Source organism: Engraulis encrasicolus, chromosome 14 (genome assembly GCF_034702125.1).
Source record: "Engraulis encrasicolus isolate BLACKSEA-1 chromosome 14, IST_EnEncr_1.0, whole genome shotgun sequence".
Taxonomy (NCBI): domain Eukaryota; kingdom Metazoa; phylum Chordata; class Actinopteri; order Clupeiformes; family Engraulidae; genus Engraulis; species Engraulis encrasicolus.
Window position 1 is genome coordinate 52,711,204 of NC_085870.1, and position 144,179 is coordinate 52,855,382.

Here is a 144,179-nt window from a genome sequence, read left to right on the forward strand (position 1 = left end):
GCGCATGCGCCCTGCTCAGCAAAAGCAGCACTGTGCCATCACGATCGATGGCCGCGTTCCTGATAGTGCAGTGCTGCTTTTGCTGGGCAGCGCGCATGCGCACTTCGCCATTTCAATGCATTCTGGCTAGAAAATTCACTAGTTTCACGCCGTCTCGTCCGGGAGGGCTGTACTTGCGCCTTAAGTCATTCAGAATGACAGCTGACCCAGAGATATTTTCTAACAACCATCTCTGGCTGACCCACGTGCAGAGGATAGGTAGGGCCTAGTGCAATATGATTGTTTATTAATGAGCATTGCGTTAAGGGACCCCTTGGAGTGTGACACAGTTCTATTAAAAAGGTCACCGAGCTGTAACCTGTAACAAGCTGATAGAGTAACCAATAAAGACGTTCAAGTAAGCAAGAAGAACTGCTTTAATCTTCCATTATGTACAGTTAGGAACAAAACATAATGTAACAGGTAGTACATGTTTTCAGTTGAAGTACACCAACATTCCAGGATATTGGTACATTTCCTGTCCCACCACTTACATTTCAAATGTACATTTTCAAAATATCTAAATGACTATTTTTTTTGTGTGACCAATGTACTTGTTATTAGACAAACTGTAAAGTTTGGATGAAAAATAAGCTCCTTAAAAATTATTCAAAAGACCAAATATCTTTGGAACACCCAAAAAAATGGCCGTTTTCTCTTGTCCCACACATTGGGTGACCAACTCCTTTGCCAAATTTAGCAATTAAAATAAGCCCTAAATAAATTACTTCCTCTTGTATTTTGTTGAAATGCATCTCCTTTACTTATGTAAATCACTTCTTTGGTCTACATTGTATTGCATGTTACAGTTTTTATGCTTTTAAGTTGTGTCCCACAACATGCGCACAACCCTGTTACCATAGGGAATTTTGCCTGGCAGGGAAAGAGTTAAAAACATTTGCCTACTGGCACAAAGGAAGTTTAATTACAAGGACATTTTCTGCCCACATGGCAAGACCAAGGGTGAGTTCTCTAACAGTTTTTAAGGTTTTTTCCCCCAAATATGTTTGTCCAAGTTGTGTGCGTCACTCAGTGAACGCAACCCTGTTACTCATATTGTAAGACTAACATTGAGTAGAGTCAAAATTTACTTTATATATTTATATAACCATTGTTGTCCTTGATCTTGTACACTTGCTTAATTTTACAGTTAGCATCTGTTCCTGGGGTAAACCACAACTTAGATTTGCAACCCTGTTCCTCGCAACCCTGTTACTGTTGTATTTTTACTACATTGATGAATCACATTTCTACTTGTTGTGTCTTCATGGAAGTTGTATTTTCATGGAAGTATTTCAGTAATCCTGTGTAATGGGCTTATATTCATGGCATGGGTTTTACAGATTTTCATTCAACCTCTGCAACCCTGTTACTCAACCTCAACTTTCTGTAACATTTTTATCTAAAATAATGTTGTAAAATCTCCTTTTTCTGCAAATGTCACTGCCCTTTAAATTGTTTGAAACATTCATTCTATGTACAGTTCAACAAATAAAAATAAAACTTAAACTTAAACTTAAAACTTTAATAAAAATAGAACCACAACACATGCAAATTTAAGATTTCAGTCAAGAAAGACTTTGAAAGTCAATAAAATGTAAGGAAACCAGTAATTACCCGAAATCAAATTGATAATTCAATTGTAAATGTCTTTCTTTACATGCTGGCAAAAGATTTGAAAAAAATATATTTTAACATATAGTTTTTACAGGATTTTAAGTATTGGTAACAGGGTTGCACCAAATATATTGCATACCAACTTAAGCAACTAATAAAAAAAATGATTCGATACCTGAGCTTGATGAATCAAACTTTTTGATAGTATATTAGGCCTACCTGTAGTTAATAAATATATGACAAAAAATGATCAAATTGAAGATCAAATTTTCAGAAGTGACCACCCCTCAACTGTACCAAAATCCTGGAATGTCGTATCAAAATCAGTGATTTGGCCAAGTAGTTGCTCCCATTATTGAGGCGAAGCAGACTGACTGTTTATCTATATTTTTTGCCAAATGCAGTGGAGGCTCTCAGCATAGGCCTATTGCACATCATAATAGCCTACCTCGATGCAACTTAATCTTGACAAGATCTTGACAAGAACTGAAGATTGCAGCAGTTGTTTTGAGTCCAGAGGGTCCCGTATTGCAAACGAGGTGTAGCATATTGGATGTGTGGTTGTGCACCTTTAACGCACAGCAGCAGTCTGCTGGTGCGTTGCCGCGTCAGGTGACGTTTACGCACCAATTGCCAGTGCAGAAATCTCTTTAAAAAGAGAGCACAGGCTATTGCAGAGTGGATGGCGTGTTTGTGGCAGGTTTGCCTGGTATTATGTGTCTTCTTGGGAGCCCGAGCTTCACTGAAAATATGCTGTTCATGTGAAGTATCGAGAGTGGTTTCTCGTGGCGCTAAGAGTTAAGACTGACGAAGTCTCCAGCTAATTGCTGGCTTGATCCACTCGCGTAGGGTGCCCTGGTATGTAGCCTTGTGTTGTCACCATGTTAGATTTTGGTCTATATTATATGCATGTGTAGGCCTTCGTTTCTTACTTGGTGTCTTAATAGGTGAAGGACTGAATGTTGTCGCGGTTATCCCCTGCCGCGGTTGGGAGTGTATGTGTGTCTCATCGGTCGGGGTAGGTAACACTCAATTCTCCATTTGATCTCTACCTCTGCCGTGCATTGTCTTAGTCATGTGTTCTGTCACTTTCTATGTGTGCAGGTGTTGGCCCCCTCTTCGTCGATGTAGCTGTTAGACGCGGCGGGCTGCTGTTTAGTGTTGGGTTAATTACATGTGCCGAGTGCTGGTGTGTGCGTAACGTGTGGAAGTGGCTGCGTGAGTGCGTGTCTGGTGCTATTTGTATACTGATGGTGCTCTTGAATGAGTACATTACCTGTTCATTGTACTTTTGTTATCCGTTTTTGTTTGTTATTTTCTGATTATGTGTTTTACCACACTGATGCCAAGTCTCCTCCCATTGCCCAGATAACCTGGCTCCTCTAGCTTCCTGGTTGCAGTGTCGTAGTGCAAGGTGCCCTCTTGGTGCCGTAGTTTGAATTTGTTGCAGTCTCAACAGAGTGGGTTGATTTTGTGCTCCCCTAATTATAACTACTGTGTGCTGTGTATTTCGGGGGTGGTTACGGTGCTTTTGTATTTTATTAGAGGCTCACGGGGTATGGACATTCTGTGGTAATCTGGGATAACGCATCAGTGATTGTGGGAACCGGTTGTTTTATTAATTTGTTTGATTTCCTTGATCTGTGTATTCCATTCGTGTATACAACATCCGAAACATTGTTTGTTGCACTTGAACCCTTTTATACATCGGACATATTTATAAGAACGGAAAATAATAAAATAAGATGATTAACTGTTACCCTGCATTCTGTCTCTGCCTTTTAACGAACCTGTTGTGCTTTGGTTGCTATTCAATATTTCTGGGTGGCGAAATTCCCCCAGTGGCGTAGTCGTGCAATTCCATGCAAATATAATATAGTAATTCATTTCTGGGTTAATTGCCATCATGCGGTCCACCTTACTACACCTGACTTGTGTCGGCAGGAGAAGGACTTAACAGAGACAGATGTGTTGGGTTTCAGGTTTATTTGTACTGATTGTTTCCCGTCTTGTGGTGTGTGTACATGAGCTGGTGTGAATTGTGCCTTGTGTGAATGTGTGAGCGAAATTACTCGGCAGAAACTAAACAGCAGCCCGTCCCAGGAGCGACCCACTGGCCATAACGATCGTTTCCTGGAAGAGAGCAAAGCGTGGTGGCCCTTGCAGTCTCTAACATGGAGAACGATGCTGAGGAATGGTCGGAGTTGAAGCGCATGGCAGCACGGCAACAAGAACAACTAGACCTGCTTTCCCTATGGGTAGACTCGCTGCAGCAACCTCCACCAAGTCAGCGCGCTGGTCCAATCATCTGTTGGCGGTGCCAACGGCCCGGACATATGGCGCGGGACTGTGATGAGGAACGGGTACCAGCCCGTGCGCAGCGATCCCCGACAGCTCAGTCGGGGGTTAAAGGACGAACCTCTCCTCGTCGACCGGCTGCAGGCCTGTCGTCTGCGGGGCTGAGGAGCCCCAGCTCTGGCGGAGCGTTGCCGGATCCGAATGTCTCGCCGCCCGTGCCAAACCATCCAAGTTTATCACCATGTCATGTTCTCTTGCAATGTGTATATGTATGCGTGTGCGTATGCATGATGGTACTGTGTAATTTGATTGGTATGATTTCGTGTGTGTGTGTGTGTGTGGGTGGGTGTGTGTGTCTGTGCGCGTGTGCGTGCGTGTGTGCCAGTGTGTATGTGCGCCGGTGTTTGCGTGTGCGCGCGCGATTCGGTGTGATCCTGTGATTGGGAAGTTGGGTCTAACCCATTGATCACCAGAGGACCTCTGGTTGTGGTTCTGGTAGTGTGTCGTCGGGACGACGACAAAAATAGCCGGGGAATTGTAGCATGTTGGATATGTGGTTGTGCGCCTTTAACGCACCGCAGGTGTCTGCTGGTGCGTTAGCGCGTCAGGTGACGTTTACGCACCAATTGCCAGTGCAGAAATCTCTTTAAAAAGAGAGCACAGGCTATTGCAGAGTGGATGGCGTGTTTGTGGCAGGTTTGCCTGGTATTATGTGTCTTCTTGGGAGCCCGAGCTTCACTGAAAATATGCTGTTCATGTGAAGTATCGAGAGTGGTTTCTCGTGGCGCTAAGAGTTAAGACTGACGAAGTCTCCAGCTAATTGCTGGCTTGATCCACTCGCGTAGGGTGCCCTGGTATGTAGCCTTGTGTTGTCACCATGTCAGACTTTGGTCTATATTATATGCATGTGTAGACCTACGTTTCTTACTTGGTGTCTTAATAGGTGAAGGACTGAATGTTGTTGCGGTTTTCCCCTGCCGCGGTTGGGAGTGCATGTGTGTCTCATCGGTCGGGGTAGGTAACACTCAATTCTCCATTTGATCTCTACCTCTGCCGTGCATTGTCTTAGTCATGTGTTCTGTCACTTTCTATGTGTGCAGGTGTTGGCCCCCTCTTCGTCGATGTAGCTGTTAGACGCGGCGGGCTGCTGTTTAGTGTTGGGTTAATTACATGTGCCGAGTGCTGGTGTGTGCGTAACGTGTGGAAGTGGCTGCGTGAGTGCGTGTCTGGTGCTATTTTTATACTGATGGTGCTCTTGAATGAGTACATTACCTGTTCATTGTACTTTTGTTATCCGTTTTTGTTTGTTATTTTCTGATTATGTGTTTTACCACACTGATGCCAAGTCTCCTCCCATTGCCCAGATAACCTGGCTCCTCTAGCTTCCTGGTTGCAGTGTCGTAGTGCAAGGTGCCCTCTTGGTGCCGTAGTTTGAATTTGTTGCAGTCTCAACAGAGTGGGTTGATTTTGTGCTCCCCTAATTATAACTACTGTGTGCTGTGTATTTCGGGGGTGGTTACGGTGCTTTTGTATTTTATTAGAGGCTCACGGGGTATGGACATTCTGTGGTAATCTGGGATAACGCATCAGTGATTGTGGGAACCGGTTGTTTTATTAATTTGTTTGATTTCCTTGATCTGTGTATTCCATTCGTGTATACAACATCCGAAACATTGTTTGTTGCACTTGAACCCTTTTATACATCGGACATATTTATAAGAACGGAAAATAATAAAATAAGATAATTAACTGTTACCCTGCATTCTGTCTCTGCCTTTTAACGAACCTGTTGTGCTTTGGTTGCTATTCAATATTTCTGGGTGGCGAAATTCCCCCAGTGGCGTAGTCGTGCAATTCCATGCAAATATAATTAATTTCTGGGTTAATTGTCATCATTCGGTCCACCTTACTACAGAGGCATATTATATTATATTATATTAAGCACGTTTTCGAATTAACCTAAATTATATTTCGTAGGTGCACAAAGTAATTTAGCATAAAACCCTCAACATACAAACCCCAACTCCGGTGAAGTTGGGACGTTTGGTAAACAGTGAATAAAATCAAAATGCTATCATTTTCAAAACATTCAGTCTATTCATTAGATGGAGAATAGTGAAAAGACAACAGTTAAAACCGAGAAAAAATATTGTTTTGGGGGACATATGTACTCATTTCTAATTTGATAAATCCAACACGTCTCAAAAGAGTTGGGACGGGGACAATAAATGGCAGCAAATGTCGAGGAAGACTAAAAACAAAACAAAAGACAACACTTAACAGTTAAATACATTAACAGATGAGATGATTTTATATAAAAAAAACCAGTGTTAATTCCTATCTTGGACATGATTTCACCAGCTTAAATGGTGGGTGTATTCCTTGTCATGTTTTGCAATGTTTTCCTTTCTGTAGTGCTTACAGTGTGACAGGTCTTGACTAAAAGCCCACAATTTTATCACCTGCTGGTCCTTATGATGGAGCCAAACTGTTAAAACATAGTAGAGAATGCAATTTGACCTTACTATGTGGCAGTAATCGAAGATCTCCCTTCAAAATATAATGCATGAGTGGCTTTTCATGCTGTTTAAAACCCATTTATACCATTCAGCACTGTATTTAACTCTACAGATGAGAGAGAACATCTTAACCAATGCACTAGGCCTGCACCCGCATGTCATCATGGAGGCTGACTTTTGAAGCTAGCACTAACACAAGTTGGATGGTCCATTTTCACTGTAGCACAGGATGTGCAATGCTCTATTATTGTCAAAAAGAATGGACTTCTACAACTTCTGCTGACTTTTGTAAGCAAAGGACAGTTTCCCATGTCTTCTGGGTCTATTTCATGTGAGCTCAAGTGCTTAGGAGAATGTTGAATGTTACACCCCTGTATCATTTGCACGCATTAAGCATTCTTAATATGGTCAATTTTCAATAGCTCTAATTTCTGGAGTGCTAGAGTGAGACTACAGCCAATATGTATTTCATGATGTCATGAACCTATACAATGATTTTAGTAACAAAAATATGTCTTATATACACTCAATCGTGATAAATCAAAGGGAATTCAAAAATGTATGTAATAACTATGGTAATTATTCCCTTTGCATCTTTAATTCTGAGTGACTCAGCCTCTCTGTGATGATCTTATACCTGGACACCTATATTGTCCGTCAGTAGGCCTACAATTCATTTTGAAATGTTCTTCTTTGTTTTATTTTATTTGGATGTTTACCAAATTTCACTGATCCCAGTCCCAACTTATTTGAGACGTGTTGCATTCATCAAATTAGAAATGAGTACATATGTCTCCCAAAAAATATTTTTTTCTCGGTTTTAACACGTAATATGTTGTCTTTTCACTATTCTCCATCTAATGAATAGATTGAATGTTTTGAAAATGATAGCATTTTGATTTTATTCACTGTTTACCAAACGTCCCAACTTCACCGGAGTTGGGGTTTGTATTTAGACCGTTATAACAGGCCTGTGTCACTGCTTTGAGTCCATTTATTGAAATATAAGGCATATGGTGTTCATGTTTGTGAACTTGTCCACATTCAAAAACATTGTAACAAAAATTATGTTTTTGTATCTGGACAAAATACTACATGTATAGGCCCACCTAAAGTCTGGAGGGAATTTGTGGATTTTCATAACAATTGTTCACTTTGTGACAAGTTTCTGATTTTTTGCAAGGTGTTAGGTAGGTCTAAGGTTTCCAAAAATCATTGGAGGCAAGTTCGCGGCGCCCCCTATTGGCCGGTATCCATTACTTTCAAAATGGCCCCTGCTGAAAAGAAAACGGGTTGTATCCTACCTTATTATGGTCTGAAAATGTTGTAGGGTGCAGCTTTTCCAATTTCACTAAATAAAATAATTGTTATGTAAACACCATATTACTATTTGAAGGTAATATCTTGAGAAATACCTGGTCATGGTCCATTTTTGCTCTAAAAATGGTCCATATTACCAAAATCAAGGTAAGCTGTGTTCAGAAACCAATGGTCAATGACTGAATTTGTAGGTGTGGTATTGCAGCTGGCTATCACAGGCAATTGAAGAATAAATGAGTTTCGATTGCGCCGCCTAAAATGACTAAAATACAAGTCATAATACAATAAACAACAATATACTGTGAACAATAAAATACTGTGAAGTCCCAGTAATATCTAAACGAACAAAAAATACACTCCTTTACAGTGTGGCTGTGTACTGTGCACATTACAGTAAACTTGAAATAATTGACAGTGATGTGCTGTGAAATTTTACAGTTAATTACTGTGACACCACGGTCATTCTTAACAGCGTAATATAAACCGTTTTAAAGTAAAAAGTGACCACACAAATTATATGAAATTAAAATGACCTTAAAATAGTAATAAAGAATTGCCATAAAAACTTTTTCATTGAATGACATGGGAAATATTGGACTATATAACAATTTCGGACAAAAAAGGTGAAATAAGGCCATTTGTCTCCAATGATATGTATCCACTGATTTTTTAAAACCTTACATAAACACCCTGCCAATAACCAGAAACTTCTCAAGAAGTGAATGATTTCATGAATAGCGAAATTTTCATAAGAATTGTTCACTTCTTGACAAGTTTCTGGTCCCACTTGGCTTCATCCTCCACGGCTGAGGTACCATTAGCATGCAACTATTCCACCACACTGTTCTCTTGAAGTGCTGTTTGGGGCTCTCGTTAGCTTTAATTTTATGGGATGCAGTGCTGTGTTAGAAAGATGGATGGGAGTTTAACCAATGGACATTCATGGGAGTTTCGCAGGCTGGCTCTAATTTATCAACTCTGAGGTGGGATACAAAAGAAAACATGATCCCCTATGGGGTATCTAAGTCTCCGCCCCTTCTGGGCAGCTCATGAGGCTGTGAAAGTCAACAAGTTTGACTGGGCTGTAATGGACTGATCAAACCTGTTTTCCGATCCGCCTTACATTCCCCCCTAGATCACATGCTGTGCATATGCTGTACTTCAGAATTATTGATAACCAATGTTGTGCTTGTTGACTTCATTTGTCAAGCGATTTGTGAGATAAGTGCATGCAAAAATATGTAATTATTTGGACTACACAACAGAAGTCGCATGTCTGACTTGCAGGCACTTGCAAGCGGTTGGGCTGCATATGCACCTTCAGCCTCCGTTCATGTCAAATACTTTTCATTCGTGGGTCATCAGTGTGAACAGAAGGGGAGATAGCACACATCCTTGTGACACCCCGGTGTCAATGATGGTGGTCGCTGAGAAGTTCTTGCAATGCCAACTCTCACTGATAGAGGTCTGTTTGTGAGAATGTCCAGCAGCCAGTTGCACAGTGAAGTGCTGATGCCTATTGTACTCAGTTTGCCCATCAGATGTTGAGGGATGACAGTGTTGAACGCAGAGCTGAAGTCGATGAACAGCATCCGTCCGTGACTGTTTTTGTGTTCCAGATGAGCCTGGCAGAGGTGGAGTGCGAATGGATCCAGAGTAGGGGGGTGGATAACCAGCAATATGCAGCAATACCAGAAGTAATGGCACATGCATTGCAGAGCAGAGCAAAAAATAAGCCATCAAAGCAAGCTTTCACAAAGAGGTGGTTGAGAGTGCAGGTTTACAAGTGTGAGATTACCATGCGGCCAGAGTGATCAGGCCGTTTGCAGGTGAGGCAGTAATTGAATCATGGCATAACATCTTTTAGTTTTCAGGGAAACCAAAGCACTAATATTGAATATTTATTGGGATTGGGCTGCTTGTTGCCAGCAGGAGTGTTACAGGTTCTTAAAATGTTTCAATCATTCACCCTTTCATCAATTTCACAAAAATAGCATAGTCTATCAAAAGGTATGTGCAATGTGCTATATTTGTTGTTGCATTTAAAAAAAATAAGGAGCCATGTACACCATCCTACACCAATGAGTATGGTCAGTGACTGAAGTTATAGGGGTGGTATTGCAGCTAGATGGCAATCACGGATAATTGAAGAATGAACGTGTGTCAAACAAGCTGCCTAAAATAACTTGCCTAAAACACAGGAACAATGGAATGCTGGGAAGTTCGAGTAACATCTAAACAACAATAATACAGCAATTTACTGTACACCTGCACAGTGTGATTGTGTACTGTGCACATTGCCGTAAAACACTGTAAATCATTGAGCTAGAAATTTGGGATGAGATTTTACAGTTAATGACTGTGATACCCTGGTAATTCTCAACAGTGACCATGACCACACATTTGACATGAAAATGAGCTTCAAATGGTAATATGGTATTGGCATAACAACCATTTCATTAAATTGACTGTAAAACGTCGAATTATAGAACAATTTCAGACAAAAATCAGGCAAAATAAGGCCATTTTGCATTTTATGGATAACGGCCAATAGGGGGCGCCGCCAATTTGCCTCCAATGAAATGGGAAATGGGAAAAGCTGCACTCTACAACATTTTCAGACCATAATAAGGTAGGATACAACCCGTTTTCTTTTCAGCAGGGGCCATTTTGAAAGTAATGGATACCGGCCAATAGGGGGCGCCGCCAACTTGCCTCCAATGATTTTTGAAAACCTTAGACCCATAGCTAACACCCTGCCAAAAATCAGAAACTTGTCACGAAGTGAACGATTTTCACGAATTCCCTCTAGACTATTGTTGCCTTCACCAGCTCGGGACCTCTCGAGATAGCTGACGACACTGCTCACATGACAATCGAGTTCTGGAGTTTGGCGCATGAACGCCACAGATCCTGGAAAAATCGGGAATTATGCCTGTTTTGTTTTGGTTCTCTTTTCTTTTTTTCACCTCACCTTGAGCCTCCACACCCACGAGATATAATTTTAGCTGAAGTAAGCTAAATTAAACAGCCAGAGACCAGCATTACTGACATATGTGCATCTGCAATTGAATGACATTGACTGGTGTTGTTGATAGTGATTACAAGATGATATTTTAGCGTTTACGATACTGTTTACATGTCAGTTGCATGCATGGGCGCCATGTTGATGATGCGTGTGTCGTCACACAAAACACAAGCTCGGGAACTCGTTCTTCTATACTTCCGCCAGAGATCAACCTCGAGAATTATTGATCTGACACCAAATGTTCACTCCCACTTTCCCGAGGTTTTAGGTCGGCTTTCTGGGGATTCTCGACTTTTTGAATGAGCTATTGTTGCCTTCACCAGCTCGGGACCTCTCGAGACAGCTGACGACACTGCTCACATGACAATCGAGTTCTGGAGTTTGGCGCATGAACGCCACTGATCCCTGAACAATCGGGATTCATGCGTGTTTTGTTTTGGTTCTCTTTTCTTTTTTTCACCTCACCTTGAGCCTCCACACCCACGACATATAGGCCTAAGTTTAGCTGAAGTAAGCTAAATTAAACAGCCAGAGACCAGCATTACTGACATATGTGCATCTGCAATTGAATGACATTGACTGGTGTTGTTGATAGTGATTACAAGATGATATTTTAGCATTTATGATACTGTTTACATGTCAGTTGCATGCATGGGCGCCATGTTGATGATGCGTGTGTCGTCACACAAAACACAAGCTCGGGAACTCGTTCTTAAAAATCATAGGCTGCCCCCTGCCTCCCATACCCACCATCTACAACTCACGCTGCGTAAGTAGAGCCAGGAGTATCATTAAAGATCCCACACATCCTGGCTTTCATCTCTTTACACTGTTGCCCTCTGGCAGGCGCTACAAGGCATTGCCAGCCAGAACCAATAGGATGAAGAACAGCTTCTTCCCCAAAGCTGTTACAACAATGAACACACACTTACTGGACAATGTTCATCTATAAAGGACTGTGCACTACGTAGGGAAGCTAAAATCTCGGTATACGTTGTATACTGACAATAAAGGCTTTCTATTTCTATTCTATTCTAATAATATGAAGTCCACCACTTTGTTGTGTTGTCATCCAAATTGTCTGCCCTCTGAAATCAGTCACACACATCAGAGGCTTAATTGGGAAGTGCTATTACGATTGGAGGGTTGCAGGTTCAAATCCCATCCTACCTCCCTTCACCTCCCATCCAGGCTGAAGTAGGCCTATGAGCTAGGCACCAAGCCCCATGCTGCAGGGACAGTTAACAATTCACTGTGAGTAACGAAGTTGCTTTGGATAAGTGTCAGCTAAGTGTTATCTTTCTGTTTCTCCAGATGAGAAGAGCGATGATCTGATGTCATGACACATTGGATGTATGGAAGAGCCAGAGGTCCAGCACACCAAGTCAAGTTTAGCCGATTTCAACCTTTTAATCACACCAACTCAATGTAGTAATCAGTTCATTCAATGGCTCAAATACTTTATTTTTAGACACAAAGTACAAATACATTTCAAGGTTTTGTAGGTGATGGGAGGGGATATCTATTGTGGGGTGGACATGTACAATAGACGTGCAAGTACTTATTTATATTAATAAATGGTTATCTGAACTAGGCCTGTAATAGTCAACCCATTGATGCTGGATGCTGTGTACTCGTTGTATTGACCTAGGTGCCTGGAGCGACACAGCATTTAGGCATGACATATTAGATTTTTTTAGATTAAAAATGTGGGTATGTTAGAGCTGAATTAACATGTTCTAAGGCAAGAGGATAGTCTTAGCTTTTAAAACTCATATCATGTCTGTATGTACTTCAGAGACTTATTTAGTTATTTGGGTTTTTTATAGGATGAGGACACCTTTCTTAAAAGGGGCATAGGCAATTAGCTGGCATTTTGGTGCCGGCTGAAATGGGTTAATATTATTTACATACAGCACTATCCCCATACCAGTATACCCATGTCACCTGAGATATACATTTAGTGGAGACAATATAATTAGTTAGACTAGACTGAAGATTGACAGGCGGTCATGGGTAAGTGGTTAGAGTGTCAGCCTTGTATCCCAAAGGTTGCCGGTTGGACTCCCGACCCACCAGGTTGGTGGGGGGAGTTAAGTAATCAGTGCTCTCCCCCATCCTCCTCCATGACTGAGATACCCTGAGCATGGTACCGCCACACTGCTCCCTTGGGGCGCCATTGGGGGCTGCCCCCGTGCACGGGTGAAGCATAAATGCAATTTCGTGCAGTGAACACTTGTGTGCTGTGTCACAATGTCAATGGGAGTTGGAGTTTCCCAGTTGGGCTTTCACAGAAAATGTTCTACGTTGTTGTATTAGTACAATAAAATAAGCAAGACATGTCTGGATGGACTTCATCATTTCAGTTATTTATTATCACAGCTACTCACCATCAATGACAACCAGGGCTCACCAGCCAACCAGCCAAATGCTGGGAAAATAAAGTTTTGCTGGTAGAAAAGAAAACATACTTGGCACTTTGACCCATTATTTAATGTACCGGTATGTTTGGAGATTAACATACTAGCCATTTTGGCTACTAGTGAATAAAAAAAGTTAATTTAGAGCCCTTCTGAAAACTCCAACAACTGGTACAGGTGATCAGTGCATCAGGGGAGGAATGTAAGGGTGGGCCCGATGGATGAGGGGAACAGCTTCACTGATGGTGAGGTCCTGGTGCTGCTGCAAAGCCAAAGAGGAAGAAGCCTCTCTGGACACCTCTTCATGTTGGCTCCCCCATCTAATTAGAAAAAAAGAAAAGACAAACATGCTATTTAAATGAATCTAGCCATGCATTGTAATGTACTGGTACAGTACTGAATAATTAACTCCCTTGGCAATATTGTCTGAATTAAAATGTGATGTATAATGTCAGAAAATAACACTCATCCCAACTTACTAGTCATGTATTTACCTGTGCTGCTGGGATGCAATTCTTGGACGTCATCCTGGCCACCATGACTCATGGTTTTAGTTTGGGTGCTGACCACCTGACTGATGAACCTGCAATTACTAAACAATAAAAACAATAAAAGATAAATAACAGGTTTGTTGTGCTTTTCTTTCTCTTGTGAAGGTCATCTTTTCAAATGATTTATTTAATCAAATCAAATCAAAATTATTTAATCAAAGTATGTAACCGACATTCTGTCCTATGTGTTTCTACACGTGCAATGTAATGCAACACCGATTTGAAACATTGAAGTATGTCAAGTCAGCTTTTATTGTCACTTTATTTATGGTCATACAAGGGAAACAACGTTTTCTCTCTACCATGCCAGGACATAGGACTGACAATTACAGACAGACAGAAAGTGCAAGACAGGACAGGTAGCAGTGATGGACTGGTAACATAAGTGGTCAATAATAATACAGTACAAATGAACATATTGGACATGTAAACAGAAGATAAGATATAGAATTATATTTCACAATAGCCTACATTGTGCAGACGTGGCTGAAACAACAATGAAATCCACTTGGATGAAACGAAGCGAGAGAATTCAAGTTAACCTACAAGATACATCTGAGATGAAAAGATATGCTATTCAAAACACCACTTTGCGAAATGCCTGACACAAAATGTACCGTGCGTCTTGTAGCCTAGTAAGTTAGGTTAGCAGCATTATCTTACCTGTGCCATGCCACGAAGAAGAGGATGCAGCCGCGGTGCCCAGCCACCAATGAAGAAACGGTGCATAAATGTGCTTATTTTGCCAATGCAGAGGTTTGGTTTAAGTTCACAACTTAACTGAAGAAAATAAATACGGGATAAAAAAAAAATACATCGCAGGCAGAGTAAGTTCATGGCTGGAAGCAAGCAACAACTTTCTCTTCTTCTCCCAGTTTCTCGTACCGCCCGTTCCCGTTATGCCATCTAGTGGAGCAGAATACATTTGAATAAATCTATGATTTGAACACATCCACCGTGGCCAACCTAGCCTGATAACGCCAGGTACATATCCCGTTTAAAAAAAAATACAAGAACTACGTGTTTCTTTGGTATTTTATGGTCAAAGTTGTCTTCGTCTGCATATAATTCCTATGTACGAATGTGTACTTCTGCCGTCCAGCAAAATCGATTACGTAATATTGTGACGTCAATGCAAATGATGGCTACTTCCGCCAGAGATCAACCTCGATAATTATCGATCTGACATTGCGTCACCAAATGCTCACTCCTACTTTCCCGAGGTTTTAGGTCGGCTTTCTGGGGATTCTCGATTTTTTGAACGAGCCATATAACCCAGACCTAACCAAAGAAAATCCACCCTCGTGCACGTCGCCGCCAACCTCAGCTGTCGTGCACGAGTACGCACAACCTAAACTCTGCCCATCCCGGACGAGGCGGCGTGAACTCTAGTGCTGCATCCCAATATGTGTCCTTGCTTCCTCCACTTGTGCTTGTCTCCTCGTCCCGCCTCCTGGCCCCTCCTCCGTGGAGAAAACGATAAAGTTTCCCAGCTGTCAGCCTCGCCACAACAACTTTTGAGGGACTGTTTTTCATTCACCATCCCAATTGCAAATGAGAAAAAGACTTTTCAATTGAGCTTTTGCAAGATATTGAAATATAATGCTGTTGTCAGTGATGTCATTATGACGAGAAGCAAGTGGAGGAGGCAAGTGGAGGAGGCAAGGTCACATATTGGGATGCACCTGCAGTCAGATCTACCATAGATCTACAGAATCTAGTCAGATGCAGCGTCATACGAAAGACTGCCCCCTTTGCACTGCGTGTGAAACAGCGTCACTGACGTCAGACTTCCAGTCCTCTGTTGTTGTAGCCTACAGAGGGAAACATCGAAGTGGTTGATGTTCACTCGGGCTAAAGTTGTTGTTAAGACAATAGCGAAATCATAAGCCATTTGCTATGGCTTTGCAAACGGCCGAGGAGATAGCGGAGCAAATCGAGGAGTCTGAGGATATATTGGAACAGGACGTCCGTGTCTCTCCTGCCGAGGAAATGCCGGGAGACGGGCCTGTTGTGGAGGAGGAATCTGAACAGCTACTCCTGCCATGGGACCGATTCTCTGCATGGCTCCACTGTATCTGCGTCGTCGGTTTTGATCTCGAGCTTGGGCAAGCAGTTGAGGTAAATATCTGAATATGTTCATGCATAGCAATGACTTTTTGATGCATCGGGAACTGCATCCTTCTTCTGCTGGTGAACGTGTCCTGGGTGACACGGATGGTGTATGCTAGTGTCACGTCCGACAGCTGTGTCGTTGCATGCTAGTGAGAGTGATTTGAGGCTTCTAGCATAAGTATTGATGCCAATGAAATGTGGGTGTCTATGTTATACACACGCCATTGGCTGTGTTTTTCCTAGAGTGTAACAACCACAGACCTATGTGGTAACGACAGTAAGAACTGGGTGAAATCTGCAGTCAGACAGTGACCAGACGTGGCTCAGCTAATCAGCTTCCAGGTTAACCAGAAGCAGAGTCTATAGAAGTAGAGCCTAACAGCCAAAACAACTAGTCAGACTGACCAACCCTCCAGACCAGTGGCGGAACAATTGCACAAAGGGCCCCTGGGCAGGACACTCATAGGGCCCCCTATACAGCTTGCCAAGCTCACAATAGGGCCCCCACCACCAATACGGGAGGGCCCTGGGCCCAGGGGCAAGTGCCCTGCTCGCCCTCCCTATAGCTCCGCCCCTGCCTCCAGACCAGTCAGTGTGTATAAGTCTGTCAGGATAGCCTGGGAAAATACACATGCAGCACACACATTCACACACTGCTGACACTTGTATCTGTAGTGTCTTACAGCTGTTAAAGTACAGGCTAAAAGGCTGCAGTACCTGGAGCAGTGTGGGTTAGGTGCCTTGTTCAAGGGCACCTCAGACAGGGATTGAAGTAGAAGGGGTGTGAACCTGTAACCCACTGATCTAAAGGCCACAGCCAGTCTGGAAATGTGGTGTGTGTTTGATGCGTGATTTAATTGGCCAAAACCACACACACACAGACCTTTTTAATATGTTTTGAGGAGACGAAGCATAACGAATTTACTCTCTAATGAAATGTGATAAAATGAATCTATAGGCCTACTGAAGTCCTCAATTGTGCTTTATTGCCAATTTGTGTAATAACTGTTATAATATCTGTTTTCTTCAGGTGATTTATCCACACCACTCAAAACTGACTGAAAAAGAGGTAGGTTGTTCAGTGTACAAAGTATACATTTACATGTTTTTCCTCAAATTCTTTAAATGATCCTGGGAATATTTTTCTTACAGAAAACCAGTATTTGTTACCTTTCCTTCCCGGACTCAAACTCAGGTAATGGCATCTTTTTTCATTGTTACATTACGCTACATTACATTACATTGCATTTAGTTGACACTTTTATCCAATGCGACTAAGGGGATATTTACAGGTTATTGGTTTACATTACATTTAGTTGACGCTTTTATCCAATGCGACTTAGAGCTATTTACAGGTTATTGGTTAGAGTCTCTGAAGCAGTGTGGGGTTAGGTGCCTTGTCCAAGGGCACTTCAGCCATGGAGGGAGGAAGGGATTGGTGAGGGAGGGGATTGAACCTGCAACCCTGTGAGCTTCAGTCAAACTCCCTAACCATCACAGCATGTTTTTTTTCTCTTTTTTTTCTTTTTTCTATTGCTTTGGCTCACTGTCATGATATTTGCCTCCAATTTGAACAAGATAGCCTTGTCTTGCCTCCCGTAGGCTTCTGCTCGATTGGCGTTAACTTAGGGGTGGGCAGAGGTGGAAAGAGTACAGAAAAAATGTAATTGAGTAAAAGTATCATTACTTGTTTTGAAATCTACTCAGAGTAAAAGTAAAATTACCTCTTTGAAAATCTACTCGAGTAAAGTACAAAATTACTTATTTCAAAATGTAATTTGAGTAAAAGTTACTTAGTTGCTTTCAGTTAGCTTTTCTATCGAGAAATTCCATTTTTCTTCTTGAATAGCGCCCTCCGTGACCTCTGTCTATTTCTGCACCAGTCATCTTCCAATAACCTGGCTATCGTGACTACAAAACCCTGCCAGCGTTGACCTGGCCCTGAGCACCGTATTCTCAGAGGGCCTTCAACCTGCACCTACGTGTATCAAATGCCTCGTTATGGTAGAAACGATCAATCAGGCCACTCTTGCCTCTGGCTTGTTTTGCAGTGGGGAAGTTTAAATACTAAACTTTTATTGTCTTCAATAATGAGACGGATATGAACTTCAAATACCCATGTTTGCCAGACTGACTTGGTCATGGAATTTTGAGCAGAATCAAAATAATAAGCAGGCCCAGGGTCTGCCCATTGCCGACTATTGGGCTGTCAAACCAGTGACATGATACCGATGGGCGCTGGATAATCATGCAATTGATTAGTCAAAAATAGATCATTTAATGTATGTGAAATGATAAATATGCACAGGTTCCTTCATTTCTGGCAGATGATTTCCTTAAATTCATTTTTCTCTACCTATCAGAATTTACTCAGTAAGCTTACTCAAGGCAGGTTCAAATGTAATTAAGTAAAACTACTTGGGCCAAAATGTAATGTGAGTAAGAGTAAATGTAATTGTATGTAATTACTTTCCACCCCTGGGGGTGGGGAACCTTTTTCATTCGAAGGGCCACTTCAAATTCATCCGAGGGCCGTACTATGAACACAAACCAGGATTTCCCCCTTCACTTTAGGCCTATATTGAAGGCAGTCACCTTTAAAACAGACCCCACCTTCTCTAGGTCCACTGAATATAACTTCATAGTATTGCAAATGTATTTTCTAAGATTTCTTTACAAAATATGTCATATTTCATGTGAAGCTGCATAACATTAAAATTATATCAGGGGCCGGATAAAACGGCCTCAAGGGCCGCAAACGGCCCTCCAGACATAGGTTCCCCACCCCTGCCTTAAAGGATAACTTCAGCCAATTTCGACATGCAGTTGTAATGCTCACACTACCCTGGACTTGTCAATCCCTGAGAGATTTTTTTCTTATTCAGCCTTTGCCGAGATCCTGGTCATTGTAATGGGGGCAGAGTTTGTTTACATAACCATCTTGATTTATTCCTAATAACATCCAAAAAGTTATGCAACCTGAGCAAACAACTAGCAAACAGCGATATCTTTTGGGATAATATTTGGAGTAGGCCTATGTTAAGAAGGTTTTTAATGTAAACATAGGCTGCTCCCATTATAATCGCTCATAGCTCGGAAAGGGCTGAGCCAAAAAATGCAGCATCACCAGGTACTGACAAGTCAGGGGTAGCGTGAGCAATACAACACCATATTGAAATAGGTTTCTTTTGGGTCTGATGTTCTGGGGTGAGGTGGGGTGAGGTCCATACACGTGCCCACATTGTTCCTGACCAAAGGCTGAATGACATCAGGACACGTGACTTTGTTCACAGATTTTGGTCCACTTATTAAATTGTACATTGTGAAGGTGAACTGCACCAAAATTGAAAAAAGATTAATTTCATCTGAACTAAGGACACTGAACTAGCAGACATATTTGCACCAAATCTTACAGTATGTCCTAACTTTTGAACGAGTGGATGCTGATGATGGCTATGACATTAATGGGTCGATACTACTAAGCCTTTCAGAAGTTCAAAATGGTTTCATATTAAGTAAATTGTCATTTGAAATTTAGATTGAAGTTTTATTTATTGATTTTTCTGTGAATTTCTTTTACTCAACAGATGGCACTGGTGGTCAATTTTAGGGATGTACAGTAAATAGAATTCAAGATTTGATTTTCTATTCAGCCGAATTCAACCTTCTTGGCGGGGATCGGTTTCGGTGATCTGAGTAGGATTCGGTTTCAGATTTGGCTAAACTTTCAGCAGTGGTTTCGGTATTCGGCAGACCATTAAAAATCAGGATTCGGTACATCCCAAATCAGTTTGTGTGAAACTTGACTGCCCTGTTTGTTTCTTTCTTCCTGACAGGTTGCCTAGGTGACACACAGTTTTGCTTCCGTTTCCGTCAGGCATCAGGAAGGCAGTCGTCGTTAGGGTGTTTCTTGGACCGCTGTGATCGGGATGCGCCCGTATGTCTCAAGGTTAGTCACGTGGATTTTTAATGACAAAGATAAGTTGCAGAAAAAGAAAGGTGGGACGTAGGGATGTCAACAATTAATCGATTAATTGACTTAAGTCATTAAAATGTTAATCGATTAAAAAAAATGAATTGCAATTAATCGCCAACTCGACTGGCGAGACACAGGTGAAAATGGGCATGACTAAGTGTGTATGAATAGGAGTGTGAAGAGTCGGAACATTTCAATCACCTTTGGATTAAAGAATACAAATCTCCACTTACGGCCAGTGTATGTTGCCTATGTGTGTGTTTTTATGTTTAATAGGCTGTGCAAGAATGTCTGTGATGTCTTGTAAATTGTGGATCTATCTGTGCTGCTTGACTGCTCTCTTTCCAACGGTATTAATAAATGTTACTCTACTCTTTCTAGCGAGACCAGGGACATTTCTATGGTTATGTGTACTTCAGACAGGTGCGAGACAAGTCACTTAAAAGGGGCTACTTTCAGAAGGTACGTAATATGGATCTCTTTATGAATTAATTTAATACACAGCCTGGTCAAAAAAGGTCACACACCCGCCTTTAGCTTTGATTACACCGCATGTTGGTGTTGTAATTTTTCGATAAACTTCTGTGATATCTTGATGTATTTCCTTCCCATGTTGCATTTAGTTTTCACCAAGATCTTTTGTTGATGATGGTAGAGCCTGGATGCTGTGTAAAGCCTCCTCCAGCATATCCCATAGATTCTCACTGAGGTTGAGATTTGGACTATCTGGTGGCCAATCCATGTCTAAAAAGGATGTCTCTTGTTCCCTGCTGCTAAAAGTTGAGCCTTTGATGAGTCTTTGGCATTGTGATCTTGGAATATGCCCATGCCGTGAGGAAAGGAAAAAAACATTCATGGATTCATTACTCATTTATTATTATTCATTAATTTACTATATTCAGGTAGTCGGCTGTGCTCATTCTTTGAGTATATACTGTAGCTTAGACACCAAACATTTTAGTTATTGTGAAGGGTCAAATCATGGGCATCAGCAAACAGACCAGACCAGTGGTTTTACCTGACTACGGGATGTGTCTTTTCATGTGGTCGTGTAATAAATGAGAAGCAAGTCATTGTCCCAGAGTGGTACAGAGAGCATAACACATTTATTTATGTCGGCCAGAATTCGTTGAGAATCTTTGGGAGGTGCTGGAGTTTTTTACACATCATCAATACAAGACCCAGGTGAAAACCTAATGTAATGCTAGATGGAAATGCATCCAGACATTGCAGAAGTTTATTGAGTGCCCTGCAGCATATTAGTGTTATTAGGGTTATTCTTTTGGCCAGACTGTGTGTTTTGGTGTTTTGTGTGTTTTTTCACTAGTGAGATTGGTAAAGGCTATGAAAGTTAAATATGGGAACTTAGCTGATTCTCATGACATTTGATTTTGTCTTTTGCCCAGTCCCTGGTCTTGGTCAGCAAGCTTCCATATGTGACCTTCTTTCACTCCCTGCTGAAGCTGCTTGCTCCAGAGTACTTTGAGAAGCAGGAACCCTGCCTTGAAGCAGGTGGGTTTAGACTTAGAGTGTGTGTGTGTGTGTGTGTGTGTGTGTGTGTGTGTGTGTGTGTGTGTGTGTGTGTGTGTGTGTGTGTGTGTGTGTGTGTGTGTGTGTGTTTGTGTTTGTGTTTGTGAGAGTAAGAGAGAGAGAGAGAGCGCCCAGAGAAAGTAAGAGCCCTGTTTTTTGGGACTGCTACATACTGTAATTCTATATAAAACACTACATCAGTGATTCTCAAATTGAGGGCCTTGAAAGTATTCCAAGTGGGCCTTGAAATCATTCTCTCAAAATAGTGTGTGTGTGTGTGTGTGTGTGTGTGTGTGTGTGTGTGTGTGTGTGTGTGTGTGTGTGTGTGTGTGTGTGTGTGTGTGCGTGCGTGCGTGTGCGTGTGTGTGTGTGTTTGTGTTTGTGTTGTTGACTATTTATTTGAGTTGTATTGTTGATTGGATCTGAAGTGGGCCCCGAACATTTGTGAAAATTTCATGTGGGCCCCAAGTTAGAATAGGTTGGGAAGTCAAGCACTACATTAAAAACAAAAAAGCTTGGTTAACATAACTTGTGTATGATGGTAATATTCGTAGTCCGACAGCTAGTAATTAATGTAATTTTAAAAAAGAAAATTGTAGGAGTTGTCCATTGGCCTTATTTGCACATTTATTTATTTGAGGGTCTAGGGTTGAGCTTAACATTTTTAATGCTTGAAGGAAGCCGTGTTGTTCGGCCTCATGTTCTTCTCACGTGTGTATGATCTAATGTCTCTCAGCCTGTAATGACATCGATCGCTGGCCCACACCCTCTCCGGGAAAAATTCTGAATCTGCCCATCATGGGAGTGGTCATGAAGGTGAGTTCTCTATCTTTAAAAAATAATGTATATATATGTACAATAAATATAAACACACAAAAGCCCTCTATATATATGCAGAGCTTCTTTCCAAAATCAGATATATCCATTTTGGGAAATTGACATTTTTGTATTCCATTGAATTGCATTGCAAAATGCATTTTTATAGAGGTTTAAAAGTATGTTCTCAAAACATTTGAATGGCAAGAAGTCACATATTATTATTATTATTATTATTGTTATTATTATTATTATTGTTGACACTTTTGGTACAGAATAGATTCTTCAACATATTAACTTTTTTGTGCTTTCTTAAGCTCCGTATACCTACATGCTATGACAAACCTGGAACCTCCCAGCTGGTGCAGTCAACGCCGGTAATTAACACAATTATTTTTGAGTAGCAGCAGTCTACACACACATTTTTACCTCCACCAAGAAGGTTATGTTTTCGGTCGTGTTGGTTTGTCTATTTCTATGTCTGTCCGTCAGCAGGATAACTCAAAAAGTTATGAATGGATTTTGAGGAAATTTTGTGGCGTTGTTGGAAATGACAAAAGGAGCAAGTTATTCAATTTTGGTGGTGATTCCGATCCAGGATGTTTGTGTTACAAAATTGTTATTATTGTTCACAGTGACAGCCATTTCAGCATTATTTTATTCTTTCTTTTTAACCTCCTATTGTACACTTTTATTCACAGATTGACAGCCATTTTATTATTGTTTTTATTTTATTGATTTATTTTATTTATTTACATTTTTATCTCTTGTGTTCACAGAGTGACAGCCTGGTGTCCATCGTCTTGCCCACGATACACGAGGTGGACTTGTTCAGGTACTAACTGATTTCTTGAATTTTAAAGGTGCTCTGTGTAATATTTTTTAGCCGTTTCTTTTCAGAATTTATGCAGCCCATTCACAAATGTTTTTTTAGGCTTTAAAGTGGAAATGAAGCACTGACAACTATTATCATTTTTTGGCGGCTTATTTATTTTCATAAACGAATGGATGTTCGTTGAACTGGACTTTAAAGTAGTTTGGCTGAAAAATGACATGTTATTACCGAGTTTCGCCACAAGGGCGCAGCCATGTTCGCCGCCTACGTAACGCGAATGGTAGAACTTGGTGGCTAATGTAGCCTTCCATTCACTTAACGTTAGCGTGTGCTAACTACAGCGCTAACTGACTCTAATCGTGGCAGTAAAATTGAAGAAGGACGAGGGGTTCATTTTACATTGTCCCAGGGTTTTCTATGTTATATACCTACTATCAGATGAAAGAGAAATGCCAAGTGTCATTATCACTTTGTGTCAAAAAGCCTTTGCTACGAGCATGGTGGGATAGCTGCAGCCATCCACCCATTGCATCCACCATAGGACAGGAGTCAGGACTGGGGCTGCTCGATCTCATAGGTTTGTAGTGACAGACCCTCACCAATAACGTCTTTTTCCTGCATTGTTGGACGCTAATCTGAAAGCCCATGTCTTTAAGTTGGCTATGTGGTTCAATTCAGTAATAGAAAATAACTTGCAAAATTGGAGGAAGTTTGGAAAGCTTTGTGAAGGGAAGGGACGCAGCCTGTGTGTGTGGCTATCCCATCCCCTCTCTCGTCTCGCTCTCGGAGTTGGAGGAGCTTTGGGGATTTGAAGTTGATGCCACGGGAAATGACACGTTAAACTATCATGGCCTACATTAAGTTATGGCATGCTTAAAGTAGCTGCATCTATTGTAGTAAGCTATTATGTTATTGAAGTCGCGGATGCATCCTCAAACTGGCTGGAATAGCGTTGTTGCCTTGGATTATTGTTGACTGGATAACACCGATAAACGTGGGCACCGAGATGTCAAAGTAGCCTAATTCAGGTGCTTGGAAAATGTTGGCGAAATAATCGGAAGATGAAGGTAGGGAACTGCAACATTGCACGACATCGCACGATTATGAATAGTGATCATGTTGGCTCATACCAAAATGTGTTAGCGACTTGTCACCTTAGCAAAAAAAAAGCTGCTTGTTTACCTGTGGTTCATGTGATGGGATGTCTTGTCTGCCTTCATGCCTCATATTTGTTCTGTCCCACCCAAACACGTATTCTTGCTTCATTTGGGTTAAGCAAATAAGCTCATAATCAGCCACGCAAGTCCCTAATGTTTAATTCACTACTATCATAACAGCATTAGAATAGCAGACTACCATTCGCCTGACGTCACCCGCTGTTGGCTGGAAACGTTAACAGAAACGTTACGTGTTTGTGCTTTATTTTTTTATTAACGGCTTAAATTTCAGACTTCAAAAAAATACATATTTGCTGGCTTATCTTACTGGTGTTATAGACCCCTATATTAGGTCACTGCTTCATTTCCACTTTAAACATTTATTTTTGTGACAGGACAGATAGAGGGTGACAGGAGTGAGTGGGGAGAGAGAGACAGGGATGGCTCTGCAAATGACCCGGGCCGGACTCTAGCCTGTGTTGCCGGTGTATCAGAACAGTGCCCAGGCGATAGAGCCACTGCTAGGCCAGAAATGTTAGCTTTTACACAAATACTAAGTAATCTTTATGACTCGGAAAATTGTTTTCGTACATGAAAAGGTGGATCTTCTCTATATTCAGATACCAACTGATGTCTTGAATTAACAGTGAGTTTGTATACTGTTGCCCAGAGCCATCTGATAGGAGAGTGAAGCTTATCTCTTTGACCGCTGTGTTCTGCTTCTGAATTAATAGTGAGATTGGTAGTATACTGTTGAACTGTTATACTGTGAATTGCAAAAATCATTTGCTGTTGTTTCCCCCCCCCCATCAGATGTTTCCATCCCGTCTTCTATCACATTCAGATGTTGTGGGAGTTGGTCTTGCTGGGGGAGTCACTGGTGGTAATGGCCCCGTCTCCATCAGACTCATCCGACACCGTTCTGGCTTTGGTCAGGTGAGATAAGTCTTGGGGCTACTCGTAGGGCAGTTGTTGAATGTAGTATTATGCTCTGATTGGCCTTGAAATGTTTAAGCACACAACATACCGGTCAACTCAGAACTTCAAAAATCGTAAAAATTGGACAAAATGTTTTTCCTCTTGGTATTGTTGATTTTAATGTGGCTGGCAATTCGTTTTTATTACTAATTTTGTGTTCCAGTTGCATATCTCCACTGCGATACTGCAGTGATTTCAGGCCATACTTCACTATCCACGACAGTGAGTTCAAAGAGTACACCACCAGAACACAAGCTCCGTGAGTATGCTGTTAATGGACATTCCCTCAATAAATCAATTGAAAAAGTAATCAATTGAAAATGTAAAAAGTATTGATATAACATATTATCATACTCAATTGTGTTTTACTGTGCTTCAAAAAATAATTACAGTGTTAGGTTTTTACATGAATATACTTAACATCATGCATTTACAAACATAAAACGTAGTGAATGATGGTATGGGTAAGTAAATTCATGTTTAGGATTATGGGCGTTGTTGGGGACCACTTTCATGATTTTACTCAGCATTATTAAAATGCACCTGTGTTTGTGTCTCTGTCTGTCCCCTTGAAGGCCATCAGTCATTCTTGGTGTGACAAAACCTTTGGTTCCCAAAACCCTTGTTTATTTTCAGTGGGCTATCTAAGCGCCACCTGACGTCTGAGACCAAAAAACGACCTATCTGTGTCTCTGTTTCTCTCTCTCTCCCTGAAGGCCGTCAGTCATTCTTGGTGTGACGAATCCCTTCTTTGCCAAAACTCTTCAGCACTGGCCGCACATCATTCGAATTGGAGACATGAAACAAACAGGTAAGGTTTATCTTCACCCATTTTTTTCTTTTCTTTTCTTTTAAGGACTTTTGTGTCTTACAGTAAAGTAGGGTGACTTTATTGATACCCGGGGGATTAAGGTTATTACTTAGAGTAATGCCTAAAACAAGGTTTAAGACATCTTGAAGTTTCAGTTCTACAATTCTAATGAGTTATTGGGAAGACATTTGAGTTCAGTTAAGATAAACCTGACTGACTGGGTGTTTTTACTTAAAAATAGATAAAAAATAAGCTTGTTGACACGTGTGGGACCATCGGTTGTGTCGTGTTGACGTCAGGTACATAGACAGCTGGCATTGCTGTTGGACAACTGCTAGAATTTATATTTTTATTAAGCACGTAATTTATGTGTTCAGGCACCCCGTTCCCCTCTGTGGGAATCTACAATGTAGTGTAAATAGCCAGGAAATAAAGAGAAGGTATGAGAAAATGAGTGAGAATGACAAACGACAAACGACTGGGTCTGGTTAGAGCAGTGATTCTCAACCTTTTTTGAATAAAACACCCCTGGTCCTCATCATAAGCCTCCCAATGCCCCCTTGACCTCAGCATAACCTTGCCAATGTGCCCCCCTTACTATTAAAAAAAAATGGACAAATGCCCCCCAATGGCAACTAAGCAACAGCCCCTGTCAGCTTTATCCTTGTCAACGCCCCCTGGGGTGGAGGTAGAGCCCCTGTTGAGAAACATTAGGTTAGATTAACTCTTGATGGAGCAGCTGGATGGGGGCCTTGGCTGGATCGGTCATCAAAGTCCACTTTATTGGCCAATGTATACAAGGAATTTGTTTTCACTCTCTCTAAAAGAAGTGCAAAATATAATTAAAAAATGATGATGACAACATTGTAGTAGAAAAAGGAAATTTCAAATTCGAGTAGCATAGAACTCCTGTTTATTTATTTATTTTAAAAAACATTTTTCCTTTCCCTAATACAGGAGAGATGGCGAAACAGATGAAGGTGAAGAAGTTGAAGAACTTGAAAACTCTAGACTCAAAACCAGGTAGAGTATCTTTCATTCAGATTTACTTGTTTTTTGTCGTTCACTGAAGACCTTTGGGTTTAACACTAAAAGGTTTTTTTCATGGATTCATAGAAACATCATTGTGTAAATATAGCTGCAAGCAGCAATGCGGGGCCAAGCAGTAAACTTGCCAGACTCGCCACGGCAACAGAAGGAACTGCAGCGCCCCCTTTGGTCCAAATCGCGCCGATGTTGGTGTGCATTCCTTGGAGGGGAGTGTGATCACGTAAACCAAGTTTAGTTTGAATCCGTTGAAGAGCTGCCGAGATATGAGCTCACTTCCTGTTACCTGTTGGTGGCGCTAGAGAGTTTGAGCTTGGGGTCTGGAATTCTTTGTGGGAGGTCATGGGATGGACTAGAATGTGTGCAAATAATCCTAACAGAAATTGACGAACGGTTGCTGAGATATGACCTCACTTCCTGTTTTGCCACCTTTATGACAATTTTGATTGGCTGTCACCGGCAAACGACAAGAGGTGTCCAAAATTCTTTGAATAACCTAAAGCATATCAGTCCCAAGATGAAGTGTACCCTTTTGTAGGGCATTCTGACCAAAATTGTGGGACAAGTAGCATTTTTATTGAATTTCACAAAATCCAAAATGGCGGACTTTTTTCTTCCAATTGACATGAAGTCATATAGTGCGTTGGATTTGGCTTGGCCCAAGGATTCTAGTGATAGTATTATTTTCAAAATTAGGCATACGGTGTAAAAGCTACAGGCAAAAATGTAGCTAAAAATTTGACCTGCTGGTGGCGCTACAGAGTTTGAGCTGGGGATGTGATTTTCTGTGTGGTAGGACATGGGATGGACTGCTATTTGTGTATGAAATCCTAGCCTAATTCGACAAACAGTTGCTGAGATATGACCTCACTTCCTGTTTTGCCACTTTTACAACAATTTTGATTGGCTGTCACGGCTAAACGATATAAGATATCCAATATTCCTTGAGACCCCATATTGGAATCAGTCCAGAGATACTATATACCGAGTTTCGGGCGAATTGGTAAGAAATTGTGGGAGAAATAGCATTTTTATTGAATTTCATAAAATTCAAAATGGCGGGAAAACTATCCTGGCGGAAAATGACGTCATAGGGTGCGTTGGATTCGTCTTAGCCCAAGGATTCCAGGGATACCAAGTTTATGAAAATTGGCCCAGCGGTTCAAAAGTTACAAGCAGAAATGTACCTGCAACTTTGACCTACTGGTGGCGCTAGAGCGTTGGGGCTGGGGACCTATAAATTGCTGTGGGTAATGCTGAGCCGGGCCCGAATGTGTGTGCCAATTTACAGCATTTTCCTATGTACGGTTCTGTGGGCTGCCATAGACTTGCTAAGGGAGAGGAAAGATGTTGAAGAATAATAGAGAAGAAAACCTAGAAACACTCAAGGGGCCTTCGCCAGCTTCGCTGCTTGGCCCCTAAAAATGGAGCATGGAGGTCAATTGGATTAGCCTAACTCTTACTTCCACGGCTCTGTTTCAGGTGTGTTAGCAGCACAGAGGGCCACAGCACCCCCTTTCTTATATGCAGGCAGAGCAGATTTCTATTTTGTAACTACATCATTTTTGTTAAGAGTTTCATGAGTAATTTTGGTTGAAACCTGCAGGTGTGAGACTAAAATAAACCGTAAAGCCTTATTATGTATTATTATAACATTACAAATTATACTCTCACATTATATTATTACATTATTATGTTATATTATATTATATTGTATCAAATGCTATTCTCACAAACTTTTTCTGTAATGCTTTTGAAGGCGTGTACAGTGCATACAAACCGTTCTTGAACAAAGATGAGGACATCATTAAACAGCTACAGAAGGTTAGTCAAGAACTCTGGAAAGAAAATGTTTTTATTCCATGTATTCATTTTGCCTTTTTTATTATTATATCATAATACAATTAGCACTATGTAGATCCATAATGGATTTGTCCTTGCCATTCTTTTAGGGTGTTCAGCAGAAACGTCCCTCCGCAGCCCAGAATGCGATTCTGCGGCGATATTTCTTGGAGCTTACCCAGAGTTTCATCATTCCCCTGGTAAGAAAATAATATAATAATAATAATAATAATAATACAATATAAAATATTGTAAAATAATATAAAGTAATGATTTCAAGTCCTAGTCAGAGAACCTTTACACAGGTAACTTACAGTATGAGAAGGCTCACTCATGAAGTTTTATCATTTAGCCCCGATTGGCTCATTCAGGCTTCTCAGTCATCACTTGCCCGTGGTCGCCATCTAGGTGGAACTGCACATTTTTGAGGGAACAATAGGAGCCAATGGTAGTGAGCCTTCTCATAGGTTAAAGGTCCTCTGGTCCTAGTCACCTGAATGAATTGGATGACCAAACACCAGGTGCTAACAGTGATGTCATACTTCTGCTTAGGAGCGGTATGTTGCCAGTCTGATGCCCTTACAGAAAACCATCTCTCCCTGGAAGGTAATTTTTTTCATAAAGTTTCAGGGTTTTTTTTTTCTGTTCCATTCTGCTCCTGCCAGAAACACTGAATTTTTTTCTGTTCACACTGACATGGACATAACTGTACATCAGGCAGTTCAGGATTCACGTTCTCCATCCACCTGAAACCCCTAATCGTTCACACTGACACCATCCCTGAAAGCCACTTTGTGTAAAAATACCATCTCAACAAAGGCCCATCAGCTTTACTTAAAGGGGCACAAGGTAGGATGACGTCGTTTGCGCGGTGCCCGTGGCATGCCTGTCTCAAAATCTACACCGTAATGAAAAAATGCTGTTCAAATAAACTCGCTGTGAGAATGTTTTTCATCACGGAATGGCAGCAGTTGATACAAATCTGAAGACAGTATGTAAAGCGATTTTTCGTACGAGAAGTGTTTCCCACGACACTTGTTCGGATCGCTCTGTCAGAAAGTTCCATTCGGGGTTTTCTGACAGCGGTCCGTGGAAGTGGTCGCGAGAGTCATCATTCACTTACTGATGTTTCACATAACCATTGGCTGACTCGGGACAGTGATTCATTTAACTTTTAATCCTACTTGGAGCCCCTTTAACAATTTGATTGGTATGAATTTGTTGAATTTGGACAATTACATTTCTGCGCTGTTATCCCCTTGGGGACAATAAAAGTCTATCTGTCTATTATACATGCCCATTTGTAAAGATCAAACAAACAGACAGTTTTGTCCCAAGGCAGTTTAATCCCGAAAGTTCTGTCTCAACTAGCAGTGGCTTCAAAAACTAAGAGTTGATGGCTTGATGGCCAGTCAATTAAAACTCTTGAAAATAAATAATAGTCAATCTATTATTATTTTTATTTATATTTATATATTTACTTATTTATTTATTTAAAAAAATAGTATTATTATTTTTGCCTTTTTAGGGGGAAATTAAAACTTTGGAATACATATATTGTATATCGCGATATTGAACAAATATATCGAGATACTTTTTTTCTCCATATTGCCCAGCCCTACTCCCCAGGTTAATCCATTGCAGCCTGAAAAGTTGGAACATTCTGAATTTTGGTGGACGCAACGGAGCCAATGTAACTGACAGCACAACAGTCAGTCAATAAGCTCTGTTGGCGGACAGATGGTTGCCTTTCTGACGAAGGGTAACTGCCTAAAATCAATGCAAATATGAGAATGGAGCCTGAGAATTTTTTTTTCAGGTTCCTCTGTTTTCTGTGGTTGTTTTATTGTTGTCCTTTCGTCCTTTCATAATTTCCTTACTACAACACAGATGCAAATTATAGATTCATTCATAAATGTTAATTGGTTGACCTTATTGATCGACGTATGATTAATCGATATGCAGCGTTTTTCTCCCCCAAATCTTAATATTTCCCAATGTTTTTAAAATCATTAAAAATAAAAAAAAGCAAAATTTTAATGAATTGCTATTTATATTCTTTAATACAAAGGTGATTGAAATGTTCCCACTCTTCACACACATCCTCACACACCTCTCGTCATGCCCATTTCACCTGGGTCTCTTGGCAGTCGTGTTGGCAATTAATTGCAATTCATTTTTTTAATCGATTAATGTTTTACTGGACTAAAGTCAATTATTCGATTAATTGTTGACATCCCTACTTCCACAGAGCCCTCCACAGTTGCGACCTTTCCTCCAAGAAGAATTCATGAAAACACTAGAGAAGGCTGGCCCTCAACTCACATCCCGGCTTAAAGGAGACTGGATTGGTCTCTACAGGTACTGCCTGACCTTTGGCTAAAGTATTTCAAGGTTAACTGCTTCTCCAGAAGTCTCTCTGATTGTGACAGATCATTGGAGCTCACTGACACTATGACATTATGTAACATTACAATTCTGGAAATCAACTACTAAACATATTTCACAGTCTATCACACCACTTCTTTTAGCCAAACCTGGGGTGAGTTTCTCAAAAGAGAAGTTGTTAGCCTGTTAGCAACTTCGGTAGTTGCCAATGGGAAAATGCATTGAAAACAACAAAGTAGCTAATGTAGTAAGTAACTTTGGTTTTGAGAAATTCACCACTGAGATGAGGGCCATTCAGACATTTGTCATGAAATTACATGACTGTGTAAGCACTTCAGTATGCTCTTTTTTTTGTAGGCAGTTTCTAAAATCGCCAAACTTTGATGGATGGTTCCGGAACCGCAGGAAAGAAATGATGCAGAAGCTGGAGGCCCTGCACCTAGAGGCTCTATGTGAAGAGGTGATTAAGATGAAAACATTTTGGGTGGCCAGGCTTTGAACTAAAAGCTCGCCTTGGATCGTTAATTCATAATTTTTTAGGTGATCATCCAGTACTGTGATCAAATGTATTGTGCATTGGTTTTGCTAAAAGGAGTGCTACGGATGTACGGTTTCACACAGAAGCTCACATCTCGCTTCTATACGCCCATCCCACATAGTTACACACCAAATTTTGTCTGTGTATCTCCTATCAATGGCTAATGCAGACAATGAAGATGTAATTCAACTTCCATGCATATGCAAATGATTAGAATTGTTTTAAGAACAGATGCACATAGACGGCCATTCTAAAGCCGGTTAATGTTATGGACATGCACACACTACTGTGGCATCGGTTTTCAAAGTGGGGGAGGAGTTCCCTGGGGGTCCATGAGGGGGTGCTAGGTGGGCTGCGACAGGTTGACAGAAAAATCATAGCAAAACAAAATAAATATTTCCACAAATTAAATAACTAATGTACACCAAAATAAACCAAAATTCAGCTTAACAATATCCCATTAGTTAAGAACTCAATTATTAGGTAACTACAGGGGCACAGATGCCACTGTGCATGGACATGTGCACACTATTGCATTGTCTCTCCAGGCGCTACTTCCTGCCCTGAAGTCTTGTTATCATGGCTGGTTCTATTGAACAATCTCAGCCATCTTAGATGTTGTTGTGGCCAATGTCCTTTTTTCATTCTAGTGAACATGTGTGCCAAATTGCACACTTGCATCATTAACTGAACTATTCTTGGCCTTACTTTCAAGTGGAGGAGGTGGCCATCTTGAAAAATGACGGCCTTCTTGGATTTCCCTTTGGCCAATAATCCTTTTTGGAAGAGTGGATTCTAATGAACATGTGTGCCAAATGCCATGCTTATCATTGAGTGAACTATTCTTGTTCTTATTTACAAGAGGAAAGGGTGGCCATCTTGAAAACGGCGGCCATCTTGGATTTTACTGTAGTCAGTGACATTATTTGAAAGAGTACATAAAAATTTGTGGAAATAATGAATGAATGAATTGGATTTAATGTTTGCATACCAAAGTGTTCTATTCTGGGGTATTTTGGCAGTTATCTACTCTGCTAATAAATGGGTCATGATGTTTTAGCCTATTTTGAGTGTTGTGCATTTTGGTGATTATGTATTATGTCTTTGCTCCTGTATACACACAGGATCTTCAGCTCCGTATTCAAAAACACACTGAAGTGGAGACGGTTGATCTTGTATTGAAGCTCAAGGACAAATTGGTAGGTTTCCATGTACTGTATATGCATTGTCTCCAGTTTCACTCACATTTGATTATTTTATTTTTGGTAACACTTTAGAATAAGTCCCCTAAATAGATTTATAAACGCTTTGTAAATGATGAACAAATTTTCAACAAATTGCTTTACAAATGTTATGTATATGAGTAAGAAATACTATGTTAACACAGCAGACAGATTTTTTGTAAATGTTTTATTCTTGTTAGTCTGTCTGTCTGTTTTTTGTCTGAGTCTGTCAGCAGGATAACTCAAAAAGTTGTGAACGGATTTGGATGAAATTTTGTGGAGTTGTTGGAAATGATACAAGTGGTTATATTTTGGTGGTGATCCAGATCACGATCCAGATCCAGGAATTTTTAAAAGATTCTTCTCCATTCTGGGACAGGGCGAATTTTGCCATTCCAGTTTCTCCACAAAAACAAGGCAAAAAGACTTGAAAAACATAGTCAAATGTTCTATCAAACAGCTTCCTTGGTGGAGATCTACTCTCTCTGAGTGCATTTCTAGTTAAGTGACTGTTATTCTAAAATGTTACCAGTTTTTTCCCCTTCTTCTCTGGGTGGATGACGTGTGATCCATGTAGCTGTATTGTCTCCAGTTTCACTGTCATTTGTTTGATTGTTTTTTTTTGTTTTGTTTTTTTACTTTTTCTTCTGTGGGTGGATGGCATTAGCCTGGTCCTCACAGACAGTGCGTGTTTGTACACAAACTACCGTCTGGTAGTGCTGCCTTTAACATGCTCTTCTCGAGTCAGAAAATAAATGGTGCATTTATTGCAACCCACTACCAACAGATTACTCCAAAAACGTTTTCTGTTCAGCTCTAAAGAATCAATATAATCTGTCCAGTGACTCATCAATGCAAGCTGGCATTGATATTTAAGCAATAAATGCTCCGTTTGTTTTCTACTCGAGAAGAGCATGGTAATGGCAGCGCTACCAGATGGTAGTGTGTGTGTAGCTCCGCTCCACCAGGGGGCTCCGGAGCTACACACGCGCACCGTCGGTGAGAGCCAGGCTAGGATGGCATGTGGTTCTGTGAGTAATTTGAGAAATGAATATTCTGTGTAGCATTAGGGATGAAGGAATGCTTGTATATTGATTTTTTTGGCCAAAGTTAGTCTGAACCTTCTGCCAGAAGGAAGCAGCTCAAAGCAAGGATGGAGTGGGTGGGAGGGATCCAGGAGGATGGAATTTCATCATTCGTTTTTTTCCCCCCTTCTTCTTCTTCTTCTCTGGGTGGATGGCGTGTGATGTGTCTCAGATAAAAGCTGAAGATGAGCAGCTCCCAGTCCGAGCAGACACCTTGGCCAAACTCCAGTCCCATATCGAGGCAATCATCCTCTCGCTGCCGGAAGACCTGCAGGGGATTTTGCATAAGCCAGCCGCCACACTATGAAACAACCTGCTGCGTCTATACACTGTAAAACATTGCAATCTGTTAAACGTAAAAAAAGTAAGTTGCTGCCCTGCAGCCTTAAGTTTTGTAAGTTAACGCAATTTCAGAAAGCCTTGAGTTGAGTTAACTTACAAACTTAAGGCAGCAGGGCAACCTACCTATTTAAGTTTAACTGGCTTCCAAAGGCTTACAGTGTACAAAGGCAAACTACATATTTCAGACAGGTAGGGCAGTATTGATCTGCAGGGGGTATTGTATAAAACAGCAGCCACTTTATGAAACAACCTGCTGGGTGTAATTGCTGCTCTTCCAACTGGATGTATATGTAGGTGGGAGGAGCTCCTTAATGATTTCAAGACATTTCCCACACACACACACACACACACACACACACACACACACACACACACACAAAGAGACTTTTAGAACCGAGAGTGAAGTGGCGCTGACTGACTCTGCACAAATATAAAAGGGGTTCAAAAGAAGCAGTACCGGCTTGATGTCATGCACACAAACTCACCTGGGGCTGGCTGTGACAAAGCTGTTTCTTTAGTGCTGACGGTGTCATCACTTTTTTTCCAAAATGGTTAAAGCCCTTTAAATCTACCTGTTAAACTAAACATAGGCCTATTAGTTAGTTCTGGCTATTATGGATTGTGATAATAAATCACTATTCTGTATCATGGGGAAGCAATGTAAATCAGGTTCATGATTTGCAATAGTTCTATAATAGTCGTTTGCTAATTCGTAATCAAATAGAGTCTATGGAGACGTTGCGTTGTTGTTACATGACCTGAGCACACTAAAGGTAAATGAGCATGTCAAGATTTGATAAAAAGTGACACTAACCGAAACTTTCATGCGTTTACATTCAAGGGTGTATCAACTCTCTAAAGCCCTATTCACACAAGATTAATATTATACTTACGGACTAAGGCTGTTATATCAAACCGAAGGATCGCGATACGCAGAGCCATAAACCTGTCTTGCGACCTTCGCTCACAGAACCGTGATGCTCCCTTTCGAAGTTCTAAACAACAGACTTCAGTCTTTTACAAACATGTCAAGATTTTTTTATTCATGCATGCTCCAATGCATGGTGCATGGAGATTGACCATGGAACGGAGAGAGAGAGAGATATATATATATATATAGAGAGAGAGAGATGCCTACCCAAATTAACCAGCTGAAATACATGAAATACTGAATATCTTCAGTATTTCATGTCCAAATGGCGTGAAACGTTGCTCTGCAACCTGCCATACCACCTCAAAGTCAACTTCCGAATTTGAGATCATTCGGTGCAGTACTGCGGCAGTTATGCGTGGAACAGACAGAGATACAGACAGAAGTTTCTTGAATTATTGTGTAAATTACAAACTGTTGTTTATCCAGTCGAATGAGCCACAAAATAACACAGCAGCGGGGGTAATTGCGAATTACCAGTGGTCCATAGGTAATATTTATCCCGTGTGAATTAGGCTATATAGTTGATGTAGCAACTCAATCTTGAAAATTAACTTTTCCAGGGCAGGGTATATCATGATAGACTTCGACAGTTATTATATTTTAATTCCTCAAGAAACATCTGCATTTAAGGCTTGAGATATTCTTTACATACCAAAACATATTCCTGTTCGTGTATCTCACAGGAGAGGATTTGACATATTTTTATGTAGTAAAAAGTTTATATGTTGGTTGTTGTGTGTACTTAATGGATTATCCACTTGTATGTTCTTATCTTGTGCATCAGTGACAACAGATAAGTGTGTCTGATGTTATTGATGTTATTGGTAACACTTTACTTGATGTTGGCGTCATAGATATGACATTACTGTATCATAACAGTGTTGTGATGCAGTCATGTACGTGTCATAAGCATTATGTCCATGTCATAAACATTTTATGCCTGTTCTGGTAAAGACAAATGTCAATAATGTCAACATTTCATGACATAAAACGTTTATGACATTGATAGTTTATGCCTCATCTATGACTGTCATGGCACAGTTCTAACACTACTGTGACACGATCATGTCATGCATATAACGCCGGCGTCAAGTTAAGTGTAACCAAGTTATCAGACATACCGCAATGTACATTCCACAGAAAAGAGGAGTTGCCACCTTTAACCGGTGGAGTTGAGCCATGCCAGAGCCATGGACGTAAGAGTTGTGCTAATACCATTGACTTCTGTGTCCCATTTTTTACACAACAATGGCGGCTCACGGAACTTTTGACACACAAATCGCTATTGACATTTCCAAAATAGTTCCAGGAAGCGAACATTGAACAAAGAAAGTGCCGCAAACGTAAATTCATTTTCATTCATTGTTACTTCATCTTTGCTTGTTATGCAGTGATTCTGTGTTAGTCTCTAGAGGGAAAAAAAAGCTGCTGCCTAGAATTATTTGAATCTATGTGTGAATCATGTCACCGACTGACTCCCTGTACCCCGGTTGTCACAACTCTGAATTCCATGGCACTGATCTACGCTGGCCTAGCTGACACCGTGTTTACTTTGTTGCACTTTCGAGTTTTGCTTGTTTTATGACATTTTTCTCAAGGTCCTTGCATTTGCTTGAGCACATTAACAATGCTATACTTGTGATGTATGCACTGACATCTGAGACTAGCTTAAATCCACATTTGAGGAGCAAGGATTTTCCCCCACTTCTAGAATTTTACCTGAACATTCTACAGCTCCCATAGAAGTCTTTGTTAAAAATCCTGCAGAAACTCAAAATTCTAAATACGTATGTTGTTTTGTCAGCTTCTTGCCTGTGGCTTAAAGCAGTGGTTCCCAAACTGAAGTCCGGGACCCCAGGGGGGTGCGCAGGGATACTGCAGGTGGGTCGCAGACATTGTGTACTTCTTTCAAAATAAAAGCAGGGGAAAACACGGGTTAATAGTCAACATGACTCCATAAATTAGTTAGTAATAGTACTCACATATAAGGCCGATAGATGTCTTTACTTTTCCTGTGAATATCAAATTAGAGTTAAGCAATATTAATAATAATGTATACATACATATACATATATGTGGTTGGGGGAGGGGGATATTCTTAGGTGCAAAAGGCAAAAATAATGTTTGGGAACCACTGGGTTAAGATATGGGTTGAAGAAGATCTTAGACTCATCTTTAATACTAGTGCCTTGTACCCCTGCCCTACGATTTATATACAGATATAGTATATAGTATATAACATACATCATTTCCTTTGGAAATGGCACTGGTCACAGGAACTGTGTTCTCGGAGTGTGCCTGCTAAGGGCTCAGGTTTTTAACAATCTCAAAAACCTTCATGAAAGCAATTGTCCAATGAATTTGTAGACTCGAAATGTTCAGTGGTACAAAATGTGAAGTCAATGTTAAAGATGTCTTAATCACATCACACGGTTTGTGGCTAGTGTGATGTATTGTAGAACACCAACACAAGCAGAGAGTAGGTCATTAGATGTTTGTTTTGAAGGAAAACATGGAATGTGAAAATCACCAAAGATTTTAACTACTCTAATATTTGCAGTTTAATTGAATGGGAGACATTCTGATTTAACTTGTATCAGACTCTACTTCTCTCACGAGTTGTTTTTGTGTGGAGTACATGATGAATTCACATGTGCAATGATGGGAATTATGTGGTGTGGAAACCAGGATGAAATGAATGGCGACTGAACAGAACCTGTGACTGTTGGTTGTTGGGCAACTACTTTTATTTTGTATTTAAAGAGAAATGTATTTTAACATGCTTGAATTTTATATAGAGAGTATATTCTCATACTATACTAGTCTAGAAGTGAAATGAAATGAAATTGTGTTTCATAGAACCACTGGGCCCATATGCAACATGCAACTGTTCTGTAATTTTTATTTGGATTTGTTTTTTTAATTGATCATCTTAACAGTGAAAAACTACAACCATGGCAACTAAAGCACAGATACGGTTTTGCATTTGAGTGATGAATTCTGTTGGCATTAACAGTGCTAGCTGTTGTATCCATAATACACTGTAGTACCACATGACTATTCCAGCTGAACAACAGTATTTCTTTGTTATAGCCAATCATGATGGATATTTTTTTTATTTCTAAATAAACTGAGAGTGAAGTGTTTATTTAACCACTTACTGCTTTTGGATGTTTTTTTCTTTGTTTGTTGGTTTGTTTGTTTTTAGTCGTATATTCAGTAATGGCCCAGGCGTAGTAGTCCTACTGACTGGTTGGCTCAAAGGATACAGGGTTTGCTCTAGGAGGCTCACTAGAGCTGTATCATCCCTATGTTCAATAAAATGTCCATTGGTGCATGATTTGTAAACAAAATAAAAGGCAGGGAGGATAAAACATACCTGTGGGGAACCCATTGATGTGGTCATGGTGTCAGAGAGGAACGAGCCACCTCTGCCTCACTGAGCTCTGCTATTCAGAAAGTCCTTGATCCAGTGAATAAGGTCAATGTTAAGATGGAAACCATTCGCTAGTACCTCTGAAAGAGTCTGTGGGACCATGGTGTTAAAATCAAATTCACTGTCTTACTACTGAACCAGTTTCTTAGTACCCCCTGGACCAATTGCAGCCAGGTTTCAGAAGGGTTTTCTGTTGAAGATCAAAGAGAAGAGAATTACAATAATCAATACTAGTGTTGCACCGATACCAATACCAGTATCGGCCGGGGCCACCATACTGCACTAAAATGGTGGTATCGGTACCGATACCATTTACAGATGCTCGTATGACACTTAAAGCCAGCCTTGATCTTAGCTATTTTATATCAGAGGTATTTAAAAAAGTATAAAAAGTTCTACTGGATTCACTTTGTACAGTATTACAGTAGTTTTTTTTTCCTGTTTCACAAAGGTAGGCAACAGCCTGACAAAGCCATGATAGCAATGATGTTATATCCAAGTAGTAATCTATGCAACTCTTCATATACTGTATATCAGTGGCGGCTGGTAGTCTGTCAAACAGGGGAGGCTGTTCAATTACAATATGTCCAGAACGCAAAAATAAGGGGGGGGGGGGGGGGGGGGATTTTGACACACATCTTACATTGGTCCTGAGCCACATATGGCCTCACACACTAAAGGACTCTTGTTGAAACAAATTTGTTAATCATTAATCATTATCCCCCTTGTAGCCTATTCATAGGGAAATGTTTTTATTATTATTATTATTATTATCATTAGGCCTACCTCCGCCACATAATGATGTGATTTAGTTTGCCTTCGTTGTCTTTGTTCATTACTGGGTGCACGGCTTAACTTACCACTAGAGGTCGCAAAATCTTTAATTATTTACCAGACATTGCCAACACAGTAGGAAACAAGGACTCGCCACTCACGGGACTTGGCAGTTAACCAGTTGATAAGACACCATGAAAGCTCAAAAGAAACGGTTGTTCTTCCCTACCTTTTTCACCAAGTCAATATTAGGCAGTGCTCTGCTCTGCTCCTTGATATTCATTTTCTCCTCATAAGGACGACTGGAATTCGCCAGAATTTAATCCACAATGCTTGGCATTTTGCATAGCTCTCTGCAAACTAGCCCTAACGAAAAGTAGGCAACCTCAACTTTTGAATTGGGAGATTAAAAAGGATAAGGACGTGCCACTATTAAGACTTTATTCGCAACACTAGTGTCACTAGATTTACAAGAATATGTACACGAAACTGGAGTACACCGCAATGAACAGCTTCCCCACTGGTTACCACGACGAAACTTCTCAGTCAAATTAATAACATATCCGCATTTCGAAATGAAATCAACTACTGTAGCCTACTGACACGGGGTTCACCCAATCACAAGTCGGAGCTCCAGTCTCCGGTCCCTCCCCCCTCCTCTCTCTTCTCCATTCACTCCCAGTGAGGCTCAGTCTCAAAATCAAAAAAATTTCACGGCAATAGCCAATGACCGTTTAGCATTTTGCCATTGAAAAATCGTACAATCCCACATGCCATTGAAGTCCATTGAGACTCGACTCGCTTGCGTTGTCATGAGCGGAAAAAAACTCGTGCGAGCCTCGGGATCTTTTAACAGATTGGTTTCATCTCTAAGTTGAGCACATGCATTTTCTATGGAGCTGGGTCTGAAATAGCACTGTTATTACGTTGTGTAAAGCATTAGTTTACATACTATTCTCCGTGATTTTGGACAGGAGGCGGCGCCTCCCTTGTACTCAAAGAGGAATCGCCTCTGCTGTATATACTGTATGTACATTTCAAACAGAGTAGTATCGGTATGGTATCGGCAGCGGCCGATACTGCACAGTCGGGTATCGGGGCCAAAAAAATGTATCGGTGCAACACTAATTAATACAGGAGATGAGAAGACTATGTACAAAAATAGATGGAGAATAAGGATAAAGCGAATTACCCTCTAAGTCCACCAAAATCAAAATGTCTTTGTTTCTCATTGCGCAAACCCTTTTCTGTCACTGACCCGGGAACAGTTTGGAGCTGGCCCATTCCTCGCTCAACATCAAGTAATCTTTGATGGGTGCGTGGCGCATATGAAGGTCCATGCTTAACATCCACACAAAAACAGCTGGAACAATTTTCAACGGTGAAATGGGCCAAAATCCCAAGGACATACTGTATGTATATGCTGCATTCAGGCTCTTCAGATTTGAGGTTTTTAATTTATTTACAATGTGGGTATGTTAGAGCTGAATGAACAAATTCTAATGCAAAATGAGGCTCCTAGCTTCTAAATGCAACTTCGGAGGCTGAGATATTTAGGTTTTAATAGGCAGAGGGCACCTTTTCCCAAAAAGGGCTAAGGCTAAAATGGGATAACAAATAATCAAAGAGCCTGATGTCAGTTTTGGTTCACAAAGGGTTAACGTATTGACTGTTAATGATCCATCAAACACAGTTGAGCTACTGAGTTCTTGAGGTGGCAAAATCTACTCTAATCTGTATAGGTAGGTGCTGTATGCAAATGTCTGTGATGTTGGGATATGTCTATATTGGTGTTATGTAGACGCCATATGGATTTAGAAAATACACTTTTTTAATGGATAATTTACTTTCCTATGAATTATATAGGCCAAAATATGTCAGTCATACACTTTTTCAGAAGTATAATATAGGGTTAGATTGAAGCAGAGGCCTGTAGGAGGGTGGGTCAAATTCCAACTCTTGATATATCAATGGATTCAGTAAAAAAAAAGGTTCTCCAGTGGCAACAAATGCCTATATGAATCAACTTACTGAGGCAATCAAATTCAAAGTGATATAGTGACACAGATCTTTTGTTTTATTCAGATTTTTGTGTATATCAGACTTAAGTTTTTCTCAGATTTAAAAGAGACATATCTGTTAAGTGGAGCACAGAAATTCATCAAATGTGAATTCACACACGCCTGTCTTTGCAGCAGGAGTTCATTTCCATGAGCGGGGGGAGCAGGGCATTTGCCCCAGGGCCCTTCTGTATCGGTGGTGGGGGCCCTGCTTGTCAGGCGATATGGGGGAGCCGCCCTGGGTCCCTGTGTGCAATTGTTCTGCCACTGTTTATTTCCATTTCAGGTCACATATCAAGGCCACGTGGTCTGAGGGATGAGAAACACTAGGCAGGGCATAGTGGGTGGTCACCTCCTCGTGGCTCGGCATGGGAATCACCTGGTCCACGGCCAACACGTCTGGTTCCATGAGAATGTAGTCCAAACATCCCTGGAAGCCGCCCACGTAATTGGTGTACAGCGGCTCTCCACAGGCACTCTGGAGCTTAAAGGGGTTGAGGAGCTCCATGGGGCAGTGCTGGGTGATATGGAAGAGAGAGAGAGAGCGAGAGAGATGTAATGATGGGTAAAATCAATTTATTACGATACATAGAGAACGATGAACCAGTGGTTTTCAAACTTTACCATGACAAGACCCCCCATATACCGGTAGATTCCAACCAAGGCCCTCCTGATATGGGCCGTGTCACAGTTTTTTCTGTGCACAACTCGATGGAGTTGCTGCATCCCAAAACCCATTCAACGACAACAGGAAACAACATAAATACATTGCCAAGAAGAAAATGATAACATTGTCGCAATCTTCCATCAGAGATGTAATAGTTTATTGTAATGCAGTTCTTAATGGAAATATTTGCCCACTTTGGTTTATTTTCCTTTACTTTAATTATTTATTTTATTCAGTTATTTATTTTGCATTGCTATACTTTTCCAGTCAACCTGCCGCTGTCCCCTAGCAACACCTCATGGCCCCCAAGGGTCACCGGCTCCCACTTAGAAAAGTGTATTGCAGTGGCTTTCAATCATGATAACGATATGCACAGGCTCTCCACAGGCACTCTGGAGCTTATTAAACGGCTTCAGGAGATCCATGTACATTGGAACTCTTGAACAGGCCCTCTGAGCCAATAAATAAGTCGTTAAACAATATAACAGACATTATTAAGTCATATCGCCCATAGCATTTTATGATTTTATATTTGTTCTTCATTCATTATAAAACATAAATCAGTACTACTGGTCTGTTTCCATGCTATCGTCATATCGCCCAGCTCTACTACCTCCTCGGGCCCTCCGGAGCTCCAGTCGGGGTGTGTGGCGGAGACGCAGCCCTCGGTCAAGAGCTGCAGGACTCCGGAGCCCGGGATGCTGTTGAAGTCACCGAAGAACAGGAGAGACGCGCCGGGATGTTCAACGGACACCACCTGCTTCAAGTGTTGCAGGGCAACGGCAATCTGGATCAGCCTGATGTTTCCTCCTAAACAAGACAGCAAATGGTAAATATATTAAGATGTAAAACAAGTTATTAGTACATACAGGCATTTGAGCATAACAACACAAAAATAACAGAGTACCAGCACTTGCCTTTTGGATGCCAGTACAGGTGAGTGTTCGCAACACATATTGGCTTTGATGCACTGCCCACCGGTTGCAAAACAGTGACCTTTTTTTGAGGGGGAAAAAGTAAAAAGTGTACTTTATTGTCAGATTCTCTATGTGACATGCATTAACACAGGATTACCAGACCCAATACGTACCCCAATGACACCAGTAGATACACAGACATTTACAATAAACACACACATCAACAAACGCACAATCAATAGACATGATTATGTAGATGGCTAATTAGGCATCCCTACAATTATGTATTCCAGTGGTAGCTTTTTGTAGACATATTTCTACTTCCTTAGGTAACTGTGGTGAACTTAAATAACAACTTTTTATAACCATGCTAACCAAAAAAAAACACACACTTTCTTCCACTACACACAAGTCTTGTGGCATGGGTACATGATTGGCCAGCCCAGTCACCAGATATGCACATCACTGAGCATGTCTGGGGTAGGATGAAAGAGGAAGCATAGAAGATAAAACCAAAACATCTGGATAGACTCCGGGAGGCATGCAAGACTGTTCTTCACAGCAACAACTTTATTTGTGTGCATTTAACCTTTTTTAGGCGAATTGTAGCTGCCATATGAGTGAATTCTGAAGCCAAGTGATTAATTGAAAGGTTATTAACTGTTGTTCCAACAACATGGATTATATGGGGCAAAACTTCTGGCAAGGGCTGGATTTTCAACAGTGAGCACTTGTTTACAACATACCTGCAAAGTAGTGGATCTCTGCATGACCTTCTCACTCAAAGTTGTGTTCTTGGACAAGCTATCCAGCACGGCCAAGTGAACAGAGTCATTTTTCAAAGCCTCGCTTAGTGGAATATCATGTTGACTCAGCAGCTCTACTTTTGACTTCCTAAAGTATGTCGCAAGTCCCTCGTGCTGCTTCTCTTTGATTCGAAAAACTCCTTGCATCCCAAAAAAGTCCAATGCAGGGGACAGGCTATCATTGAAAACCCCCTTGTCGACCTCCTGGAGGCAAATGATGTCTGCGTTATATCCGACCAGTTCTTTTTTAATGAGATTTTGTCTGTAGTCAATACCCAGTGCATAGGGGGCGCAGTAGGGATACAGCACTGTTTTGGAGAAGTCTGTCTGCGCATAGGTGTCCGCTAGGATGTTGTATGACACGACTCTCAAAGTTGAATCATCTGTGACTTTTTGCGTATAAGGGTGCCGATTGTCAAAGGTGCAAGCTCCTGGTCCTGCTTCAATGCTATTATTTGACATCAATTCTTTTGGCGTGCCAAGTTTTGTGGCGTTTCCAGGCGTGCACTTGAACTTCACCTTTAAACCGATGTCGGCGTTGGAGGGGGTGAAAACACGTTCTGTGCCTGCTTCGACCCATCTGTCTTTATCATTGGCCAAACTTTGTTGTTTATACCATCCGAATGTGCAGTGTTGAAAGTCCCCGAATTCTATTTCTAATTTGGGGCAGATTGGGAATCCCGCCATTAGGGTGAGAGGCAGCTCGGCAATGGTAAACACCGGAGGGTTTCTTTCGACTCTGTAACGAACTTCACCAATGTGCAACACGGCTCCGTCTTGCCAAGCATCTATGTTTGGCACTTCATTAGCTACATAATCCCCGTTGTGATGCAGTCTCACAATGGGCTCGACAGCTGAGTTGTTCGGGTCATCATCGCGTTGGTTCTTCTTTGACTTTTTCGCCTTGCCTTTCGACTTGATGATGCCATTTGATATTCTTGCCAACACTTTACCCAAATCTTCGTGTTGGTCTCTCAGCATGTGTTTGTGGCTCCCGTCAAGCGTGAATGAAATAGTTAGCTTGGGCTCCGAGGGGACACTTCTTACCACCGCTATGTCCATTTTCGTGTAGTATCTTCCGAACAAAGTGCGATGGACCCACGGTGACAGGCGGTGAAACCGTGCCACACAATTCCGCAACATTCAGGTCTTACAGATAAAACAAACTACTTGACGGCGATCCGAGAAAGGGACGCGACAACAGCATTTATCCCATACTTGATTTGTGTGGTGATTGGGAGTCGGCGAGCTGTCCAGACGAGAAATGCTCTTGCTCTTCAGCTTCTCGAGCTAGTCAACTGTCAACACAGACAGGCACATTGTGCGTCAACGTCACACATGCGGAAATGCTGACTCAATCAGGCATCAAGAAGGCACCTAACCCAGTGGTTCGAGCAGAACGATTAACCTTTACTGTAAACAGCAACATTTATACCCTTAGATTAAACTTAAGTGGTGAACATCTACACTGAAATAGCAATAAACTCAATATTTTAATCATTTGTAACAGATTGATGTATTTTGGTAAGGCAATTTGAAAGACACCTTCGGGTCCTGAAAGAAGACATCTACGCTAGGAATCCTGCGATCTTTCTTTTCAGCGAGGACTCGTAATACACCAACATGGGTATGTAACTTTTCCCACTTTTACTTGGTATTTAGCTCGCTTTTGTCATTCATTTTGATGTTAAGCCACTAATCGATGCGCAGTGAATATATTTTTCAGTTACTAAACTCAATTGCTAGAGTATTTGCTGTTTTTTAGAAAGATTTCCCCCTCCGTAGCTTTCAGCGCAGCGTGGAGTTCGACCACGCCATTTTGTGGCTAATATAAAAACCATGGGCACCAACGCTGCCTGTTTTCCCTCTCCCTTGTTGATTGTTTTTAGTGTATTAACACCAATTGTTGAATGCAGTTGGCACAGTGTGTACATCAATAGGGGTATTAAGATCTCAGGTTATCATGCAACCGATGGCAAATCCTCTGCTGTTGCCAATCCTGTCTCAGATGGTGCACCACACGCACTGAAACGTGAACACTGAAATGCACCACTTGAGATACAGAAAGATGTCTGATTTTTAGTGGCTATTTTGCAGAGTAGTGTATCCACGTCAGGAATTATTTACTGTTTGTTTAGAATCTTTGTTTATAGCTTTGTAACGGAGGCCAACTAGCAGCGATAGCGTGGAACGTAAACCTCACTCCCTTCTGTGTCGGTAGCGCTGAGCTTCCCGGCTGGAACTCGGCGGTAGTGTGTGGTAGGTGGCGAGTGCCAGCCACGAGAGGCGGAATGGCGCAGATCATATAAGTTATATTTGTTTTTGTCTCATCCATGTAGGAAAGTGTCGTGGTCTGCGTACTGCCAGGAAACTGCGGAACCACCGCCGTGAGCAGAAATGGCACGATAAGCAGTACAAGAAGGCTCACTTGGGTACCGCTCTGAAGGCCAATCCCTTCGGAGGCGCTTCCCATGCCAAAGGCATCGTTCTCGAGAAAGTGTAAGTAGCTCTGCTGCTGGCCCCATGGCCATCGTGTGGTTTTAATGTTTGGTGGTGATCTAGTATTACATTTCAGACAAAGGTGTAGGGTAGTTGTTGTACATTGTTCACGTTTTTGGGGGTCTGTTAAGACCAATTCAAACCATGTGATGAAGGAAAGCCTGGATTGCCAGTGTTGGACGTCATGTCTGAGCCGAGCGCATACTCATGAGGGCAAATAATTGTAAATGAGCCTTGTCGTCTCTTATTTTACATTTTATGAATAGAAAAAAACATGAAACATGGCAATCCATGTTTCATTACAATACAATACCAGTGAATACCCTAGTTACACATTCTTCAAAACAAATGTTTAGGGTGGTTAAGAACAGATGGCCTTGCCCATAGACATCCATTCAAGCCGGCTGAGAGAAAATCCAAATAACAGAGGCGGCAGCAAACATCAAAACAATTGGTCAGAATCACCACTTTATAGCAGACAATTCGGCATAAGGGGCTAAGCTTAAATGGTGCACTTGTTGTCCAAGTGCTATACCACAGTCATGTGATGTGTATGGGACCTGAGGGAAATTCATTGCATTAGAACCTGTTAATGTACAATGGCTGCCTAGCCTGTTAAATTATGCTTGTTTTTCAACAAGTCTGAGGATGTAGCATGGTTGTAGTAAAGTTAACAAAATCTGGTGACTCAATCATCTACAGTGACTCAATCATCCAAATGCCTGAAATGTATTGTAATGTAATACCTTTCTGTCTTCATAGGGGTGTTGAAGCTAAGCAGCCCAACTCTGCTATCAGGAAATGTGTAAGAGTTCAGCTCATCAAAAACGGCAAGAAGATCACGGCGTTCGTTCCCAACGATGGTTGCTTGAACTTCATTGAGGTTGGTGAATTATTTGCTGTTTAGGGCTGCACGATTATGGGAAAAAATAATTGGGTCAAAATTAAAATCACGATTACACAACTTAAATTTGTGCATGTTATTTTGAATTGCTAAATGAAGGATAACCCAAGAATGCACATAAGGAATGAACAAAAAACGTGAATTGTAATAAGTATGGCAATAACATGAAGCCTAGAGGCTGTCTTACAGATTTTTGGCCAGAAACGCCAGCCTGTCAGCATGTTCTGGCTTCAAGGATGCCCGTAGGCAGGTCACTGCAGGCCCCTGTTCGATGATTAAATCGTTACGGCCACGATTATTAATAGTCACGGCTAAGATTGTAATTTTCAATTGTGCTGACCTACTGAAGATTGTTTTGGTGTTGAATGGTTTTGAACATGGGTCTTTTTTGGTTTGTGTTTCAGGAGAACGATGAAGTTCTGGTGGCAGGATTCGGTCGTAAGGGCCATGCCGTGGGTGACATCCCAGGTGTGCGTTTCAAGGTGGTGAAGGTTGCCAATGTGTCCCTCCTGGCCTTGTACAAAGGCAAGAAGGAGAGACCCAGATCATAAATTTTTCAAAGTTAATAAAGCGTAACTAAACCAGAATTGACGCCTTTGTGTTTTAATTTACTGAACTAGTCGAGGAACCTAAACAGCTGATCAGTATTTAAAGGCATACAAGGTAGAACTAAAAGGATGATTAATTACTGTCCCAAATTGGCTGAAGTTGACAGTGAATGGTGACTCCCAACCATTTTCGTGGTCGGCTGTCAAAATTCCCCACATGGAGCATTTTGGCGACTGAGCATCAGAGACCTTAAGTAACAGATTTGAAGACTTGGTCATTACAATTTTGGTGACTCAATTATAACAGGCTCTGTGCTTAGGGGTTAAAGAAGATGGTGTTGAGAATTCACATGAGTTATTCCAGGTGCCCCTGTAATAAACACACAATCGCCATTTCACAATGTCAAGTGTTCTAGCCTTGATGGAGAGAGAAGTGCCTAGTGATTGGATGAACTCCGCAGACTATCCAATCATTGGGCGTCTCTCGCACCTCAAAGGCTAGAACACTTGACTTTGGAAAATGGTGAGCGATCTGAAGACTGGCTGTTTGGTTCATGCAGTGGTCCCCAAACCAGGCGTTGAGACTACTAGGGGGCTGGAGATACTGCAGATACTTCAAGATGCTTTAAAAAAAAAAAAAAAAAACTGGGGGGGATACGGGTTAAAGGTTAAGGTAATTCCATAAATTAGAAGCTGTACTCGAGGCCAATACATATTTTTAGTTTCCCTATGACTATCAAATTGGAATTTAGGCATATTAGAATGTTTGTAATTTAGAATATGAAGGAGGCTGGGAGTTGTGAAAATATTGGATAAAAAGGTTATCCTGGTACAACATTTAAAAAAAAATATATATGTATATAGCCAAACCTTTTCTGATTTGAAATTGTAGGTAGTCGAATGTATCCCTTGTGTGCAAGGGGTGTGCGCACTGTCTCCGGTTCATCTATTTATAGCCATAAAAACAAGTTATGTCTCAGTCACCACCAGCAAACACGATGACCTACAAAGACTCATAAGAAACTGCTGCTGGCAGAGAGAAGGTAATGTAAAATATTGAGAAGACACAGTTCATGAAAATTGGTTGAGTTAAAAATGTCACTCCACATGCATACCGTGTTGAAGTCATGTAGGTTCATGGGGGTGGGGGGTACAAGCAAGGTTTGTTTATTTTGAACCTCGGTTAATTGACGCCTGCTTGTGTATGCATAGTTTTTCTTCTCTTGCCCCTCAAGCACATTGACAGATGTCAATGTGACAGGTTAGGTCTCTTTGTCTTAATTAGGCCTACTGCCACAATGCGTTTAACATTGAAGTCAACGGTAGAAGCAGTGCATGGGAGTTATGGAAGCCCAGATAGCCTTGATGCTTTGCTGTCAGCTGTTTGTTGACCTGGTGACCCACACTTCAATTTTCCCTCATAGATTTCCATGACATGTTTTGGTGGTATTGACGTTCTAATGCTTAAAGCCCCATCGAAAATGAATATGGTATTTAACATTATGTTATGTAGAAAGTACCAAATTTCAACCGATTTGATGTGACCCGAATTTTTTTTTTTTGTAGACAATGGTGATTATTCTAATAATGTGAATTCCACAACTCACTTTTTTTTTTTTTTTTAGGAAAGCCAAAATATGTAAAAAAATAAACAAATGAATGATTTGAATAGTTCAACATTTGGGCAATGAATCTATAATCCATGACAGTTTCATATTATTGATAAAATTTTGGAAATAAATCAAAATTTTCTTAAATCTCTGGTGTTAATCCATGTATAAACAATGTCTAATGCTCCCTGAACCACTGGTGCAATTTCTTGTTTCTTGTTTATTAAGCAGTCGTGTCAAAAGACACATGCCGTGGTCATGTAAGTCTGATTGGGAAGGGTCAAATCATGGGCATCAGCCATCACTGGTGTCAAGTGTAGGTTCAGCTACAGTATATATGCTCAAAAAATGAGCACAGCTGTGAATGAACAGGTATTTCCTGATGGCATGCAGGGCTGGATTAAGATGCTCTTGGGGCCCCTATGCTATAGGTTACTGTGGGCAGTGTTGCCATTGGGCTGCTTGGGATGACCGTCTGCGGGTAAAAACGGGAAAAATCGACCATTTGCCGTCTTTTTCTGCAGTTTCATGCCCATAGAAATCAATGCAATTTGTTGAAATTTGGCGGAATTTAACGCTTCTTGGTTGTTTTTTGGGCACCTTTTTTGGTGAGATTTGATCAGACACATCTGGCAACACTGACTGTGGGCCCCTCGGAGGGCAAATTTTGCAACAAATTTACAAAGACTGTCATAATTACGAGTTGGGAATTGAGAACATGTCTACCAACTGTAGCCTACTCAACACAACAGATTAATTGTTCAATATTGGATCCTGTCACAACTCTACAATTTTTGACGGTTGGCCAGTCAGGTGGGGGTGCCCCTAGGCTGCAATCACATCTAGCCTGTGCATTAGTACGGCATTATGGCATATTCCAAGATGACTGCTGAGTGTCATTTGTCAATTTTTTGGAAGCATAGTTCAGAAAGCATGAGACATTTTTAGACATGAATTAGCCCCCATAGAGACCGGACCTCAACCTCAAACTGACGATCTTCAGGATTTGCTGGAGAAGGCTTTACACAGCGTTCAGAATAGATAAGAACTTGTTGAAACCTTAATGCAACACTGCAAGGAAATAAATGCAGACATTAGGCCTACAGAAGTTAGTCCACGGGCCAGGTGAGATGTCGGTACCACTCAGAGGGGCAAAGGTTGCTTATATTTTTTTAAAAGATACATGTCTGAAGTTAACATTTTTGTATGATAACCCTTCTGGAAGTACAGCCAAGTTAGGGTTATCAGCCGTTAAAGTAACACCCCCCATCAAAAATAAAGTTTTTTAAGATGGGTGTCTGTCTTTCTACTGGCCCTTGTTTAAGACATATAGGGATGGTTAATTTTGTTATGTGTGGTATCGTTGCGAAGGGGAGACTCTGAGCTTTCATCCGACACCTTTTGAGAACATTTTGGTTAAGTATAGCCCTCCCTGCAGCGCTTCAAACATTTACTCAGACACATTTTTTTTCCATTTTCGCCGATATCATCTCTTGTCTTTTCATACTGTGGCATCAGGGAGCATCAGAAAGACCTATTTTAAACTCTAAAATATTGTCTTGAGTATCGGGAATCTGAAAATGTATCCTTTCACTATGTTATCCCATGTTTAGGGGGTGATTTTCAGTCTTGTATGAGGCATGGTATTTTTTTCAAAACACTGTTTTGCCATTTTCTCATAAAGTTCAGGAAGCAATACCTCTAGGTGCATTTTGCAGTTGGTTGTCATAGCTTGTTGAATACCATATTAAAACTTGGAGTGGGTAGTATATTCAGATATTATCATATTTGGTGTACCTGTTTGCAGAGCAATGTTAACTAGGCAAATCATTTTCCATAACCAGTATCAATGATATAGTTTCTCAGTGATTTCATTGTGTTATATGGTGTCTGAATCCTGACTATTTGTCCTAAAATCAATGTTGTTATGCGCCCAGAGGTTATATACCAGAAATATATGTGATAATGTCCCCTTTGATATTAGTCTTGCAACTGAAATCATAGCAATTGTGTGAAAAACACAACATAAACTCATCCCTTAACTTGTCCCTTTTTAGTAGGCATGTGAAAGTGAAGTGAAAGCCCAACTAGTTAACTCCTACACCCATTCACATTGTGACACAGCACTCCACAACACACTACACACTGTGCACACGACACACAACAAAATTGCATTTATGCCTCACCCGTGCAAGGGGGCAGCCCCCAAAGGGCATCCGAAAGGGAGCAGTGCAGCGGGACGGTATATAATTGGGGTGCCTCAGTCATGGAAGAGGATGGTGGAGAGCACTGGTTAATTAATCCCCCCACTAACCTGGCGGGTCCTGAGTGCAGTTGCACACTTGCAGGAGGAGAGAAGTGCTGCACACTCTTGAGTTAAATAAACAAGATTTTAATGTGACAACGTTGTCGCATTAAAAACTTGCTTATTTAACTCGAGAGTTTGCGGCACTTCTCTCCTCCTGGAGGCCTTGGTCGTACCACATGTATCATGATTTACAGCAACATTTAAAAACCCTCCGCAAGAACACTTGATTTGAGATGAAGATCATGAAGAGGTTTGCAAAGGAAGAGTGGGGTACAATGTCATCAGAGCTTTGCAAAGATAGCACAAGTTCTGAACTTCATACTGCTGCAACAACTACTACACCATGCCACCGATGAAGCAACATGCATACATGTACTGTATTCACATGTGTTGGTGTACCAACTGAGCAACTGCAGCTCACTTTCCAGGCATACACTGAGACCCATCCCTAGACCCAAGCAGCAGTACTGAACAATGGAGTAGAGTGAAGTAGAGTAGAGTACTGTATGGTACGGTAGTGTATAGTTCAGTAGAGTACAGTGCATTACAATAGGAGACCATGCTGAGCATTGAACTCTATGAACCTGGTAGTCACTGTAGATGTAATGGATTTGTTATTGCCCTGCTACTCTACATGTGCTAATGTCACAATAGCACAGAACCTCATATCACATTGAGTAGTACTCCCTGCACATGCACTGTAAATGTAGAGAGTAGGACCAACTGTGGCATTCACACAGTTACATAACAGCCATGTTACACATACTGTAACAGCACATGGGGCAGTTAAGGCGTAGTGGTTCAGGAAATGGACATCAGATCAGAGGGTTGCAGGTTGAAATCCCACCTGTATACTGACTTATGCATAAAACTGTATACTGTATACTACATACCACGTTAGAAAGAAAAAATGCATACACAAAGAAGATGTACACTTACCTGCTACTTAGGTACACCTTGCTGGGCTGGTACTTGGCTGGGTACTGGGCTGTAGCCTACCCCTTTTGCCATAAGAAGCCATTTAACTGCCTGCAACAATGTTCAAGTAGACTGGGGCATTATAATGATGCTTGATTGGTACAAAGGGGCCCAACGTGTGCCAAGAAAACATCCCCTGCTGAAATTATATTTTTGTCTTCTGAATGGTCAGTATACAGTCCTCACCAGTTGTATTTGGGTGCACAATGACAATGAGCTTTTTGCACTTTTCTGATGGTATTGTCCCTCACTCTTCCTTTGCAATATGTTCAACTTCTTCATGATCTTCAAGTGTTATATCACAGAGAGTTTTTACATTTTGCTATAAATCATGACACCTCTGATACAGTCTAGGTCTCCAATACCAGATGCAACAAAGCCCTGCTGCCTGTTCAAACCACTACCCAAGACCGAAGTTGGCCTTTAGGTTTGTAGATGATAGACCTGCTGGTTTTCCTGCAAGAGGGCCTGTCTGGGAACACCAGATGTGTCATTATTGACTAAACAAAACCACTAAATGAAGAGCATCTCAAAAGGACTAGGCATGGACCGTTGCTAGATAGGGCACCAGGCTGCCGCCTCTCTCTCTCTCTCTCGCCAATCCTTTCCTGTCACAAAATGAGCCATAAAAGACCAAAAAAAGTGGCCTAGGCCTCTAGAGGACATCTAATTGAAAGTAACAAAGAACTATTTTTCATCATATTACATTTTAAGTTCAGTACTTTTTTGAACTACTTTACCTTTACTTGAGCAGATTTTGGATGAGTACATCATTTTTACTTACCCCTCGAGTAAGATTTAAGAAAGATAGGCCTACGCTCACTTGAGTACAACTTCAACTCTTTTCCCATCTCTGCTGCTAAGCACATGTAAAATTAAGATACATGTAGATCTGACATGTAGTAACCGAACATTTTTAAGTCATATTTAACATGACACAATATGTCTACAAAAGTTGACACGATATGTTTAAAGGCCTATTGTATTTCTCACACATTTGCTATGATTTCAGTTGGAAGACTAATATCAAATGGGCCATTATCAGATATGTTGCAGATGTTGTATATAACCTCTTGATTTATTGCATCACAACACTGATATTAGGACAAGTAGTCAGGATTCACGTATCATAACACAATGGAATCGCTGAGAAACTCTATCATTGATGCTGGTTGGTAAGGAAAATGCTTTACCTGCGTTGCTAGGCAAATAGGTACAGCAAATATATCATAATATCCCATACACTGTTAACTCCAAGCTTTAATATGGTGTCTAATGAGCTATGATAACCAATTGCAGAATGGCCTAGAAGCGTTGCCAGTTTACCACTACATGGAACTGATAGAGTAGTGTGGGGTCATGTACAATGCGGTGTAAAAAAGAAAAGTGGAGTGGAGTCAGATATATTATGGTTACCACTCAAATTCATCTTCAAGGTTCAAATGTCTTGAGGTATTTTGGACATATAATTAAGTTTCAGTCATCATAACAAACTGGCAACCGTTGCTATGCAAATAGGTTACTATGCAAATAGGTACACCAAATACATGGTCATATCTGTATACTATACAATCCAAGCTTTCATATGATATACAGGGCCGCTGACAGCCTTGGCTGGGCCCGGGACAAAGACATCTGAAAGGACCCCAATTTCAATACATACAATGTAATGAGGATCCAATTCTGGGCCCCGTCTCTCCCTGGGCCCGGGACAAGACATCCCTTTGTCCCCCCCTCCTGGCGGCTTCCCTGATGATATATACAAACCCCAACTCCGATGAAGTTGGGACGTTTGGTAAACAGTGAATAAAATCAAAATGCTATCATTTTCAAAACATTCAATCTATTCATTAGATGGAGAATAGTGAAAAGACAACATATTAAGTGTTAAAACCGAGAAAAATATTGTTTTGGGGGACATATGTACTCATTTCTAACTTGATAAATCCAACACGTCTCAAAAGAGTTGGGACGGGGATCAGTGAAATTTAGTAAACATCCAAATAAGATAAAACAACAAAGAAGAACATTTCAAAATGAATTGTACTGACGGACAATATAGGTGTCCAGGTATAAGATCATCACAGAGAGGCTGAGTCACTCAGAATTAAAGATGCAAAGGGAATAATTACCATACATTTTTGAATTCCCTTTGATTTACCATGATTGAGTGTATATAAGACATATTTTTGTTAATAAAATCATTGTATAGGTTCATGACATCATGAAATATATATTGGCTGTAGTCTCACTCTAGCACTCCAGGAATTAGAGCTATTGAAAATTGACCATATTAAGAATGCTTAATGCATGAAAATGATACAGGGGTGTAACATTCTCCTAAGCACCTGAGCTCACTTGAAATAGACCCAGAAGACATGGGAAACTGTCCTTTGCTTACAGAAGTCAGCAGAAGTTGTAGAAGTCCATTCTTTTTGACAATAAAAGAGCATTGCACATCCTGTGCTACAGTGAAAATGGACCATCCAACTTGTGTTAGTGCTAGCTTCAAAAGTCAGCCTCCATGATGGCATGCGGGTGCAGTAGTGCATTGGTTAAGATGTTCTCACTCATCTGTAGAGTTAAATACAGTGTTGAATGGTATAAATGGGTTTTAAACAGCATGAAAAGCCACTCATGCATTATATTTTGAAGGGAGATCTTTGATTACTGCCACATAGTAAGGTCAAATTGCATTCTCTACTATGTTTTAACAGTTTGGCTCCATCATAAGGACCAGCAGGTGATAAAATGGTGGGTTTTTGGTCAAGACCTGTCACACTGTAAGCACTACAGAAAGGAAAACATTGCAAAACATGACAAGGAATACACCCCCCATTTAAGCTGGTGAAATCATGTCCAAGATAGGAATTAACACTGTTTTTTATATAAAATCATCTCATCGGTTAATGTATTTAACTGTTAAGTGTTGTCTTTTGTTTTGTCTTTAGTCTTCCTCGACATTTGCTGCCATTTATTGTCCCCGTCCCAACTCTTTTGAGACGTGTTGGATTTATCAAATTAGAAATGAGTACATATGTCCCCCAAAACAATATTTTTTCTCGGTTTTAACACTTAATATGTTGTCTTTTCACTATTCTCCATCTAATGAATAGATTGAATGTTTTGAAAATGATAGCATTTTGATTTTATTCACTGTTTACCAAACGTCCCAACTTCATCGGAGTTGGGGTTTGTAACAAGCTATGATAACCAACTGCAGAATGTCTCAAAAAGGCCTTGCCTCTTGACTATACGAGACATTAGCACAAAAAAAACAGCAACAAAAAAGTGGAATGCCTGATACAAGACTGAAAATTACCCCCTAAAAATGGGATAACATAGTGAAAGGATACATTTTCAGATTCCTGATACTCGAGACAGTATTTTAGAGTTTAAAATAGGTCTCTCTGATGCTCCCCGATGCCACAGTATGAAAAGACAAGAGATGATATCAGCGAAAATGGAAAAAAATATGTCTGAGTAAATCTTTGAAGAGCTGCAGGGAGAGCTATACTTAACCAAAATGTTCTCGAAAGGTGTCGGGTGAAAGCTCAGAGTCTCCCCTTCGCAACGATACCACACATAACAAAATTAACCATCCCTATATGTCTTAAACAAGGGCCAGTAGAAAGACAGGCACCCATCTTAAAAACCTTAATTTTTGATGGGGGGGTGTTACTTTAACGGCTGATAACCCTAACTTGGCTGTACTTCCAGAAGGGTTATCATATAAAAATGTTAACTTCAGACATGTATCCTTTCAAAAAATATAAGCAACCTTTGCCCCTCTGAGTGGTACCGACATCTCACCTGGCCCATGGGCTAAGTGTATTGAAACAATACAACACCAAATGTGCAGCATAATCAAAGTGACAGGCTGTCCAATATATATTTGTGTGTGAATGTTTTTTTTTTGTGGGGACTTTTATGGTGTTACTAGTATAGGCAGTGGTAATGGAATCTCAGAGGTGAAGGAAGATCTATTAACCGAGGGTTACATTTTGACTAATTTCTTGCCTTTGAAGTGCAGACTATGCTGACAACCTCAAAGGATTCATACCAACCACCACATAAGATTATTTTCTTGAAAAGTTTGTAGGTTTCCATACCAGCAAACTGTTGCATCGAAAATGGTCATTCTTAATTAGGGTGGTGTGCTTTGCCTTTGTCTATTGTGCCTAATCTGCGAACCCATTACAAGCAGGGTGCTGAAATATGGGAATATTTTACTGTAGTATGAGAGTTTGAGCAACCTTTTGGAAAATGTTTAGATCGTTTTTTTCTCTTGTTGAGCTTTTGAAGCAGCAACTTCATTTTCAACATAGGCCTACCGGTATGTCAAATCATAGGAAAAAAGAAACTTTTAATGCACATGCATAACATACGTTATTATATGTTGACATTAAGTTGCCGTTTCAAAAAGCTCTACCAGACATAAACCAATGTAATTATTTTCCAAAAGGGTGCTCAAACTTTCTTATAGAAATGTAGTTGGCTACTTTTCTGGAGGATTAATTAGAGCGTTTAGGCCTCCACCCATTTCTAGAGCTGTGTTGAATTGGCACAATTAAATGTAAATCTTACTGTGTAGGCTTGCCTCATTTTGATGTGGGTGTAACGTGGCTGAGTACAAGGGGGTAACAGAAATTACATTTTCAATTGTTCTGAGCTGCTGAAAATAAATGTTTCAACATAAAATGCTGTGTTGCAATATGACATCCATTTTGGAACGTTTTGAGAAATTGACATTTTTGTATTGGGCATTGCATTGTAAAATGCATTTCATATAGGTTTAAAAGAAGTATGTTCTCAAAACATTTGAATGTCGAGAATTCACACAGAGACGAAAGGACGTCTGTACATTCACTTCCAATATAAAACCCAAAAGTTAAAAAGTCATATTTTCCCCGTCTGTTATCCCCCACTTCAGTGATCAGTGAAGGACACATAAAGCTGAGAGGAGAAAGATGGACTTGCAGTCATCAACATTGATTCTGGGCGAGGATGTGGCCACACAGTTTGTGATTGAACAGAGCTTAGCAGACAGCAATAAGACATCTGGGCTGGAGACTGGAGCTTTTTCTGGGCCAGGACAAAGGTGACTCCCATGTTTATTCCACAATTTAAAAAAATATATTTGAAACTTTTTAAAAAACAATGTATAGATTGACTTAAGAAGATTAAGCTGTGCCGCCAGCTCTACTGAAATGGAATGAAATGTTGCGGATGTGCAAACGTTTGGGATTTTTTACTTTCATGTAAGGATAGTTCAGTGGGACCAATACTATCAGTTAATGACGAGAAATGGCTCAAAAGCAGGACTGTTATTGTTTGACCTGTGAAATCCAAAGTCTGCAGTGGGTTGTTCCCATCAACAATCTTCTGTCTAATTGATCGGGGCCAGACTACATATTCAAATTTAATCTCACATTTAGTCTGGTTTGCCAGCCTAGTAATTTTGGGCTTGTTATGAAATTACATTTGTCTTTCCGAGATGGAGCTGTTCAGCTTTTGCATCAGCAGGTTTATTAGTACATCATAGCATACATGGAGCCACAGTGCGTCATTGTGCATCATTAAAATAAAAACATGAGCATGACAGATGAAATAAGAATAAAAACATACAAATTAAATAGAAATCCACAAAAAGGATACAATTTTAAGTCAAAATCATGGTCAAATAGTCTTTGAGTAAAGTTTTATCTGAGGTCCGGATTTGAATTTCCAATGTCAAATTTCCTATCAAAACTGCCAAACTTTCGGTCTTTGCAGTTGTTGAGAATTGAATTGGCTTTAACAAATGTCAAATGCAATATATTTTTTCTTGTGGTAGCAAAAGGAACATATTGTACCATATTCAAAAAAGTTTTGTTCTGCCCACTGGGGCCTAAAGCTAACTCTTTTGATTTCAGATGTCTTCCTGAATGACTGACAATATTCACAGACAATTCTACTGTAATTATCTACAAACGTAATAATACTTTTCACAGAGCTGTTCGACCTTCCTCTGATCTGGACCGAGTCCTGTCTGCCATTAGAACAGGTAAAACTGACACTTAGACAGTCATGGGTAAGCAGTTAGGGTGTCAGACTTGTATCGCAAGGGTTGCAAATTCGACTCCCGACCCGCCAGGTTGGTGGGGAGACTAATTCACCAGCGCTCTCCCCCATCGGCCTCCATGACTGAGGTACCCTGAGCATGGTAGTGTCCCACCGCACTGCTCCATTGGGGCACCATTGTGGGCTGCCCCCTGCACCCCTTGCGCCGGTGAGGCATAAATGCTATTTCATTGTGTGCAGTGAGCACTATGTGCTGTGGAGTTTTGTGTCACAATTACAATGGGAGGTGGACTTTCACTTTTCACTTTTCACCTTCACTTACCAGTCACTGGGGATCTGGCAGAGCCATGGAAATAAGAGGTAGACTAATCCCATTGCCGTCAGTGTTCCCTTTTAACACAAAGATGGCAGCTCATGAAGCCTTCCATTGACATAGTTCCAAAATAGTTCCAGGAAGTGTGCGCCGTACATAGAAAGTGCCGTAAAGGTACACTAGCCTACATAGTAAATGTAAAATGCAATTCATTTTGATTCTTTTTTAAGTTATCTTTGCTTGTTATGTTACATAATGTAGTGGTTCTGTGTTACTCTCTAGCGCAGGGATGTCAAACTCAGGCCCGGGGGCCAAATCTGGCCCGCGGAGTCATTTTATTTGGCCTGCGAGATCATTTCAAATGTGTATTACAGTTGGCCCTCGTGGATCATTATATTTCATGACATGAAATTTGGTGTTTCTCAGTAGTATGAGCGGGCCCAGGCCACTGACACAGCTCACACTCCTATGCAACACAATATGTGCCAGTGTGTGTGACATTAAATTATGAGAATTAAGTGCGTGCCTGAACGATTTTAGTCAATTTATTAAAAATAAGTCTTTGTTCCATATTTTCATTTTGGCCCTCGGTCAATTTGAGTTTGACAACCCTGCTCTAGCGAAAAGAAAGCCATTGCCTAGAATTGCTTGAATCTACATCAATCATGTCACCAGCTGACTTCCTGTACCTCGCTTGTCACAACTCTGAACTCCATGGCTCTGTGTGGATTGTGGCTTCTTATCACTTACTGCAGCAGTTCCCCAGCCTATTCTGTTGGGACCCCATATTGCAACCCCCCACTCCAAACGCCAAACATTATTTGTCCGTTAATATTGCTACATTCTAATTTGATCTTTAAGTAAAAGCATGCATTCGCCTTATAAGTGAGTACTGGCACACTTGCTCATTTATTGAGTTATGTTAACTATTAATCTGTGTTTTTGCTTATTTTTATAAAAAGTCCATTCTGTCTGCGACCCTCCTGCAGTCTCTCTGTTTGGGACCCACTGACCTACTGAAGGCAAGCTTCTCCTGCCCTGTTTACAGGTGACGAGGCGGCTCTCCGCCAGCTGACTCACAAGCAGGAAGCCTTCGCTGAAGAGGACAGCAGAGGCTGGGTGGCCTTGCACGAGGCTGCAAGTCAGAAGAACTACACACTTCTAGAACTGACATTGGCAGGTTGGATTTAACCACTCACACGTCTATTCTGCACTTACACTTTTTAACTGTACATCAATGGTTTGAATGAGCATTTTTGAGCGAGGTATTGCTGCAGTTTATGGCTTTACAGTACAGATGGGTAAGAAGTAAAAGAGGATTTTGTAAAGATTTTGCTGAAAATATTTTCAGACTAAACTTATTCCTTTCATAAAATATACTATGAAACATCACTTGCCACATATGTCCAAGTACTATAGTATGAGTTCATCTCACCACTTGAGTGTATTGAACTGGGAGCTGTATCACCTTGTGTTCTTCTTTCATTGTGCACACCTCATACATTAGGGGATGTATCAACCATTTTCAAGCATTATTAGATATTGTTGGATTCAGCAATATATGCATATTGTTAGATTCAGCACAACTCCACCTGTCCATCAAGCCACCATATTTGTTGATACGACAATCAAAAAGTAAATGATAACATTCTGTATGTACTGTATAGGTAGGCTACCTGGGCATACGCTATGACAGGGTCTCCGCGGATCCTTAAAAAGTCTTATAAAGTCTTACTTTTAATATTTGTTTTTTAAGGTCTTATAAAGCATTATATTTCGCCAATTTTTGGAAGTGTGGTATTATATTTACGTGGGAGGTCTTATATTTCCCCTGGGTAGCTTGAGTGTAAGAAAAAGGTCTATTTTTTGACGCTATAAACCTTATTTAACCGGCATACGTCCCTTATCAAGATGCGGAAAAGTAGATGAAACTGATCTGTGTTTGTGGCGCAGCGCAGCCCGCTGGCCACACAGCGGGGGGCAGCCGCAGACCTGTGGGTACAGCCAGAGCCGTCTAGCCTACTTGCATGTTCTATTAGAAACAGTCGAAAAAGTGGTCGAAAAAATATGAACGTGAATCGAGATGGGTAGATAGATGCACGTTCAGTGTAATGTGGCTTGAGGACAAGAAATAAAACGGTTAGGTGCTATCCAAAGCAACGTCGGAATATGAAGCTTGATGTTAACTGTGTCGGGAGGACGCATAGCCTAATCAGTCGTTGAGTGTAAGTTTTAAATCTTGTCTATCGTAAGCATGTTAGCCATGCCCTCGCGTTTGGGTAGAAGCGTTTGCTAAATATAGAACTAAAGGGTTCATTTCATAAAGTCCATTATGACCGTATTCGAAAATAAATGTTCCTTCATACAATAGCCTACACTTTCAAAATCGCCTCTAGATACGTGACAGGCTATTTGATGCCTCTGTCAAATGCAAAATGATTTCGTTAACATGATGACAGCATGAGGAAGTGAGCGCGAGGCAATACGAAATCGGATGAGTAACAGAATATGTACGAAGCCAATGATCTGGCGAGGTGCGTAATGTCCAAATCGGTAACCAGATGGGCAACGGTAAACGCGCTAAATGCTTGTTATGGACATGCTGGAAATCGCTTCCAAGTTGTGCGCTGTTTGTTGAGAACAACAAACTACAGACAGGCTGCTCAAATTAGAACGCTTGCTTCTGCTACCCGTCTCTGATAAAGCGAGCTGCTGGAGGAGGAGAAACGACACTCAGAGTAGTCGTACATTTAGGCCTAACCCTTTTGACACCAGGTGTCATCTCTCCTAATAGCAAAGTGCATTCAACTATTTATCCATCAGAAATGATGAATTGTTGAGCCATTTTTAATGTGTACATTTAAAGGCATTCATCTGAGTTTTCCATTGGCCGTCAAAACATGCGTGGGACCCTCAATTAAATGCCAGTTGTCAGTTAACTGACCATATGCATGCATGGTGTCTGTAGGCCTACAGATCAGTTACACCTTGCTACTGCTTACACTGTGTCGTGCTTCTATAATTATAATAAAAACAGGTACTCGCGGAGCTGTGGCTGATGTTCATTTATTATTCAGAAGACTGACGGCTTGACGCAGCGAACGTCAAATGCCTCTCAATCAGGACCCCACACTTACACTTGACAGGTGCCTGTAAAGGTGCCTGATATAAATGTTACATCCTCCTCTTTTTGGAAGAAAACAAAACAATGAACACAATGATACACAAGCACTGTGAAGTCATTTAAAATCAATTCAGTTAATCTCTTGAGTACATTCAATATTCAAACAACATTCAAGTTCCTGGCTGAAGTTATAAAACATTGGAAAAGCAATCATACCGTATAGATATGTAGACCTGCAAAACATGTAGTTAAAATGCAAACAACAATTCAAGGGAATGTAAACACCCTGTATCAATATGCTTTTTTCTTTCCTTCTTTCTTGTCTTTTTTTTTTTTTTTTTTTCATCTTTTTCTTTTTTCTTTTTCGTCAGGGTTTTTTTTTGTTTGTTTTTTTTTTGTTTGTTTGTTTGTTTGTTTTTTTAAAACAAAAATACGGCAGCGATCCGCCAAGTGTTTTTTTTTTTTTTTTTTTTAATTGTCCTTAGTCTGATGGTGCTCTCGCTCTCCGGTAAGTATATACTTGCGTGGTGTGTGTGTGAGGCATGTGTGCTTTAGGGCAGCGTTCGGCGTACACCTTTTTGTTTGTGTGTGTGTGTGTGTGTGTGTGTGTGTCAGGCAAGTATGTTTCAGGGCAGCGATCCATGTGTTGTGTGTCAGGGATGTGTTTCAGTGTTTCCCATATATTGAGGAAACTATGGCGGCCCGCCATAGTTTAAATTTGGCCGCCATAGTTTACGAAAATGTAAAACAAAATATATATTTTTTTTTATTATTTTTTTTTTTTACTTTTTTTTTTTTTTAACGATATCCGTTTTTGTTAAAAACGATTTGAATTACGATTTTGAATTTCCTTCGCATTTTCCTCCTGGAGTAAATAGGCCTACATCCTACAGACTGTATTGGTTAGAAGTAGTCCCACGGTAACAGAATGAGGGGAAAGCATTAGGAAGTGACCGTAAGGGTATTACAGTTGATTCATGTGTGCACACATGTAACATCGGGTGAGTAACAGAACATGTGCAACGATGCGTTATGACACGCCGATATGCGAGGATCTTCGTCCAAATCGCTAGTCGCATGCATCATCGCTAACTGCGTTTACATCGCGTGCCGCGTGTAAAGGAAATGTTTGTTGTTGACATGTATGGAATTCACTTCAATTTGTGCTGTTTCTTGCTTCAGTTGTGGACAAAACGATTGCCCAAACTCACAATAGAAAGCCTTTGCTGTGCTATTGCCCCAGAGAGCTGAAAAAAAACCTTCATAGAAGAAGCCACTCTTAACAGGGGTGTTAACCAATCCAATGAGTCTCTCTCTCTCTCTCTCTCTCTCTCTCTCTCTCTCTCTCTCTCTCTCTCTCTCTCTCTCATAGTAGCCTACTATTTACCCATAATAAATGGTGAATTTCTGAGCCCTTTTTAATTTGTAGCCTATACCACTGAAGGCATGATAATGCTTCATCATATTTTAGAAATAGGGCCTATGTGCCTTTTATATACCAAATGTCATTTTGAAATTGTTTCAGTTGTTAATGACTCGTGTATGACTGAAATTATCTCTGCATACTATCAGTGCTGCATTGCTTTGTAAAGATAGGCTATTCAACACACTTTAAAAACACACTGAAAAGATACGGCCATAGTAGCCTCCTAAAAACATTTTGTTCATAATAATGGTGATTAATAAATGGTGGTCTTAAATTTTCATACTGACATCCTTAAATTTGACTTGGTAGGTCACGGCAGACCATCAACTTCAAAAGTAGATCTTGGTTAAAAAAAGGTTGGGCACCCCTGCTATAGAGAGAACCACAAGTGCTTGAAAGACAGGGATCAAAAGCCTAGTCAAGTTGTTGTAGTTAACTTGGGTTTGGGAGCAACATAAAAAACCTTCAGAGGTGGGACAGTTGGGATGAGTTTACTAACACTCCCTAGGCTTTGTTTTACAGTTGTAATGAGTTTGGTGACAGACATGACACAGCAGAGGAGACATCGGGCTGCATATAGAAATGAATGTGTAATGAATGTGAATATAGATATAAATGTGTAATATGTTGTTCAGCCCTTTTAATGGGAGGAATTTGGAAAAAACTGGCCCTGTGACCAGCACCCCTCATGAAGAATGTGTACGCCTACAGATATGTGTGGGGGAAAAGGATTTTCATTTTTTGACAATGACAATGTACTACTATTATACGTCATACGTTACGTTATACGTTATAAGTCATGGGTAAAATCTTATGTAGCCTTAATTCTCAAAATATAAATGGTTGAAATATAGGCACAGGCCTACAGTTTCTCCATGCGCCAATGTCATACTGTAGTCATTGTTTTGCCGTTTTGCATTTACGCTGCAAGAATACAAACCCCCCAACCCCCACCCCCCCAAAGGCCCGCGTGAGAACTACAACCCCACCCCCCCCCCCCCCCCCCCCCCCCCCCCCCCCCCCCCCGGACAAAATAAACCCCGGCTGCCCCCATAGTTTCCAAAATTTCTGTGGGAAACACTGGGATGTGTTTCAGGGCAGCGTTCGGCGTGCACCCTTTGTGTGTGTGTGTGTGTCAGGTAAGTATGTTTTTCAGGGCAGCAATCCGGCTTCCCCCTTTTCGTGTCACAAATCCATGACCGAGCGTGTCTTGACTTCACGCCCGGACTTTGTGTGGTATGACATTGGCCTGGTCAGCGGTTCCGGTGTCTGAGTGTCTGCGTCAGGTGAGTATGGGGATGGCTCTTCTTCAGTTGCGCGTGGTGTGTCAGGTGTACTGCTTTCGCTCGCCTGCGCCGTGTCTGACAGGGTCCGAAGGTGGCGTCGATTTCTACGGTACACCTCTCCACCTGCGGTGCGGAGGAGGTATGACCGTGCTGTGTCAGCTTGCTGAATCACGACGGCTGGTTTCCAGCGGCCCTGTTCTTGTACCCTGATGTGCTCTCCACTGCGTAGCTGGGACAGTGGTTTGGATGATCGATCGTAGTACCTCTTTTGGTGCCGCTGTCTCTGCTGTCTTTTCTCCTTCCCCTCTCCGTAGTCGACGACTTCGGGCAGCAGCTGTCTGTTGGTGGTTGGTAAGACCGATCGGAGTCTGCGACTCATCAGTAGTTGTGACGGGGATTTGAAGTTGTCCACCGGTGTGTTTCGGTATTCAAGGATACTTAAGTAGGGGTCTCTCTGCGCTGCTTTTGCTTTCTCCATCAGTGCTTTTGCAGTCTGCACCGTCCTTTCTGCAAGGCCATTGCTTTGTGGGTAATGCGGGCTGGAGGTGAGGTGCTGGAATTCCCACGAGTGGGCAAAGAATTCAAACTCTTTTGAGGAATACTGGGGGCCGTTGTCAGAAATTAAGATCTCTGGAATGCCATGCCTGGCAAAAGCTGCTTTCAGCTTGTGGATCACTGCTGCTGATGTTGTGGTGGTAAGTCTATCTAGCTCAAAAAACCTGCTGTAGTAATCGACTGTTACAAGGTAATTCTCACCATTCCATACGAATATGTCTGTTGCCACGTTCTGCCATGGTCTATCTGGAATTTTGTGTGACAGCATGGGCTCTTTCTGGTTTGCTGCTTGGCGTTCTCTGCATATTTCGCAGTCCTTTACTATTGCCTCTATGGGGCACCTAAGTCTCCACCCCTTCCGGGCGGCTTGTGGGGCTGGCAACGCAAAAACTTTTGACTGGGCTGTAATGGACTGATCAAAGCTATTTTCCGACCCACCTCGCATTTCCCCGTCGATCACACATATGCTGTGCCTCAGAATAAATAACAACCAACGGTGTGCTTGTTGACTTCACTTGGCAAGCGATTTTTGAGTTGTGTGTGTGCAAAAATATGTAATTATTTGGACTACACAACAGACGTCGCATGTCCGACGTGCAGCCACTTAAGCCACGGTGCAGCGGTAGGGTTGGCTGTGCCTCGGTTCACGTCAGATATGCGAGGCGCACGTGTAGTCTCTAACACAGTTTTGCACAAAAGCTAAAATAACCTTTCTTGCGAGCCGAAAATGAGTGGTCTTACGACGCAAATCCAAACCTCTAAAATACACTGTCATCATATGTGAAATCCTGAGCACATGCCAAACGGGATGAGGATTTAGCTTGACTCGCTCCATTAACTCGCATTCAAAATTTTGAGAGCTACTGCCCCATGGATCGGAAGTAGAAGGGCGTGACTTAGGTGCCCCATGGCCTTGGACATTCCGGGCCAGAACATGACATCACGTGCCCGCTGTTTGCATTTTTCCATGCCCAAGTGACCTGTGTGGATTTTTTCCAGCATCCTGTCCCGAAGGCTGCCAGGGATGATGATTTTTTCACCCTTGAAGAGAATACCATTCATTTTTGACAGCTCGTCACGATGGTTCCAAAACTCTCTGACGCTCTGGGGGCAGCTCTGTATCTCATCAGGCCAGCCTTCTTGTATGACTCTCTCCAGCAGTGTCAGCTGTTCGTCTTTCTCAGTTTCAACTTGGATCTCCTTCAGTCGGTTGTCACTCACCGGTAGGCTGCTGCATACGGTGTGCACTTGTGCATCCATCCCCTCACTGAGGCTGTTGTCATCCGATGTAAGTGATTTCCTTGAGAGGGTGTCGGCGACAGGTATATCCTTACCAGGACGGTGGATGATGGTGAAGCTGTATTTTTGTAGCTGGAGGATCATCCGCTGCAACCTCGGGGGGGCGGCTGCCAGTGGCTTCTTCATGATCGACTCCAGTGGCTTGTGGTCAGATTCAACAGTGACATGCCTGCCGTATGCATATTGGTGAAAGCGTTTTAGTCCAAATAGTATGGCATACATTTCCTTCTCTATTTGTGCGTAATTCACCTCAGTGTCTGTGAGTGACTTGGATGCATAGCTGAGGGGTCTTCCATCTTGTAGCAGCACGGCACCCAGACCGTATTTGGAAGCGTCCACTTGTATGGTGAGCTCTTTCTTGGTGTCGAAATAGGCGAGGACTGGCCCTGGTTCTCTGGTGATTATGTCTTTCATGTTTTGGAACGCAGCATCGTGTTGTGCGTCCCACAGGAATTCACTGGACTGCTTCAGTAGCTGGCGCATCGGCGCATTGGTCTCGGATAGACCGGGTGCAAACTTTGCCAGGTAATTGACCATCCCCAGCACTGTCTCTAGTTCGGCCCGGTTTCGTGGTGGTTTCATCATCTTGATGGCTGTGATTTTTTCTGGGTCTGGCTTGATGCCCTCAGCTGAGAGGCAGTGGCCGAAGTAGCTGACCTCAGTGGCACCGATGATCGCTTTCTCCGGGTTGAGGCGAACTCCCTTCTCACGTGATCGTTGCAGCATGGCGCGGAGGTTTCGATCATGGTCTTCCTTGGTTGCACCGTATACCAGGACATCATCCACGATTGCCACCACGCCCTCGAGCCCCTGGTATGTCTCGTCGATCTTCCTCTGGAATTCATCTTGGGCTGAGATGAGTCCGAAGGGTAGCCGCAGGAAGCGGTAACGCCCGAATGGCGTGTTGAAGGTGGTAAGTTTGGATGACTCTGTGGAGAGCTTGATTGCCCAGTACCCCGAACGTGCATCCAACACACTGAAGTACTTGGCACCCCCTAGCTTGGGGGTGATGTCTTCTAATGTAGGAAGAGGGTAGTGGGGTCGCTTGATGGCTTTGTTTAAGTCCCTGGGATCGAGGCAGACTCGGAGCCGTCCTGTACGCGGCTTCTCCACAACAACAAGCGCGTTGACCCATTCGGTTGGCTCAGTCACTTTGGCAATGATTCCGGTGTCCTCCATGTGTTGCAGCTCCTCCTCTAGCCGGCTGCGCAGCGCCAATGGAACTCTCCTTGGTGGGCATACCACGGGGGTTGCGGCTGGGTCAACGTGTATTGTGCATTCACCAGGAAAGAGCCCGATGCCTTTGAAAACATCTGCGAACTCCTCCCTAATGGCCTTCTGGTCGAGTGGTGTGCCAATAGATAACACTAGCTTAATTAAGTCTAAATCCAGGCAGGCGTTTAGACCTAGGACAGGCGGTGCCCTAGTGTCCACTACATAAAAGTCCAACATCATGCTGTTCTTCTTGTAAGCACTGCGAATTTTGCACAGGCCTTTAACGGCAAGCACCTGTCCCCCATATCCTGTCAGTGTGCGCATTGTGGGCTGTAGGCGCAGCCTGCATTCAGATTTCAACTGGTCAAATACATTCAGTGGAATGACATTGACTTGGGCCCCTGTGTCTAATTTAAATTTCAAAACTGTGCGCTTCTCCCCAATGTGTATGTCTGCGAATGCTTGTTCCGATTCTCGAGGGTGTCCACTTTTCGTGACGGCATCTACATACAGTTCCTCTGACTCACCCTCGTCGTCGTCGTCATTCACTGCCTGCAGTGTTGGGCAAGATACTTGTAAAATGTAGTGAGCTAAGCTATCAGCTACTCAACCATAAAATAAGCTTCACTACACTAAAGCTACCACCATCAGAAATGTAGTGAGCTAAGCTTCAAAAATGTGGAAATGTAGTTCACTACACCAGAAGCTACATTTTCCCGACATATTGTCAGCTTGATTTAAAATAACAGATAGGCCTACCTTCATTAAACAAAACTTTATTGATCTCATTATACTTAATTGATATTTATTATACATTCAGTGTGTTTTAAATATCATTATAGGACACAGGATAGGGTGACCCCAAGTCCAAGGGGGGACATGGATACAGTGTGGGGCACTCCCCCCCCCCCCAATCATAGATTGTAAGGCGACGTGTTAAAAAGTAGCATGGAACAAAGTTACAAGTATATACCACCTCTGACTTCATTTCATGCAGGTGGGTCTTGGAACCCCTCTGTGACTGCCTAGATCTCGGGAAAGAGAGTCATTTTTTATTATTCAAGCAACAAAATGTAGCTTTTGTGGAAGCTACGTCGCTACTTGAGACAAAAGATAGCTTAACTACAGGGAAGTTACTCGATACAAAAAGTAGTGACGCTACGACCAAGCTACTGGGGAATGTAGTTAAACTAGTAGCTTGTAGCGAAGCTACTGCCCATCACTGACTGCATGTACTGTTTTCCCTCTCGTAGTAGACTTGCACACTCTTGCAAAGTGATTAGTTTTCCCACATCTGGCGCATTGCTTCCCTCTGGCAGGGCACTGTTCTATGTCTCTGTGTGCTTTCCCTCCACAGTATCCACAGTTCCTGCCGTAATCCCTGCTCCTCTCGCTAGGTCTATCGCGCTCGGTTTCTTCAAGCCTGGGACGCCTTCTCGTGGCTGCTTGCTGCTGCCTCTGCACAGAATGTACGACCGGATCACGCGCGATCGTCATGTTGCTAACGTTAGCTTCGATGGCGCGAGTTTGTGCCTGGGCGAATTCATGGGACCTGGCGATGTCAGTAGCTTTCTGTAACGTTAACTCCGATCCCTCATTAAGCAACTTTTCTCTGACTTTGGCAGACTGTACGCCAAATACGATTCGGTCTCTGACCATTTCGTCATCATTTGCGTAGGCACAGTCTTTGACTAGCAGCTTTAGCTCGGTGATGAACTGCTCTAGACTTTCGTTGGTTCCCTGCACTTTTTCGTTAAACTTGTATCTAGCAAAGATTGTGTTTTTCTTGGGCAATACATACTTCTCAAACTCATCATAGTATGTTTTAAGTAGTTTTGCGGCTTCATCAGTCAACGTCCATGAATTGTAAATGTCTCTACCTTTTTCTCCCGCCCAGAGTAGCAGGTAGCTACATTTCTCGACCTGGCTCTTGCTCCGTAGCGGTCCCGAAAACANCAGCTCCACATGCTGTTTAAACTTCTTCCACTCCCCGGGAAGATCAGGCGCGTCCCAATTGATTTTGGGCGAGGGTACTCCGGTTACGTCCATTATTCTGACACCATGTCGTGCTTCTATAATTATAATAAAAACAGGTACTCGCGGAGCTGTGGCTGATGTTCATTTATTATTCAGAAGACTGACGGCTTGACGAAGCGAACGTCAAATGCCTCTCAATCAGGACCCCACACTTACACTTGACAGGTGCCTGTAAAGGTGCCTGATATAAATGTTACACACTGTGTTTACCCTAGGCTACACTATAAAAGCACAGTAGTCATATAATATTGTTTATTATATGTAATTATGTACTAGGCCTACATTTCATTATAGCAATGCAAACTAATTACATTAGCAATATTGCAATGCCACACCCGAGCGGTGGTCTTATATTTTATCATCAGACAGAGGTCTTATATTTGTCTTAAAGTCTTATATTTGGTGATCCAAAATGTGCAGAAACCCTGTATGAGTTTGTCTTCTTGCTTCAGTAGGGAAATGTAATATTTTTGGCCTTTTTTTGTTTGGACGTGCGTATGAAAAAGTATAAATTTCATAGTCTTAGCATAAAAATCATTTTGACTAAGAATCAATTTCACGTATGGGAGACCTTTGGGATGAGAAAAAACATTGTTGGGTTTCATTCGTCCTCTGGTAGTGGTCTCAAAATTCAGTGGGCTTTGTCACTAGCCAATATAACAAGTTTGTGGTGTTGAAGACTGCTATCACAGAGTCACAAGTTGTCTATGGATGAACGGCACTGTGTTTCTTGAAGCTTCCCCTCAGGATACAGTACAGAGGCGATCATGCGATGGGAAGACGCCGCTCTTCCTGTCGGTGGACAAGGGCCTGGTTGAGAACGCCTCCTTTCTGATTGACAAGGGCAGCAGTTTGAATGTTCTGGACAGTGATGGGAACAGCCCTCTTGTCATAGGTAAAAAGCTGATCCATTCCACACACACTGTAGTACTAAATTGTTTATGCCTGTTAATGCATATTCTGAGGCTCACATGTTATTTCATCTTCCATTGATTTACTTCTGGTCTCGGTTCAGCTGATCACAGCTTTTATGGTGTAACTATATGCAGTTGCTTTAAAATATTGAAATATAAAAAATATCTGGTCTCAAGTGGGGTCACTTTGTTAAGAGTCCAAGCAACTTGTCTTCCTGTAAATCTACATTTTGCTTGGAAGCACTGTTATTGGTAGTTGCAAGGGTGACCAACAAAGCTCGGTGATGACATTATTTAATAAATGAAGCAAGCAAAGGACAGTACCGGTAACAGAGAAACCGACCTAGAGAATAAAGGCCCTCTGAAATCGCAACTGGCACTGGCAACGAGTTTACAAAAGCCCTGCACAACAGGAGATCCACAAGGACCTTCCAGAGTGTTACACTGTCCCAGAAAGAATAAATTCATAGTGCACAGGACTGGACTGGCCATCTGACATAGCGGGCAATTCCCGGTGGGCCCCGCATGCTTTTGGGCCCCTATTTTCAGAAACGTTTAAAAAAAAATACTTTTAAAAAATAATTTCTGAAAATAGGGGCCCACTAGGATGCTGGGCCCACCGGTGAGTTATGAGGCGCCCCTTAAAGCCAAAGGTGCCTGGTCCCTATTTCTACCCCAGTTCAGCCCTGATAGTGCCTAAAACTACTGAGACATATCACTAGTGTTATAACACAGTTTTCACTGGACTACTAGAAGTTGTAGCATGGTTTCATGCACTCAACCACCATGGTGGCCAGATGGAGAGACAGGTGGCTGGAGGAGTTTGTTGAATAAGGTGAACTGGGTGAACAAGGTGAACCTGGAATTAGCTTCATCTGAGTTAATTAAAATAGAGTAATAAGCAGATTTGGTTAGAGTTATGGAGTCCTTACCGTTTAGTTGGGTTGTACATTTCTTTAACCCATTTAAGTCTAAGGCACCTGCAAAAATCGCCTGTTTAATGCCTGAGCCTTTTTTTGGGAAAAGGTGCCCTCAGCTTATAAAAAACCTAAATATCTCAGCCTCTGATGCACATAAAAACATGAAATCTTGCATTTAAAATCTAAGACCCTCCTCTTGTATTGCAATGTGTTAATTAAATTAACATAGCCACATTTTTAATAATAAATCTTCAAATCTCATTACCCTGAATGCTGCTTATATGTCGCTCCAGGCGCCTAGGTCAATACAGCATCCAGCATCAATGGGTTAAAAACACCTATACATTTCTTTTACACTTCTTTAACACTCTTTATATCCCCACCAGCTGTACAAAACAACAATCAAGACTTGCATGGCTCCGTCGTATGTACTCTACCACTAGAAGAGCTGTCAAAAATAAAAGTAAATGTAAATTTCATGATTTAAGTACAACATTAGTACATATTACATAGCTGTTACACCAGTTAGCCTATAACTGTATTGTAGACCAAAACCTAACAAGAACCCATCACAAATTTGATCCAACCAACGCAGAGTTGGACAAGTACACAGGTCTACTGGTTACTCGGATAAGTTACCTGTGTTGGAAGGAAATTAATTGTGTTTCTTTTTTTTTACATTTTTGCTTTTACTTTTGAAATCTCTGACCACCAGCTGTGCGAAACAACAATCTGGACATGATGAATCTACTGCTGGGAATGGGTGCCGATGTGAATCAAGAGGGAGCGAACTGCAGGACCGTCCTGCACGAGGCCGCCCGTCTGGGGCGACAGGAGCTTGTGGAGGAGCTGCTGAGAGCCGGAGCCCGGCCGGACCCCCGCAGTGCTTACTGCCTCACACCACTGGCCCTCGCCGCTCAAATAGGACACGAGGGGATTGTGCGAACTTTATTAAAAAAAGGTAAGACGTACAGTTCCTATAAAAAGTCTACACCCCCCTGCTGTTGAAATACGCTACAAAGTTTTTGTGATGTAAAAAGTGACTGAAAGACAAGCAATTTCACAACATTTTCCTCATTTAATAAAAACTATAACCTGTACAATGCAATTGAAAAACAAACTCAAACATTTAACGGGAAAAATAGTCACTGGTACTGGCACCCTTTACTGGATATCACTGAGGAAACCTAATTTGACTCAAATGTGCTTACTGCCTCACTCCACTGGCCCTTGGCGCTCAAATAGGACATGAAGGGATTGTGTTGAATATTATTCCTAAAAGGTAGGCCTAAGGTGTATAGCCCCACGCCCCCACCTATTAGTATTGGAGACCTTGAAGTTAAAGCACACAATGGTAAATGTTTCCAGACAATAAACTAGACTGCCTGTGCTGTCGCCTTCGACTGCTTAAGGTATATCCCCGAAACGCGACGCTTCCAGTCCCCAATCATTCCTACCACTCCCGTCCACCTTTTCATGAACGTTTATGATAAATACAAAATATAAAATAAATATATTTAATATCTATACATAGATCAATGACGCGCATAGGCTTAAAACCAAATGACTATTGTGAAAATGAAGGAAAACATGGGGCAAATGGTAACACTGTTTTAATGGTTCACTATTACAGTGGATATACCACATTAGGTACAGTGTAATAACCAGTGTAACAATATTTAATACCACGTCATACCAGTGTGACACCATGTACCAATTTTGTACTTATATCATGTAGGCTATTTGTGTGTAAGTGGTATTACATGGTATTGATTATTTTTACACTGGTATTACACTAGTATTACATGGTATTAAATATTGTTAGACTGGTTATTACACTGTACCTGGTATTGCCTATTTGTACACTGGTATTACACTAGTATTACATGGTATTAAATATTGTTACACTGGTTATTACACTGTAGGCCTACCTGATATGGTAGATTCACTAAAATGGTGAACCATTAATCCACCCGGTCAGAAGTAATGGGCCAAATAAAAATTCCACCATTTTGACCTGAATCAGTTCATGAACCTACCCTGCAGCATTCACACACCAAATCTGGGACAAATCCATCCACCCGGTCAGAAGTAATGGGCCAAACAAAAATTCGGCCATCTTGAATTCGGCCATCTTGAAATTGTTGACCTCCAAACTCGAATCAGTTCATGAACCTACCCTAGAACATTCACACACCAAATCTGGGACAAATCCATCCACCCGGTCAGAAGTTATGGACCAAACAAAAATTCAGCCATCTTGAATTCGGCCATCTTGAAAGTGTTAACCTCCAAACTCTAATCAGTTCATGAACCCACCCTAGAGCATTCACACACCAAATCTGGGACAAATCCATCCACCCGGTCAGAAGTAATGGGCCAAACAAAAATTCGGCCATTTTGAATTCGGCCATCTTGAAATTGTTGACCTCCAAACTCGAATCAGTTCATGAACCTGCCCTAGAGCATTCACACACCAAATCTGGGACAAATCCAAACATCTGTTCAAAAGTTAACACGAAAGACCTTACGCGGCGGCGGTGCACGCAAAACCCGCGTTTCGGGGATATAATAAGGTCAACCATGATTTTACTATGGATAGTGGTTGATACGAAGTAGAAAAATGATCAACAACATTATGAGAACAAACCAGGATTTACCCCTACACTTAAGGCTTATGTTCATAGTACGGCCAGGACTTTATAACAGTTGAAGTGGACCCTTGAATGAAGAATGTTCCACACCCCTGATATCCAATAATGGGTGCAAATACCAGTGACTCCGGGAGCTTTACGTTTTGTTTTTTTTCCTCTCATTGCTTAGTTCTTAATGTTGTTGATTCCCATGTGTAGGCTAATGTGCACATATTATAGCATAGGCCCACACTTTAGAGAGAAGCCAGACCTTGAGTGGGATACTGTTTTTAAAAGTTCCGAGAGCAACCCGTGGAGTGATTGACCGCTGCTTTACCTACGTACACTGTTTTTAAATCATCCCCAGGGACATGCAAAATTTCCGTTTTGAACGCGAGTTGAAGATCATTGTAGACCTAACCTACTAAAAGGTTAAGTATACTTATGCCTGCTTTAAGTCCATGCAAAGAAGCCTACTGCCTTGCCTGTCATAAGCAAGGGTGCCAAAGGCTTAATTGGCTTCAGCTCGGGTGACTCCGTCTTCCCCTTCTCAAACTTCTGTATTGCAAATGTAATTTCTAAGAGTGCTTTAGAAAACATGTCATATTTCATGTGAAACTGGTGGATAACATTGAAATGATATCTGCAGCTGGATAAGACCTTTGACATTGTCCCATGTTCCATTTTAAGACTTTAGAGCATGCTCTAGTTACTATAGAGTCTAATCTTTGGTTCCATCCTCCTTCTTGATGGATCATTTGAAGACTTAAGTTGCAAAATGACGCAAGTGCCTTTTTTTAAACTTTTGCATTTTATTATTGGAAATGACTGATCAGACGTCCTATCATCTATGTGTGAATTCTCGCCATTCAAGTATTTTCAGACAATGCAATACAATGTCTCTCTCCCAAAATGTTCCAAAATGGATATACATCATTTTGCAGAAATAAACTCTTTTCATTTTACTTTCTTCATTAGGGGCTGATGTTCAGTCTAAAGCACAAGACAACGCTACGATTCTGTTTGAAGCTGCTGCGTCTGGCAACCCCAAGGTCATCTCCCTGCTGCTGGAGCACGGGTCCGACCCCAATGTGCCAAAACACAACGGGCAGCTACCCATCCACAGGCTGGCACACCGTGGACATATGCAGTGAGTAAGCATGGATAAATCACCAGAGATGTGAAAGTGAAAGTAAAAGTACCGGAAGTGAGAACAGGAAGTTTTTGCCCCCTTACTAATTTTTTCTTAGCTGTTATTGCATCTTTGCCACTCTGAATCATTTCAGATAATGGAAATTTAAATGGTTGATAGAGATAACTCCCAAGTCAACACAGAAACATGTTTTAATTGCTGATTTAATTTATTAAGGGAAAAAAGCTATCTGAAACTACATGACAATTGCCCCCCTGAACCTTATAACTTGTTCCACCCCCCACAATTTTAGTCAAGTGTTTACAGGAACTGACAAGCAGTCTTGTATATCATTGTGAGGGAATGTTTGCCAGCTCTTCTTTGCATAATTGTTTAAAATTGTGAATTGTCTCAATGTGTAATGGCCAAATACTCCATGAAACGCATGTGGAAAAAAAACACTATTAACGTCAACATAATGCATGGAAGTCATGAGGGTTTTGTGAGGGTTGCACAACAGTTGCTAACCGCAGAGAGGCTGTTTTCTTAATGCTATGGGAGTCATTCCGTGATTGTTGATGGGGTGTCTCAATTCGTAGGGGTTGCGTTTCAAACCCTATGCCTTACAGTATGCCTTCGGTATGAACGGACAAGGGGCAAGGGGAAGGCGTAGGGATAGGTGTAGATTAGAAATGGGATTCGGCATTAGAGCACAACAACATCCTCGCTTCCTGGGAAATGTGCTATAAAATAAATTTGCCAATAATTACCATTATTCCCATTACATTGGCAGCCTTAGTGACCTTTAAATCCCCCCATCCCCAACAGGGCACAAATACATCATAAAGTATTTTGAAACAAAATACAAATATCTGGTCATGAAATGTATCAAAATAAAATACGAAATACTTCGTTGGAAATTTATTTAAGTAAAATATAATGTAGGCTGCAAATATTTTGTAGTTTGAAAATACAACAAAACAAACAACCTAAGGACAGGTTTTGTTGTGTCTCCCCCACCCCCAAAAGGGCGCTGACTATCCTGCTCGAGGTGACGTCGGATGAGGCGGTGGATAAGAGTGGCATGAGTCCCCTGCACTGTGCCACTGCTGGCGGGCACACAGAGTGTTTGGAGATGCTGCTGTCGGCAGGATACGACCCCAACTACAGGCTGGCCTCCTGGGTCAGCCGTCACTATGACGACGAACGGAAGTCTGCGCTGTTCTTCGCCGTGACCAATGAAGACTTGCGCTCGGTCAAGATCCTTTTAGAGGCGGGCGCGCTGCCCAACCAAGACCCCATCAAGTGCCTGCAGGTTAGAGGTGGAAAAAGTGAAAGTTAAAAAAATAAGCACAGTGTCCTTCCAATGCAGGTAACTTAACTGAGTAACCAGTAGACCTGTGTACCTGTCTTATGGTCAGCTAACGTCTGCACTGGTTGGATCAAATGGGTGGTAGGTTCTTCTTCGGTTTTTCAGTAACAACACAGTCTATCTACCTTATTAGATACAATATACTAACTGGTGTAACAGCTAGGTAATATCGTGTGCCAGTGTTGTACTTACATCATTAATTTACTTTTACTTTTACTTGTGACACCCCTGCTTCAGGTGGCCCTGCGGAGCGGTAATTATGAGTTGATCAACGTGCTGCTCCGCCACGGGGCCAACGTGAATTACTTCTCAACTGTAAATCCTGCACATTTCCCCTCGGCATTGCAGCATGCTCTCAAGGACGATGTCCTCCTCCGAATGCTGTTTAATTACGGCTATGACATCAAACTGTGTTTTGACTGCCCCTACGGGCAGGGGTCCCACACACCGCTTGACTACGAGGGCTGGAGCAACACAGTCATCAAGGATGCCATGGTAAATAATCCTCAGAAAATGCCAGTGGATGTTTCACATCTCGCAAACAAAATGTATTGAAGTAATGGATAGAATATAACAGCATTTCAAATCCTTTTGTCTTTTACCTGACAGTTTTGTGAAGTTATTACATTGAGCTGGATAAAGCATCTGTGTGGGCACGTGGTGCGCGTCATGATGGATTATGTTGACCACATCGTCTTGTGCTCCAAACTCAAGGCTGCTCTGGTGGACCAGAAAGAGTGGCAGGATATCTGTCAGATTCAAGGTAAGTGAATACAAGCAACGAGCCATTAACCCAGTAAGACACAGCCCCTGTTATAAAATTAGCTGTTAAAATGACAATGACAAAAGGACAATGACCAAGTCATACAGTAATTTATTGCCAAAGTCACTGTGTGCCATAGTGTTGGAGTAGCTATAGAGAGTGGCAGAATATCTGTCAGATTCAAGGTAGGTACTGTAAGTGAATTCAAGCCTTGAGTCATTAATGGCCTCGCTTACATGCAACATTTAATTCAGAATCAACTCAATTTAATTCTGAATACAGCTTAATTCTGCCTTGAGAACATCACGTTAACACTTCACAATTCAGAATTAAATGAAAGTGCAATGTTCTCGAATGAATTATTTAATTTTGAATGATTCATTTGGAATCAAAATTGAACAAAAAAAAACATCATGTAAACGTAGCCAAAGACAGCTGAAGAATATATGTATGTCCCAGGGTATTGTATTTTTAGCCAGGAATAAACAGCCTATAAAAATCAACAGCAATGGGCCCTGCTGTGGCCAACCGTTAGGGCACTCGCCTGCCATGCGGCTGACCCGGGTTCGATTCCCGGCCCGGGTCCTTTGCCGACCCCTCCCCGTCTCTCACCCAATTCGCTTTTTGTCCACCTCTAACACTGTCCTAAAGTCGAAAGAGACAAAAAAAAAATATTTTAAAAAATAAATTGCAATGTGTTTATTCTTCCAGAAAATGCGCGGCCCCTGCAGCACCTCTGTCGGCTGAAGATCAGGAATTGTCTGGGCCGCCTGCGTCTCCGAGCTCCTGTCTTCATGAGCTTCCTGCCTCTTCCAGACCGTCTGAAAGAATATATCCTGTATCGTGAATACGACCTCTATGGACACAGAAAACAACATGCAACAACGTGATGCGACGAGACAAGAGAATCCTGAGATTGACTATAATAGCCTATTTAAAGGTGCACTGTGTAAGATGGTGTCCAGAGTAGGTACTGCACCAATGCTGCTCATTGGAACTGTGCTTGGATATTTACAAAGCAATACAATAATATTCATTTACTAGTATGACCCAAGTACAGTACGTTTCGCAGCTAATAATGCCAATTTCTGGAAATTCAAAATGGCGGACCTGGAAAAGCTCCACCTTTTCATGTATGAAAGTGCAATTTTCCCAGGCATAACGAATACTTCGAATTTCATGGTGGTGTTAAGTAGTCATGAAAAAAGTAACATTTATGAATGGGTAGCATGAATTCTGGAAATAAACTACTAAAGCTATTACTCAATGCACCTTTAAAGTCATAGTTGTTTATTTGCCATTTGGGGGAAAACTAGTCTATGTACATTGAAACTCTTGAGCAGACCCTCTGAGTCAATAAATAAGTCATAAAGCAATATAACAGACAGACATTATTAAGACATTATAAAATGTATGATACAAGAAGAGAGATTAATATGAGGTTGTTCAAATCTTTTGTTTTGCTATCAGACTGACAAGGAAGAAGCTATTTTAAAATCTTGTGTCTCAGGTTGTACTGTATGTGCAGTTCTTATGTCTTAAGAAGAGAGTTAGGTGGATGGGGTGGGTATTTATTGACTCTTGCTGCTGTGCTGCAATTGTCTCTGCATTGTGTTAGCTTTTGAAAAGCTGTTTAATGTACCTCAATTAGGAACAATGTGTGTACTTGTCCTTTGTATTTGCTATACGACTAGTAGTTATAAAGAACATGCATAATTGTCTATCTATACCAGTGGTTCTCAAACTTTACCATGACAAGGCTCCGCATATACAGAACCACCTGTTAGTATGGGCACCCCTTCATTTTATCTAGGTTACAAAATGTGCAATATATCCAGAAATAAATGGAAATATACACAACTTTTACCGACAAGATCTTTTAATTGGAGGTCCGAAGATATTTATTTGTAATAGGACAATATTTTTTTCCCAAATGGATTTCATAATTGCAAAGAAAAACAAGAAAAATGGCATGTGCATAAATATTGGCACGCGTCCTTAATATTTGGTTACACAGCAATGACGGCCTCAATGACCGCAATGATGGCCACCAAACAACTCTGGTGGTATTTTCCCCCACTCTTCCCTCGCAATATGTTCCTGATCTTGAACAAGTACATGATTCCTTATCCTAATGACAGATTTCACATTCCCCCCAAGATTTTCAACTGGATTTACATCTGGAATCATTGCTTGTCATTTTAGCTTGTCTGTTTTTTTTTTTTCATTTTACAACCATTTCACTGTGCTGTTGAATGTGTGCTTGAGTGCACATGTTCTTCACCTCAAACCAAGTGTTCTTGCACAGGGTTTAACATTTTTCTGTAAATGATGATAACCGTGATGCCTGTTATGATTGATATGGTCAAGGCCTCCAATACCAGATGCAACAATGCAGTGACATTAATATTATGGATTAATCACCATCACTGACTTGAAGGTCACCATGCTTGATTTTTGGTAGGGTCTTCTTTTCGACTTTTTTGCAGAGTATGCAAACATGCTGTTTGTGTGCATTGCCGAAAAGCTCTACTATTCCTTCATCTGACCTTAGAACATTCTTTAAAAAAACAGCCAAGGCCCCCATGACACGGCCCGTGTCACACAATTTTTTTTCTTCTGTGCACCCCCTTTCACAACTCGATGGAGTTGCTGCATCCCAAAACACATCCAACGACAACAGGAACATAATAAACACATTGCAAAGAAGAAAATATGTCGTAATAGATCTTACATCAGAGATGTAATAGTTTATTTTCATGCAGTTCTTAATGGGAATATTAGCCTATTTTTGGTTTATTTTTCTGTACTTAAAGTATTTATTTTATGAATTTATTTAATTTGTTTTGCTATACTAGTGTGGTTAAGCTGCTGCGGACTCCCTAGAAATCCCTTGCAAATCCCTCTCCCTCAAAAGGATAATTGTAATAATGGAGAAAAAGCATGGAAACAGTTCTTTAGATACTAACATCAGAAGTTTTCAAATGAATGACTCCATTAGTACAGGATATGGAAATGATAAACCTGTGCTCCTGAGCTAATAAATGAATGAATTCAAGGCCTTTGTGAACTTTGTCCAGATAATATGTTATCCTTTGATAGTAGCCTACTTTAATGTCATCAATGGCAGTCCAGCATTATTTTATACCCTGTGATTCTGCAACATATAACATAAGTAAATGAATTAATGAAAACCTTTATTGCTCCAAAGGGAATTTGTCTTGCGTTCACAAGCCATATGACCTACAACAAACACTTGGACATATACAACAGTACACAGACAATTCTAAAAAAACAAAACAAAAAAACATGCAGTAGCCAGAGTAGATTAAAATAAATACAGGAAATAATAAACTTAAATTGAAAATAAAATACAAAGTTAACCTTACAACCTTACAAAGTTAACCTTTCTTAAACTAACGTATTTGAAAGTTGAGTGCTTCTAGGCACAAAGGATGCAAAGCCTCTATTTGTTAAAATAAGGTAGCCTGTGTCTGAGTCCTAAGGGGAGGGGGGAGTATTCAGAGTGGGTGGGATGGATCATCGAATATTTTCAAAGCCAAATTAGCAGAATCAGAAATGTGTCTGATTGAAAAAAAAAAGCGTCCAATCATTCGTGTACACCAGTGATTCTGAAACTGTGGGACGGGGACCACTGGTGGGCCCAATAGGCATTCCAAATAATATTGGCACGTGTGTTACCGTTGACTATTTGTTTGAGTTGTATTGTTTGTTGGGCCAGGGGTAGGCCTCAAACATTTGTAAAAAAAATTCAGGTGGGCCCCAAGTTGGAAAGGGTTGGGAACCCCTTACTTGCTCTGACATATTGCACTCAGTCAAAAACCAGAGACCCATTTCAAAAGTGCATGGTTACCGGTAACTCACATTGTACTCAGCTTCTCGATGAGGGTAGGCTATGTGATGCCACAGTTAAGGCCCATTAGATGACCATCTCACTCCCTCCACCTGCTGCTCAGCTTACCGTACATGAAAAAGATGTACACATTTTTTTTTTAAATATACCAACCATATTCCAATGGAATTCCATCAACCATTTGAATTTCCCATCCCGGGTAATAAAGTTAACTTTGACTTTGACTTTGAAAAAAAGTTGCTATTTTGTGAATAAAAGTATTGCCAGAATACTGCCATTTTAAACATTCAATCCATGCATAAGATGGATAATGGCACAAGGTCAATATATTAACTTTTAAAGCCAGGCAAAAGTATTGTTTTGACGGATATATAATGTTAATTTAAAATTAGATTTATGACTAATACTGATTAATTACACAGATAGATTGAATTATCAAAATTGCAGGCATATAAGGCCTATTTCTGTAATGTACAGTTCTGTGTAATCAGTGTATGAGTTATGAGAAAATTACATATCCATTGTTCAATAAGTAAACTATGACACTCCAACAATGACAGCTTTTGATTAATGCACATGATGCAGACAGTTAATTGCATGTGGTAAAACTAATTAGATAGACCCAGAAAACATGTGAAACTGTCCTCTGATTACAGAATGGAAAATATTTCATCCTTTTTTAAAATCATGGGGTTATTCACCCTTCAGGTTGCACAGAAGATGGAGAATTCAGCTTTATTAAGTGGTCAGTCTGAGAGACAACATGGTGGTAAGGGGGTGCCTTACTGCCTCGTTTGTGGTCTTCTTACTCATATGCAGCGTTAAAATTGAATGCTGAATGATGCGTAAATCATTGGAGAACAGCCTTTAGATATTGCCACAAAATGATGGCAAATTGCATCCTCTATTAAGTGTGGTTCCATCAGAAGAGTAGCCTAAACGGTTGATAAAATGGTCAGCTTGTAGACAGGATAAGCCGCATATTAAAAATGCACTGTGTAATATGTTGGTTGCTTATGCTTCATGCTACCCATTCACAAATGTTACCCTTTTCTCAAATACCATCAAATTCTAAGTAGCCTATTCATTATGAATGGAAAAATTGCCCTTGTCATAGGCTGAAAGGAGGATCTTCTCCATTGTCTTCCATTTTGAATTTCCACAAGTAGGCCTTTTAATTTGGTCATACTAGTACATTAGTTCATTATAGTAAATGTTAATGAAAAGATCAAATTTGGCAGTAGACAGCAGTTTCAATGAGCAGCATAGTTGCAATACCTACTCCGGCCACTACACTTTCAGGGGCCTTCGCCAGCTTCGCTTCGACACTCCTCTCGCTACTTGGCCCCTAATAATAAGGAAAGCTACGTGAGGGGCCCTTCGCCAGCTTCGCTGCTTGGCCCCTAACTATGCTTCCCCAATTCATCCCACCCACCCAGTTGTTCCAGAGATCAGTGCGGCTCATTGACAGTATGGTGCTGCTGCGCCACAGAGAACTGTCATCTTGGTTGCATCCAATCTGTTGTCCACCAATCACATCCTTTTGGAAGGCGCAATATCCGCATTTGTAGGAGAGGGAGTAGCTGTTCATCTTTTTCGGACACGGTCCCAAGTAGCGGGTTGTACGTTCTCTGCGAATGATTTTGGGTGTATACTACTTAATCGATAGGTCATCTAAAGCATCGACATGCCTGGGATAGAAAAATTACCGATCGAGGACACTTTGGAAGATAGTCCACAGGTAAAAGGGATACAATGCGCGTGTTTGTGTTAGCCAAAACCATCCGCTGGCTAGCTGTTTACATTCTTTGTCATGGTTGTGACAAGTGAACACTGCTTTGCGAGTCATTGCTACTTATTCCCCCAAGTAATAGGCCCACTGAGTATGCTGTGTGCATGATTATGTTTACGAATGATTGCCGAATGTCTGTAGTCAGGAATATGCTAGCCCGAATCGTATTTCCTAAATTGCATGCAACAAATCAATTCATTCTCAAAGATGGATCTGTTATCGCAAAACTGAAGAGCCCTTTGATTATGTTCGTCCTGGTTGTCGAATAAAAGATGACAGGAGCTTATAGGCCTACTCTACTGACTGATCAGTCTTGCTGATGATTAGCTCTCGGAGTTCTGCTTCCTGACCTGGCTGGCACTGTGTTGACTCTTGTAGCCTACTGGCCCTCTGCAGTCATGCTGCATTGGGATGATGATAATGCTGCTCGCGAGCTTGGGTTTATTTGATCGTGTCGGAAATTGTTTAAATTAGGATTAATAATGTGGATGCTTGGTTGCTTCATGTGGACTTGAGACAACTGTCCTTATCTTTGTCAAGGATGGTCACTCACTGTTGCGCCTCACTTTTAAGTGGCCACTTATGCATAGGCTACAAAGCAGTGATGGTGAAGGCTGTATTCACAAGCTACAAACTAGTGTCACTATTCCAACTCACCTGTGCATAAACGTCGTCTACATACCCTTAAAGAATATACACTGCTCCAAAGAATGAAGGGAACACAAAAACAAAGTCATGAAAATCCACATCACAACTTTTCTTCTGTTTTATTATTATACTATTCTGTGATCTTGGTGTTGTTCAGTCGGAAGCAACTCTCATTATGGTTCCATTTGGCTGTTGTGCAAATTTAATAATTAATGGGTAGAACTTAAATTAAGAGTAATAACAAAAAAGCCCAAAATACAGTCTGTCCTCAGACCATTTCTCTTTTTTCACCCTTTTTGGTCTTATTTTTGGTCACATGTGCATTTTGACAGCTTCACACCCCTGCACTGTCAGGCGGTGTCTACCATCCACTGAAGTTGCTCAGCTTGTGGTACTCACCCAAAATGGTACATCAATGTGTGCTGTGGCAAGAAGGTTTACTGTGTCCACCAGCACAGCACAGGAAACGATAAGAAACCATTTGAGCAGAAGCACACACATCAGTGGCTTGCAAAGCTGATTTTGCAGAGCTCTGGCAGTGCTCTTCCTGTGCCAACTGGCACAAAGAAGGAGATGCCGATCTTGCTGCTGGGTTTTAAACCGTCCTATGGCCTTCTCCATGCCCCCCTGGTGTACTGGCATGTCTCCTGGCATATCCCCCATGCTCTGGACATTGTGCTGGGGCACACGGCAAACCTTCCACTTGTTGAGCATCTTCATTGGGCAGTTCATGGCCTCTCTGTCCCTACAGGGGTGTGAAACTGTCAAAATGCACATGTGAAAAGAGAAATGGCCTGTGGACAGCACCTCGAGCAGCTTCATTGCTTCATTACTGGACATGGTGTTAGCAGTGAGAGCAATGACATACTGATTCATACTAGAATAAAAATTGAAACAGAATAAGCTGAATTGTGTGTATATTTCTGAATTGTATAAGATGAATATGTATTGTAGTATGGTGTGTGTGTGTGGGTGGGGGGGGATGTCATCTTATGAAACTTTGTGTGTAACTGTAAACGGCTAAAAAAAAAACAGTTAAAAAAAATATCCACTTACACTATGTGTAACCAAGGCCTTGGGAATTATTGCCTTACTTAGTCAATGCCATGGTTTTAAGAGCAATGCATGCACCTTAGGCGGACTGAAATATGATTCCATCAAAATTAACATGATGTCACTGAAATACATTTTGGTTGGGTTCAGGCACCTTGGTCAGTGACAAATAAGAGTTTGTACAATGAGGGATTGAGGCATATTAAAATACATTTAAACTTTTATCATTTAAAGTTTTAATACTTTTTTTTTTTTTTTTTTTTAAGAATGTAGGCCTACGTTTTGTATTTCTGTTTGTTTCATGAAATCCCACCTCTTTTTTCAAAATGAAGGACTTATTGTCCCTGAAAATGCTAAGGGGTGCAATCAGTTGTGAAACAATAGGAACATTTCTACCAACACCACAACTAGAAAAGCTACATTTGGATCATTCCACATCATATCAGACACTTGGGGGCCCAGCCGGCACAGCAGAGTGTCAGGTGGGGGGCTACTCATGCCTGGTGGAGTTCTGAGGTTCTAACAAGTTTTATTGAAATCTGTGCTGGTTGGGACCCAAAGTTTCTGATTTCCATGTGGAATGACCCATTTGGAGTCAAAAACAAGGATTACGGCATGCTGATGTTTTAGGGATGTGTGAGAAAGCACATGTACGAAAGTACGAAAGCACAGTGAAAACAGTAAATCTGTTTTTCACTCTAAGTTATAATGTCTGATGATATCTGTCATAATAATGCAGCGCTCTGATCTGTACCCGCTATCTCTGCCAGACTCGTTCTCTTCTTGGTGTGTTTGAGGAAGATGCGGCAGCCATATCCAGCTATTCCCATCAGCTTTTTCAAGCCATGCAGAGAATCTATGATGCAGAGGTCAGTAACACAACTCTTGGTTGCAGTGAGAGGTTGTTTCAGTGATTGGTCAAGCAATGTGAAATCACCTTAAAATCACCTTCAGACTTCATGGTAGGATAGGATCAACCAAAATGCATTTATATAACACATTTTAGTCTTGACCATTTACCAAGCTTCATTAGTTGGTTGAGGCCATTTGACCACTGAATTAGTCTCTAAAATATACTATATGAAATACTGCAACCCGCTAATTCTCTCTCTCTCTCTCTCTCTCTCTCTCTCTCTCTCTCTCTCTCTCTCTCTCTCTCTCTCTCTCTCTCTCTCACACACACACACACACACACACACACACACACACACACACACACACACACTGCCACAGCGACGTTCTTTCTCCACTCACATCTCTAATTAAATAAATCCCCACACTGCTAAACTTGGACACACAACGCAGATGATGAATTTGTAGGTGGGGGACGAATGACCCCATAGCTTCTTTGGAAGCGTTTTGAAAGTGGCGTTCAAAATAGAGCATTGTCCAGCGTTGGGAGCTCATGTGAAACATTTTGCTTTGGCTCATTTAAGAAAGTAACTGTTTTCACAAAATTCATCAGGCTAATCTCAATTAATATATGGTATAATGTTATAAAATACAATATGCTTTTGTCTTGTCTGTTTCCATTTTCTCCAGAATGAGCTCAGCGCTGCCACTCATCTCACTTCAAAGCTCTTAAAAGATTATGAGAAACAGGTATTGATCACATGGATATAAATATTCCACTTTAAAAAATAAAATTAAAATCCATAATATTCACTAAACGGGTTGATCTTAATTGGCTGTATTGTTGTCGTTGATGGGCTAATCTCAAGTTTTTGTAACACAAACTGAGGCAATTCAGAACAGGATGTTTACTTTCACTCGCCTTTTTGTCCTTTACACACCATACATTTCTTATCCATCCATGTAATAATTAGGCCCACTATTCCATGTTGGTACACTGGAAAGGGGTATTGTCTTTGGAATGTTTGTCTGGGCAGTCATGGGTGAGCGGTTAGGGCGTCAGACTTGCATCCCAGAGGTTGCCGGTTCGACTCCCAACCCGCCAGGTTGGTGGGGGGAGTAATCAACCAGTGCTCTCCCCATCCTCCTCCATGACTGGGGTACCCTGAGCATGGTACCGTCCCACCGCACTGCTCCCCATGGGGCGCCACTGAGGGCTGCCCCCTTGCACGGGTGAGGCATAAATGCAATTTCGTTGTGTGCAGTGTTCACTTGTGTGCTGTGGAGTGCTGTGTCACAATGACAATGGGAGTTGGAGTTTCCCAATGGGCTTTCACTTTCACTTTTTTTTTTCACTGTCTGTCTGTCTATTAGCCACATTACAAGCAGACGTGTAGATCCTGATATTGTTACAAAATTAGCTTGGTAGAGGTCTAGTGAAAAAATCTTGAGTTTTACTGCATTGCACACTTACTGTGTTTTATTTTTTATTTTTTAAAGAGATTCCCACTAGGTGGGGATGATGAAGTCATGAGTTCCACTCTGCAGCAGTTTGCCAGAGTCATTGACGAGGTGAGTCATCTACTACAAGTAGTGTCTTTTTTGTTTCTCTCCCAGGTCTGGTTTAGATTTAAACATAATCCCAGCAGTACAGCAGCACTCACAGCACCATCACAGCAGTGAGTTCTATTTGTACCAGCCTGATCTCACATAATTCAGATGGACACAGACCCTTGGGAGACGAGATTCAGTGTTTCGGAAATGGTTTCCGTGATGGATTCATGGAAGTGCTTTCTATGCATTTCCACAGCTCTATGTTAAGTCTAAAGACAACTTACAAAACGGTGCTGTAATAGCCCACCTTTTCAGCCGGACAATACCAAATTCTGTTTTTAAATGAAAGAATGCTATAGCAATTTAAGTTGTGCCCAGATCAAAAACGATCCCTAACCCTAACCTGTCGGTAAAGAAATATTTTTGAGAAATACCTTTTCCACTTGTTTGATAGGCTACCAAATTTGTGTACTAAACAAAAGAATACTAGAAGTACAAGTTGTGCACAGACCAAAACAATCCCTAACCCTAAGCAGGTAATTGGAGTGCTTCTGGGTCTTCACCTTTTTTCCTTGGTGCTCATCAGTATAGGGGCTCTCAAACTTGGTCCAGGAAGACAGATGCTGAGGCACTCAAGGTTGCAATTTTTTTTACTTTTTATTTGGCTACAACATTGTAGCCAAATAGGGATTGGTCCAGGAAGACAGATGCTGAGGCACTCAAGGTTGCAATTTTTTTTACTTTTTTATTTGGCTACAACATTGTAGCCAAATAAAAAAGTAAAAAAATTGCAACCTTGAGTGCCTCAGCATCTGTCTTCCTGGACCAATCCCTAATCCTCTTTGATGTTAGAAAAATCCTGAGAGAACACAAGTTGGAACATAAAATTGTGGGAACATGGAGCCATGAGAATGTAGACAAAGTACTTCTGTGCGCTTCCGTGACCCAATCGCTGAACTTTTTTTGGAATATTTTGTGTTACAATGGTCAGTGGTCATTTCACAGAATTCTGTGAGATCATGTTGGTTTGAACTTTTATTTTGCAGCTCAGCTCATGGCACGCAGTCCTCTCCACCCAGTTAGCGGACGCTATGATGTTTCCCATCACTCAGTTTAAGGAGCGAGACCTGAAAGGTAATACATATTTTTTTGCTGACCATTAGGACAACTTTCTGCTTCTATACTTTCTACAGCAGGGTTGTCCAACTTAAAGGACCACAGTTCAGTCAATTTCAACATCCAGTTTTAATGCTCACACTACCTTGGACTTGTCAGTACCTGACTTTTTTTTTTTTTTCAGCCATTTCCGAGATCCTGGTCATTGTAATGGGGGCAGCGCTTTGTTTACATTTCAAAAAAACATTTTTATTTATTCCCAAAAACATCCAAAAGGTTATACAACATCAGCAGACAACCAATAAACAGCAGTACCTTTTGGGAAAATATTTGGAGTAGGCCTATCTTAATTTGTTTAAAAACGTAAACAAACACTGCCCCCATTAGAATAGCTCATATCTCGGAGAGGGCTGAGCCGAAAAATGTGGCATCACCGGGTACTAACAGTTCAAGTGTAGCGAGAGCAATATGACAGCATATTGAAATTGACTGAACTGGTCCTTTAAAGCCTGCCAGATGTTTTAATCGGGCCCCAGTCCAGACTTGTAATGTAGAGAGAAAAAAAACTAAGGATGTCAAAATAAGAAGTAGTATCTAGCCCATTACCCCATATATCCCAAAATGTTCTGCACTGGTCTGAGATTCTAGCTTTTTAATACTTGATAATGAATGTCTTTTGTGGTCGCCATTTACAGTCAATGCGATGTTTGACTTTATGTTGCTGGTCCGGCCCACTTGATATTGAAAAAACTTGAAGTAATACATGAAGTATATGGGCTGGTTCTGGTACAGTATTTGGGCCGGTTCTGGTACAGTATTTGGGTCGGTTCTGTTGGATCATAGTCCAAGAGGGAAAGTGTTAAAAGATTGATGGAAAACAAATAATGGTGAAAAAAATGCATCTTTTTTTCTCAGAAATCCTAGCTCTCAAGGAGGTGTTTCAGATCTCCAGCAGTGGTATGCCAATTTAAGATGCATAAACATTCAACAGAGACATTAAACAAACTTGAGTAAACAGGAGATGTGAGTAAATTATTATTTCATGTTTCTATTTAGACCATGATGTGGCCATCAACAGATACAGCCGCCTGTCCAAGAAAAGAGACAATGAGAAGGTCAGTGTTTATGTTTATAAAAATTTAATAAACAGATGAAAAGGGAACATATTCAACAATTTTCATATTTTCAACAACACAAAATGGAAAATACTAAATGATGACATGTTAACCAACACCTGATACAATTTGGAATTGATACAATTTGGAAGTTAGGTTTGTAGACCAATGGTTGCCGCTTTGATTCCTGTGAGTGGCAGGCTATATTGAAACTTTTCTGCGCCATCCTTGAAGTTGTATTTTCTTCTGGAAGGTAAACTGGTCCACTTCAAAAAGACTAGGCCAGGGATGACTGGAGCACTCAGATACTTTTTAGTTATCTAGCCCATTAGCCAAGGGGTTCAAATACACTGGGACATTTCATGTCAATTCACACAACCTCCACAGGTGACCCTCTTCGATTTGCCTCATATCTCACATACAAGTACCATGTGATGCCAGTTGAAAGAATCCAAAGTATTAGCATCCTATGTCTAATGGTTGTGGAGATGAGGCCCTCCAAAGTGTGGGTGCCATGCCCACTTTTCAAGCTTGTGAATTGCATACAACATTTACAAGTAGATTTTGACACCTCTAGTTTTAGTTTGAAGGAAGATACAGGCCTAAAAATCGCCATGCCCCCTCGATATCACTCTGTCTTTCAGATGGTGTACTTACATAGAGCATAACTTGATTATTTGTGGATATTTGTGCCTCGAAAACTGGATTTGTGAAAAGTGAGATGAAGAATCTTGACATACAGTATTGGGGTTCCAGATCTTGGAAACGTCATAATTGATATTCCATAATATTTGGGAACTGTATCCAAAAATGTCAAGTCTCTTCATCACCCGTATCAGAGCAATAAAAGGGCAAATAAATATACAGTACTGGCATGTGGCATGTACTGTATTTTCCAGATTCATCCAGGCATTATTCAGTTGTTTTCTGTAATGAAAAACATCACAAACATCCATTCTATCACTACATATTATAGGCCTATCAAAGACTAACGCCATCACCATGCCACCCCGTTTCTTCACAACTGCTTTATAACACGTTTGAATAATTTGCAGAATTATGATTCAAGGTCTGTAGTTGAGGTATTTTATGGCATAAAGTATACGTGCAAAACGCATACAATGTCTTGCTTATGTTCTCTTCCATCAAAGGAATGACAAAGGAGAAGAAATGTGGGTCAACCTGGTCTGCCTTCAGAAGTTGAAGTGAAAGCTTTTGTGTGTGCAGGTGAAAAGTGAGGTGATGGAGGATGTGTATACGTCCAGGAAGAAGCAGCACCAGACCATGATGCACTACTTTACGGCCCTCAACAGCTTGCAGTACAAGAAGAAGATTGCACTGCTGGAGCCCCTGCTGGGCTACATGCAGGCACAGGTAAGCACTCACTGCTTGCTCACATACAGTAAAGAAAACAAGTATTGTGATTTTTATTAATCCTCTCACCTAAGCCCCATTTATGCTCACAACGTGAACACTGCGCATGACATGCAGGCACAGGTAAGCACTCACTGCTTGCTCACATACAGTAAAGAAAACGAGTATTGTGATTTTTATTAATCCTCTCACCTAAGCCCCATTTATGCTCACAACGTGAACACTGCGCATGACATGCAGGCACAGGTAAGCACTCACTGCTTGCTCACATACAGTAAAGAAAACGAGTATTGTGATTTTTATTAATCCTCTCACCTAAGCCCCATTTATGCTCACAACGTGAACACTGCGCATGTAGAATCTGACTCAATGTAGCGCCACGCCCCAATACCCCCAAATTTCGAACTACACAAGCGGTCTCAAACAAAGGGGCTGTGATTTGGTTCTCTCTGCTACTTCTTAGTTCTTGTAGCAGTGTGGTGGCAGTATGTGAGGGCAACATTCAGGTCAATATTTTGTTACATTTGAAACCAATGGTTTGTCTTGATTTAAATGATGTACGGGAAACCTATGGTTCGGGGGCCGATTACAGCCCCTGAGGAGGTCTTATCCGGCTACAGATATAATTTTAATGGTATACAGTTTGACATGAAATATAGAGTAGAGTAGAGTATCATTATGTGACATATTTTGTAAATCAATCTTAGAAATTACTTTTGCAATACAATTAAGTTATATTTTCATGGGACATAGTGGAGGTGGCGTCTATTGTAAAGGTGGCCGCCTTCAATATAGGCCTAAAGTGCAGGGGGAAATGCTGGTTTGTGTTCATAGTAATAGTAGTAGTAGTTCATAGGAACTTTTTACTTTTTCTTTTCTTTCTGTAGCTCAAGGTTTGGATGTTACTTATTTTACATATTTTACATAACATATATGCAGGGCTTTAAATTAACACCCGCCAACCAGCTAAATGTGGGAATTCAGTTTAGCTGGTAGAAAAAAAAAGTTACTTGACACTTTAACTCATTAGTACTGTGTTTGGCTAGTCAACACCAGCTAGCCATTTTGGCCTGTGAAGAAAAAGTAAATGGTAATAATAAGCTTTTTTCAGTTACCTTTTTCATTTTGTGGTTGTTTACAATAAAAGGGTGAAGGTGTGAATTTTGACAGCCCCTATTCTGTTTCTCTAATTTTAGGTTGCTGTTCTACTTACTGGCTGTACCTTGATTGCCATTTTTAAGCAGTCGCCCCCAAAAAACTGTAGCCCCTTGCTTGCCTATGTGAAACCCTGTTTTTTACGCGTTTGTAGTAGTCTATACCTGAAAGTCATTTGTTTAATTTCCCTTTGGTTAGATCAGTTTCTTCAAGCTGGGATCTGAGAATCTCTCACAACAATGGGTGGATTTCCTCAATAATATCGGCACTAGTGTCCAGAAGTAAGTGAGCTCATTGGTTGGTGCATGCTCTTATATCAGAAATTGTTTGTTTTCTGGGAATGACATGATGAGTAGAAATCAAGAAATGTTATTCAGTTTTCTCATTTTAATGTCACATTTGATGGATTATTTATATCCCAGAATCATGGTGCAGTAGGGATATTATTGTGGTTTGCCGCAACTGCTGCAGGCAGCACTGTAGATATGTTGTGTTGATGTGATGACTTTTCAATGGCTGGACATATTTGCAAAAGATTGTGTGCCAACACTCTACAATACCTGTAGATATGTTTTCAGATGACATTTTGGAGGCCTGGGGTTTCTGGTAATACGCCTATGTAGTTTCTTCCAGGATGTCTGAAGGTGCTGGGGTAAACCCCATTAAAGGAACAGTCCACCTCATATGTAGTTCAGCCCTGGTAAAATATATACATAGGATGTTTCTCCATGTGTTTGCAATGCCTAGTTTAATAGTTGCCCAAAGCCATATTAACACATTGAATACCGGCAGTGTTTATGGAATTATGTTGTAGAATACCGGCCTTCTAAACTCTTTTTGACATTTATTTGTAGTCACAGCAAATGTCCAAATCATGACACAAGCTTTTGACTGGCATTTTTGTCATTTCTATTCAGCACAGACCTCCCAAAATCACATATATTATTCATTGAGGGGTGTAGATTCCAATTTATACTTTTAAACGCAGACATTTATTTTTACCATTTGGTACTCAACACATGGGCATGAAATGTGTAATTTTTACAGACTTGGTACTCAACGTGTTTAGTGTAGCAATGAAAGTCTATGGTACCAAAAAACACAATCAAATGTACTTATAAACCACTGTAAATTAATGTAAAATTCACCAGAGTGCAAAAGGGCTATTTAATTCTGTCAAGTGATAACTTGTGGCTAAATTCTAATCGTACCATTTACTTCCAGTGATTATTCTAATAATTCTAATACTACCGGTAATACATCTTAAGTACTGAATACACTGAGAGAAAAGTTATATGTATGCACAGTCATGTGTAATAATTGGACATATTGCTATATGCAAAATTTGAATAAGGGTGGACTGTTCCATGTAGGGCGGTTTTCTGGCATTATGGGACTTTTTTTTTTTTTACAGAAAACATCCTAAGATGGGGACATTAATTAGCTGATTGTCTATAAGTAACTTAATAGCCTAGGCCCTAAATACCGTGTATATTGCAGACATTCTCGAGCAATATAAGATGTCTTGGGTCTTCAGAGTCTCCTCGACTGATTGTGCCCAGGGTAAAATCCAGACAGGGTAAAATAGCATAACGTTGAAACCAAACCTGTCTGTCTCTGTCTCTGTCTCTGTCTCTCTCTCTCTCTCTCTCTCTCTCTCTCTCTCTCTCGCTGTCTAGTGTGCGGAGAGAGATGGATGGAGAAATTGATAACATGCATCAGACCATTCAAGACCTTGAGGAGGGAAGTGACATCTTGTATATGCCAGACCCAGACCCAAATAAAATCCCTATCGACCGCACGCTTACCAGGAAGGCTGGATATCTTAACATGCGCAAGTAAGCTCAAAGATTTTCTAGTTTTCCTTTTGAACGTCTCTGGTGACCGTCTCTTCACCATTTACATCACAATCGAGGCTTGACATTAACTTTTACACTCACCAGCCGCTGTGGTTTTCTGTAGCCATTCTGCAATTCTATTAGCCACAAATTTGATATCGTTTTTTTTTTCTTCATGCTACTGAACATCTAGCCTCAGAAGATAAGGTGCTAAAGCAAGAAGATGAGTGCATAGCTTTCTACATGGATATAAATCAAACAAATAGAAACTGAGCTTTTTCTTGAACTCAAATACAAACAATAAATGCACAAGGGACAAACAACAGAATATAGGCTACTCTTTGGCTACCTGCCAAATTGGCTAGTGATATTGAAATAATTACCAGCCACAGCCAAAGTTTTACCAGCTTTTGGCCCTGATCACAATGATACAGGGGGTATGCAACACCCATTAATGTAATAACTGCCCGCCAGTGTCATAACCTAGCCAATGTAATAAAAAATGTGCTATTCAGACACTATAGTTTCCTGCCAACATAGTAATTATTACATTGGCAGAAAATTATTACATTGGCAGAAAATGATTACATTTGTGGCAAAGTTGAATGCTTTTACATTTATTTACATTTAGTCCCACTAATTTGTAACTAATTTGTGACTTATCGGTTCCTCTGAGAACTTTTGAAGGATTCCACACTCTGGCAAACTGAAGGTTCTAGATGATCTTTTCCTTTTCACAGTGAGGTGCACAATTGTAGTGAAGGGAAGAATTGCTCCATTCGCCTTTCACAACATTAAGAAATCAAAGTTCCTGAAAGAACCTTCAGTTGTCATTATGGAGAAAAGAAGTTGTTTTCCAGGGAACCTAAAGGCTCTGACAACGTAGTTCATAGAAGAACCCGTAGATTCATCAGAGAACCTTTGCCACACAGTGCATCTGTGATCTGATGGTCCTTGCTTTTCATGATCATATCATTTGTTTTTCAGTAAAACAAGCTTAGTGAGCTCAACATGGGATCGACAATACTTTTTCACCCAGGGAGGGAACTTGATGAGCCAGTGTCGAGGCGACGTTGCAGGTGGGCTGGTAATGGATTTGGATAACTGCTCGGTGATGGCTGTGGATTGTGAGGACAGACGTTTCTGCTTTCAGATTACGTCTTTTGATGGCAAAAAGTAAGGCCGGTTACTACGTTTATGGAAATTTGTGCTTGGTTGTGTAGTTTTTCCCATTTCACTATGTATTGCTCCCATTAGACCCTGTTATCCGCAACCGCAAAAGTGTATTAATAGTGTGTAGATTCTACTGTAGAATAAAAGCACTATTTATTTCCACTTGACTATTTATTTCTTCTTGTGTCCGTAGTTTTACTAAGACATACTAATGTATTGCTCCCATTTTTTTATTTAGAGTGGCCATTTTACAAGCGGAAAGCAGAAAGGACTGTGAAGAGGTAGACATGCCCCAAACACTCACATGACCATCTGTACAATAGTAGTATGACTTCAGGGTCTTGCTATACTATATTGCCAAAAGTATTTGCTAACCTGCCTTGACTCGCATATTAACTTAAAGGTTCACTTTGTAATTAAGAAAAAAGAAAAAATCCAGAATTTATGCTTCGCATTCACACATGTTACCTATTTCATGAACACTTGCCACCATCATTAAATTAATTATGACTGGAAATACAAGGGGGATCTTCTCCATGTCCGCCATTTTGAATTTCCTGAAATTAACATGTTTAGCTGCAAACCTTACTGTACTTTTGTCGTACTAGGTATAAGTTTATTGTCAATTGTTTTCATGAAAAGATCAAATTTGGCAATAGGCAGAACTGTTTCAATGAGCAGCATAGTTGCAATACCTACTCTGACCACCACCCTACACAGTGCACCTTTAAAACTGCCTTTTGACCTAATGAATCATCATTGCACTCACAAAGTTTCATTAGTGTTGTTTTTTTCTTGAATTGTATCCACACTTCTTTTGTTACATAGATAATTATAAAAACTATACTATACTTTAACTATAATTGAACTCCAGTCTACTATAACATAGCAAATTATTCTATAAATGTAACTATGCCTTCAAAACTTTTCTTTGTCTAAACAGTGGATTGCAACCATAAACAACATTTCCAAGAGAATATACTTGAGTGAAAATCCTGAGGTTGGTCCATTCTTCCTATCGTATTGTATTGTATTGTTGTACTGTATCTACCTGCTTTGGTGGAGGAACAGGGTACGGGTGTTTTATGAGAAATTCCAAGCCATTTGAAATGGGCACAACACAAACATTCTCATCTCAAATCATAATGAACGTGGTTTTCCAGTTTCCAGTTGCTACACAGACAGTGGTTTTGCAAATCATGAGCATGAATTGTGATGGAGGAGTTAGTGCATGATGGGCAAGAAAAGGCTGCTGCCCAGCTGACCACAATACGGCCTCGGGAATAATTAAGAGACCACTCTGAAATGTTCAGTTTTTCTTATTTTACTATGGATAGGTATGCACCATGCCTGCAATAAGTCATCCAAGAACAATGTGAATGACTAGTGGAAAGCATACCAAAACTCATCAAAGCTGTGATTGAAATCCAAATTTATTCCACCAAATATTGATTTCTAAGTTACTATTATGTTGTTAAAGTGAATAGAATCTTGTTTTTCTTTGGCCTTTTTTAGGTCTTTTGTGTTGTCTTGACCATTTGTAATTTTCTGGAAACAAAATGCTCTATGACTGTATTCTCATTCGAAATTTGGAGTAAATGTTATCAGTAGTTTATAGAATGAAAAAAACAATGTTTGTTTTACTTAACGCATACCTATCCATGGTAAAATCAGAAAAAAACATCAGAACATTTCTAAGTGGTATTTTTTTCCGCGTCTGTATTTGAAGTGCTGTGGTGGCAGTGAGCAGTAGAGCAGTAGTCCACTCGAAGAGTGAGAAGTACATTCAGCCTCGTTCTCATTGTGACAAATTCACTGGGCTTGTTGTGGCAAACACGCTGTACCATACAAGGCCCATATTGCCGCTAGAGACCCGGGTTCAGGTGGCAGTGGACACCAGTTGATTGTTTTGGGTCCCAGTCAATTAGTCTTTCTCGTGACGTCAAACAAGATCCGTTTGGAAGCAAATCAGGTGTATGATGGCCACCAGTTTTAGGCAGACATCACTGCTGTGAAGGCCGTATGTACAGAGTGTCCTGAAGAGATGTATACATGCTTTAAATAGGTATTTGCTAATTACAATTAATGGCAGTCAGTTAATGTCAATTTTCAGTGGTAATAGAATCCACAGGCATGTGCATGTATCATTTTATGGTTTTCTCACCACTTGTTCTCAGGCTATTGACAACCCTTTCTCCTCTCACTGTGCAGGAAATTGCTGCAAGAGTTAACCAATCTGCTCTGGATGCTGTGACCCCTTCTCCATCTTTCCAACAGAGGCAAGATAGTTTGCGGTCAAGCATGTGAGTTAGTACCTTGTACACTAAAGTATAAGCACAATTTTCTTGGGGGCGTAAACAGGAATTTGAGCGGTGTGTTCAGTTGTCCTTTCACTCTGCCAGAATGTTAGTGCGTGTGCTCGTACCATGTAATGGAACTCCGCACAGACCGTACACAACTCTGCTGTGTGGAAAGTATATAGTATAGTATAGTAAATAGTATAGTAAGTATACAGATTCTAGACAATGATGATGCAAACTGAATTCTGTAATGGTGTATGAATTATTGTATAGTGAAATTACATTATTAATAGTGAGTGTATTAGTAGCAAAATCATACAGTTTAATTATTGTGTAGTAATATGTGTAATTACACTGCTGTGGTGATGTCATGAGTGAGTAAAAGTTTGGTACAGTGTTGCTTTCAACTTAAGACATGACATGCAGCACTTTTTTCTATTTTTTTCATCAATTGAAGACAATCATGTGTGCCACTTCATCCAATGGATTGTTACACCAAAGATTTGATAATTGATGCCTCTGGCCATTTCAAAAGTCGTCCATCTTGAAAGAGTTGGCCTCCAGCAGACAGTTGTATGAGTTTTACGTACCAAGTCAAGTATGAAACTGACTTTTTTTGGTCTGATTTGAAATTTTAGGCAAAGTAAACCAAAAGTGGGACCTACAAACAGCCAGGCGTCCGCGTGCTTGGAGTCTAGTGCGCTGTCCTCTCTCTCACTGGACTCCCTGGTGGCTCCAGACATGCCCATCCAGTTTGACATTATCTCACCCGTAAGTGAGGAGCATCCTGGAATGGCCAAAAGCTCCACACAGGGCAGGTATGCCATGATTCATCAGATTAAGGTGCTCGTTACATGTATGCAGATATTTTCAAATGCGGATGTTAAGCCGTTTACGTATAAACACGACGTGGATAAAAATTAGAACTCCATTGGTACGGGTGCATTTTAGCCACCTAAATGGGATGTTTTTAAAACCGGAGTTTTCAAATGTGGATTCTAAAACTCCATTTACATGTTAACGAGAGACCAAAACTGATGCTTTTAAAAATATATCCATATACGTGTAAACAGCTTCTAACAGTATGTCCTGAGTGAAGTCAGATCTTGTTTGTGGTCAATGGCTCAGCTAATGTTTTGTTTTTCTACCTGAAAGAAGGACTAATCCATTTGGTGAATCGGGGAATTCAGAGACGGAAGATGGAGAGGGTAAGGAGACTTAAATAGTCTTATATAGTCAGAGATGGGATATTTCTGTTATACAGTACCAACACTTACAGTATGTCTTAAATGGGAACTCTGTACTAGAACCGCTTGCCTGTTCTATCTTGCAATAAAATATATGTTTTCCTTTACAGTAGAAATGAAGAAAACTCTATGTAGTATAACAATGCTGACATAATACTGTAACTGATAAAAGCGGACACAATAAGGCACTGATACTTCTGTAAGGTATACAGGGGTATGAGAAAGTTTCGTTTAATCATTACATCATTTTATCTCTTTGAGCTTTTGAATCAGCGACTTCATTTCAACATATGTTAAGCCGTAGGGAAAAGAGAAACATTTCAGTTGTGTAATCATTTTAATGTGTGTAACAGAAACAATTGAGAAATTTGGAGCAGCACAATTGGTACCAATGGTTGCTAGACACAAATATTCACGCATCACTAATGTGGCACAAGAAAACACCAAGCTTTTGTTTGTGATTGTACATTACAGTAGATATCTGTGGGTTCTTTTTTTGTCTTGAGAAACGACACTGTCCCTTTAAAATCACTGGTGTGATCATGGAGGTATTAATATAACTGGAGAGAGTGGATGAGTCCCAAAAGAGTGACAAGTCATATTAAGAGAGCATCCTAGTCCAGAAAGTGGCGACTATGTACCTAACTTGCTTGCCACATACGAAATGATATATTGATGACTTGTGAACGTGTGCGGAGTTGCCCTAAAACACAGCATCATGGGTTCCGCTCAGGCACCAAAGTTCTGCTCCTTGCGTTGCCATGATTCAAATGACGGACGCTAGTAGGCTCGAAGCTATTCTTTGCATCCTTGACTCTCTGGGTGCGATTTGCTTTTCAGTGTGAGGCATTCAACGATATTCTTTGGAGCTTTGTAACAGTTGGCCATGGTTGTCTGTGATGCTTAATAGAATGATTGTCTCTGCCTAGATTCCATTCTGCACCAGCTTTTCATTGTGCGCTTCTTGGGTTCCATGGAAGTAAAGGCTACAGAGAACACAGACCTCATCTACGAAACCATGAGGCAGATCTTGGCAGCGCGAGCTATACACAACATCTTCCGTATGACGGAGTCACACCTGCTCGTCACCTGCGAATACCTCAAGTAGGACATGTACAAAACTTCTTGGGCATCAAATTTGTACCTGCTAGTCACCTCCATATATGAAGTAGGAAATGTTTTCCACATATGATGCATATATGTTTAATAATGTTTTTTTAGCTTGTACTTCAGTGGTACTACATCAACTTTACTTGTACTGAGCTGGTCAACTTTCATATTCATTTCACGTGATAGATGAGTTGCTTTCCATAAGTTATTTATTTTAAAGGGACGCTGTGTGAGATTTTTAGTTGTTTATTTCCAGAATTCATGCTGCCCATTCACTAATGTTACCTTTTTCATGAATACTTACCACCACCATCAAATTCTAAGTATTTGTTATGACTGAAAAAATTGCACTTTTCATACACGAAAAGGGGGATCTTCTCCATGGTCCGCCATTTTGAATTTCCAAAAATAGCCATTTTTAGCTGCAAAAAGGACTCTACTTGGACCATACTAAAAAGTAATTGCCTATTACTTAGTAAACTTTCATGTAAAGATCAAATTTGGCAATAGGCAGCCCAGTTTCAATGAGCAGCATAGTTGCAGTACCTTTTTTGACCATTTCCTGCACAGTGTACCTTTTAAGCATCTTCTAGGACCATGCACAGTGGGAGGAATATGTTTGTACACCCTTTAGAATTCATTACAGCCCATATTTTAGAAGCAAATCAACTTAAGAATGACTTAAGAGGAGCCATCTGGGGGCGCTGCTGAGCGATGAGGAGTTAAGACGCGCTGGCTGTAGCTCCTGCAGAATTTAACTTAAAATTTCATTTAAAACCAAACACATAATAGCTAAATTATTTATTTAGCTGTCTGTGGATTTGTGACATTGAAAGTGACGAAAGGATACCCGAAATGGGCAAATCAAAACCGGCTACCAGGACCGAATCGACTGAGGATGGAGGCCCAGCTGAGGCACCGAGCCGGAGTGGGAAAGGCGACCCCGACATAAGCACTCGAGGTGCGGATCAACAGGCCGTGCTAGCCGCCATAGCCGCTTTGCAGGAGGAATTAGCACAAGCTAAATCGGACATTTGCTCCAAGCTTGACGAGAAGATTGCTGACGTGAGTACAGACTTGAGAGGTGAAATTGCCGCGGTGAAGACGGACAGTGACAATGCATTTATTGCTGTACATGCTCGTCTTGACGGCCAAAACGATACTCTGAAAAGTTTAGTTGAGTCGGCTAATGCTAACTCCGATGTCGTTGCGGATCTCGAGGCTAAAGTTAAGGCACTGCAAAGTCAAGTCGACAAATTGTCAGAAAAGTGCCTGGACCTTGAGGGGCGGTCGAAGCGACAGAACTTGAGAATTGCCGGTGTTAAAGAGGGATTGGAAAATGGGCAAAAAACGAGAGACTTTGTTGCACAGTTGTTGACAGATGTCTTAAAGTTGGATGAAAGACCACGGATGGACCGAGCTCATAGGGCTCTGCGAGAGCGCCCGGATGATGAAGAACCACCGCGGCACTTGATCGTTATTACGGTAGGGACACATAGGAGGCGAAGCAAGGCGAAGCGAAGAGAGGCGAAATCCAACCGTCATCAGGTCGTCGCGGCGAATCAAATGGAATGGAACAGTTATGCTGTTGATTTGATTGGGCCGTGGCAGGCGAATTCGCTCCTCATTTGCATAACATTAAACTTTCTTTAATAATTTCGCTTCGCTTCGCTCCTGTTCGCTTGCTGTCGCTTGCCTTCGCCTCGCCATCGCTTGCCTTCGCCTCTCTCATAGGAATGAATGGCAAAGTTTGCAAATTCGCGTGTATGTGTCCCTACCGTCAGGGTGCACTACTGTGATGCCTTCGACGAAATTGTGAACAAAGTAAAGCAGTTTCAAAACCTCACATATCACGACAGGCCAATTCAAATCTTCAGAGACTTTCCCCCTGCTGTTGTCAAACGTCGTGCGGCTTTCACCCCAGCCAGAAACCTACTGCGTGACAAACCGGGAGTGAGGTTCGGCCTTCTATACCCAGCCAAGCTGAGAGTTACGCACAACGGCAAGGAGACCACATTTACAGATGCGGTGAAGGCGCGGTTGTTTGCTGAAAGCCTGGTCGGTCGCGCTCGCACAACGCCTGAAGAAAGTGCCGACGGGGCGGAAGACGCGTGAGACCATTTGCACTGCTATGATCGCTATTCATTCCATACAGCCCACTTAAACACCAAGGTTATTGGGTAACCTCACCACTACTCTCTTACCTCCAGTGACAATTTCTTGTTAGGGGCCAAGCAGCGAAGCTGGCGAAGGCCCCTATAGAGTTAGTAGGTTTTCTTCATTATTAGGGGCCAAGCAGCGAAGCTGGCGAAGGCCCCTATAGTGTTAACTGGTATTCTTATTATTACGTTGACTTCTTTCCTCTCCTTAGCAAGTCTATGGCAGCCCATAGAACCGTAGGTAGGAAAATGCTGTAAATCGGCACACACATTCGGGCTAGTCTCAGCATTACCCACAGCAATTTATAGGACCCCAGCCCCAACACTCTAGCGCCACCAGCAGGTCAAAGTTGCAGGTACATTTCTGCTTGTAACTTTTGAACCGCTGGGCCAATTTTCATAATCTTGGTATCCCTGGAATCCTTGGGCCAAGACGAATCCAACGCACCCTATGACGTCATTTTCCGCCAGGATAGTTTTCCCGCCATTTTGAATTTTGTAAAATTCACTAAAAAAGCTATTTTTTCCGCAGTTTTTGACCAATTCGCCCGAAACTCGGTATATAGTATCTATGGACGGAGCTACACATGGGGTCTCAAGGAATATTGGATATCTTTTATCGTTTAGCCATGACAACCAATCAAAATTGTCGTAAAAGTGGCGAAACAGGAAGTGAGGTCATATCTCAGCAACCGTTTGACGGTTTTGGCTAGGATTTTGTACACACATAGATGTCCATCCCATGACCTAATGAAAAAAAATTCAGACCCCCAGCTCAAACTCTGTAGCGCCACCAGCAGGTCAAAATTTTAGCTACATTTTTGCCTGTAGCTTTTAAACCATATGCACGATGTAAAATATATTATTATAACTAGAATCCTTGGGCCAAGCCGAATCCAACGCACTATATGACGTTATGTCAACGCAGAAGGGAAATTCCGCCATTTTGAATTTTGTAAAATTCACTGTAAGTCTATGGCAGCCCATAGACCCGTACATAGGAAAATGCTGTAAATTGGCACACATATTTGAGGCAGCATCAACATCACCCACAGCGAGTTATAGGTCCCCAGCCCCAATACTCTAGCGCCACCAACTGGTCAAAGTTGCAGGTACATTTCTGCTTGTAACTTTTGAACCGCTGGGCCAATTTTCATAAACTTGATATCCCTGCAATCCTTGGGCCAAGACGAATCCAACGCACCCTATGACGTCCTTTTCAGCCAGGATAGTTTTCCCGCCATTTTGTATTTTATGAAATTAAATAAAAATGCTATTTTTTCCGCAATTTTTGACCAACTCGCCCGAAACTCGGTATATAGTATCTCTGGATTGAGCTACACATGGGGTCTCAAGGAATATTGGATATCTTTTATTGTTTAGCCGTGACAGCCAATCAAAATTGTCGTAAAAGTGGCGAAACAGGAAGTGAGGTCATATCTCAGAAACCGTTTGTCGGTTTCGACTAGGTTTTTCTACACACATAGATGTCCATCCCATGACCTACGGGGGAAAAAATCAGACCCCCAGCTCAAACTTTGTAGCGCCACCAACAGGTCAAAAATTTAGCTACATTTTTGCCTTTAGCTTTTAAACCATATGCACGATGTAAAATATATTATTATCACTAGAATCGTTGGGCCAAGCCGAATCCAACGCACTATATGATGTTATGTCAACGCAGAAGGGAAATTCCGCCATTTTGAATTTCGTAAAATTCAATAAAATGCTACTTGTCACACAATCTTTGTCAGAATGACCTGCAAAAAGGTACACATCATCTTCAGACTAATACGCATTAGGGTATCCAAAGAATTTTTGATACCTCTTATCGTTTGGAGGTGACAGCCAATCAAAATTGTCGTAAAAGTGGCAAAACAGGAAGTGAGGTCATATCTCAGCAACCGTTTGTTAGATTCTTTTAGCTATTTTTTGCACACACACTAGTCAATCCCCTGACCTCCCCCCAAAAATTCCAGATTCCCAGCTCAAACTCTCTAGCGCCACCAACAGGTAACAGGAAGTGCGCTTATATCTCGGCAGCCCTTTAAGGGATTCAAAATAAACTTGGTTCATGTGAGCACACTCCCCTCCAAGGAATGCACACCAACATTGGCGAGATTTGGGCCAAAGGGGGCGCTGCAGTTCCTTCTGTTGCCGTGGCGACTTTGGCAAGTTTACTGCTTGGCCCCGCATTGCTGCTTGCAGCTATATTTATTATTATTATTTAGTCACCATTCTTATCCCTCTGCAAGTCTATGGCAGCCCATAGAACCGTACGTAGGAAAATGCTGTAAATCGGCACACACATTCAGGCCTGGCTCAGCATTACCCACAGCAATTTATAGATCCCCAGCCCCAACGCTCTAGCGCCACCAACAGGTCAAAGTCACAGGTACATTTCTGCTTGTAACTTTTGAACCGCTGGGCCAATTTTCATAAACTTGGTATCCATGGAATCCTTGAGCCAAGACGAATCCAACGCACTCTATGACGTCATTTTCCGCCAGGGTAGTTTTCCCGCCATTTTGGATTTTGTGAAATTAAATAAAAATGCTATTATTTCCGCAATTTTTGACCAATTCGCCCGAAACTTGGTATATAGTATCTCTAGACTGAGCTACACATGGGGTCTCAAGGAATATTAGATATCTTTTATAGTTTTGCCGTGACAGCCAATCAAAATTGTCGTAAAAGTGGTGAAACAGGAAGTGAGGTCATATCTCAGCAACTGTTTGTTGAATTAGGTTGGGATTGTGTCCACACATAGTAATCCATCCCATGACCTACCACAAAAAAAAATCAGAACCCCAGCTCAAACTCTGTAGCGCCACCAGCAGGTCAAAATTTTAGCTACATTTTTGCCTTTAGCTTTTAAAGCATATGCACGATGTAAAATATATTATCACTAGAATCCTTGGGCCAAGCCGAATTCAACGCACTATATGAAGTTATGTCAACGCAGAAGGGAAATTCCGCCATTTTGAATTTTGTAAAATTCACTGTAAGTCTATGGTAGCCCATAGAACCATACATAGAAAAATGCTGTAAATTGGCACACATATTTGAGGCAGCATCAACATTACCCACAGCGAGTTATAGGTCCCCAGCCCCAATACTCTAGCGCCACCAGCAGGTGAAAGTCGCAGGTACATTTCTGCTTGTAACTTTTGAACCGCTGGATCAATTTTCATAAACCTGATATCCCTGGAATCCTTGGGCCAAGACGAATCCAACGCACCCTATGACGTAATTTTATGCCTGGATAGTTTTCCCGCCATTTTGAATTTTGTAAAATTCAATAAAAATGCTATTTTTCCCGCAATTTTTGACCAATTCACCCGAAATTCTGTATATTGTATCTCTGTACTGAGGTTTGTATGGGGTCTCAAGAAATATTAGATATCTTTTATCGTTTAGCCGTGACAGCCAATCAAAATTGTTGTAAAAGTGGCAAAACAGGAAGTGAGGTCATATCTCAGCAACCCTTTGTCGGTTTCGGCTAGGATTTGTTACACACATAGATGTCCATCTTATGACCTACTGAAAAAAAAATTCAGACCACCAGCTCAAACTCTGTAGCGCCACCAACAGGTCAAAATTTTAGCTACATTTTTGCCTGTAGCTTTTAAACCATGTGCACAATGTAAAATATATTATCATCACTAGAATCCTTGGGCCAAGCCGAATCCAACGCACTATATAACGTTATGTAAACACAGAAGGGAAATTCCGCCATTTTGAATTTTGTAAAATTCAATAAAATGCTACTTGTCACACAATTTTTGTCAGAATGACCAGCAAAAAGGTACACATCATCTTCAGACTGATAGGCATTAGGGTATCCAAAGAATTTTTGATACCTCTTATCGTTTGGAGGTGACAGCCAATCAAAATTGTCGTAAAAGTGGCAAAACAGGAAGTGAGGTCATATCTCAGCAACCGTTTGTCAGATTCTTTTAGCTATTTTTTGCACACATACTAGTCAATCCCATGACCTCCCACAAAAACAATCCAGATTCCCAGCTCAAACTCTCTAGCGCCACCAATAGGTAACAGGAAGTGAGCTTATATTTGTCAGCCCTTTAAGGGATTCAAAATAAACTTGGTTCATGTGAGCACACTCCCCTCCAAGGAATGCACACCAACATTGGCGAGATTTGGGCCAAAGGGGGCGCTGCAGTTCCTTCTGTTGCCGTGGCGACTTTGGCAAGTTTACTGCTTGGCCCCGCATTGCTGCTTGCAGCTATATTTTATTTTTATTTTATTTTTTGTTTACAAACAAAGGGAAGAGAGAGAGAAAAAACAAGTTTAAGTTTCAGAAGGTCATTTCTATTTTTTTAAGATTACACATGCATATATTGGCATTTATATCCTTGCTACTCTCTTACCCTCAGTGACATTCCTTTTTTATTTATTTTTAAAAAAAATTTTTACAAAAGAAAAGGGAGAGAGAGAGGGAGAAAACGAGTTTGAGCTTCAGGAGGTAATTTCTATTCTTGAAGATTGCACATGCCTATTGTTCTTTGTATCCTTAAGAGGATCCACAACATTTAATTTGATTTAAAAGTTGTTTGGTTAGGAATTATATAACTGCAGAGCTATTAGAATGAAGAGTTAATTACTGTTAGTTGTTCACTTAAGAGAGTAGACTCTTTTTTGGGAGGTTCTTATCTTGTACTAACTGTTAGGCTGACAATATCTATATTATTTTTTTTGTGTTATTATTTTCTATGTGTCTATGTGTTTCTGAGGGGGCAGGGGGGGAGGGGGAGGGTGGGAAGGAGTGCTATTTAGTTTATGGTCATATGTACTACCAAATTAGGAAGAGGAAGGGACTAAGGTATGTCTTCATCCTGCCCACATAATGCATGCTGGGTCACAGCTTGGAAATATCTGTGGCAACTTAAATTTCTGCTCTTGGAATGTGAATGGTATTAATGAACCAGTTAAGAGAGGTAAAGTGCTTGCTCATCTTAAGTCATTACAAGCAGATATTATCTTTCTACAAGAAACGCACCTAAAGAACGACTCACATGGAAGACTTAGATGCAGATGGCTACAGCAAATTTACCATTCTAATTTTTCCCTTAAAGCTAGAGGTGCAGCTATTCTTATCCGACGGGGCGTTCCTTTTAAACAACTGTCCACTATTGCTGACAAGGATGGGAGGTATGTAATTGTTGTGGGGGAAATTCATTCCACCCCAATGACCTTACTGAATGTATACGGTCCAAACCATGATGACCCAGAATTTTTAGAAAAGTCCTAAATTTAATCCCAGACATTTCCAACACTAACCTAGTCCTTGGTGGAGATTTTAATTTTGTTTGGGACACATACTTGGATAGATCCTCAACCATTAGAATAGAACCATCAAAGGCATGCGATCTCCTTAGGTCATACACAAAGAATATGAATCTTGCTGATGTTTGGCGGCTCTCTAACTCTTCAGGTAGGGAATATTCCTTTCATTCCAGAGTACACAATGTCTACTCAAGAATAGACTTCTTCCTAGTTGATGGCAAATTGCTGCCCTATTGTTATAATGCCAAATACCACAACATTATTATTTCTGACCATAGTCCAGTGTCATTTTCAATTAAACTCCCTGGGCATTTACCCACCCAAAAAACTTGGAGATTCAACCCTGAACTACTTACAAACACCAAGTTCTGTGAATACCTAGAAACGCACATAAAACTCTTTTTTGAAACGAATGATAAAGATGACGTTTCACCCACATTATTGTGGGAAACCTTTAAGGCATATTTCAGAGGTTGTGTTATCTCTTTCCAAGCATCCCTCAAGAAGAGTAATAAGGAACACCAAATAGAATTAGAAAAACAAATTAATCAGTTGGACAGGGAAAACGCTCAACAACCCTCTCTGGAAAAACACACGAAGATCTCTGCGCTCAAATACGAGCTGAATAAAATACTGTCTGATAAGATTAGCAGAGCCTTTGTTTTTGCAAAACAAAAACATTTTGAATTTGGTGATAAACCGCATAAATTACTTGCAAGACAATTGCGTAAAGTTGAAAATGACAGAGCAATTCATAAAATCAACTCAGGAGCGGGAACTGCCCTGACTTCACATAAAGACATTAATGACAGATTCACACAATTCTACAAAAATCTATACACATCTGAACATAATGCATCTCCGGACGTGGCACAGTCATTTCTGGATAAATGTAACCTCCCATCCTTAAGCGAAACAGAGCGTGAGATCTTAAATGCAGACATTAGCTGTGAGGAGCTATTAGCAACTATTAAATCACTAAACAATGGTAAAAGCCCAGGCCCTGATGGGCTTAGTAATGAGATTTACAAAAAATTTGGACTATTGTTGGTTCCATACCTGCGTGCTTTATACACACGGTCATGTGAGGATGGTGTGCTACCCCAAACACTAACTGAAGCTACCATCACTTTGCTATTAAAAAAAGGAAAGGACCCAGAGGAAGTGGGCTCATATAGGCCAATTTCCTTATTAAACACTGACCAAAAAATTCTAGCTAAGACGTTAGCCAAGAGGCTTAATGCCTTTATGGGCAAATTAGTGCATCCAGACCAAACAGGGTTTATTCCAAATAGAAACTCCTTTTACAACCTAAGACGTGTCCTCAATGTCATGCACTGTAGCAGACCACCCACACAAGACCTTGTCATCCTTAGCCTAGATGCTGAAAAGGCCTTTGACCGGGTGGAATTTCCCTACCTCTTTGCTGTCCTGGAAAAGTTTGGATGTGGCCACACCTTTCTGTCCTGGATCAAGCTACTGTATAATAATCCTTGTGCTAAAATACTTACAAATCGGACACTGTCTGCCCCATTTCAGCTGGGTAGAGGTACTAGACAGGGCTGTCCACTTAGCCCACTACTCTTCGCCCTAGCCATAGAGCCGCTTGCGGAAACTATTCGTGCACATCCTGGCATTCATGGCTACGACACAGAATGCACTAAAAACAAGATCTCTTTGTATGCAGATGACATATTGTTATATATCACAGAACCATCAGTAACCATTCCTGCAGTATTGGACGTGTTTAGCATGTTTGGAACCTTTTCTGGGTATAGGATTAATTGGGGTAAAAGTGAGCTGCTACCAATACGACTGGGAGACCAGGAGTGGCTTAAACAGCTCCCTCTACGGGTGGTCCATGACAGCTTAACTTATTTAGGAGTGACAATCACCAAGAACTACAATGCCCTTTATAAGGCCAATTTTCCGGCCTTGCTAAGAAAACTAGAACACAACATTCAGTTTTGGAGAACGCTGCCAATTTCCCTTTTGGGAAGGGTCAATGCCATCAAAATGATCTTTCTCCCTCAGATACTTTACCTTTTTCAAAATCTGCCTATATTTCTCACTAAATCTTTCTTTAAGAAAATAGACTCCATCGTTCTTCCATTTATATGGAACTACAAAGCACACAGAATTAAAAAGGAACACCTATGTAAGCATAAACCTGTTGGAGGGCTAGCACTACCGGACTTCAAGCACTACTATTGGGCTGCTGGGTTGCGCTCTATCGCACACTGGTTGGAGGATGCCCCTTCACCTTTCAATGGGTTGGAGATGGAGCGTGAAGACTGTTTGCCATACTCAATAAGAGCAGTTTTACTAGCACCTGTGAAGGTCAGCAAAACATATTACAAGAACAACCCTATAATTCATGATACTATTAGGACATGGAAACAAATGAGAAAACATTTCAATCTTGGTGTGCTGTCCTCTCTGTTGCCTGTAGCGGCCAACCCGACATTCACCCCCTCCACCTTAGATGGAGCGTTCAATGTGTGGAGGGAGTCTGGGATAAGAAACATTGGGGACTTGTACATTAAGGGTACTTTTGCCTCTTTTCAACAACTCCAGGAGAAATTTAAATTACCAAAGAATCATTTCTTCAGATACCTCCAGATTAGGAACTATGTCAAAACACATCTCCCGGATTTTGAAACGGTAGCACCCAATGCTTTGGAGATCTCCATTAAAATGTTTGCCAGGTCACACTCCATTATCTCTCAACTGTATGGCACATTGCTGAGCATGAGTTCTCCCAAAATGGATGCCCTAAAAGACAAATGGGAAACGGAGCTTGGAACCCAAATACCTCAGTATGTGTGGGAAGAATGCCTTGAACATATACATGACTGTTCCATTAACACCCGACACTGTCTGATACAATTTAAAATTCTACATAGGCTACATTACTCCAAGGTCAAGTTACATAAAATATTCCCGGACATATCGCCATTGTGCGAGAAATGTGAATGTGCGGAGGCTACCTTATCACACAGTTATGCCCTATGTCATAAACTACAAAAATATTGGGGTGACATATTTAATTTCCTGTCTAGGATTCTGGAAGTCCAAATAATCCCAGATCCTGTTCTGATCATTCTGGGAATATCTGATGAGCTCTTAAAGCTTAATGTAGCACAACAGCGTCTCCTGTCATATGGTGTCATAACGGCCAAGAAGCTGATCCTTTTACATTGGAAGGACAAAGAGGTGCCCTCATTTAAGCACTGGCTTTCAGACCTGACCGACACTCTTCACCTGGAAAGAATTAGATGCATCCTAAAAGAAAAACTGAGAGAGTTTGAAAAAACTTGGGAGCCATTAGTCTCTTACCTTCATTCAATAACTGACTAATATGACCACAGCGTAGCACTCCTGGGGGAGGGTGGGACGGGGCGTGGGGGGGATAGGGGGGTTGTAGTCCTGTAGCTCTTGGAGCTGTTACTTAATTTCTTTACAGCGGGACACTGTCACTTATTGTGTTTTTGTTTTTATTTTCAGTACTTTTAATGTTATTGTCATTTGTTTTTATTGTCCCTATTTTATTAATAGATATTGTTGCTATACCTTTTTTGTTGTTTATGTATGTGTCAGACTTTTTCTTAAAAAGGAAACATGTAAATGTCAAACAAAGTGCCTTGAAAGGAATGTTTCACAATAAATATATTTGAAGCCTAAGAATGACTTAAGAGCAATTAAATACACATTGTAATAGCCCAGTCGAAGCCCTGACATAAATCCAATTGAGATGATGTGGTATGACATTCCCTCCAGAAATGTTCTCATATTTTTCTCATGTTTTTCAGATTAATTGATCCTCAGACTCAAGTAACTAGACTGCAGGTATGTAATTTTCATACAAAATGTAAACAATTTGTTGGTTTAGAAATGTATTCCTAGTAAACACAGGGATGTTGTGTCACCAGTTATGATAAAATGATCAGTGTTTTTTGGTTTATTATCATTTAAGCACATGGGCAGATATGACCTTATGTCGACACTACCAGTCACATGTTTTGTACTCTGGTCAAAAATTGTGTACACTGTTAAAAAAAATGAAGGCAACACCAAAACAACACAATAGCTGTGTATATATCCGATCGGAATAGATCTGATCCGATTAGTCTGATCGGAATGAAGTGTATACATTATATTGACCTCGAACATTCGAATACCTGCCACGCGCGGTTACCAGGGACCGTGCTTAGTAACAGGCCGGGTTATGTGGTTGAAACTGTGATAAACATGAAAGATTCGCTCGCTTTATTTATATTTTTAGTCTTTCTGAAAGTGCAGCGGGAAGCGACACTGCTGTACTTAATCTTGCGCTTATGGAGAGGTGCGTAATCCGACGTGCTGTTGTCACCAGTTCACTTAAAACACCTCACAAACAAGAAAGAAGTCTGTGGATGAGAGTACGAAGCCAGGATTGGTGGGAGAGAGTTGTTCTGCAGGAATTCAGTGACCAATGTGGCGTGAAAATGTTAGGATAACCAGAGCTTAATATGCTAAAGTATGTGACACGATTGCGTCACAAACAACCAGGTGGAATAGAGTGGACCATCTGATCGGACTACACCACCTCCTCTAGTCCAATTAGAATTCTGATCCGATCAAAGAAATCTACTCTGATCGGGCCGTATACAAGGGGGTTCCTGATCGGATTGAAAAAATATCCCTATTCTAATCAGATCAGAAGTGCCCATGTATACATACAGTACCAGGGCTTGACATTAACTTTTTCGCTTGCCAGCCACTGTGGCTAGTGGTTTTCCAGAGTCACTAGCCATCCAGCTATTCTACTAGCCACAAATTTGTTTTTTTGTGTGTGTTTTTTTACGCTGTACATCTAACCTCAGAAGATGAGGTGCTTAAAGCAAGAAGATGAGTGTATGCGGTTTCTACATGGAAATAAAACCAACAAATAGAAACTGAGTAACTGAACAAACAATTGATACACAAGGGGCAATGTGCAGATATGCTTTTCTGATGTCATACCATAGAATAAGCTACCTGCCAAATTGGCTAGTGACACTAAAATTGTTACCAGCCACAGCCAAGTTTTACCAGCATTTGGCCAGTTTGCAGGTGCCAGTGTCCTGATACATACCTAATGCAAACCCAAGTCAGTCTGACTTGTGTGAAATCAGCCTGTCCAGAAGCAACAACTGATTGTGAAGCCATTTCAACTATTGTTGTCCAATTTTCAACAAGCAAAAGGCAGAATTAAAAGGTAATGTTTTGTGTTTTATGTCTGATTGATTTCCTCCTCTAGTTTCCCTTGTCCAGTGTGGTGCTGTGTGCATCTCATCAAGAAAACAAGCGGTTGTTTGGCTTCATACTTGAGACAGCTGGAGGGAAAGCAGATGGACAAGCAAACACAGTGTGTTACATCTTTGAATCAAATAATGATGGAGAGAAGGTAATGAGCTCAGTTGTTTCACATAAAATTAGGGCTGTAATTGTACACTCACCTCATGATTCAGTTCATATCATGATTTTTGACCTACGGTTTGATACACACCATGATTTTTTAAAAATGTATTTTTGTAAATTAATTATTTTAAGGCTGTTAACGCCTTGTTTGTATGTTTAAAAGAGCACTTCTGTAAATTTCAATATGCTGTTGCATTGCTAACGCTACCCTTGACTTGTCAGTACCCGGTGATGCTGCATTTTTTGGCTCAGCCCTTTCCGAGATCTGAACTATTGTAATGGGGGCATATTTTGTTTACATTTTAAAAATTCTTAACATAGGCCTACTCCAAATATTTTCCCAAAAGGTATCGCTGTTTTCTAGTTGTCTGCGGATGTTGATGTTTTTTTTAATAAATCTAGATGTTTTTTTGAAATGTAAACAAACTCTGCCCCCATTCTCAGGTACTGACAAGTCCAGGGTAGTGTGAGCATTACAACTGCATGTTGAAATTGGCTGAAGTTATCCTTTAAACATTTGGATGAAAGACATGTGTGTACAGATGCTGCAACACAACCCTAAACTGCATTCTCGCAAGTGTCAATGTGAAAATGACTAAGATGTGACGTTTTAGAGATACACTTTACCCTCACCATACTTTTCACTGATGATTCAGCTTATTGTAGTTCTTTTAGTTTCAAATCAGTTTATTGGTTTGAAATGAATACATAGAAAAATTAATTAAAAGACATTATATTATAGACAATAGAGCTCCGAAGTGGGTGACGACGAGTTGTATGCGCGGATTAGCATTCTCATGGAAATCCGGTTTCCAGGAATATAATTTTTAACATTGGGCTAACAAAAATATAAGACAAACGTTAACAGCCGTCATTCGCCTATCCCTGCATCCTTTCCTTGGTAACAAATGGAGCAGCACAACAACACGTGTGTATTTATCAACCTAAACATAACGATAATAAAGTAATGTTGCTATACCTTGGTATCTAAATACAAATCTGAAAAATTAGGCCCTCAGTTTCTTCCAAGTTCTTCATGTGTATTGTTCATAGGGCAGGCAAATAATGGGATATTTAAAACTTTAACATATCACCATAAAACTTTTAACATTTTCCTACTTGCATGAAATTAGTATTTTTCATACCTGCCTAAAGCTGTTGTGTGGTGGCCACATTTACATGAGATATTGAATTCAGAATGAACTCAATTTAATTCAGAATAAAACTTAATTCTGCTTTGAATTAATTAATTCATTTAATTCAAAATTGCGGAATTTGAATTAAAGTGCAATATAAACTCAAGGGAACTATTTAAATTCTGAATTAAAAACCACATGGAAACGTGGCCAATAGCCTACTAAGATCCGTCAAATCATTCCCCAGCCCGTCCTGTTGCAACACATAATTGATGGCCATGGCTGTCAATGGATTATGACAACTCATTGACTGCCTGTGACTTCTGAAGAAAAGTACGGAAGCATAAGAGACGGCCAGAATATCAAATTAGGCCTACAAACTGAAAATAATACATTATTTTAATGTATGTGTTTTCTGTTCCTTAGATCTGTGACAGTGTGGGCTTGGCCAAGCAAATTGCTTTCCATTCAGAAATGGTAAGTTATGCCTTCATTTTTATTTGTTGGGGTGAGGCTTCCCAACATTTGTATTAAAAAGACCACAGGATTCTGAAAGTAGAATGTGAAATGGCCAATTTAAAAAAATGTTTATCTCTGGCTCCCTCCAAAGCTTGCAATCTGTTTCCAAAAAACATCACCCTTCCCTCCCTGTGCATGTGTGTATTTCTTCTTCTTCGACAGATGATTATATTTCAGCTCTGTCATCAACCTCTCTCTTCATTTACGATAAGAATTAAGGTAGACATTAGTGACATTAAGCTGACTTGCATACGTTTTTCTACAGAGGTGACCTCCAGGGTTTGGAGGACGCAGGGCAGGCTAGTGGAGAGAATCGTTTGTAACAGTTACCTTCACATGTCCTTGCATAACACATTCATAACAGCTTTTATACACGTTTCACAAAGCATTCATGACTGTTTCATTAGACAGTCATACCAAAACTTTTATGAACATGGAAGACGAAAGGACAGCAACTTAAAAGTAAAGTAAAAGTTAAACAAAGCAGCATTGCAGGTTTTGTTCTTAACCCTCAATAATTACTGAGAGGGGATTAGATGATTTAGTGGCATGTACCACATGCCACTCCAAGTGCACTTTGTCAAACTGTGCCTATACCAAAAACTCATTCCTAAACCTAACCTGACAGTGAACAATGGGCATCCACCAACCTATAAACATGCCGAACTGTGCCTAGACCAAAACCAATTCCTAACCCTCACCGGTCAGTGAATAATGTGTCCAACAACCTAAAGCAGAGCCTTCCTTTGGCATGCCATTTCTGCATGTCACATGCCACCAGATCATCTAATCCCTACTGGATTTACGTCAGTGCCAGGGACAGAACATTTGAATAAAAATTATTTGCTTGACCATATTCTGTCCCTGACACTGCAACCAATCTGGGTTTGTGATTTACTCCAATCAGGGAAGGGGTCCGTATCTCGAAAGCGTCTTTGCTAACGACAGTAGCAACGTCCTTCGTAAGAGCGACTCGGCTCTCTCTCTCGACAGTGACGCTCACCACTAAATCCAAGGGAATGGTGTTACATCTTAAGACGGTCTTAAGACGGTTAGCAACAAGAATCGAGAAACGGACGCCAGGTTCAGAACAAAAATAGCAATGCTGCTTTGCTGTTATTTTGACAAGTTGCTGTCGTTTTGTCGTCATGTTTATGAAAGCTTTGGCATGAATGCATGAAAGACAGATGACCGTTTCGTATGACAAAGTGTGTAATGTGATTGTGTTATGCAGCGACACGTCAACCAAAGTGTAACTGAATCATAAATCCTAAAACCTGGGATTTCATTGACTTGATCTCATGTAAGCCTTGTGCATTAAATCTGTATGTGGTGTTCAGGACCGCAGAGCCACAGAGAAGCAGAAGGAGCTGGACAAAGCCAAAGAGAGACAGCAAGAAGAGCTCACCAAACAGAAACAGATTGAAAAGGTATTATTATATATAATGACTCTTAAAGGGACAGTTTGGTCAATTTCAACATGCAGTTGTATTGCTCACGCTACCCTTGACTTGTCAGTACCTGGTGATGCCACATTTTTCGGCTCAGCCCTTTCCGAGATATGAGCAATTCTAATGGGGGCAACGTTTGTTTACATTTTAAAAAAATGAAACATAGGCCAACTCCAAATATTTTCCCAAAAGGTACTGCTGTTTGCTAGTTGTCTGCTGATGTTTTATAACCTTTTGGATGTTTTGGGGAATTAATAAAAATGTTTTTTTGAAATGTAAACAAAGAGCTGCCCCCATTACAATGACCAGGATCTCGGAAACGGCTGAAGAAGAAGAAAAAAAAATCTCAGGCACTGACAAGTCCAGGGTAGTGTGAGCATTACATCTGCATGTTGAAATTGACCAAACTGTCCCTTTAATATATTATTTTTCATTGTTCACCCAGAAACCCATTAAAGTATTGTAGAGAAGTATTCAGTGCTGTTAGTGGATGGGTAGCATGGGCTAGTGCAGGGGTGGGGAACCTTTTTCCTTCGAGGGTCCACTTCAAATTTTATAAAGTCCTCCAAGAACCGTACTATGAACTCAAACCGTAGGCCTATTTTCAAGGCTGACACCTTTACAGCACACCCCACCTTCACCAGGTCACAAGTGTGACTGTCTGGAGGCCATGAAAAAACTGAACGAAAAGTCTGCGACACCAAGCTCCCGTTGCTCTTTTTTAATGTGACGTTTCGGGCAGCATGCCCTTCATGAAGCAACGAAGCTTGGTGTTGCGGACTTTTCGTTCAGTTTTTTCATGGTATTTTTGCTGGTCCTGCACCCAATCTTTTTGAGACGGATGTGCGTGTTTTTTTCTCTCTACTGTCTGGAGGCCACCCATGCAATTTCTCGTAGGAAAGGTGTGGTTTGCGATTGCCCATGGCCTTTTATTGGCCGTTATGAATGCATCATTTGGCATACCTAGCCCATAGCCAGTCGTGCCAGTTGTATTCAAACAAACGACAAGCTTTCGTTTGTCAAGTAGTACTCGTCATTGCCTTTCCATGGCTCCCTAACGCAGAGCAGCGTTTTTGGAGGAGCGGTCATGTCGTCTTTCAGATCGCTCTCATCGTGCAAAGCAGCATGGTATGTCCCAGGCTACCAGCAGGTGCCAGCAGGAGGCAGATTGCAGCACGGCCATTAGTGATGAGCTTAGAGACAGGAGTGGACGTATTATGACTGGACAGGACACAGCAATCGGACTGCTAACTGCTAAACACTGTTGTGTTAAATGTGTGCCTCTGCTCAGCAGGACCTTGAAGAGCAGAGTCGCCTCATTGCTGCCTCCAGCCGGCCCAACCCCACTGCAGCCGACGGACAGTTCTTGGTGCTTAGCAACAGCCCGTCCGAGGACAGCGACGCTGGCGAGGAGGGTCGGAAAAAGGGTGAATCTGAGGCCTGATGCTGTTTGTACAGTTTTCTGCTGCAAAGTGTCATCTTGGTCACAGTCACAGTGATGCCACCCTGCGAACGTGCCTCTGGCAGGAAAACGCATTTAGGATGACCAGAACCAGTAGCAAGCGAGGTCTCAGGCAGAGAAGGGAATGAACACTTTGGAGGGCATACAGAACTTTGTATCATGTTTTCCATTTTTGTGGTTCTGTATATAAACCTCTTTAATGATGTCTGTGTATGTAAAAATATACAAATTATACCTTTTACTTTTGTAATATGAACTGCAGTGCTTCATGCAATGGCATACAGATTTTTTAAACAGATTTTTGTTTTGCTCTCTTTAAGACTACATTTCTGTAAAGACAGATATTATATAGACAGACTAACATTGTTAATAATATTGTCATGTTTGAGTTACTCTCTAATCCACTCTAATGAGTGTCAGCCTTTGATTTTCCCTCCCAAATATATTGTGCTACTTAAATCACAATTTAATCACAATTTAATTCAAACTTGCCAGAGAGACTGCCAATATATTGCAGAAACGATATGGTGATCTAATCACTATTACAGTTGTTAGCAAAGAGGGCTCAACAGTGTTGTGCTTGTGTTGTCTTGTGCTAAACTTTTGTTTTATGCTTATGAGTGTCTGCTTGATTTACTGAACACTAGAAAAAAATGAAAATAAATTTTAAGGTTACTAAACAGTGGGCCCCTTTGGTTTATGCATTTGACTGTTTTAGGCATATGTGAAATCAGACATTGGGGGGCAACCAGCACAGCTTTTAATGACACTGGGTGTGCATTTATAGTGACAAGGAAGAATCACAGAAATGCATTTGCACAAATCCAGCTTATTTCACCCTGTACTGTAAACCTTGACTGTAATGCTTAGAGTCCCCCCTCCTCGTTTATTTGGTGTGTTTTCTGTTGTCTCTGTTATTTGGCTAATTTAGATTTTGACTAAGCCGGCTTTAGAATGGCCATCTATCTGAACACTACATCTAAATCTACATCTGTTCTTAAACTCCCCTAAACAGTGCATTGCACCCTAAACATTTTGTTTCCTAGAATGAGCAACTCGCCAAGTGTTTAGGCGTATTCACAGGTATTTGATATCAATTTTGGTAGCGAAACATGGCTTCTGCCTTGTTTTATGTAGCATTTTGTAAATACATGTTTTTTCTTTCATTCACAAAATGCCAAATAAAATATGACAGAAGACTAATTTCACTTTCAAACTTGCAAGTCAACACCCCAAAACTACTTTGTGTAAACAAGACGTGAACAAATGTTTTGGTTGATTTTAAGAACATTGACATGCCCATAGTCAGCTATTCTAAAGCTGGTTGAGACAAAATCCAAAATGGCCAAATAACGGAGGCAGCAGTAAACAAACAAAAATGGTGATGGGGAATCTAAAACGTTGCCGACAACTCAGAGAAGGGGCTTAATGTTCAAAATAGTGCACTTGTCCTTTAACTGTGATAATAGCCCACCAAGAGGCATGACTCTGGTCAGATGCACCCCTTACTGTACCCTAGCCCACCTAATGCAGACTCTTACCCTTTATTTCTTCCTGATTATTGGTGCCACCCTTGCCTGGTTACCATCAGACCTAATCACAAGTGAGATAAGGTCTGGAGACCTGTCTACTGTAAATCCTGGGGGGTGTGTTTTTTTTTACGAATGACAACGGCTCTTTATTGGGTGTTACAAATGTGTATTATTTGGCATACGTAGCCCATAGCCAATCTTGTCAGTTGTATCTAACAAACAGCAGTCATCGCCTTTCCACGCATCCCTGCTCTCTGATTGGAGACCACGATCAGGAGCCCTCGCTGAGAAGTAGATTCCATGCTGTCTTTCAGATCGGAACGATTGACTAGAATTAAACGATTGATTCAGACCACACAGCATGGTTCCAGTGGTCCATATCCCTTGTCTCTTCATCTCTCTTGAGACCAAGATAAACAAATTTGCTCAAGCATGTGTGGTGGTAAACAAGTGAGCTTTACAAAAAAAGTTTATCATCTCCATAGTCAAGCATGGTAGTGGGACTGACATGGTTTGGGGATGAATTGATGCTGTCAACATTGGAAATCTGAATTAGGCTACACCTAAAAGAAACATGCATGTCAACATGCACTGTGACTACTGAAGCAAATCATGATACTCTCTATAAGATTTCATTTAGAATACCCCTTCTCTAGCGGATTTTAATCTGGGGTGTACTCCCTTTTGTAGGTAAATGTTCAAACATTATTGACTGTATTTTGTTTTTTTGTGAATGAACAACAAATTTAAGTGGTTATATAGGCCTATGTTGTTAACAGGTCACTAATTGTGTCAAGGTGAAATTTCTTTAATGTTGTCCTATGAAAAGATATACTTACAAATCTGCAAAAATGTGAGGGGTGCACTCACTTATAAGACAAACTGTATCTGCGTGATGGAAAACTTAATATTAAAAAAATGAATTCAAAAGATGTTTTTAGTGCATTTGGGGAGTAGTGTGCTATTGAGTTCAGTTAGAAGGGCCGTCTGTTAAAATTCTTCTTGGTCTTAACCATCATGGTCTGAACAGGCTCTGATCATACACCATAAATGTTGCACAGGTAATTCAACACCCAGAGTGTAGGACCAACACAATGAGTGTTGAAATCGACTCTGAGTGATGAATGTGTACAATTTAGTTTCCTCCATTGGCAAGGTGAGAGCAATGCACTTGTAAGTGTTAGATGGCGTGTAGGCCTACAGGTGGCAGTCTAGAAAACAAGTGATTGCACAGTGTAGCTTGTAATATCAACACCATTATCAATACTGTATAATATTTCCCAAGAGCTGATTGTTATTGTGTTTTATCTAGAGGAACCTGAATTGGGCATATCTATCTATCTATCTATCTATCTATCTATCTATCTATCTATCTATCTATCTATCTATCTATCTATCTATCTATCTATCTATCTGTTTGTCTGTCTGTCTGTCTGTCTGTCTGTCTGTCTGTCTGTCTGTCTGTCTACAACTTTTTAGTCATAGGCCTATCTCCCTCCTCAACATTCCATGCAAAACTGTGTAGCTTCATCACAATGCGCGCAGCCGCGCAAGCGTTTACCTATGTGAAGATCAAGAGACAACTTCTTCAGCCTGTCGACAGGGGTTTCCTTTTTGAGACCCCCGTACAGAGAATACAACCTCAAGGCTACTTCAAAATGCAGTTTTATTAGTTTGAAGGTTACACAGAAAAATCGCCGCAAATGAGTTAACTTAGTTGCGAGAAAACTCGAGAGCCACGCGCAGCTCCACCTTTCTCGAGACCTCAACGGAGAAACAGAGCTCCACCCCGCGCCTAGTTCTAGTTCTGTTCACGGAGCACACAAGTTCAGGTTAAAACCTGTCCAGGGAGGGAGAGTCCTGAAAACAATTCCGTGAGTGAATGCGTTTTCATGGATTAGAAAGGATGGCACCACGAGTGGAACTAGTGTGTTTCCTGTGTATGTTATGTTTTCTTCTGTCAAAAACGAGTACTGGATCTGCCGCTGCTGGGAAATTTGGATACACGGACAAATGCATGGTGAAGGTAAGCAAAAAAGTTAAGGATTTTGTTTAAACGCAGGTCTCTGAGGTCTCTTTGTGATCGTAGCCTACCCTATGTTCAGGTGGTACAGACATTCCCTATGTTTAATCAATGCAAATAATAAACTGGCCTAGGAATAACGTGAAGAAAGTAGCCCATGACAAATAACCAGATTGTTATGGAAGCGCGCGTCGTTTGTATTGTTTTATGGTTGCCTACCTTTCAAAGGACCGCGTTAAACCTTGTAGCATACATTACTGCAATTTAGTCTATTTGTTCAACTGACTCAATTTTTATTCGTTTAATCTGTGACCCAGACTTATTGTCCAGCATTTGCATTTAGTGAATGTATTGCGTGCGCTGGGAGTCAGAAGTAAGGAAACCATTGTCTTTGTTGTTGTTTGCTTGTTTACATGTAGGCCCATGTTTTTGATACAGGCTTAGATCAAGGACAATGCGCAGTAAGGACACTTCCGTATAATAAATATAATATAACAAAAAATGTAACAATCTTATCAGTTCTAGGACATGTAACCAACTCAAGACATGTCTCATGTAGTACAGCAGCCTATTGTGTTGTGGGGTAGTCATGTCGTCCTTTGAAGTAATTGTCACACAGGAAGTGAGGGAGTGTTTGGTCTATTAAAATTCCACTGCGTTTCCTTTCTTGAACCACAGGCCACCTCTCTTTATAGCCACTTCAAAGGCGTTGGGGATCACAACTGCAAAGCTGCACTAACACTTAACTTTAAGGGCCAATGTGTTGCATTTAGGTGTTCATTATTCATTTCAGTGTTGCCTTTTCCCGAACTTCTGTTTTCCCCTCAATGAATATTAACTACCACCATCAGTTTCAAGTAGGCCATGTTCTTCTTACCCCTATCCCTTTGAATCTTACAATTGTGGGCCCATGTGTTGTCTTGAACTACTTTAATCAGGGACATTGTTCCAAATTTCCTGTGCTTTGCTTGCTGTCATAAGATTAACACACTTGTTGAGTATCATGTAGGCCTATATGCCTACTGTTACGCCTCACCTGTGTTTTTTCTGTGTAGCCTGTTGATGAATGAATATAGCCAATAAAGTGCATATTTGAGGCACTTATGGTATAACTAAAAGTCTTTAAGTTAAAGGGTCACAAAAGATCTTCTGAATTGTTTTTGTTTGGCATGTCTGCAACATCACACACACACACACACACACACACACACACACACACACACACACACACACACACACACACACACACACACACACACACACACACACACACACACACACACACACACACACACACACACACACACTAAGGATCAATGTAAAAGTGTTGGTACTCTTGAAAGAGAAATGACTATAAGAGAGGTGGTGGTGCGGGACCAAGGGTGGCGAGCATGGGGGCAAAGTATTTCAGTGCCATCTTTGAAAATCGCCCAACCAGCACGTTACTTTGGAGACTGTTTTGTGTGCTTCGGTGGGAAAGTCTTTGGTTGACTACCCCTGAATTGCACCCTGTCTGTATAGAATGCAAGGTCCCCTGGCTTTAAAGACATAGCTTGATCTTTGAGTAGTCATCGTGCCCTAGTGCTTTACAAGAAAGGTTGCAAGTCAACATCATAGATGTTCCGGTGGGGGGTTCAGAGATCTGTTTAGAGCAAGTTTAGGGACTTTTGTTTGGGTGCTTATTACCCACAATTCAGCCCGTAGAATTGAACTGAAACACTAATTTCTCTAATTGGTCACATGCGAATGTTTGTTTGACCATCACACTCCTTTCTATTAAGTTATTTTCCATAGGTTTAAAAAAAAAAAAAAACTTAATTGCAAGTTTTTTCTCAACATCATTGAAGCATTTCTTCTGATTCTAGTTCCATCTTGCAGTCTATCCGACATAGTTTTTTTTTAAGTAGCCTATTTTTATTCACCAACAGCAGCTGGGCAGACACTGAAACAACGGAGGGACAATATAGGGCCTGCATGTATGTGGGAGAACTTCACCTTTTGTGGGCATGTATCCTTAGAAGCAATGACTACTTCACATAACAAATTGTATTTTGGTCACATTCTTTTATAGACTGTCAAGCCAAACCACACTTGTGGCTCAGTGTCAATTAAAGAACTGAGTAATAAAGCAAAATAAGGGTGATGCGATATAAGGGGGTTTTGAATTGACTGTCAGATGGGTCAGAAAACCATTTTGCGTGTGACACAGGTCTGTTGGACTTGTTTCAGTGTAGTACAGACCTGAACGGTGATCCAAAAAGCCTGTATGACTGAGGCTTGAAGCTGCGTGCACAGGGTAAGCACTTTTGTAGACTGTTAAAAACAAAAGTCTGCCCCTCCACACCCCTCCCCCTCTGAAGCCCTTCCTTGCCTTCCTTCCTAGCAGATTGAAGTCATTACAATCAAATGGACCACTCTTTCCTCTTCCCTAATCAGGTATCTAATTAGACCAGTTCTTCCCTGGAGGGCAGATTAGCATTAAAATCAATGTCACAATAAAAAAGAGGGGATATTGAACAAACCTTCAATGCTTAAATCCTAATTGACCCCCTATGTTATTGAAACATTTACCATGCATGGTTCACATAAAAAAAATTAGAGCATTGTTTTGCTTCAGGTTGCGTTTGAAAATGTTGCTGAGAGTTAAGCTCTGCGGTGTGTTAAAAAGGTTCTATTCTAAAATATCTGATGGAACAAACCATTTGTGATTAGACTAGGACACGGTGTGAGTCACATAATAAACTAAACAGCTATGAGGTGTTGGAGCAAAACCTAATAAAGTGTTGGATCTCTCAAGCTCAAGTCCAGTCAGATTTAATGATGTGAAGGTAGTGGTTAGTGGTAGTTGTAGAGGTTATCTGTGCTTAACAGAAATATACATTCTAGCAGTTGCCCTACAGTGATGTCAGCTGTCTATGTGATAGACCAAGTGATTCATCAGATCAAGAAAATCTTGCGTGTATTGGCAAATGCCTAAAACATAGTTTAATCATCTTAAAGTTCTAGTTCTAGAAGTCAGGTGGATACAGCTGAAGTCGCCGTTGGACAACTGCTAGAAATTATATTTTTTACCAAGCATATCATTATATGTGTTCATGCAGAGTTTTGATGCTCTCCGCGCAGGGCCAGATTAAAATGGGCTGAGGCCCCTAGGCTACAGGTTGCTGTGGGGCCCCCCGGAAGACAAATGTTGCAACAAAATTACAGACAGTGTCATAATTATGGGCTAGGAATTAGGGTTAACATGTCTGCCAACTGTGGAGTGGAGTATTAACCAGAGACTGTCTGTATTAGGAGACGGAAAACTTCAGAAAGCATCCATAGGAATGAACGGTTGCAATTCGTTACACCAAAGAATATGACCGTTTATGGGTCTTTGGGACATTTTTTCTCTCTCTCTCTCTCTCTCTCTCTCTCTCTCTCTCTCTCTCTCTCTCTCTCTCTCTCTCTCTCTCTGTCTCTCTCTCTCTCTCTCTGTCTCTCTCTCTCTCTGTCTCTGTGTCTCTGTCTCTCTGTCTCTGTCTCTGTCTCTGTCTGTGTCTCAGTCTAATTGCCATATCACCAATGATTTGGCTGTTGTAGTGAAGTTGTCAACTTTGTGTTTGTTGAGATGAGTTTTTCATTTTCATAGAGATTTGCATACAGTGATATCTGGTATGCAAAGCCGGTGTGGCTGCAACTCCCGCCTTGACATTTCACAGAGACGAGTCTCAGCTTGATGTTGCGTCATCTTTCTCTGGATGTCTCTTGCTCCTGGTCTGCTTAAAATCTTGATAATTATACAGTAACTCGGTTATTTTGTTTGGTTGTTCATGACATTTTTGGGTTACTAAAATAGATCAACATGGTTCAGTGTTACTAAACCCCTCTTGGCTTGTGTAGCTGTGTTGCCTTTATTGGTTATGGCAAAAGAAAACAATGCATATTAGCTAATATAGTACTATTGTAGCACAATACTATTGCTTTACTTGTAAGTACGTTTGTAAGTGGTTAGACTTGTAGCTCAAAGGTTGCCGGTTCGACTACCAACCCTGCAGGTTGGTGGGGGGAGTAAGATTAATTCACCAGAGCTCTCCCCCATCCTCCTCCATGACTGAGGTACCCTGAGCATGGTACCGTCCCGCCGCCACCTTACCGTCGGGAGCCATTGGGGGCAGCCCCTTTGCACGGGTGAGGCATAAATGCCATTTCATTGTGTGCAGTGTGCAGTGTTCACTTGTGTGCTGTGTAGTGCTGTGTTGCAATGGCAATGGGAGTTGGACTTTCCCAGTTTGGCTTTCACTTTTCGCTTTCACTTATTAATGAAGCACAAGACTGCCTTCATGTTCTTAGTGTGTACTGTAGGGCTGGGAATCGATTTCCTATTTTAATTGATATGACACTTTTTGAACGTGAAACGATATTGGATTACAGATCGATCTAAAACATGCATAATAACCACTTTGAACAGTTCATCGTAAATGGTGATTTGAATGTTATTTTTTCTTTTTAAAGTTAACAAAGGTGGAGCAGAAGAGGAAATAAAACAACTCTGTCAGCTCAGCAGACTGTAGATTTGAAGTCCAGCAGCCAGTTAGCCTGGGAATTCCCACATTGGTTTCTGCACTCGTTCTGATCTGAAGGTACAGCATGGAAGACCATGCTGAAATCTTCCCCTGAGTTTGTAAACATAGCCACAGAACGGGGAGAGAGGGAGACAGGTCCACCATGTCTCCATCAGATGCAGAACCTACTTTCCATCAAACTTTAGATGGCCGTTTATATAGCTTAGACTAGTGCAGGGATGGGGAACCTTTTTCATTCGAAGGGCCACTTCAACTTCATCCGAGGACTATAAAAGTCCTCCGAGGGCCATATTATGAACACAAACCAAGATTTCCCCCAGCACTTTAGGCCTATATTGAAGGCAGCTACCTAAAATAGTCCCCACCTTCTCTAGGTCCCCTGAATATAACTTATTGGTATTGCAAATGTATTTTCTAAGTTTCCTATACCAAATGTCATATTTTATGTGAAGCTGCATAACATTAAAACTATATCAAGGGCCGGATAAAATGGCCTCAAGGGCCGTAAATGGCTCTCGAGACATAGGTTCCCCACCCCTGGACTGGTGTTTCTCAACGGGGATTCTACAGCCTCCTGGGAAGGCCTTGAGAAGGATGCAGATGAGAAGTGGCGGTGCTGGCGGAGTTGCCATTGGGGGGCATTCGTCTATTTTATTTTTTAATCCTAAAGTAGGCTTATGATGAGGTTCAGGGTGGGTTTATTCGGAGAAGAAAATGTTGAGAACCACTGGTTTTAGACCAACCTCCCCTACGAGAAAATGAATAGAAGGTTTCCAGACCATATCTCACTTATGATTTAGTCTGGCAATAGCTAGGCAACAGTTGCACAGGTGTTGCAACCGGAATAGAAGCCCTGAAATAAGTCTTCCTGCATTTACATTTACTGCAGTTCCCGTCAATAAACATGCCTCAAATGCAGCACTGGTAAAGCAGGTTGTTGCAGCCAAGGATTACTGAGCATATTTACATTCATGCACCATTGTGATCATCTGTTATTGCGCTTTCTACTTTTTTGTGGCTTTGTGTACGTTAGATAGGAATAAAGGGGTAACAATGCTTTGCCTGTACACTTAAGTCTTTCTGTATGTCTCTCAGAAGCTTTTTGTTTTGTGCTCCCTTAAAACGTGTGTGCTGGTAAAACCTGGATATTATGGATCTACTTAAAGGAAATACTTGGCCTGTGAGGAATGTGGGATGTGTCAGCGAGGGGATCCTGGGCATGGTGATGTAACGGAGAAAGCAGAAAAACCTGAAGTGAATTGCAGGTGTCCTCCTTCTACAGTTTTCCCTATAAATGTCAACTGACAACGCTAGCGCAGAGCAGGTACATCGCCTTTTCCTGTTTTGTCATGATGGATGTCTCCAAAAAGACAGAGGGGTCATTTAATGTGAAATCAGACACTTTGGAACCCCCCCGACACAGATTTCAATCATACTTGCTGTGCCTGTTTAGTAGCAAGGTAGCACCCCAGAACTGCATTTGTGTGAATCTGACACCAATATTAAGGGAGAAACAGACTAGCAAAGGTTTACATATGAGGGTAGGACACTATACATTCAGCCTTGATCAGTCAGTGTAAGTCACAAAATGATGTCTGGGGTGTTGTTTGAAAGCTCTTTTCTGGCTCTACAAATTACACACAGCATGGAATACAACAACATCCAGAATATGAATTATGATACATTTAAAAATTAAAAATTGAATATCGAAAAAACTTATATTTTAAAATAGCTGGTTTCTTGTCTAAACATAGCCTGTAAGGTCATAAACAACACCTGAAAATTGGGTGTTTGGTTCTTTATTCATTTTAGAGATAATGGGACATAAAGGTTGAAATGAGTTGTAATGAAGTAGTGATAGAGTAGTGTCAGGGACAGGACTGGACTGGCCATCTGGCATAACGGGCATTTTCCCCTTGGTCCCTGCACCCTCGTCGGTCCCGATTCTAGGTACTCAAAATCTACACAGCTTCTGTCTATTGTCAATGGACACAGTGGAAGCTAGACCATTTTCAGCATTCAGAGAAAGCAGGGTTGAAAGAATAAGCTTAGTAAGGAATTTTCTAAATGTTCAAGCATCAAAGGGTATGTTGTAGCTGTATATGTGTTGAGGAATGTATGCCGAGCACTGGAGAGGTGAAACTGAACTTCCTGCATCCTCATGGACCATCTCTATCCTTCACATATTCCGATAGACATGCTGTCATGTGATATTACTATGGTATTACCATATTATTACTAGGTGATCTGTATGATGCCATATTTTTGAGTCGAGTCGAGTATTATGCACTTAATCTCTGCTGCACTTTAAGTGGGATGGGGGGGCGGGGGGTGTCAAGCACTGATGTCACTTTTACCTCTTATTGCCCTTTACTTGAAAACCTGCTGCTACTAAGTATTGTACCGCAAACACAATTTCGTTGCCTTTTTGACAATGACAATAAATTCTTGAATCTTGAATCTTGATTAGTACTTTTATTAATCCATGACAATCTCTTTCTATGTATCTTCTGTGTGCTGTTCAATAGCTTGATGGCCCTGGTGACAAAATAACTCCGTAGTCTGTCTGACATGGCATTGCACAAAGCTCCTCTGGTTGGCAAAGACTGGGTGCAGGGGCTTACTTGTCATTGTCCAGTACGGAGTCCAGTCTGGTCAGTGTCCTCTTCTCAGCAGTAGAAGTGAGTGTCCAATTCTGCGCCCACCACAGCTTTATTCACCAGCCTGTCTAGGCGTCCAGCATCTCTCTTTAAGGCCTGGGATATGCTTGTGTGCAGGAACATGTTGGCATGCGTATTTCATGTCAATTTTGTGCGCGGGAGAACACCTGACACAGACACGTGCGTATGGTGCAATATTGACAAATCGTGAGTGTTGAACTTACAAACTTCCATGTGGAGGTGCAGACTGTCTCCACTGTCTCCCCTTTGATAGCGACAGGCACCAGTGGTGGGGTGGTCCTCCTGAAGTCATGTCCTTGATAATGTACCATAATGCATCATGTTTTTATTAGCCAAAAGATAAACACATTCATAGGACGGGAGGAATAATAAGTACACTCTTGGATTCAAAAGTTTGACACTCCTTTGTTCGCATTAACTTCAACTTATTTTTCCTGGAATTGGAAGTGTGCAGTGATATGGATGAATCTTGTGCATGTTCTGGTTTTCAAAGCTGCTGCAGTTGTACAAGGCTCCCTGTCTGGTCTGAATAGCTTCTCTGAGGTCATGCCATAGCATCTCAGTTGGGATCAGGTCAGGATTTTGACCAGGCCATTTCAGAACACGTACAGCAGAGATTCTTTAAGTATAGAGATATGCCAACATAATAGGTTTCTATGAGCACCTAACATGCCCAGGTTCCAGTCTGCTTAAAGGGGCATGTCATAATGCTCCTAGCATTGAATAGAACAGTCCTAAGGTCTGCCTAGGTCTGCCTAAAGGGGGATTTCCCCCCCAATAATAGAACCCGGAAACAATGGGCCAATGGAACCTCTCTCTCTCTACTCTCTCTGACGTACAGTCCCCTCCAGAATTCTTGGGACCTCCCCATACTCCTCTCTTTCACTAGTACACCCAGCTACACCCCCTCTATACTACACATAGGGGGGAAGCGGATCTCATCCCGCATGAGCTCCGTTTAAAGCATCCCAGGACCGAGGCCAGCTAACATGCCAAACATGCATATTGTACACCAGGGGTGGGGACCCTTTTTCATTCGAGGGGCCACTTCAAATTCATCCGAGGGCCGTAAAAGTCCTCAGAGGGCCGTATTACGAACACACACCAGGATTTCTACCTGCACTTTAGGCCTATATTGAAGGCAGCTAGCTTTAAAACAGAACCCACCTTCTCTAGGTCCCCTGAATATAACTTACTTCTAATGCAAATGTATTTTCTAAATTTCCTTTACAAAATATGTCATATTTTGAAGCTGCATAACACTAAACCAAACGGCCCTCGAAACAGAGGTTCCCCACCCCTGTTGTACACCAAGCACTCAAGGACAAACTCGTGAATTTAGCATTGAAGCTGCTCTGATGGTAATCTGCAGTATTATACAGTAAACTTAATAGAATCTCATGATTACCATGATGAAGCAGAATACCATTAGTGACTAAAAGTATACACTCACTGTATATCGTTAGTCCTGTGGGTTATATTGGTGCTCATTTCAATACATTATTGATGATCAATTCATTTGTATATTATGTTAAGGTTTTCAAAAAAGGATCTTATTCACTTTTGCTCCTTTATGTGCCCCCACCTCCTTTATCTGCTGCAGGAATTCCTACCGTATGAAGATGAAAATGAAAGGACCTTGAATGTCACATTCCGGAATGACAGTAAGATATTTCTTTTTTTTAATTAATAACTTGAAGTATGTTGTCTGCACAGTGTGTTAAAGATTCTTAATCCAATTTGTGTGAAGAATTGTCACACAAAGAATTGACTCAAACAAAGAATTGAATCAAATGATGTCTCACTCCATTCCAAGTAATCTCATAAATGTTAGGGGGGCGTTACCATGCTTTTGATGAGGTCAAGGGGGCGTTGGGAGGCTTATGATGCGGTCAATGGGAAACTTGTTAAAATCATCAAACCATCTCTGTATGACTTAAATTGACTGACCTCCTACAGTAATAAAGGATCAATGTATAGTGTCCTACCCTATTCATTAAGACTTTCTTCTTCTGTTTCTCCATTAATATTGGTGCCAGATTCATGCAAATGCAGTTCTGGGGTTCTACTTTGCCACTAAAAAGCATACTAAACTTTATTTAAAATAAATCTGTGTCTGTTGTGTTACAAAAAATAAGATTCCTCCAGTATGTACCTCCTATGGTATATAAGATGCTCTCTATCTATGCATCAGATGGGAGCAATTGCTAAATAGTGAACTGGCCTGTATATTTTTACTTTTTGAAAACTGTTAGTGTCAACTGGGTTGACTCACTTTTTCTCTTTTAACTAGGCTGCTCCTTGAACTGGAACCTCGTTGGAAAACATGCCATCCACGAGGTCAGCAATGTCACCTTCAGTCATTTCTCCTGCAACAACCAGGCTGCTGTGGTGGTGCACTGGATGCCAAGCCCTCTTGGTAGGTGGCCACTCAATTGTATTTCACCATCAAATGTCAGTTATACAATGATTTCCTTAAATTCACTGTCCTTAAATTCATTGTCTTCCTGGATGACACATTTGTATTAAAAAACATAGGCAATTAACACTAGAACTACCAGGATTTTTCTGCCTACCTAGAAGTACCAGAGAGGGGTCATTTGACCCGGCGGCTTTTACCTAATACACTAATCACTCATTTTGTTATGGTAATGAGGCTGTTAAGGGCCGTGTGTGGGGTGAGGGGGTCACACCTTACAGTGCTAACAGCCAAGACAAACAGGGACAGACAGCTTCTTCCCAAGGGCTGTCAGCCTCCAAAATCACCACAGGTAAATAGCAACCTGCATGAAGATATCAGCAGCAAAGACAGATAGCACAGTTTGGCGGACAGTGTGTTACAGTTTTTCTCCATTGGTTTGGCTCATTTCTTGAAACTGAGATGTCATTCTCAAAACATGGACAAATCCCAAAACTAATTTGCAGTTCCTCACAACAGAATGGCATTTATCATTGCTTTCATCAAATTTCAAATGCTTTTGTACATGTCTCAATCATTTAGTACATCCTTGCAAATGGCTATGTACAAGTATCCTACGAATCATATGACTGCAACCAGATAATGGTTGAATTACAGTTTTTCTCGATTGGTTTGGCTCATTTCTTGAAACTGAGATGACATTCCTATAACCATTGGGTCATTTGGCCAAACATTCTTACACTTCTGCACAACAGTTCAGATAACTAGCAAAATGTCATATACCTCCCAAAACACTCTTGCATCAGCACTACACCGTCTCACATATAAATAGTCAGTACCATCAAAATGGCATAGCTCCTTCTCAATTGCTTTGGCTCATTTGCATTCATTTAGTCCTTCTGTCAAAATAAACTGGAGTGTTCAGCATAACTACATGGATCATCATCACTCGCTCATATCACCCCAAAAACAGTTTACACATGTGTCAAAACTAAATTTCTTCCCCACATATATCATCAGTACCCCCAAAATACATTGTCCCTTTGCCATTGTGTAAGCACTGCCAGTCAAAATGGTTAGGTGTTTTATCTACGTTCAGCTAACAGATTTCGACTATGTATAAAAATGAAAAAGTGAGTGAAACCATTGAAGTTTGACTACACAGATAATTTACCAAGGACATTTATCAGTAACTTTCTTTACTGTAAATTCATATACAGAAAGTAATGCCCATATATCACAGGTTTCTCATGGGTTTGGCTCATTTCTCAAAACAGAGATAACATTCTCAAAATAACATGGATAAATACCAAAGCAACTAGCAATTGTTCAAAATAGAATGTCGTTTGAAAAAATGTCATGACATTAGCCAAATAACAGAGGAAACTGTAGTATACACGGTTGTAAAAAAATATTTTCTACTAACTAGTAAAGTTACAATACCATCTGACCTGTTGAACACTGTCATGAATTTACTATGTAATTAAATTCTTAAAATATGATGTCCTTGACTGTTTTGGGAATTGCGTAGACCACTTTGCATATGATGACTTACACAATGAAATAATGCTGACGTGTTTTGGAGAGGGCAACCATTAGACTGAGAATTGTCTAATTCGTTTAGATAAGCAAGGTCAATTTATTTGGAAAATGTTCTAAATGTATGCTGAATGTGTCAACTGAAGGGTATTTGTACATATCCATCTGTAGAGATGTACTAAACATTTGAGACATGTACAAAGCATTTGATATCTGATGAAAGCAATGAAAAATGCCATTCTGTTTTGGGAAATTGCAAGTTGGTTTGGGGATTTGTCCATGTTGTTTTGAGAATGTCATCTCAGTTTCGAGAAATTAGCCAAGCCAAACGAGAAAAACGGTAACGTGTGAATCTCCCATGCCATGTGACCATAACGACTCATGTGAATGCAACCTGGCAATTGTTAGATGGATAAATACCAGTGCATGTGGACTACTGATTCATTTCCCTCAAGAATTTTGTGGTGAAAGAAGCTCCTCTCCAAGGAACGAAGATGCAGAAATACAGCACTCAACAGGCATTGGAAATGATCCACACACACACACACACACACACATACAAAAACACTCTGTGTGTCTCAAGTGACAGCTGTGAGCTGCTAACAGCCACATTTCCACAACAAAAGGAGTGTCCGCAGGGGGTCCAAAGGGTCAAATGACCCTCTTGTGGGGCTTTTAGGTAAAAAGGTCAATTGACCCCTCCGTGGTAGTTCTAGTGTTAAGATCGTAAAGTTCCTTTCCGTACATGCTCGGCAACTGTACTGCTCAAAAAAATGAAGGGATCCCCAAACAACACAATGCACAGACTTAAGACTGACTTGAACTTGCAATCAGCCTGTCCAGTGAACAATACATTTTGCCTTTTGTTTTGGTCATTTGCATTTTGCTTTGGAAGTACCATGTGGTGGTGTTTATCACCGTCTGTGGTCGGGCGCTCAGGTAGTGCTCCCCATCCAAGATGACACGTCAATGTGAGCTGTGGCAAGAAGGCTCGCGGTGCCTCCCGTCATAGTGTCCAGAGCATGGAGGACACATGACATTTCTGCAGGGGATGTGGAGGAGACATGTAATGAGAGGGTTTTACAAACCAGCAGCGGTATCGCAACCTCCCTCTTTGTGCCGTGCAGGCAGCAGGAGGTTTGCAGGCCACTGATATGCATCTGTGCAAGTGGTTATGAGGGGGTTGTGGTTATGAAGTGGTTATGAGGGGGTTGTGGTTATGAAGTGGTTATGAGGGGGTTGTGGTTATGAAGTGGTTATGAGGGGGTTGTGGTTATGAAGTGGTTATGAGGGGGTTGTGGTTATGAAGTGGTTATGAGGGGGTTGTGGTTATGAAGTGGTTATGAGGGGGTTGTGGTTATGAAGTGGTTATGAGGGGTTGTGGTTATGAAGTGGTTATGAGGGGGTTGTGGTTATGAAGTGGTTATGAGGGGTTGTGGTTATGAAGTGGTTATGAGGGGGTTGTGGTTATGAAGTGGTTATGAGGGGGTTGTGGTTATGAAGTGGTTATGAGGGGGTTGTGGTTATGAAGTGGTTATGAGGGGGTTGTGGTTATGAAGTGGTTATGAGGGGGTTGTGGTTATGAAGTGGTTATGAGGGGGTTGTGGTTATGAAGTGGTTATGAGGGGGTTGTGGTTATGAAGTGGTTATGAGGGGGTTGTGGTTATGAAGTGGTTATGAGGGGGTTGTGGTTATGAAGTGGTTATGAGGGGGTTGTGGTTATGAAGTGGTTATGAGGGGGTTGTGGTTATGAAGTGGTTATGAGGGGGTTGTGGTTATGAAGTGGTTATGAGGGGGTTGTGGTTATGAAGTGGTTATGAGGGGGTTGTGGTTATGAAGTGGTTATGAGGGGGTTGTGGTTATGAAGTGGTTATGAGGGGGTTGTGGTTATGAAGTGGTTATGAGGGGGTTGTGGTTATGAAGTGGTTATGAGGGGGGTTGTGGGTATGAAGTGGTTATGAGGGGGTTGTGGTTATGAAGTGGTTATGAGGGGGTTGTGGTTATGAAGTGGTTATGAGGGGGTTGTGGTTATGAAGTGGTTATGAGGGGGTTGTGGTTATGAAGTGGTTATGAGGGGGTTGTGGTTATGAAGTGGTTATGAGGGGGTTGTGGTTATGAAGTGGTTATGAGGGGGTTGTGGTTATGAAGTGGTTATGAGGGGGTTGTGGTTATGAAGTGGTTATGAGGGGGTTGTGGTTATGAAGTGGTTATGAGGGGGTTGTGGTTATGAAGTGGTTATGAGGGGGTTGTGAGAGCCCAACGCAACGTCCACACGTGGGGACGCCTGTAATTACAGTCCAACAAGCAGTATCCCTAAAGGCTACAATTAGATGCTTGGCCTCTTTGGAAGGACTGTAGATCCTGTAGATGTGCTTATTGAAGTCCTGTTTGAAATGTGCTGGTGCTGGGCACTGTACACAAGAGGTCAGACAGAGACAAGTGAACGTGACACCAAGTGAGGGGACGTTATTGTCATCCAGGCCCACGTTTCAGTTCTCATCATCAAAGAGCAACACAGGTCTTTTCCTACAGTCAATTTGTCCTTTTTGCATTTTGACCTTCATTGATCAGTCCAAAGAATCGCACAAGCAGCACATTTGTTGTTTAAGTGTGTAGGTTTGGGTTTGAGTGCAACTGTGTCAGAGTGGGTTAATGGATTGAGGATGCATTCCTTTCTGCTTCTGTGCATTGAGACGCATTTGTTATTGTTAAAGTCAGGCAGTGCCCGAGATGCAATAATACATTACTGTATGCCCTTTTGTCTGCTCTGGGTTCTTTCCTTTATACGGGAGAGGAGTCGACACGGCTCGTGAGAGACAGAGAGAGCGACAGAGCGAGGATGAGGGAGGAAGAGAATGCAGAGCAAGGTCCTTAGCAACAAAGCCTTTGAATAGCTGGCCTTCATTTCTCTTTCTCCACCTTTCTTCCCTCTCTCATGTCCTGCTTGCCCTACCCCCCTGTTTCCCCTCTGGTGGTTCCCTGATCCTTTGTGACTGTGGCGGCCCCGATGCTATCTATTCGGGCTGAGCACGGTGTGGGGTTACAGATGGCACAAAGAGGACTCTCTCTCAGCCGAAACAAGAAGGACACATCATTTGCGCCGCTGCCTTTTTGTTTCCCATATATCTGACATGCAAGACAGAAATGTAATTAAAAGGGCAACAAAATGTTGGTCTTCTTTTGAAGCGCATAGCGATGTTCCCCGACGATTCATGGCCTCATTTAACATTTTCAGGATTTTCAGCAGCCCACCCGACATTACATTACATTACTACTAGCCCCTATTAGCCATTCCCAGGTATTATTGGCCCCAATTAGCCATAGCCCTGGTACTTGTTTGCGTTCAAACAAAAGAAAAGAAAAGCAAAAGTGTAGCCAGACAGTTTCTATATCATGACTCAACCTTTTTAAAGTATCTCTAGTTACAGCTCTGGGATGCCTGCAGGTCTTTATTAGAGCCAAGGTAGAATTTATATGTACAGTATGTATAATGTAAACTTTTATCTATGAAATTACATTAAACAGTCATGGATAGTCTGGATTTTTCAGTAAGACTTTTGTGGTAAAATCTGTCAAATCTTAGCCTAACTGGACTAGGAGAGCATTAGGAGGTGATGAGACTGAAATGTGTTGTTTCCTGTTTGTACATGTTTGCAGGTATTGAATATGTGAAAGGTTTCCGGGTTTATTTAGAAGACAAGAGTCCAGATGGCAAACAGTGCCAGCACATGGTGTTGAAGGAGCCTCGCCAGCTGAACTTCTCCTACAAGAGTGTGGTAGGTGATCAGATGAGATGAAGATGGATCAAATTAGGCAAGAAAATGTTTGCAATGGAGTATTTGATCTCTTGCTGATTTAGCAAATGCGCAAGGGGGTAAGCAAGGATATTTGCGTCTCCAATCAGCCCATTTAGGACAACTGTAAGCTTGCTAGGTCTTACTCAGTTACTGCAATTGGAAACTAATGACAACTCTCGACAGCCGAGCACCCAGGCACCATCTCCATGGGAGTGTTTGTAGTGGTTGAAGTCGAATCAGTATGTCTCACAACAAAATTTCAGCTCAACAAGGTCGTCGAGCACACGACTAACTGTCTGTACAACTAGTCCTGACACCCTGTCACTGTAAGCAAGTGTGATTGCACCAATACCCCCCAAAGCTCCCAAATGTCAAAGTAAAAGTGACATCCTTTCATGGTTGCATTGAACAATATACACCCGTCTCCAAAAGAGTTGTCGCCTATCCATCTGTTTGGAATAACAGCTAATAACCTGACTTTCAATTAATCACTTGGCTTCAGAAGTCACTCATATGAAAGCTACAACCCTCCTGAATGAATGTATGTACAAAAATAAATGGCATGCACCAAAGAAAGATTGACCCTTTATTTAACCTAGCTTCCATATGAGTGAACTCAGAAGTCAAGTGATTAATTGAAAGTCAGGTTATTATCTGTTATTCCAAACAGGTGGATAGGCGACAACTCTTTTGGAGACGGCTGTGTAGTGTTTTAACAATTTGCATTGTGTATGTCTGTGAAGTACCCTCCCTTGAGTGTAATAACACTTGTCTTGTGATTCTTTATTTTGTAGAGAATGAGCTCACAGCCATTCACTGGTCTTAACTTTGAGGCTGACTACATGGTGAGGATCGTTCCTTTCCCAACCTTTATGAACGACAGCTGCTGTCCGCCCTCATTTCTGCGCACTAATAGTAGGTCAAGCTTCAAGTTTCAAGAGTTTTATTGTCATCGTCATTGAAGGCAACAAAATTGTGCATGGAGCAAGAACAATGCAAGTTGTCACCTAATAGGTCAATCTCAATTCCACTGGTTGTCTACCACTTTGTGATCATTTGTTCATGTGTATTTGTTTACAAAAATCGTTTTGCAGTTTTGGATCTTTTTATTTTGCTTCAACAGGTTGTGAAGTACTTCTGGGAACAGACAACCTTGTTTGCAAACCATGTGAGTCATGTCTTTTCATTTATATTATTGGGACCATCTGTGGTCCAGTGGTTAAGGAGAAGGGCTTTAGATCAGAGGGTTGCAGGTTCATATCTCACTCCATGACTGGGGTGCCCTTGTGCAAGCCACCTAACCCCACACTACTCCAGGGACTGTAACCAATACCCTGTCCTTAAAATAACTGAGTTGCTTTGGATAGAGGTGTCAGCTAAGTGTGATGTAATGTCATTTACATTTTGTATATCCTTGTGTCAGTTTCAAACTTACTTTGATCCCCCTTGCATAATGAAAGCCTACTGCTTTTGTGACCGTTCTCTTTCTGCCACTGGTGTAGTTATTCCCTCTTTATTCTGCCTTTTGCCTTTTATGAAACAGTCTGGAGGCCCAAGATGCTCAGTGTCTCCCAGGTTGGCTCCAATCTCCACGTGATGTTTGACCATGCTTCAGCCACCTTTGGTCTCGGCCTTTACTACCTGTACTACAAGCAAAGGCAGGAGGGGCCTTTCCGACTAAAACGCTGCAAACCGGTAAGAATGTGACCATTCTAGTGGCCGTGTTGGCTACGTATCCAGAGGCGTTGCTCCATATTGTGTAATAACCTGACAAAATGTAATATATTGTAGAGATGTACAGGATCTTGGATCCGGTTCCGGATCCGGCAGAATAATAGGGTTTTTTCAGACTATCCGGATCCGGTTCCAGGATCCAGGATCCGGTAGCCAAGGCTTTTAAGTCAAAATAGTTTGAGCCAACGTGATAAAAAGGGCCCACGTGTGTGAGTAGGCTATTTGTTCCAACCCTTTCGTAGGATCCGGTATCCGGTTCCGGATCCGGCAGGATCTTAAGCAGTGGATCCGGTATCCGGCAGGATCCTAAAAATCAGGATCCGGTGCATCTCTAATATATTGTCACTATATTTTGTAACAGCTTGCAATTTCCCCTTTTTGTCATTACATGGTAGCAGAGGCTATTGCATTTTGTGTCAGCTGTGTGTGGATTTGTTTTATAGACACTTTTCAAATTTAAAGTGACCTAAAACTGAGGGCGTAATCAACAAAATATAATGTGTGGGGGGAATGCAGTATGCACATAGGCATAATAAGGCGAAAAATCTTGGATTTCCAGGGCCAGGCTATTTGGAGAGAGAAGATACTTCATACTAAATATGGTGGTTGTATTTAAGCTGAAAGAAGTACATGTATGAACTAAAGCTGCACACCATATTAGTAATGATTGTATACCGGTAGTAAAATAAGAATAGTTTCTCCTAACTTTTTTCTGATGTCTTGCTTTGCTGTGTAGGAATTCAACTCCCCAAAGACAACTTGTATTGTTAAGGATGTTACACCCGGAACATACACAATAGAGGTCAGTGATTTTTGTCTTTCCTATCATTGAAAGTGAATAATTTGTTGCAATTGGAAGTGGAGGAAGGGACGAGACCCCCACATAACCTTATGATGTGTTGAATCTACAGCTGCGAGATGACCGTAATACAACCAGAAGACAAACCCAGTATCATGTCAGTCAAGGTAAGATGAGAGTTGGTGATGGCCTACTGCAGAGGTGGTGCTATGATCAGAAACTGTTAAAACAACATTTTACAGACACATTTTAACCAGCCAATCCTTTAGCTCATGTTGACTCATCATCAAATATTTATGACTCATAACTATGTGATGTGATTTATGTTATAATGTTATGACTGAAAAAAATCAATCCACATTTCCCCCTCTTCATGGAGTAAAGTTCATTTATTCAAACTTATTCCATATTACCAGTTAAAAGACTTTTTCAGACATCTTAAAATATTATGGAACTGAGACTGTGTTTGCAATTTCAGGTTGAAACTACAGTTAGAATGCATATGCATCTGCAGTTGATTATCTTGAATATGTTCGGGATATTAAAGTATCCTGAATTTGTGTAAACACCTTTTCCTGACTTCAGTATCCCGGATAAGCCCTTATTTGGGATTTTGAGAAATCGGGATATGCTAGGTGGAGTACACGCTTACACATTTGAAAAGAATTCCATAACAGCCAAGAATGTAGACAGTGATGTATCACTCTGTACTCATAAACACTTTACCTGAATTTGATCATAACCGGCATAAGCCTCATAATTGGGATACTGAACTGCATATAAAGGCACTCAATGTTTTTGTTTGTCTCCTCTGTTCCTGTTCCTTTCCATTTCTGTCTTTTCATCAGTGCACTCCCCCTGGGCTGGACCCATTCGAGCGATGGCCATCACTGTGCCGCTTGTCATCCTGTCTGCGTTCGCCACTTTCTTCACTGTCATGTGCCGAAAAAAGCAGCAAGGTACGGTACACCACAGATGGAAAGAATTACATCAGATTGCAACATTGCAGAGCCCACTTTAATGTCTTATAAATCTACGTTTATAAACATTCATAACTTTGAAGAGAAGAGAAATCTAAGTATACATGCTGTAAGAAAATGTAATTACTGAATGTTTGATTCCACGCTGTGGACCCCATTGTTTGTTTGTCTGGCTCTTGCCCGACCTGTGTAGTTCCATGCAGCTCATGAGCTCCACTGCTGTCTAGAAGAGCATGCGTTGGCTCCGCCTTCAGAAGGCATAGCTTTATCAATCATTCTGCCCTTCCTCGCCACCAACAAATTCTTCAAAAAACGTTCTCTGTTCACCGCTAAAGAGTCAATATAGTCTATAATCTGTCCTGTGACTCCTCCATGCGAGATGATTGATTTGACATTGATATTGAACCAATAAATGTTCTGTCCATTTTCTACCTGGAGACGTAGAATATCTGCAGTTTCTCAGAGTGCGTGTGTGCGTGTGTGCGTGTGTGCGCGTGTGCGCGTGTGCGCGTGTGTGTGTGTGTGTGTGTGTGTGTATGTGTAGTTCCACCAGGGAGCTCCAGAGCTACACACTCACACACAGAGGTCTGGTGAGAACCAAGCTAATTGCTTGTAGGTGTTATATAGTGTGATATTTCACTGCTGACTAAACATCAGCAGCCAAATCACCAGGTTTCCCCGTTTATGTATGCTGTTGGACAACTTATAAAGTTACTCTATATGTTCTTCGACATTTTCAAGCCCATTTTAAAAATGTCTCTTTTTGTTCATCCCATTCCTTTTAGAGAACATTTATAGTCAACTGGACGAGGAGAGCTCAGAGCATTCATTGAACACAACTGTTCTCGCCTCCGAGCGTCACTGGCCTCGGCCTAAAGTGTTCATCTGCTACTCCAGAAGAGACTGCCACAAACACACTGCTGTCATCCAGTGCTTTGCCTACTTCCTGCAGGATTTCTGTGGCTGTGAGGTAACTGTTTTTAAAGTAATCCGTATACAATGGAAACCAGATGGTTACATACACTAAATACAAAGACATTAAATCATTTTCCCCCTTAGTCACTGGTATTATATCAGTTTAAACATTTCATGTTTTAGGTGATTTTGAAATACCAAAATTATTTCTGGATGTGAATTTTTGGACAATATTTTATTGCGTATTTTATATAGTCATATATATTCATGAAAAGATCAAATATGGCAATAGGCAACACAGTTTCAATGAGCAGCATAGTGGAAATACCTACTCTGGTCACCATCCTACACCGTGCACCTTTTAACGTTACTTCTCTCTATTACTGTGCAGGTGGCGCTGGACCTGTGGGAACACTTGCAGATCTGTAAAGAGGGCCACATGTCCTGGCTGAGCCGGCGCTTGGACGAGGCCCACTTTGTCATCATCGTCGGCTCTAAAGGCCTCAAACATTTTGTGGAAAGACACCAGAGACAAAGTAAAGCCGGCCCTGTGAAGGAACAAAACCGAGACGATGTGAGGGGACACCGGGGTGCGTCTGCCGGTGCCGCCCCAGACCCGAGAGGTCGGGACTCCTTTCTGGTGGCCGTGGCCATGATCGCTGAGCAACTTCGCGAGGCTCACCAGGCCTCAACAGACCTCTCGCGTTACATTGCCGTTTATTTCGACTACTCCAGCGAGAGCGACATCATGCCCACGTGCCTGGCTCTAGTGCCCCGCCTGAAGCTGATGGACCACCTGCCACAGCTGTTCGCCCGGCTCCATTCACGCCAGTTCAGCCTGCCCGATCACGAGCCGCAGCCACCTAACATCACAAAACGGAATTATTTCCGTTCCAGGTCTGGCCGCTCTCTGTATGTGGCGATCTGTAACATGCACCAGTACATTGCCCAGGACCCAGACTGGTTTGAACAGCAGCGCGCTCCTCCTGTCCTGGTGAGCGCACCTGCTATAGATCCTAAGCACAGAGCTGCTCGCTCCTCTGCCTCCTCTGAGGATGCATCTGCGGAGAAGTGTGACTCTGCCGTGTTGCTGAACAAGGTTGTGTTGAAGCAACCCTCAGAAAGCAACTGTACCGTGAAGGCCTGTGTCCTCCTGCTGCCAGCATCCAATAGCTTTTCAGGGGTCTCTGCTCCTGGGCCATCCTGTAACACGGTAGACTCCCTGGCACGCAGCGAGGGAGCCTTAGCCTCACAAGAAGACTCCCCCTCCCCCGCCCCCCCTGAGATGCCCCGTGACTCTGGGATCTATGACTCGTCTGTTCCCTCATCAGAGCTGTCCATTCCGCTGATGGAGGGACTCTCTCCAGACCAAGGGGATAACTCATCGCTGGCTGACAGCATGTCGTCATCCTCTGGTGTAGGTGAGTGTTTGTCAGTATAAGTACTGTGATGGAGGTGAGTATGGGTTAACGGTGTGCTGTGTAATATTTTTAGTAGTTTATTTCCAGGATTACGATACGATATGATACGATTAGACTTTATTGTCGGTTTTCACTGAAATTCTTTTTGCGTCCCTGAGCAACACTCGCTTAAGACATGACATACACATAACATCACAAGACTATTGCACAACTGACTAAAACCAAAAACAAAACCAAACAAAAAAACAGAGGACACAGGCCTATATACATGCATACATACATTACATACAACCCACATAACTTGAAGATCCTACCCACATGGAGTGATATTATAACTCTGTGTGTTATGACTGATTTAACAAAAGAATCGATCGATGTATGAAAGCATGTGGCGGTTGAAGCGGGGAACTCTGAAACGCCTACTTGAGGGTAATGGCTGGTATTGTGTGACGTCAGTAGAGAAGCAAGTGGCCAGTCGGAGCATGCTTTTGTCATGAGCTTCCTGGAATAGGTTTGCTATGGGCAGCCCAATGATCTTAGAGCAGATTTTAATTTGCCGTTTAATTTAATGTTTAATGCTGCCCATTCACAAATGTCACCCAGAAATACTACCACCACCATGAAATTCTAAGTATTCATTATGACTGGGAAAATAGCAATTTTCATTCATACATCTCCATGTCAGCCATTTTGAATTTCCATAAATAGACATTTTAGCTGCAAAACGTACTGTACTTTGGTCATACTAATAAATATTAGGTTATTACTTAGTGAATATTCATAAAAAAGATCACATTTGGTAACTAGAAATGCACTCAGAGAGTGCAGACCTCCGCCAAGGAAGCTGTTTGATAGAACATTTGACTGTTACACCCTATTTTTTTAAAGTCTTTCTGCCTTGTTTGTGGAATTAGAAACTGGAATGTCAAAATTCGCCCTGTCCCGCAATGGTGAAGAATCTTTTACAAATTCCTGGGTCCGGATCGTGGTCCTGATCACCACCAAAATGTAATCACTTGTTCCTTTGGTCATTTCCAGCAACTCCACACAGTCATTCATATCAGTTCATAACTTTTTGAGTCATCAGACAGACAGACAGACAGACAGACAGACAGACAGACAGACAGACAGACAGACAGACAGACAGACAGACAGACAGACAGACAGACAGACAGACAGACAGACAGACAGACAGACTACTGTGTCCAAAAACATAACCTCCTTGGCGGAGGTAATGAGCAGCACAGTTTCAAGAGTATCATAGTTGCAATACTATGCTAATACTAATACCTTTTTTAAGTCAATTTAGTAATATACGTACATACTAGTATTCTCATCACAATATGACAACTGGCAGAGTATGTTCATTTTGCTGTCAATATCCCTTCTGTAATTTGATATGTGTAGAGAACTGTTTTTACAGTATTGCACAACACATACAGTACGTGCACTCACTGACATTCAACTGAACCAAAATGTGCTCTGTTGATTATTAGGAGACGAGGAGCCTCCTGTCATGGGCCTGACAACCTGTCCTGTGCCCAATATTTGTAAAGTGGAGCTGCACCACCATATAGAACCCCGCAAAGAAACGACACCTGTGGCTGCTGCAGCAACATCGTAAAGGAAGGACACCTACAGCTGCTGCAGTGACATTGTAAAGAAAGGACACCTACAGCTGCTGCAGTGACATTGTAAAGAAAGGACACCTACAGCTGCTGCAGTGACATTGTAAAGAAAGGACACCTGCGGCTGCTGTAGTGACATCATAAAGAAACAACACTTCCAGCTGCAACAGCATCTTAGTGCTGCCACTAAAGCTGCTTCATTGCATCTGCAGAAAGACTCGAAAAGAGAGAGGTGCCAATGGCCCATTGTTTCCCGGTTCTAGTTTCGCAAGGGGGAGGGGTCCCCCAGACCTGAGGACCGTTCCATTGAAATGGATGATACACATGGGTTTTATACAAGAAATTGGCCATTGTGACATTCTGGGTTTTTTAAGGTTCTAGGCGTACTGGAATCTATGATCGAGCAAAGCCTAATGCTGTAACTTGTACTGTTTGAATTTTGAGGAGAGAAAAAAATCTTTTTGTTTCAGGTCAAGCGGACACTACACGCCCCTTTAAGCA

General features: G+C 41.3%; 6 protein-coding genes and 1 long non-coding RNA gene across 12 annotated transcripts; 6 read left to right on the top strand and 1 right to left on the bottom strand.

Moving 5' to 3' along the window:
* Positions 1 to 4,531: 4,531 nt before the first annotated feature.
* On the top strand, positions 4,532 to 5,710 carry LOC134463417 (uncharacterized). Its single transcript, XR_010037753.1, has 3 exons — positions 4,532 to 4,808; positions 4,898 to 4,968; positions 5,055 to 5,710. It is a non-coding gene; the product is annotated as an uncharacterized LOC134463417 (long non-coding RNA).
* Positions 5,711 to 15,501: 9,791 nt separating this feature from the next.
* Positions 15,502 to 36,603, top strand: dennd6aa (DENN/MADD domain containing 6Aa). The gene is made up of 20 exons (XM_063216101.1): positions 15,502 to 15,913; positions 16,938 to 16,976; positions 17,060 to 17,102; positions 19,744 to 19,856; positions 20,265 to 20,345; positions 21,290 to 21,395; positions 22,150 to 22,229; positions 22,547 to 22,606; positions 23,009 to 23,064; positions 25,035 to 25,157; positions 25,363 to 25,458; positions 25,916 to 26,010; positions 26,968 to 27,033; positions 28,817 to 28,881; positions 29,010 to 29,099; positions 29,452 to 29,505; positions 31,151 to 31,260; positions 31,645 to 31,747; positions 32,950 to 33,024; positions 34,306 to 36,603. Exons 1-20 carry the CDS (start codon positions 15,692 to 15,694, stop codon positions 34,438 to 34,440), a joined length of 1,812 nt encoding a protein of 603 aa, XP_063072171.1. The 5' UTR covers positions 15,502 to 15,691; the 3' UTR covers positions 34,441 to 36,603.
* A 5,070-nt stretch (positions 36,604 to 41,673) lies between these two features.
* On the bottom strand, positions 41,674 to 45,483 carry pde12 (phosphodiesterase 12). Its single transcript, XM_063216103.1, has 4 exons — positions 44,010 to 45,483; positions 43,264 to 43,342; positions 42,960 to 43,156; positions 41,674 to 42,196 (listed from the first exon to the last, which is right to left on the bottom strand). The coding sequence occupies exons 1-4, from the start codon at positions 45,210 to 45,212 to the stop codon at positions 41,951 to 41,953; spliced, it is 1,725 nt and encodes a 574-aa protein (XP_063072173.1). The 5' UTR covers positions 45,213 to 45,483; the 3' UTR covers positions 41,674 to 41,950.
* A 110-nt stretch (positions 45,484 to 45,593) lies between these two features.
* rps23 (ribosomal protein S23) lies at positions 45,594 to 48,059 on the top strand. The gene is made up of 4 exons (XM_063216104.1): positions 45,594 to 45,696; positions 46,409 to 46,568; positions 47,331 to 47,451; positions 47,877 to 48,059. Exons 1-4 carry the CDS (start codon positions 45,693 to 45,695, stop codon positions 48,021 to 48,023), a joined length of 432 nt encoding a protein of 143 aa, XP_063072174.1. The 5' UTR covers positions 45,594 to 45,692; the 3' UTR covers positions 48,024 to 48,059.
* Positions 48,060 to 48,960: 901 nt separating this feature from the next.
* Positions 48,961 to 81,026, top strand: asb14a (ankyrin repeat and SOCS box containing 14a). Of its 3 annotated transcripts, XM_063216105.1 has the most exons (11): positions 48,961 to 49,063; positions 57,850 to 58,017; positions 58,910 to 58,962; positions 60,341 to 60,472; positions 70,971 to 71,129; positions 72,784 to 73,029; positions 75,680 to 75,851; positions 76,863 to 77,148; positions 77,443 to 77,700; positions 77,815 to 77,968; positions 78,680 to 81,026. In XM_063216105.1, the coding sequence occupies exons 2-11, from the start codon at positions 57,887 to 57,889 to the stop codon at positions 78,856 to 78,858; spliced, it is 1,770 nt and encodes a 589-aa protein (XP_063072175.1). In that variant the 5' UTR covers positions 48,961 to 49,063; positions 57,850 to 57,886; the 3' UTR covers positions 78,859 to 81,026. The 3 variants fall into 3 exon arrangements, with proteins under 3 accessions (XP_063072175.1, XP_063072177.1, XP_063072176.1); XM_063216107.1 differs by lacking the exons at positions 48,961 to 49,063; positions 57,850 to 58,017 and adding an exon at positions 59,305 to 59,339 and having other exon boundaries at positions 58,945 to 58,962; XM_063216106.1 differs by lacking the exons at positions 48,961 to 49,063; positions 57,850 to 58,017; positions 58,910 to 58,962 and adding an exon at positions 58,970 to 59,339.
* A 2,379-nt stretch (positions 81,027 to 83,405) lies between these two features.
* On the top strand, positions 83,406 to 118,325 carry appl1 (adaptor protein, phosphotyrosine interaction, PH domain and leucine zipper containing 1). Of its 4 annotated transcripts, none has more exons than XM_063216108.1 (22): positions 83,406 to 83,583; positions 86,106 to 86,204; positions 86,878 to 86,937; positions 87,688 to 87,759; positions 88,788 to 88,875; positions 89,773 to 89,814; positions 89,914 to 89,972; positions 91,200 to 91,346; positions 92,700 to 92,782; positions 94,181 to 94,339; positions 95,327 to 95,515; positions 95,751 to 95,793; positions 96,456 to 96,512; positions 97,724 to 97,815; positions 98,451 to 98,630; positions 98,968 to 99,020; positions 99,989 to 100,163; positions 111,448 to 111,484; positions 112,917 to 113,063; positions 114,640 to 114,690; positions 116,073 to 116,162; positions 117,475 to 118,325. In XM_063216108.1, the coding sequence occupies exons 1-22, from the start codon at positions 83,530 to 83,532 to the stop codon at positions 117,625 to 117,627; spliced, it is 2,130 nt and encodes a 709-aa protein (XP_063072178.1). In that variant the 5' UTR covers positions 83,406 to 83,529; the 3' UTR covers positions 117,628 to 118,325. The 4 variants fall into 4 exon arrangements, with proteins under 4 accessions (XP_063072178.1, XP_063072179.1, XP_063072180.1 ...); XM_063216109.1 differs by having other exon boundaries at positions 117,478 to 118,325; XM_063216110.1 differs by having other exon boundaries at positions 98,971 to 99,020.
* Positions 118,326 to 120,995: 2,670 nt separating this feature from the next.
* On the top strand, positions 120,996 to 143,959 carry il17rd (interleukin 17 receptor D). The gene is made up of 13 exons (XM_063216618.1): positions 120,996 to 121,203; positions 130,050 to 130,110; positions 130,740 to 130,865; positions 136,062 to 136,180; positions 136,996 to 137,116; positions 137,325 to 137,369; positions 137,745 to 137,896; positions 138,672 to 138,737; positions 138,847 to 138,901; positions 139,583 to 139,693; positions 140,500 to 140,684; positions 141,021 to 142,050; positions 143,547 to 143,959. The coding sequence occupies exons 1-13, from the start codon at positions 121,060 to 121,062 to the stop codon at positions 143,672 to 143,674; spliced, it is 2,343 nt and encodes a 780-aa protein (XP_063072688.1). The 5' UTR covers positions 120,996 to 121,059; the 3' UTR covers positions 143,675 to 143,959.
* The last annotated feature ends 220 nt before the right edge of the window (positions 143,960 to 144,179 follow it).

Coding starts and splice junctions, on each gene's coding strand:
- dennd6aa (XM_063216101.1), top strand. CDS start 15,692: ATGGCTTTGCAAACGGCCGAGGAGATAGCGGAGCAAATCGAGGAGTCT. Junction 16,977..17,059: donor CAAAACTGACTGAAAAAGAG/GTAGGTTGTTCA, acceptor TTTTTCTTACAG/AAAACCAGTATTTGTTACCT. Junction 33,025..34,305: donor TGAAGCTCAAGGACAAATTG/GTAGGTTTCCAT, acceptor GATGTGTCTCAG/ATAAAAGCTGAAGATGAGCA.
- pde12 (XM_063216103.1), bottom strand. CDS start 45,212: ATGTTGCGGAATTGTGTGGCACGGTTTCACCGCCTGTCACCGTGGGTC. Junction 43,157..43,263: donor CCTGTACTGGCATCCAAAAG/GCAAGTGCTGGT, acceptor TGTCTTGTTTAG/GAGGAAACATCAGGCTGATC. Junction 42,197..42,959: donor GCTCCGGAGGGCCCGAGGAG/GTAGTAGAGCTG, acceptor CATATCACCCAG/CACTGCCCCATGGAGCTCCT.
- rps23 (XM_063216104.1), top strand. Junction 46,569..47,330: donor GGCATCGTTCTCGAGAAAGT/GTAAGTAGCTCT, acceptor CTGTCTTCATAG/GGGTGTTGAAGCTAAGCAGC. Junction 47,452..47,876: donor GTTGCTTGAACTTCATTGAG/GTTGGTGAATTA, acceptor TTTGTGTTTCAG/GAGAACGATGAAGTTCTGGT.
- asb14a (XM_063216105.1), top strand. CDS start 57,887: ATGGACTTGCAGTCATCAACATTGATTCTGGGCGAGGATGTGGCCACA. Junction 58,963..60,340: donor CCTGTCTGCCATTAGAACAG/GTAAAACTGACA, acceptor CCCTGTTTACAG/GTGACGAGGCGGCTCTCCGC. Junction 77,969..78,679: donor GGATATCTGTCAGATTCAAG/GTAAGTGAATAC, acceptor TTATTCTTCCAG/AAAATGCGCGGCCCCTGCAG.
- appl1 (XM_063216108.1), top strand. CDS start 83,530: ATGCCTGGGATAGAAAAATTACCGATCGAGGACACTTTGGAAGATAGT. Junction 86,938..87,687: donor TAAAAGATTATGAGAAACAG/GTATTGATCACA, acceptor TATTTTTTAAAG/AGATTCCCACTAGGTGGGGA. Junction 89,815..89,913: donor GTTTCAGATCTCCAGCAGTG/GTATGCCAATTT, acceptor GTTTCTATTTAG/ACCATGATGTGGCCATCAAC.
- il17rd (XM_063216618.1), top strand. CDS start 121,060: ATGCGTTTTCATGGATTAGAAAGGATGGCACCACGAGTGGAACTAGTG. Junction 136,181..136,995: donor ACTTCTCCTACAAGAGTGTG/GTAGGTGATCAG, acceptor TTTATTTTGTAG/AGAATGAGCTCACAGCCATT. Junction 142,051..143,546: donor GTCGTCATCCTCTGGTGTAG/GTGAGTGTTTGT, acceptor GTTGATTATTAG/GAGACGAGGAGCCTCCTGTC.